At 43.3% G+C, this 119,366-nt stretch overlaps 2 protein-coding genes, 2 long non-coding RNA genes and 2 pseudogenes across 15 annotated transcripts; 4 read left to right on the top strand and 2 right to left on the bottom strand.

The window, feature by feature from the left end:
- Positions 1 to 7,595: 7,595 nt before the first annotated feature.
- ZNF560 (zinc finger protein 560) lies at positions 7,596 to 65,601 on the top strand. 2 transcript variants are annotated; one of them, XM_077977129.1, is made up of 10 exons: positions 7,596 to 7,735; positions 29,063 to 29,151; positions 55,515 to 55,606; positions 56,562 to 56,688; positions 57,622 to 57,702; positions 59,148 to 59,230; positions 60,010 to 60,136; positions 60,818 to 60,898; positions 61,338 to 61,420; positions 62,194 to 65,601. In XM_077977129.1, the coding sequence occupies exons 3-10, from the start codon at positions 55,577 to 55,579 to the stop codon at positions 63,955 to 63,957; spliced, it is 2,376 nt and encodes a 791-aa protein (XP_077833255.1). In that variant the 5' UTR covers positions 7,596 to 7,735; positions 29,063 to 29,151; positions 55,515 to 55,576; the 3' UTR covers positions 63,958 to 65,601. The 2 variants fall into 2 exon arrangements, with proteins under 2 accessions (XP_077833255.1, XP_014978269.3); XM_015122783.3 differs by lacking the exon at positions 7,596 to 7,735 and adding an exon at positions 28,554 to 28,741.
- On the bottom strand, positions 32,565 to 32,952 carry LOC100423742 (NADH dehydrogenase [ubiquinone] 1 beta subcomplex subunit 4 pseudogene; annotated as a pseudogene).
- LOC114674265 (small nucleolar RNA U13) lies at positions 33,586 to 33,674 on the top strand (annotated as a pseudogene).
- Positions 65,602 to 68,360: 2,759 nt separating the features above from the next.
- Positions 68,361 to 86,850, bottom strand: LOC114674082 (uncharacterized). The gene is made up of 4 exons (XR_013408860.1): positions 86,689 to 86,850; positions 76,729 to 76,873; positions 71,523 to 72,369; positions 68,361 to 70,921 (listed from the first exon to the last, which is right to left on the bottom strand). It is a non-coding gene; the product is annotated as an uncharacterized LOC114674082 (long non-coding RNA).
- Positions 86,851 to 86,917: 67 nt separating this feature from the next.
- Positions 86,918 to 110,517, top strand: LOC713783 (uncharacterized). 11 transcript variants are annotated; one of them, XM_077977134.1, is made up of 10 exons: positions 87,065 to 87,146; positions 87,254 to 87,338; positions 87,591 to 87,654; positions 102,958 to 103,111; positions 103,704 to 103,741; positions 103,875 to 103,947; positions 104,552 to 104,678; positions 105,255 to 105,335; positions 107,385 to 107,467; positions 108,398 to 110,517. In XM_077977134.1, the coding sequence occupies exons 3-10, from the start codon at positions 87,641 to 87,643 to the stop codon at positions 109,841 to 109,843; spliced, it is 2,016 nt and encodes a 671-aa protein (XP_077833260.1). In that variant the 5' UTR covers positions 87,065 to 87,146; positions 87,254 to 87,338; positions 87,591 to 87,640; the 3' UTR covers positions 109,844 to 110,517. The 11 variants fall into 11 exon arrangements, with proteins under 11 accessions (XP_077833257.1, XP_077833256.1, XP_077833260.1 ...); XM_077977133.1 differs by having other exon boundaries at positions 107,379 to 107,467; XM_077977136.1 differs by having other exon boundaries at positions 103,865 to 103,947; positions 107,379 to 107,467.
- On the top strand, positions 91,506 to 98,657 carry LOC144336647 (uncharacterized). Its single transcript, XR_013408867.1, has 3 exons — positions 91,506 to 92,160; positions 93,516 to 94,842; positions 96,277 to 98,657. It is a non-coding gene; the product is annotated as an uncharacterized LOC144336647 (long non-coding RNA).
- Positions 110,518 to 119,366: the final 8,849 nt, after the last annotated feature.

The following is a 119,366-nucleotide window of genomic DNA, read 5'->3' as shown; positions in this document are numbered from 1 at the left end:
CAGGATGTATAGAGTTGGCTGGAGTTGGATATTTCCCTTCCTGTAGGTCACTGAAGCTCTGACTAAAATTCTGGGTGCGGTGGCTTATGCATTTTGGGAGGCCAAGGCAGGTGAATCACCTGAGGTTGGGAGTTCGTGACCAGACTGAATCGCTGGAATCCAGGAGGTAGAGGTTGCAGTGAGCCGAGATTGTGACACTGCACTCCAGCCTGGGCAACAGTGAGATACTCTCAAAAAAAAAAGAAAAAAGAAAAAAAAGGCCAGGCATGGTGGCTCATACCTGTAATCCCAGCACTTTGGGAGGCTGAGGCAGGTGGATCATAAGGTCAGGAGATCGAGACCATCCTGGCCAACACGGTGAAACACTGTCTCTACTAAAAATACAAAAAAAATTAGCTGGGCATGGTGGTGGGCACCTGTAGTCCCAGCTACTCAGGAGGCTGAGGCAGGAGAATGGCGTGAATCCGGGAGGTGGAGCTTGCAGTGAGCCGAGACCTTGTTATTGTACTCCAGCCTGGCCGACAGTGCAAGACTCTGTCTCAAAAAAAAAAAAAAAAAATATATATATATATAAAATTGATGCTCAGCCCTTCTTGAACATGAACTCATAGTGAACAGAGCCCCATGAAAGTGAGGAATATTGAGAAGCCATCACTAGTTAGTTACTCACACCTTATTGAATGTGTGAGAATTTACTCTGGAAAGATGCCGTTTCAGCATAAGAAATGTTGGAAAAGATTTATATAATCTTTCCTTTTTAATATCCTTTTTAATATCAAGAAGTGTGGCAAAACCTTTTTATGTTCCACAAGCTTTAATCATACACCAATGTATGCTGGAGAAGAACAAACTCACTGGAGAAAAACCCTAAAAATGTAAAGCAATGTTGAAAAACCTACAGTTATTTAAATTCATTTCAAGTATGTGAACTCACTGTAAAGAAATCCTGTGAATGTAAGTAGTATGATAAATTCTTGAATTTTTTTTTTTTTTTGAGATGGAGATTGGCTCTTGTTGCCCAGGCTGGAGTGCAATGGCTCAATCTCAACTCACCACAACCTCCGCCCCCCCCCACCAGATTCAAGTGATTCTTCTGCCTCAGCCTTCCAAGTAGCTGGGATTGCAGTCATGCACCACCACGCCTGGCTAATTTTGTATTTTTAGAGGAGGCAGGGATTCTCCATGTTAGTCAGGCTCGTCTCGAACCCCTGACCTCCAGTGATCCACCCGGTTTGACCTCCCAAAGTGCTGAGATTACAGGCATGAGTCACCACACCCAGCCAATTCTTCAATTCTTAAAATTCCCTTTCCATATCATTAAAGAACTCACACTGGAGAGAAACCTTATCAATGTTAGAATTGTGGGAAAGCCCTCTGTTGTTCCCATTTACCTGAAAGATGTGAACAAAGTCACATTGTAGAAAAATGCTATGAGAGTTGGGAATCTGGAACCACTTCTTTATTATCTCAGGTCACAATGAACTTGTAAGAATTCACAGTGGCAGGAAACCCTACGTATATGGAAAATATGGGAAAGGCTTCATTGACTCCTTAGGACAGATACCACAAAACTCCCACTAGGAGAAAACCTGTGTTTATAAGGAATGTGGAAAATTCTCACTTATTCCTCAAGCTTTAAGGTATATGTCAGGATTCTCAGTGGAGAGAAGCCGTATTGATGTAAGGAATGTGGGAAAGCCTTTGCCTGCTACTCAGTCCTTGATAAACATTTTAGAACACAAACTGGAGAGAAACTATGAATTCAAGAAGTGTGGCAAAACCTTTTTATGTTCCACAAGCTTTAATCATACACCAATGTATGCTGGAGAAGAACTTGATGAATATAATAAGTGGAATGGCCTAGATCAGGGGTCCCCAAACCCCTGGGCCATGGATTGGTACTGGTCTGTGGCCTATTAGGATCCAGGCCGCACAGCAGGAGGTGAATGTAGGATGAGCAAATATTACTGCCTGAGCTCCACTTTCTGTCAGATCAGCAGCGACGTTAGATTCTCATAGGAGCATGAACTCTATTGTGAACTGCACATGCAGGGGATCTAGGTTGCACACTCCTTATGAGAATCTAATGCCTGATGATCTGAACTGGAACAGGTTAATCCCCATCTCTAGTCCGTGGGAAAAATGTCTTCCGCGAAACTGGTCCCTGGTGCCAAAAAGTTAGGTTACCACTGTTGTAGATTATGTCCCATGTCCCATCCACCCATTAACATATTAAGGCTTTCATCCCTAGGACCTCAAGGGATGGTACTTGGAGATGTGGTGGTATTTGGAGATGGGGTTTTTTAAAGAGGTGATTTTAAGGCCGGGCGCGGTGGCTCAAGCCTGTAATCCCAGCACTTTGGGAGGCCGAGACGGGCGGATCACAAGGTCAGGAGATCGAGACCATCCTGGCTAACATGGTGAAACCCCGTCTCTACTAAAAATACAAAAAAAAAACTAGCCGGGCGAGGTGGCGGGCGCCTGTAGTCCCAGCTACTTGGGAGGCTGAGGCAGGAGAATGGCGTAAACCCGGGAGGCGGAGCTTGCAGTGAGCTGAGATCCGGCCACTGCACTCCAGCCTGGGCGACAGAGCGAGACTCTGTCTCAAAAAAAAAAAAAAAAAAAAAAGAGGTGATTTTAAAATGAGGCAGTTAGAATGGGGCCCTCATTCAATATGACTGGTTTCCTTACAAGAAGTGAAAGAGATACCAGGGTAGCAGCAACAGATGTTTATGTGAAGTGACCAGAAATGGTTACCTGCAAGGCAAGGAGAGATTCCTGGAGGAAATGCTTCTTTTAAGGCTCATTATAGAGGAAATCATCCTTATCTACACTTCGATCCTGGACTTCCAGCCTCCAAAATTATAAGCAAATAAATTTCTGTTGTTTAAGCCATCCAATGTGTGGGGTTCATTTTTTTTTTGTCAACTCTAGCAAAATAGTGCAGCAAAGAATGTGAGAAAACCTTGAGGTATTCCATAGTCTTTAATATTCATGTTCAGAGTTACAATGGAGAGAAACCTTATGAATGTAAGGAATGAAGTGTTTTCTGTCTGTGTAGTGTGTGTGTGTGTGTTTGAGTTTGAGAGACAGTCTGTCTCTGTTGCCCAGGCTTGAGTGCAATGGCATGATCTTGGCTCACTGCAACCTCTGCCTCCTGGGTTCAAGCGATTCTCCTGTCTCAGCCTCTGGAGTAGCTAGGATCACAGGCACGTACCACCATGCTCGGCTAATTTTTGTATTTTTAGTAGACCTGGGGTTTCATCATGTTGGTCAGTGTGGTCTCGAACTCCTGGTCTGAAGTGATCCGCCCAACTCGGCTTTGCGAAGTGGTGGGATTACAGGCGTGAACCACCACACCTGGCCTCCTTTTAGTCTTTGGTCTGCTAAACGTGAGAAATCACGCAGCAGACCATTTCAGTGAATCTAAGGCACGTGAAAAACCATTTTATTATGCCTTAAAGCATCCGAACTCATCTGGTGAAAGAACTTACATCAAGTGAGAAAAAATAATATAAAGAAGAGGTTTCTTGTAGTATGAAATCAAAGAAGGTGATCTTGCACAACATGAAAGAGCTTAGAGTGGATTGAAACCCCATCGTAAGGAAATGTGGGCCTTTATACATCTTTTGCTCTGGGCCTGTTCACCCACGTAGAAGTCCTTCTGACCTATGCCCACCATAATGCCCTGGTGTGCGGATGCTCCACGATGGAGAGGAAGACAGCCCAGGGGACATTGTCACTTGCAAAGTTGGCCTTGCACATGCTGGAGCCATTGTCAGCTACAAGCACCTCAATATCATCATCCATGGTGAGCTGCCAGCGAGTGTGTATAGGCGGCGCAGTGGGCGGGACAAGGCTTTGTGTTCCTGGGATAGATGCAGTCTTAACGGTTGCATTTCTTCTTTAAAAAAAAAATTTTTTAAAATAGAGATGGGGGGCCAGGCACGGTGGCTCACACCTGTAATCCCAGCACTTTGGGAAGCTGAGGCGGGCGGATCACAAGATCAGGAGATCGAGACCATCTGGCTAACAGTGAAACCCTGTCTGTACTAAAAAAAATACAAAAAAATTAGCCAGGTGTAGTGGCGGGCACCTGTAGTCCCAGCTACTCAGGAGGCTGAGGCAGGAGAATAGTGTGAACCCACGAGGTGGAGCTAGCAGTGAGCCAAGATCGCACCACTGCACTCCAGCCTGGGCCACAGAGCGAGACTCCGTCTCAAAAAAAAAAAAAAAAAAAATATGGGGGTCTCACTATGTTGCCCAGGCTGGTCTAGAACCACTGGCCTCAGAGCCTCCTGCTTTGGCCTCCTAAAGTGCTGGGATTACTGGCATGAGCAACTGCACCTGGCCTTTTTTATTTTATTTTATTTTATTTTTTGTTATTTTATGTTATTTTATTTTATTTTATGACAGAGGCTCACTCTGTTGTCCAGGCTGGAGTGCAGGTGGGATCTCGGCTCACTGCAGCCTCTGCCTCCCGGGTTCAAGCGATTCTCCTGCCTCAGCCTCCCGAGTAGCTGGGACTACAGGTGCCCCCCACCATGCCTGGCTAATTTTTGTACTTTTAGTAGAGATGGCGTTTCACCATGTTGGTTAGGATGGTCTTGATCTTCTGATCTCGTGATCCGCCCGCCCAGGCCTCCCAAAGTTCTGGAATTACAGGCGTGAGCCACTGCGCCTGGCCCTTTATTTTTTTATTTTATTATTATTATTATTATTTTGAGACGGAGTTTCACTCTTGTTGCCCAGGCTGGAGTGCAATGGCACGATCTCGGCTCACCGCAACCTCTGCCTCGCAGGTTCAAGCAATTCTCCTGCCTCAGCCTCCGTAGTAGCTGGGATTATAGGCATGTGCCACCACGCCCGGCTAATTTTGTATTTTTAGTAGAGACGGGGTTTCTCCATGTTGGTCAGGCTGGTCTCGAACTCCCGACCTCAGGTGATCCACCCACCTCGGCCTCCCAAAGTGCTGGGATTACAGGCGTGAGCCACCGTGCCCGGCCCTTTATTTTTATTTATATATTTTTTGAGACAGAATTTTACTCTTGTTGTCGAGGCTGGAGTGTAATGGCATGATCTCAGCTCACTGCAACCTCTGCCTCCCGGGTTCAAGTGATTCTCCTGCCTCAGCTTCCTGAGTAGCTGGGATTACGGGGGCGTGCCACCATGCCTGTCTAATTTCTTGTATTTTTAGTAGAGATGGGGTTTCACCATATTGGACAGGCAGGTCTGGAACTCCTGAACTCAGGTGATCCACCCACCTCGGCCTCCCAAAGTGCTGGGATTACAGGCATGAACCATCGCGCTCAGCTTCCTTATTTTTTTTTTTATTTATTTTTGAGGTGGAGTCTTGCTCTGTCGCCAGGCTGTAGTGCAGTGGCACAATCTCTGTTCACTGCAACCTCCACCTCCTGGGTTCAAGCGATTCTCCTGACTCAGCCTCCCGAATAGCTGGGACTGCAGCTACTACTACAGGCATGCACCATCACACTCAGCTAATTTTTGTATTTTTAGTAGAGACGGGGTTTCACCATGTTGACCAGGATGGTCTTGATCTCTTGACCTTGTGATCCACCTGCCTTGTCCTCCCAAAGTGCTGGGATTATAGGCGTGAGCTGCCACTCCTGGCTTCTTTATTCTTATTTATAAGAAAATTCTCTCTGACCTCACAGGTCAAATAATAGCTAGTTGTCTTCTCAATATTCATTCTCCCCTACTCCTTTTTTTTTTTGGAATGGAGTCTCGCTCTTGTTGCCTAGGCTGGAGTGCAATGGCGCAATCTTGGCTTACCACAACCTCCACCTCCCATGTTTGAGTGATTCTACTGCCTCAGCCTCCCAAGTAGCTGGAATTACAGGCATGTGCCACCATGCCTGGCTAATTTTTTATTTTTAGGAGAGAAGGGGTTTCTCCATGTTGGTCAGGCTGGTCTCAAACTCCCAACCTCAGTGATCCACCCACCTTGGCCTCCCAAAGTGCTGGGATTACAGGCATGAGCCACCAGGTTTTTACAACATAGTGGAAAAACAACTATATGTGGAAAACCAACTATATGCTAGTGAAGCCATTAAAGCCATAAGCCTAGAAGATGGTTCAGTGTCTGAGGAGAGAAGTGAGTCATGGGGCAGATAATAAGAGGCCTCAAGAACATGTCTGAATTCCTGTTTTGAGTCTCCTTCCCTAATGCTACCAGCCCATCCATCATCCTCCTGTGACATCCATCCTGGTACATTCTTGAAGATGTTCATTGCCTGAGCCAGAATATATGTGTGATGCTTTAGAACTCCTCAACCTTCAAGTAAATGGCAGTGACTTATCATTGGAGGAGTGGGCATTACTGGACTTTGTTTGGGAAAACCTGTACAGAGACATGTTGCTGGAGAACTTTAGAAACTTAACCTTGATATAGCAGGCTGGCCTCATTACTTCTTCATTTGTAATGCAGCAAATAGTTGCTCTTAAGCATGTCTTGTGTTCCAAGATTTGCCATAATAATGGCAAGTTAGTGGTGAACACAAAATGGATGGTCCCTGTCCTTGTGAGGCAGTCTAGTGACTTCCCAAGAAAATAAAAATCTGTTCATTGCATGGATTTCATTTTCTCTGTCATGGTTTTCAAGGATTAGTTCTATATGGGGTAGTGAGTGAGGGTGTTTGCTTTTGAGTCCTTGTGAAAAATTTCTGTTCTTATTATTTTGCTGTTTCTAAAATTGGACTTGTCTATATTCAGAATGCTTTAAATCCAAAGTGTTAGAATTCTTTTTGTGCAAACTTCTTGTCTTCTACTCATCACTCCCACATCCTGTGTCTTGTTCCATGAGCAGGGTATCAGCTCTGCAAATGTACTATGATTAACAAGGTGTAGCACAAAAAGTTGAGGTCAGCGAAGAGAGGAATCCTTCAAGTCACCTGCACAGGTGAGCCCCAGGCAGAAAAGTGTCATTGTGTGGGACAACCCTGTCTTGTGAGAAGCCAGTGGAGAAAGATAAGAGAGAAATAAAGGGGAAGAATTAAAATGTGAAGAAATAATAGGTAAAACTTTCCAAATTTGATGAAAGGCATGAATCTTTAAATCCAAGAAGCTCAGCAAATTCCAAGTAAGAGAAACTCAAGAGACGCCCACAGTGAGTCACATTATCATCAAAATGTCAAATGGCAAAGACAAAGAGTGCTGAAAGAAGTAATTCCTTACATGAAAGAATTCTCAATAGTGAAGATTTTTGGAAGCTGAAAGCCTGAGGGTCATTACTAACTCAGCATTCCACTGGAGGCTATATGATCAAACAGCAAACTGTTTATCATAAATGCAGCATGTGGGCAAACTGACATCTGTGCCTGCCAGCCGAAGTTATGCCTAGGGCAATCACTCCCTGGTGCTGTGCTCCTTGAGGTTATCTACTGGAACATCTGGAGCCTCCTGTTCAAAGAAAGCAGTCATGTAGGCCTGCACTAAATCAAACAGCTGACCGACAATCACCCCCTCCTCCCTATTTCCTTTACTCAATAAATACAAAGGGCTCTAGAAGCTCAGGGCCCTTGTTCACTAGAAGCAAGCAGCCCCCTGACCCCTTCTTTTAAAACGAATATGTTCAGTCCACCAGGGTCTGTGGCAAAGTGGTGTCACGAACAGGGACTTCAAGGACATGAATGAAGAAGGTCTGCTGGAGCAGAGGAAGTGAAACTAACAAGATGAATGAGGACCCTGGAAAAAATCTGCCAGCAGGGAGTATAAGGTCAGTGCTCTAAAGAAGTACTGGGAATGGGAAGTTTCTGAATCAGGGTAACATGGGGCAGAATTTGTCTGTTGAAGAAAAACATTATGTGCAATTGCTTAAAGTTCTGTTGAAACAGTCTGGAGCTCAAGTTAATTCAGACATTAACTAGGCTTCTGGAGGAGGTTATTACACATAACCCATGGTTTCTGCAGGCAGGCACTCTCAATGTGGAAAATTGGGACAAAGCAGAAGAGGGTTTGAAATGGGCTCATCAAAAAGGTCTCAAAGTAGACCCTTCTGTTTTTTCTGCTTGGGGTTTGGTTTACACAGTCCTACTGCCATTGTCGTCTTCTTATTCTGTCAGACAACAGGAGTCAGGTTCTGAGTCTCAAGAATTAAAAACATCATTTGTTCCTCTGACAGCGCCTATTGAAAATAATGAGCAGGAGAAAGGGGAGGAGAATTGGCTGCTTGCTAAGCAGGAAATAGGAGAGGAGAATTGGCCTCTGCCACCCCATCCAGTAGCAGAAGTAGAAACCCACGTATAAAAAATTTTGCATGCTGCTGCTATGGCTGGGGAACTTTTAGGACCTTGCACTTTTCTTATTACTGTAAGGCCTGATCTGAATGATCCACAACATCTTTTACATGAGTACACTCCTATAGAGTTTAAATTAGTAAAAGAATTGGCCAGGCGCGGTGGCTCACGCCTGTAATCCCAGCACTTTGGGAGGCCGAGGCAGGCGGATCACAAGGTCAGGAGATCGAGACCATGGTGAAACCCCGTCTCTACTAAAAATACAAAAAATTAGCCGGGCGCGGTTGTGGGCGCCTGTAGTCCCAGCTACTCGGGAGGCTGAGGCAGGAGAATGGCGTGAACCTGGGAGGCGGAGCTTGCAGTGAGCCGAGATCGCGCCACTGCACTCCAGCCTGGGCGACAGAGCGAGACTCCGTCTCAAAAAAAAAAAAAAAAAAAAAAAAAAAGAATTAAAAGCTAGTGTGCTTAATAATGGAGTGCAAAGCCTGTTTACTGCAAGGCTGTTAGAATCAATGTTCGGAGCCATGTGTCTCCCACCCTTTGATATAAAACATTTGGCTCGCACTTGCTTATCCACCAGTGCATATCTCACATGGAGTTTAAATTGACAAGAAATGTGCACAGACCAGGCTAGGCAGAATCATGCCTCTGGTCAAGGAAACACTACAGAGAAAATGCTGACAGGCAGTGACCCCTTTTCAGATCTGGTACAACAATTAACACTCCCAGAGTCTGCTTACCACCAGTCCGCCTTAGCTGCCAAGCATGCTTGGAGCACAATTCCTGAAGAGGGAGTTCCAGTGCAGTCTTTTCTACTTGTCACACAGGGATCATGGGAACCTTATGCACAATTTATCACGTGGCTGCAAGAGGCAGTGAGGCATCAGGTTCCTCAATGCCTCTGCTACAGAAAAGCTTGCCATAACTCTAGCCCATGAAAACGAAAATGCAGATTGCAAATGTGCAATGGCTCTTGTGAGATCCACAAAGAGCTTGGGGGATTACCTTAAAGCTTGTCAGGATGTAGGGACTGAATTTCAACATCCTACAATGTTAGTGCAAGCAATGGCTAGTTTAGTAGTTGACAAATCTAAAAGGAGTCAAGGCTCAAACCCCAAAGTGGGAAAATGTTATAATTGTGGAAAAACTGGACATTTTAAAAAGGAATGCTACCAGATCTCAGAACAGAAAGGATTTTACAATGTGGTGCCCCTGCCAGTGGAAAAAACGCCAGGACTCTGTCCTCGCTGTAACAAAGGAAATAATTGGGCTAATCAATGCCGCTCAGAATTTCATCAGAATGGCACCCCACCTGTCGGGAAATGACAAGGGGGACTGGACCTGAGCCCCTCAAACAATGAGGGCATTCCCAGTTCAGACCACAACCCCACTTCGGGAGTGGGTCCCAGGACGAATATTGATTCCCTCTCCCCAAGAACACCAGGTAGCGCAGGATTAGATCTCCCCACCAGAGAAAGAATTATACTAGTTGGAGGAGACAAACCTACCAAAGTTCCCACTGGCATTTGGGGACCTTTACCAGCAGGACACATGGGACTAATTTTAGGCACTGCCTTAACTTGCAAGACATCAAAGTAATCCCCAGAGTAGTTGACTCCAATTATGAAGGAGAAATTCAAGTAGTTTTAATGTCACAAGATCTTTGGGTTTTTGACCCAGGGGGATATATTATTGCTTATCCCCTGCAAATTACACCCTTCTCCACAAAAGGAGAAATGAGTAAATAAGGGGTTTGAGAGCACAACTACACGAGAAATCTATTTATCACAACCCATAGCCTCTAATAGACCCACTGTGTAGTGCAAATTAAAGGAAAAAAAATTTATGAGCTTGTAGACACAGGAGCTGATGTGTCAGTAATATCCAGTAAAGCTTGGCCTCCATCTTGGCCCCTCAGATGAACCTCCACATCCCTAGTGGGGGTAGGAGCTGCTTAAAGCATTCAACAGAGTGCTGAGATTTTACCTTGTCTTGGTCCGGATGGACAATCATGTGCTTTCCAGCCTTATGTTGCAAATATAGCTATGAATTTATGGGGTCGAGACTTACTTACAGCTTGGGATATGAGACTTGCAAATGAAAACTTTGATAACCCAGGATTTAAAATGTTGAAAGACAGCTGGGCATGGTGGCTCACGCCAGTAATCCCAGCACTTTGGGAGACCGAGGTGGGTGGATGACAAGGTCAGGAGATCGAGATCATCCTGGCTGACACGGTGAAACCCCGTCTCCACTAAAAAATTCAAAAAGTTAGCTGGGAGTGGTGGTGGGTCCCTGTAGTCCCAGCTACTTGGGAGGCTGAGGCAGGAGAATGGCATGAACCCGGGAAGTGGAGCTTGCAGTGAGCCGAGATGGCGCCACTGCACTCCAACTGTGAGACTTCGTCTCAAAATAAGCAAACAAACAAATAAATAAATAATAAATAAAATAAAATTTGAAAGACATGGGATATCAGAGTGGAAAAGGTTTAGAAAAATTCCTACAAGGGCCGGGCGCGGTGGCTCAAGCCTGTAATCCCAGCACTTTGGGAGGCCGAGACGGGCGGATCACGAGGTCAGGAGATCGAGACCATCCTGGCTAACACGGTGAAACCCCGTCTCTACTAAAAAATACAAAAAACTAGCCGGGCGAGGTGGCGGGCGCCTGTAGTCCCAGCTACTCGGGAGGCTGAGGCAGGAGAATGGCGTAAACCCGGGAGGCGGAGCTTGCAGTGAGCCGAGATCGCGCCACTGCACTCCAGCCTGGGTGACAGAGCCAGACTCCGTCTCAAAAAAAAAAAAAAAAAAAAAAAAAAAAAAAAAAAAAGAAAAATTCCTACAAGGAAACCCTAACCCGATATCAATAACTGGAAGACAGGAAAAGATTGGGACATCAGGGTTTATGATTGGGGTCATTGATATTTCTCCTCTACCCACTGCTTTGCCGCTGGAGTGGCTGACTGGCAAACCTGTGTGAGTGGATCAATGGCCCCTATCGCAGGAGAAGCTAGCTCAACTCTATCAGCTAGTAAAAGAGCAATTGAATGCATGACATATTGAAGAGTCAGTTAGCTTCTGGAATTCACCAGTATTTGTAATTCCAAAGAAGTCAGGAAAATGACGATTCCTACATGATTTGAGAGCTATTAATGCACAGATTAAACCAATGGGTGCATTACAGCAAGGTCTGCCATCTCTCGCAGCCATTGCAAGGGACTGGCCTCTTGTAGTAATAGATCTTTTTTTTTTTTTTTTTTTTTTTTTTTTGAGACGGAGTCTCGCTCTGTCGCCCAGGCTGGAGTGCAGTGGAACAATCTCGGCTCACTGCAAGCTCCGCTTCCCGGGTTCATGCCATTCTCCTGCCTCAGCCTCCCAAGTAGCTGGGACTACAGGCGCCCGCCACCTCACCCAGCTAGTTTTTTTGTATTTTTTAGTAGAGACAGGGTTTCACCATGTTAGCCAGGATGGTTGCGATCTCCTGACCTCGTGATCCGCCCGTCTCGGCCTCCCAAAGTGCTGGGATTACAGGCTTGAGCCACCGCACCCGGCCATAGTAATAGATCTTAAAGATTTTTTCTTTACTATACCATTACATGAGAAAGATAAGCCTTGATTCACCTTCTCTGTATCTTCTATTAATAAAAAAGAACCTGTTTCTCATTATCAATGGAAAGTTTTATCCCAAGACATGCTTAACAGTCCCACATTATGTCAGCATTTTGTGCGAAGAGCATTAAAAGAGCCTCGAAATACGTTTCCCACTGCATATATCATTCATTACATGGATGATATTCTTTTGGCTGCTTCTACAGATCAAATATTGCATCAATTATTCAGAGAAGTAAAGCGAGCTCTTGTTAAATGGAAGCTCAAAATTGCTCCAGAGAAAGTGCAAACAACTTCCCCATACCATTACTTAGGAACTATTGTTACAGAGAGCAGTGTACGACCTCAGAAAGTCATTCTCCATAAAGACAGGTTACAGACTTTAAATGATTTTCGACAATTGTTATGGGACATTAATTGGTTGTGACCAATGCTAGGTATTGCTACTTATCAACTTACACATCTTTATCAAACCCCACAAGGAGATTCTTCTTTAAATTCCCTGCAGCAGCTTACAAAAAAGGTAGAAGTTGAGTTACAACTGAGCAAATGCTTCAACAATGACATGCCTCACAGCTGCAGCTGCAAAAAACCTTTGCTTTTGTTTATTTTTCATACCCCCCATTCTCCAACAGGACTCCTGGGCCAATGATTAGAGAAATCTGTAACAGTGATAGAATGGCTATTTTTATCTAATCAAACAGTGAAAACTTTGCAAGTCTATCTTTCCTTAATTATGCAAATTGTGACAATGGGCAGGCATAGGTCAAAAATGCTGACAGGATGTGACCCTGATAAGATTATTGTTCCTTTAGACTCCCAGCAACAGGCCTCATCATGGGCAATGTCGACCGTATGGCAAACTGCTCTCGCAGATTTTGTAGGTGCAATAGATAATCATTACCCCTCAGACAAAATTTTGCAATTTTATAAAGTCCATTCTTTCATTCTTCCTGTGATCACTCTTCACAAACCTATTCCAGATGGACAAACTTATTTTACTGATGGCTCTTCCAAAGGCTGCACAGCTATTTGTGGACCTAAACATACTCCAAAAATAAGGACCTCTGGGGTTTCAGCTTATTGCTCAAAACTAATTGAGTCATTCTAGTTTTAGAGATTACAGCTTCAACTCCTATTAATATTGTCTGTGATTCAGCTTATGTTGTTAATGTAGCCAGTCACATAGAAACTGCTACCATTAAAAATACACTAGAGCCAGAACTGCTTAACTTGTTTCTAAGACTTCAACAAGCTGTTAACTCTCATGCTGCTCCTTTTCATATTTCTCATATCTGTTCTCACACACAACTCCCTGGACCATTATCTTTAGGCAATGACAAAGCAGATAAACTGATTGGTTCTGTATTTGAACAAGCTCAAGCTTCTCATGCATTACTGCATCAAAACACCTCTGCCCTTACCCGTATGTTTCATCTGCCTCACAGCCAGTCTCGAGCTATTGTGCAAGCCTGTCCCACTTATCAGCATGTCACAGGTGTTATACCCATAGAAGGATGCAATCCACGAGGCTTGGCTCCAGATCAAATCTGGCAAATGGATGTTACACATATAGCAGCCTTTGGCAAGCTTAGCTATGTTCATGTGACTATAGACACTTATTCTCATATGTTGCATGCTACATGCCAAACAGGTGAGACAGCTGGTCAGGTACAATGACATTGTCTGTCATTTGCTCATATGGGGGCCCATACAATTAAAAACTGACAATGGATGTTGGGAATAGGCCCCCCAAAATCTGTCCATAAACTGGCCCCAAAACGCCATAAACAAAATCTCTGCATCACTGTGACATGTTTGTGATGGCCAAGACACCCACGCTGGAAGGTTGTGCGTTTACTGGAATGAGGGCAAAGAACACCTGGCCCACTCAGGGCAGAAAACCGCTTAAAGGCATTCTTAAACCACAAACAATAGCATGAGCGATCTGTGCCTTAAGGACATGCTCCTGCTGCAGATAACTAGCCAGACCCATCCCTTTATTTCGGCTCATCCCTTTGTTTCCCATAAGGAATACTTTTAGTTAATCTATAATCTATAGAAACAATGCCTATCACTGGCTTGCTGTTAATAAATACGTGGGTAAATCTCTGTTCGAGGCTCTCAGCTCTGAAGGCTGTGAGACCCCTGATTTCCCACTCCACACCTCTATATTTCTGTGTGTGTGCCTTTCGTTCCTCTGGCACCACTGGGTTAGGGTCTCGCTGACCGAACTGGTCTCAGCCAGTCAACCTGCTTATGCTAGTCATGCTTTTCAAAATTTCCTACAGCTTTGGGCTATAATGCACAAAACAGGAATTTCTTACAACCCTTGAGGACAAGGAATTATAGAGTGGGCACATCAAACATTGCAACACATGTTGAAAAAACAGAAAGGGGAAATAGGAGACCAGCTACTACCTCAAACAAAACTACGTTTAGCCCTATTTACTTTAAATTTTTTGACTCCTTGTATGGGTGGTAAGACTTCAGCAGAAAGACATTGGCAAGTGTTAGAGGAAAAGAGGAAAGTTCTTCTGAAAGTGTTATGGAAATCCCCGGAAGGACAATGGAAAGGTCTGGTGGATTTACTGATGTGAGGATGAGGGTATGCTTGTGTTTTTCCAGAAGGTGGACAAAACCGTTTGGGTGCCCTCAAGGTATGTTGTGACCATGGAATGGGAAACTGGAGGTGGCCAACCGTGGGCCTGGTCCTTCCAGTGTGGGCCATGAGCAAGCTGAGCCTGAGTGCAAAGACAGAGAGAAGGCTAACTGGAGTCACGATGACATCAACCCCCATAACCTGAGGGCAACTCAAGAAAACCAGGAAGCTGAGAAACTACTGGAGCATCAGAGCCAGGCAAAAACCCTTGATTCCATGTTCTTGGCCATGTTAGCCATAATGTCCTGTGTGGTATGTTTTCCCTGTGCAGAGGCAAAAACATATTGGGCATATGTTCCTAATCCCCCAGTAGTACGGCCTGTACTTTGGAGTGACACTCCTCCTGAAATCTATCATGATCAGGGAGTGTGGGCTCCAGTACCCCTAACTCCCCCTGACATAGACTCTCAGACCAATGTCATCAATTATACGGTCCCACTGGAAGGACTTCCCTGGTGTAGCACTACAAAGATGTTGTTCAACCATAGTAGCTGTCTTACAAGTCAAGCTCAAGCACGGTTGAGTTACCATGGAAAAGTCATGTGCTTTTTAGGTCTTAGTTCTATTAATGTAACTGGTGTGCTAACCAACCATTCCTGGCCCAATCACCCCAATTGTGTTGACTATATGGAATGGATTCCCTTCAATAGTTCCTACCCCGCCTCCATGGACCCAGTGTCTTGGCCTACTGGTTAGAAAACAAACTATGTTAACTGGAGACATTGTAGATTGGGGACCTAAAGGTCAACTAGATAGTAAAGATGAAAATCAGACATCATGGCACAAACTTCATTGACATTGGTAGAAGGCTTTCAATGCTGCTTCTTTTGTTTTGTTTTGTTTTGTTTTTTGAGATGGAGTCTCGCTCTGACGCCCAGGCTGGAGTGCAGTGACACTATCTCGGCTCACTGCAAGCTCTGCCTCCCAGGTTCACACCATTCTCCTGCCTCAGCCTCCCGAGAAGCTGGGACTACAGGCGCCTGCCACCACACCTGGCTAATTTTTTTGTATTTTTAGTAGAGACGGGGTTTCACCGTGTTAGCTAGGATGGTCTCGATCTCCTGACCTTTTGATCCACCTGCCTCGGCCTCCCAAAGTGCTGGGTTTACAGGCTTAAGCCACCGTGCCCGGCCAATGCTTCTTTATAACACACTGGGATCCAATCCCATTCTGCTGCCCGGGTTGCTTGGCATGGAACAGGCTTTATCCCGCCTCTTCTTCAGTGGCAACATCTAGGTAGGAAAGGTCCAATTCAAGAAACCATATGGAAAGCAGCAGTCCTATTTACAAATGGTAGTATCTGTGTAGGGGTACTCTCTGATACTAGTACTGCTACTTGACGCAGTTTTGATGTTACATTTGTAAAGAATATCACCACTAAATTTATGGTTTGTGTTTTTAATCCTTATGTCTTTATGGCAGCTAAGAAGGACCAGCTCCAGGTAAACAATACCCAGTTGACATGTAAATCTTGTCAGTTCTATCACTGTATTAATCATAGCACAGTGCTAACACATCTCTACTTTGATAATTCTGGGTCACATCCCTGGGGTATGGATTCCTGTTAATCCATCTGAGCCTTGGGCTGCCACCCCTGCTTTGCACTTCATGAAACGTCTTTTTTTTTTTTTTTTTTTTTTGAGACGGAGTCTCGCTCTGTTGCCCAGGCTGGAGTGCAGTGGCCGGATCTCAGCTCACTGCAAGCTCCGCCTCCCCAGGTTCACGCCATTCTCCTGCCTCAGCCTCCCGAGTAGCTGGGACTACAGGCGCCTGCCACCTCACCCAGCTAGTTTTTTGTATTTTTTAGTAGAGACAGGGTTTCACCGGGTTAGCCAGGATGGTCTCGATCTCCTGACCTCGTGATCCGCCCGTCATGAAACTTCTTCTAACTCAGCTTACTCATTGTATCCGTAAAGCCTTAGGCATGATAATTTTTGCTATTATTTCCTCGGTCACACTAATAACTTCTGTAGTAATGTTCTCTGTAGCTTTGCATAGTTCTGTTCAAACAGTTCAGTACGTAGAGAACTAGACACGTACCACCAACAAAACATGGCAATTTCAGAGTAAAATTAACACTGAGTTACAAACCGAAGTGGCAATGTTGAAATCCATGGTTCTATGGTTAGGTGAACAAGTACGAAGCTTACAATTGCAACAGCAATTGTGCTGTCATTTTAATCACACTCATATTTATGTAACCAACTTAGAATATAACCAAAGTGACTATCTGTGGGACCTTGTGACAGCCCATTTGCAGGGAGCTTTCACATCCAATATCACCTTTGATATTGGTGAATTACAAAGCAAAATTCTTTTTTTTTTTTTTTTTTTTTGAGACGGAGTCTCGCGCTGTCGCCCAGGCTGGAGTGCCGTGGCCGGATCTCAGCTCACTGCAAGCTCCGCCTCCCGGGTTTACGCCATTCTGCTGCCTCAGCCTCCCACAAAGCAAAATTCTTGATCTAAATAAGCAAACTCAAGAATTTCAGCCTTCTGCCGGGCGCGGTGGCTCAAGCCTGTAATCCCAGCACTTTGGGAGGCCGAGACGGGCGGATCACGAGGTCAGGAGATCGAGACCATCCTGGCTAACACAGTGAAACCCCGTCTCTACTAAAAAATACAAAAAACTAGCCGGGCGAGGTGGCGGGTGCCTGTAGTCCCAGCTACTCGGGAGGCTGAGGCAGGAGAATGGCGTAGACCCGGGAGGCGGAGCTTGCAGTGAGCTGAGATCCAGCCACTGCACTCCAGCCTGGGCGACAGAGCGAGACTCCGTCTCCAAAAAAAAAAAAAAAAAAAAAAAGAATTTCAGCCTTCTTTAGAAGCATGGACCGAATTCCAGTGAGGTCTGGAGAGCCTCAACCCTTGGACCTATCTAAAGTTCCACATTAACATCTTATATATTGTTCTGGGAATAATGCTGTTCTGTCCTTGTTTGCTTTTCATACTCTGTAAAATTGGATGGACTGCCAATCAGAAAATGAGAGCTGCCCAACCTGGCCTTACATTCATTCAATTAATGCAAAAATAGAAAAGGGGAGATGTTGGGAGCTGAAAGCCTGAGGGTTGTGACCAACTCAGCATTCCACCAGAGGCTATATGATCAAGCAGCAAACTGTTTATCATGAATGCAGGATGTGGGCAAACACATCTGCGCCTGCCACCAGAAGGCATGCTAAGGGCAATTACTCCATGGCACCATGCTCCTTGAGGTTATCTACTGGAACATCTGGAGCCTACTGTCCAAAGAAATCAGACATGTGGCCGGGCACGGTGGCTCACACCTGTAATCCCAGCACTTTGGGAGGCCGAAGTGGGTGGATCACGAGGTCAGGAGATCAAGACCATCCTGGCTAACACAGTGAAACCCCGTCTCTACTAAAAAAGACAAAAAAATTAGCCGGGCGTGGTGGCGGGCACCTGTAGTCCCAGCTACTCGGGAGGCTGAGGCAGGAGAATGGTGTGAACCCCGGTAGCAGAGCTTGCAGTGAGCCGAGATGGCGCCACTGAACTCCAGCCTGGGAGACAGAGCAAGACTCTGTCTCAAAAAAAAAAAAGAAAGCAGACATGCAGGCCTGCACTAAATCATGCAGCTGGCTGACAATCACCCCCTACTCTCTATTTCCTTTACTCAATAGATACAAAGGGCCCTAGAAGCTCAGGGCCCTTGTTCACTGGAAGCAAGGAGCCCCCTGACCCCTTCTTTTTTTTTTTTTTTTTTTTTGAGACGGAGTCTCGCTCTGTCATCCAGGCTGGAGTGCAGTGGCCGGATCTCAGCTCACTGCAAGCTCTGCCTCCCGGGTTTATGCCATTCTGCTGCCTCAGCCTCCCGAGTAGCTGGGACTGCAGGCGCCCGCCACCTCGCCCGGCTAGTTTTTTGTATTTTTTAGTAGAGACGGGGTTTCACCAGGTTAGCCAGGATGGTCTCGATCTCCTGACCTCGTGATCCGCCCGTCTCGGCCTCCCAAAGTGCTGGGATTACAGGCTTGAGCCACCGTGCCCAGCCTGACCCCTTCTTTTAAAACAGATCTTTTTATCTTTGTCTTTATTCCTGTGTTCATCCTCCTTTGTTCAGTCCACCAGGGTCCATGGCCGAAGATAAAAAGCACTATTACATGAGCTTTTCCACATTTTCATTGTCTATCCATTTATTCACATTTTCATTTATTCTCAGAGAAGGAACTGTTTTAATTCCTTTTAAATGTTTTTATGTAAGTGTTCTTTGTAAAGTTTTCTGCACTTTGCTTTCTAGATTATATCCTTTTTTATTTTCTTTTCAAAATACTTTCTAAATAAAATACCTACCAATTCTAAATAGGATAACATGGAACTATTTTCTTTGTAAAGCCAAACTCCTAACATTAGTTCTTTGGTCACTGGTTACATCTTCTCTTTCACAGAAGATGTGAGCATGCAGAAGAAAGAATCCACAAATTTGAAGACAGAACTTTTGAAAAATATCAACTCTGAGGGGACTAAAGGAAAAAGAATGAAGACCAAACAGAACTTAAAGGACCTGTAGTACACCATGCATCAGATCAACTACACATTATGGAAGGTGGAGAAAGATAAGAGAGAAGTAAAGGGGAAGAAGTAAAATGTGAAGAAATATTAAGCAAAACTTTCCAAATTTGATGAAAGACATGAATCTTTAAATCCAAGAAGCTCAACAAACTCCAAGTAAGAGAAACTCAATCAGGCATGGTGGCAGGTGCCTGTAATCCCAGCTACTCAGGAGGCCGAGGCAGGAGAATCACTTGAACCCGGGAAGCGGAGGTTGCAGTAAACCAAGATTGCACCATTGCACTCAAGCCTAGGCAACAAGAGCAAAACTTCATCTCAAAAAAAAAAATTTTTTTTTTTTTTTTTTTTTTTTTTTGAGACGGAGTCTGGCTCTGTCACCCAGGCTGGAGTGCAGTGGCGCGATCTCGGCTCACTGCAAGCTCCGCCTCCCGGGTTCACGCCATTCTCCTGCCTCAGCCTCCCGAGTAGCTGGGACTACAGGCGCCCACAACCGCGCCCGGCTAATTTTTTGTATTTTTAGTAGAGACGGGGTTTCACCGTGGTCTCGATCTCCTGACCTTGTGATCCGCCCGCCTCGGCCTCCCAAAGTGCTGGGATTACAGGCGTGAGCCACCGCGCCCGGCCAAATTTTTTTTTTAAAAAGAGAGAAACTCAGGCCCACAGTGAATCACATTATCATCAAAATGTCAAATGGCAAAGACAAAGAGTGCTGAAAGAAGTGATTCCTTACATAAAGGGATTCTCAGTACTATTAATAACAAATATATCATCAGAAATCATGAGGGACATAGTTGGTGAGATGACATATTTAAGAACTGAAAAAGAGGGCCGGGCGCGGTGGCTCAAGTCTGTAATCCCAGCACTTTGGGAGGCCGAGATGGGCGGATCACGAGGTCAGGAGATCGAGACCATCCTGGCAAACACGGTGAAACCCCGTCTCTATTAAATACAAAAAAACTAGCCGGGCGAGGTGGCGGGCGCCTGTAGTCCCAGCTACTTGGGAGGCTGAGGCCGGAGAATGGCGTGAACCCGGGAGGCGGAGCTTGCAGTGAGCTGAGATCCGGCCACTGCACTCCAGCCTGGGTGACAGAGCGAGACTCCGTCTCAAAAAAAAAAAAAAAAAAAAAAAAAGAACTGAAAAAGAAACACTATCAATCAAGAATTCTGTGCTCACCAGAAACGTTCAGAAATGAGGGAGAATTTAAGACATTCCTAGAAAAACTAATGCCAAGAAAGGTTACCACTACACTTGCCATACAAGAAATGCTGCTGGGTGCGGTAGCTCATGCCTTTAACTCCAGCACTTTGGGAAGTCGAGGCGGGTGGATCACAAGGTCAGGAGTTTGAGACCAGCCTGGCCAACATAGTGAAACCCCGTCTCTACTAAAAATACAAAAATTAGCCAGGTACAGTGGTGCGTGCCTGTAGTGTCAGCTACTTGGGAGGCTGAGGCAGGAAAATCGCTTGAACCTAGGAGCCAGAGGTTGTGGTGAGCTGAGATCGTGCCACTGCACTCCAGCCTGAGCAACAGAGTGAGACTCTGTCTTAAATAAATAAATAAATAAATAAATAAACAAACATAAAAGAGATGCTAAAAGGAGTTCTTCAGGATAAAATAAAAGGATGCTAGACAGTAACTCAAGTTATGTGGAGAAATAAAGATCTTCAGTAAAGGTAAGTACATTGGAAAATATAAAACCACATTTATGGTATTTTTGTATGTAACTCCAGCTTTTACTTTTTACTGGATTTTTGAAACATCAGTAAAAATTATAAGTGTATGTTTTACGCATATAATATATAAAGATATATTTTGCAACAAAAATAACAACAGAAGTGTGCAGTTGTATAGCAGAGTTTTTGTATGCTATTGAAGTTAAGTGGGTACGAGTTCAAATAATCTTAATATAACTTTGGAATGGTAAATGTAATCCTCATGAGGGCTGTTAAAGTTTTGACTGGGTGCAGTGGCTCACTCCTGTAATCCCAACACTTTGGGAGGCTGAGGTAGGTGAATCACCTGAGGTGAGGAGCTCAAGACCAGCCTGGCCAACATGGTGAAACCCTGTCTCTACTAAAAATACAAAAATTACCTGGGCATGGTGGTGCATACCTGTAATCCCAGTTACTTGGGAGGCTTAGGCAGGAGAATCATCTGAACCCAGGAGGCGGAGGTTGCAGTGAGCTGAGATCACACCACTGCACTTCAGCCTAGGCAACAGAGCAAGAAGACTCCATCTCAAAAAAAAAAAAAAAAAAAAAGAAAGAAAGAAAGTAAATATGAATGTGGTGGCTCACACCTGTAATCTTAACACTTTGGGAGGGTGAGATGAGTGGATCACATGAGGTCAGGAGTTAAAGACCAGCCTGGCCAACATGGTGAAACCCTGTCTCTACTAAAAATACAAAAATTAGCTAGGTGTAGTGGCACAAGCCTGTAGTCCCAGCTACACAGGAAGCTGAGGCACAAGAATCACTTTAACCTGGGAGGTGAGATTGTGCTACTGCAGTCCAGCCTGGACGGCACAGCAAGACTCTGTCTCAAAAACAGAACAAAACAAAGCAAAAAAAGAAAAAGAAAATATAAGTGCAACGTACATAAATGAAAATTAGAAGAGAGTTAAAGGATTCACTCTAAAAATCAAGTAAACACACACAAAAATATCAGCAGTGGAGGAAATAAGGAGCTAAAAGTATAAGACATTCAGAACACATATAGCAAAATGGCAGGAAGAAAATCCTTCATTTTTACTTTAAATGTAAATGAATCAAACACTCCAAGAAAAAGTCATGCCGTTGAAGAATGGATGAAATTATAAAGACCATGATCAAATCGTATTGTCTACAAGAAATTCACTTTATATAAAAAGCAACAGATAGGTTGTTAGTGAAAGGATGAGAAGAAGATATTCCATGCAAATAGCAACAAAAAGACAATTGGATTGACTATAATAATATCAGACAAATAAAGTAAAAGACTTTATAATATACAAGGGATGGCAATATATTGATATAAGCTTCAATTCATCAAGAAGATGTAACAAGCCATGCATGATGGTACATGCCTTTAGTTCTAGTGACTTGGGATGCTGAGGCAGGAGGATTGCTTGAGCCTAGGAGTTTAAGTTCAGCGTAAACAACATAATGAGACTCTGTCTTTTTTTTTTTTTGAGACAGAGGCTCATTATGTCGCCTGGCTGGAGTGCAGTGATGCAATCTTGGCTCACAGAAACCTCCACCTCCCAGGTTCAAGCAATTCTCCTGCTTCAGCCTCCTGAGTAGCTGGGACTACAGGTGCATGCCACCATGCCCAGCTAATTTTTGTACTTTTAGTAGAGATGAGGTTTCACCGTGTTAGCCAGGATGGTCTCAATCTCTTGATCTTGTGATCCGCCCACCTTGGCCTCCCAAAGTGCTGGAATTACAGGTGTGAGCCACCGTGCCCGGCTGAGATTCTGTCTTTTAAAAAAATTAAAAATGAGAAAAAGAAGATACAGCAATCATAAACACGTATGCATGAAAAACAGACCCCAAAGTTATATGACAAAACTTAAGGGAGAAATAGATTGTTCCATAGCAATAATTGGAGAGTTATGTATGACACTTTTAATAAAAGGACATCTACATAGAAGATCAGAAAGGACATAGAGAGCTTGAAAGATACTATAAGCCAACTAACCCTCAGAGACACGTAGAACAGTCCATCCGATATCATGAGAACACACATTCTTAAGTTCATGTGGAACATCTTCAGGATATGTCAAATGTATATGCCACAGAATGAGTCTCAGTAAATTTTTTTTTTTTAATTTTTACTTTTTTTGAGACAGAGTCTTGTTATGTTGCCCAGGCTGGAGTGCAGGGGTGCAATTTTGGCTCACTGCAACCTCTACCTCCCAGGTTCAAGTGATTCTCCTGCCTCAGCCTCCTGAGTAGCTGGGATTACAGGTGTGCACCACCACACCTGGCTAATTTTTGTATTTTTAGCAGAAGCAGGGTTTCACCATGTTGACCTGGCTGGTCTCCAACTCCTGACCTCAAATGATCCATCCACTCTTGGCATCCCAAAGTGCTGGGATTACAGGTGTGAGCCACCACACCCAACTGAGTCTCAGTAAATTTAAAAGCACTGAATATATATAAAGTACCTTGTCAGAACACAACAGAATAAAGTTAGAATCTATAATGGCAGAAAAACATTAAAATACATAAATATGTGTGAATTAACACACACTTAAAAAACAGAGGATCAAGAATAAATTTCAAGGCATCTGTTTTCACCACAAAATATGGTAAGTACTTGAGATGGTAGATATGTTAAGTAGCTTCATTTAATTATTCTGTATTGCATTCATAAATTATAATATCATTTCATACTCCATTAATATGTACAATGAAAATTTGTAAATTAAAAAAAGCAATTAGGTTGGGCACGATGACTCATGCCCGTAATTCAAGCACGTTGGGAGGCTGATGCAGGAGGATCACTTGAGGCTGTGAGTTCATGACCAGTCAGGTAACATAGTGAATTCCTATCACTACGAAAAGTTTTCTAAAAAATTAACTGGGTATGGTGGCATGTGCCTGTAGTCCCAGCTACTCTGTGGACTGAGGTGAGAGGATTGCTCCAGTCTGGCCAAGACAGCAAGATCCTTTCTCAGAACATATCAAAAAACAAAGTAATTTTAAAATGAGAGGCCCAGACAGCTGCCTTTCCCTTTGCACTATGTGAAGACACAGTGAGAAGACAGTCATGTGTAAACCAGGAAGCAGGCCCCCATGAGACATTGAATCTACTTGTGCCTTGTTCTTGGACTTTCTAGCCTCTAGAGCTATAAGAAATAAATTTCTGCTAGTCACAAACAACAACAACAAAAATTACAAAAGAAAATATGTGGAGAGAAACAAAAATGAACAGGACAGACCTAAACTTATAGGATGCAATGAGAGTGCTCAGTGGAAAGTTATTATTATTATTTGAGACAAGGTCTGGCTCTGTCCCCCAAGCTGCAGTGCAGTGGCACGATCACAGCTCACTGCAGCTTTGAATTCCTGGGCTCAAGCAATCTTCTTGCCTTGGCCTCCCAAAGTGCTGGGAGTACAGGTGTGAGCCACATTACCTGGCCTCAGTAGGAAATTTATAGCTGTAAATACCTATACATAATTTTACATCTTGTGGAACTACCAAAACGAGGAAAGTAAACTAATCCAACAGAAGAAAGGAAATAATAAAGAGGGGAAATATGTGAAATGGAGAATAGATAAGAATCTATTCAATGAGAATCAATGAAACTAAAAGTTGCTCTTTGCAAAGATCGATAACATCGAAAAACTTCACCTGGATTGACAAAAAAGACAGAAGATGCAAATAATTAGAAATGAAACTGGGGCACACTAACAACATCCTATTCAGAAATAAAGATTATAAGAGGATTCTATGAACAAATAATTGTACAACTAGTTAGATAACCTAAATAAAATGGACACATTTCTAGAAACACAGAAATTAATTGGATTAAAAAGTAAGGAAAAATCTCAACAGACCTGTAACAAGAAGAGAGATTAAATCAGTATTTCAAAACTTCCCAACAGTGAATTGTCAAGGACCAAAGAAGTGTCAATTCACAAACGAATTGTACCAAACATTTAAAGAATAATCAACACCAGTATTTCTCAATATCCTCCAAAAAAGTAGAACAGGAGGCTGGGTGTGGTGGCTCACGTCTGTAATCCCAGCACTTCGGGAGGCCGAGGCAGGTGGATCGTGAGGTAAAGAGATCAAGACCATCCTGACCAACATGGTGGAAACCCCATCTCTACTAAAAATACAAAAATTAGCTGGGCATGGTGGTATGCACCTGTAATCCCAGCTACTTGGGAGGCTGAGGCAGAATTGCTTGAATCCGGGAGGTGGAAGTTGCAGTGAGCCGAGATTGTGCCACTGCACTCCAGCCTGGCGACAGAGGGAGACTCTGTCTCAAACCAAACCAAACCAAAACAGGAGAAAACACGTTCTTTTTTTTTCCTTTCTTTTTTTTTTTTTTTGCTGGGAGTGGTGGCTCATCCTATAATCCTATCACTTTGGGAGGCCCAGGGTGGGCAGATTGCTTGAGCTTAGGGGTTGGAGGCCAGCCTGGGTAACATGGTGAAACCCCATCTCTACAAAAAAAATACAAAAATTAGCCAGGTGTGGTGGCTCACGCCTGTAATCCCAGCACTTTGGGAGACTGAGATGGGCAGATCACCTGAAGTCAGGAGTTTGAGACCAGCCTGGCCAACATGGTGAAACCCTGTCTCTACTAAAAACACAAAAATTATCCAGGTGTGGTGATGCACACCTGTAGTCCCAGCTACTCGAGAGGCTGAGGCAGGAGAATCGCTTGAACCTGGGAGGCGGAGGTTGCGGTGGGCCAAGATCACACCACTGCAATCCAGCCTGGGCAACAAGAGCAAAACTAAACACACACACACACACACACACACACACACACACACACACACACACACACACACAGTAGCCAGGCACAGTGGTGCGTCTGTGCTCACAGCTTCTTCAGAGGCTGAGGTGGGAGGATGGCTTGAGCCTGGGGTGGTTGAGACTGCATTGAGCCAAGATTGCAGCAATGCGCTCCAGCCTGGGCAACAGAGTGAAACTCCATCTCAAAAAAAAAAAAAAAAAAAAAAAAAAAAAAAAAAGAAATTAGAGACTATCTTTCATGAATATAGATGCAAAAATCCTTAAAAAATATTAGTAAATCATATCCAACAGCACATTAAAAGCACTATACACCATGACTAGTGAGATTTATCTCAGGAACGCAAGGTTGCTTCAACAAAAGGAAATTTAAAAATGTAATTCTTCACATTAGTACAAAAGACAAAAAATCCCACAGAATCACCTCAACTAATGCAGGAAAGGCATTTGATGAAACTCAACACTTTTCCTTGATAAAAATTAAGAAAACTGGCCAGGCGTGGTGGCTCATGCCTGTAATCCCAGCACTTTGGGAGGCCGAGGCAGGTGGATCATGAAGTCAGGAGTTGGAGAACAGCCTGACCAAGCTGGTGAAACCCCGTCTCTACTAAAAATACAAAAAAATTAGCCAGGTGTGGTGGGCATTTATAATCCCAGCTACTTGGGAGGCTGAGGCAGAAAATTGCTTGAACCCTGGAGGTGGAGGTTGCAGTGAGCCAAGATCGTGCCACTGCACTCCAGCCTGGGTGACAGAGCGAGACTCTGTCTCAAAAAAATAAAAAAATAAAAAATTAAGAGAACTAGAAACAGAAGGGAGTTTATTCAACAAGACAAAATGCACGTACAAAAACACAGCTAACATTATGTTCAATAGTGAATGCCTAAAAATTATCCCTAAGATCAGGAAGAAGAGAGGTCTGATTTCTCTTTTGTTATTCAACATTCTACAGGAAATTCTTTTCTTTTCTTTTTTTTTTTTTGAAATGAAGTTTTGCTCTTGTTACCCAGGCTGGCGTGCAATGGCACCATCTCCACTCACTGCAACCTCCGCCTCCCAGGTTCAAGTGATTCTCCTGCCTCAGCCTCCTGAGTAGCTGGGATTACAGGTGCCCACCACCACGCCTGGCTAATTTTTTTGTATTTTTAGTAGAGACGGGGTTTCACCAGGTTGGTCAGGCTGGTCTTGAACTCCTGACCTCAGGTGATCCACCCACCTCGGCCTCCCAAAATGATGGGATTACAGGCATGAGCCACCGCACCCAGCCTCTACAGGAAATTCTAGCCAGAGCAATCACACAAGAAAGTAAAATAAAAGGTTTCCCAATTAGAATAGAACAAATAAAAGTATATTTATAGGTGATATTTGATATATAGAAAATTTTGAAGAATCTACAAGAAAACTAGTAGAGCTTGTAATAAATTCTGTAAAGTTGCACAGTACAACATCAAGAGATGAAAATTAGTTTTGTATCTATACACCAGCAATGAACAATCAGAAAAGGAAACTGAGAATGTGATCCCTTTTACAAAAGCATCCAAATAAGTTACATGGGAATAACTTTACTCCAAGAGGTAAAATATTTGTAAACTGAAAATTTCAAAACATTACTGAAAGAATTTAAAGAAGACCTAAATAGAGAGATATTGTATATTCACACATAGGAAGACTCAGTATTATTATTATTATTATTATTATTTATTTATTTATTTATTTATTTATTTATTTTTTTGAGACGGAGTCTCGCTCTGTTGCCCGGGCTGCAGTGCAGTGGCCGGATCTCAGCTCACTGCAAGCTCCGCCTCCCGGGTTCACGCCATTCTCCTGCCTCAGCCTCCCGAGTAGCTGGGACTACAGGCGCCTGCCACCTCGCCCGGCTAGTTTTTTGTATTTTTTAGTAGAGACGGGGTTTCACCATGTTAGCCAGGATGGTCTCGATCTCCTGACCTCGTGATCCACCCGTCTCAGCCTCCCAAAGTGCTGGGATTACAGGCTTGAGCCACCGCGCCCGGCTGGAAGACTCAGTATTATAAAGATACCAATATAACCCAAAGATTCAACTAAATCTCTACCACAAGTCCAACAGTCGTCTTCTTCTTTTTTTTTTTTTTGCACAGAATAAGTGAAGAATGCCTGGTATCAGTAGTATTTCACAATGTAGTATGGGAGGCTTTGAATAATTTGATAAGATATGAGAAATAGTAACAAATACATAGTTGAAGAAGAAAAAAATATACAATAAGGCCAGGCATGGTGCGTGGTGGCTCACGCCTGTAATCCCACTTCAGGAGTGCAAGGCGGGCAGATCGCTTGAGCCCAGGGGTTCCAGACCAGCCTGGGCAACATGGTTAGACCCCGTCTCTACAAAATAATAATAATAATGATAATAATAATAATAATACAAAAATTAGCCGGGCGTGGTGGTGTGCCCGTGTCCCAGCTACTCGGGAGGCTGAGATGGGAGGATGGCTTGAGCCTGGAGAGGTCGAGACTGCAGTGAGCCATGCTCCCACCACTGCATTCCAGCCTGGGCAACAGAGCCAGACCCTGCCTCAAAGGAAAAAAAAAAGAAAAGAAAAAAGAAAGAAAGAAAATAAAAAAAAATGGCAATATTTACAGAAAGTATCGATACATTGAAAACGCAGAGGAATCAACGGTTAGAATTTAGCAAGGTCAGATAAATAAAAAGGAATAAGAGAAAATAAAGTTCTAAAGACGTGATCGAATGGAGGAAGCAGGCCATTTTGTGGATTGGCAGGTTATCAACTGGAGAGAATCCTGAAAGGGGTCCAGGAACGTGGGGAAAGTTTTTAATGAGCATCCTGAGGGGCGAGTCCATCCCCCGACGTTTCGCCTTCCCGGTCCATTCTGTCACGGAAGCCAACCGGTGGGTCTGGTCCCACATCCAGCCCCGCCCCCGGACATGGGCCCCGCCCACAGCCCCGCCCACAGCCCGGATTTAACCCCCACCTTGTCCCGTGGGCCCATTTCTCTCTGCCGACCCACGCACTGAGCCGACCCCTTGATACCTCCGCACCCACGCGGAGGGAAACTAGAATCCTAAAGAGTTCCATCCTGTCCAACTGCCCACGCAACGAGGCACGCCCCTCCCAATGCTCCGGCGGAAGTGACGTTAGCGGCGCGCCAGTTGTCTCTTTTAGTCGCTGGCGCCTATTGCCTCAGAGCCACCTTTTTCTTTGTGTCGTCTGGTCGTTCACTACTTTGGTGAGGCTTGTGTAGACTAGTGGGTTGGGCGTTGTTTCGCGGGGTGGCAGAGGTCACAATCGACCCAGGGTAATCGAGGATCCTCCTTCGAGAGGCCCGGACCACTCCACTCGCGTCCGCGGGAGCCGCGGAGCCATCGGGCGAGGCCACGTCGGAGAGGCCATTCGGACTTTGGGTCCCCTAGAGGAGCTGGGTGGGAAGTGCAGTATGGGCGCGTCCGAGGGATGTTTTCCGCCATGCGTTCCCGTCTTCAAAAGTGTCCAAGGACTCTGAGACCTAAAACATAAGTCTCCAAGGCAACCTTTGTGAATTGTTTTTCAGAGGAGAAAGAATTTTGCTGTTCGCGTTTGATTGACTCCGTCCCCAAGATCCCTGCAGCCCCACGGACCTGGCAACTCCACCGTGTTCGGGTGAGCACTGGGAGAAAGTTGGTTCAAGCGGGCAGGTGCTTCCTTTTTTATGCAAACGAGTGTTTCCTGTGAGATTTTGGCATTTTGCCTTTGCGAAACCTGTATATTTTTTATGGACACTTTACGTTCAGGTAGAAAGGTGCTTTCTTAGCTTAGGGTGTGCGTATTTCTGCATGTGCATATAAACGTTTGTAGACCGCGAGTCTTTCTACTAAAGAAAGCTAAGAATACTCAGCTATTCTTTTCATTTGAAGTTCCTAGCTCTGTACGTCTCCAAAGAGCTTCATAACCAGGCTTCCTGGAAGAAAGGGTGGAGGGTTTACACACAAATACTACAATAATCGAATTTACCGTTAACAGGATGAATGTACTAAGTGTATTTTTTCTGCATTTTTCTTTCGAAAAAACTTAAACCTATGGGTATGTTGACCATCCAGTACGACGAATAAGTATCCATTGTAGCTGCACCTGTATTTAGCGTTTTGTGTAGTTGCTGTCTCGTAAATACATTTTATGGTGAACTGTTTGAGAGTAAATGGGAAATTCATTGCAGAGATGAAGCTCGACATTTCTTTTTTTTTTTTTTTTCCGAGAGGGAGTCTCGATCTGTTGCCCAGGCTGGAGTGCAGTGGCGCGATCTCACCCCACTGCAACCTCCGCCTCCCGGGTTCAAGCGATTCTCCTGCCTCAGCCTCCCGAGTAGCTGGGATTACAGGTGCGTGCCACAATGCCCGGCTAATTTTTTGTATTTTAGTAGGGATGGAATTTTACCGTGTTAGCCAGGATGGTAAAAGCTCGACATTTAAGTAGTGGGTAATACCTGACTCAATGATAAGAGTGTTGTCTTACTAAAACCGTAATTCTATTTGCATCAAGAAAATTACAAATAATATTATCTAATATTTGCTCTGTATAATAAATGAAAATTCTCCAAATTGTTCTAAAATATAACGGAGTGTTTTTGGATCTGAGCTCTATTCAAGCTTTTTTTTTTTTTTGAGGCAGGATGTTGCCCTGATGCCCAGGCTGGAGTGCAGTGGCTTGATACTGGCTCACGGCAACCACCACCTACCACGCCCAAGTTGTCTTTCTGTGCCTGGTTTATTTCATTTAATGTACTGCCCTCTAGTTCTATCTATGTTGTTGAAAATGACAGAATCTCATTCTATTTTTTTTTTTTTTTTTTTGAGACACAGTCTCACTCTGTCTCCAGGCTGGTGTGCAGTGGTGCGATCTCGACTCACTGCAACCTCTGCCTCCCTGGTTCAAGCAATTTTCCTGCCCCAGCCGTTTGAGTAGCTGGGTTTTCAGGTACACACTACCACGCCCAGCTAATTTTTGTATTTTTAGTAGAGATGGGGTTTCACCATATTGGCCAGGATGGTCTTGATCTCCTGACCTCGTGATCTGCCTGCCTCGGCCTCCCAAAATGCTGGGATTACATGCGTGAGCCACTGCACCTGGCCAGGATCTCCTTTTTTGTCTTTTTTCTTGCCTTCCTCCCTGCTCCCCCCCTTCTTTTTTTCCTTCAAGTTCAGCTTTTTATTGAACACATTTCAAAAGAGGTTTGGTCAAAAAGACCGAAGCCAGGCCAGGCACGGTGTTTCACGCCTATAATCCCAGCACTTTGGGAGGCCGAGGTGGGTGGATCACAAGGTCAGGAGTTCCGTACCAACTTGGCCAAGATGGTGAATCCCTGTCTTTACTAAAAATACAAAAAAAGTAGCCTAGCGTGGTGGCAGGCACCTGTAATCCCAGCTACTCAGGAGGCCGAGGCAGAGAATTGCTTGAACCCAAGAGGCGGAGGTTGCAGTGAGCTGAGATCACGCCAGTACACTCCAGCCTGGGCGACAGAGTGAGACTACGTCTCAAAAAAAAAGAAAAAAGACCAAAGGCCATGTCATCATCAGACTCCTCAGATTCTTCTTTCTTTGCTTCCGCTTTCTTCTCCTCATCTGGAGCAGCAGCTGTGGAGGGGGTAGGAGCTCCTGCTGGTGCAGCACCTGCTGCTGGGGGAGCAGGTCCACCAGCTCTTACATTGCAAATGAGACTCCCATGTTGACGTTGGCCAGGGCCTTTGCAAACAAGCCAGACCAAAAAGGTTCAACATTTACACCGGCTGCTTTAATGAGGCCATTGATCTTATCCTCCGTGGTGGTCACCTCGTCCTCGTGCAGAATGTGGGCTGAGTAGATGCAGGCGAGCTTGGAGATGGAGGCCATGTCGTGGGCCAGTATGGGGCTGGTGCTGCCGGATGCGGTGCTAGTTGCCAGATGAAGTGAGGGCCTCACTGCAACGCGGTCCTCGGGAGGACGGAGCACCTTGGCAGCAGCTGAGGAAAGTTTGAGCTCTTGTCACTGAGGCTGGAGTGCAGTGATGCGATCTCAGCTCACTGCAACCTCCACCTCCTGGGCTCAAGTGATCCTCCCACCTTAGCCTCCTGAGTAGCTGGGACTACAGCTGCTCACCACCACACCTGGCTAATTTTTGTATTTTTTGTAGAGATGGGGTTTCACAGTTGCCCAGGCTGGCCTCAAACTCCTGGGCTCAAGTAATCCACCTACCTCAGCCTCCCAAAGTGCTGGGATTACAGGTGTGAGTCACCGCACCTGGCCTGGATCTCATTGTTTTTTATGGATGAACAGTATTCCATTGTATATGTGTACCACACACATTTTCTTTATCCATTCATCTCATCTGTTGAGCTACACTTAGGCTGCTTCCAAATCCTGGCTACTGTGAATACTGCTGTAGCAAACGAGAGTGCAGATATCTCTTGGATATACTGATTTCCTTTGTTTTTTCTTTTTCTTTTTTGTTGTTGAGACGGAGTCTTGCTCTGTCACCCAGGCTGGAGTGCGGTGGCCACATCTCGGCTCACTGCAGGCTCCTTCCTCCTCCTCGGGTTCATGCCATTCTCCTGCCTCAGCCTCCCGAGTAGCTGGGACTACAGGCGCCCGCCACCTCGCCCGGCTAGTTTTTTGTATTTTTTAGTAGAGACGGGGTTTCACCGTGTTTGCCAGGATGGTCTCGATCTCCTGACCTCGTGATCCGCCCGTCTCGGCCTCCCAAAGTGCTGGGATTACAGGCTTGAGCCACCGCGCCCGGCCTCTTTTTTTTTCTTAACGTTTATTTTAGGTTTGGGAGTCCATGTGAAGGTTTGTTACATAGGTAAAGAAATCCAGGTATTAAGCCCAGTACCCAGTGGTTATCTTTTCTGCTCCTTTCCCTCCTCCTGCCCTCCACCCTCAAGTAGACTCCAGTGTCTATCGTTTCCTTCTTTGTATTCATAAGTTCTTATCATTTAGCTCCCACTTGTAAGTGAGAGCCTGTGGTATTTGGTTTTCTTTTCTTTTTAATTATTAATAGATGATTTATTTAAGCAAGAATATATATAGTCATCATTGCCAGACTTAATATGAGATGTTAAATGTTCTATCCAATTTTCCTTCCTGGATAAGTTTTTCTTTCCTATCCATGTCAGTTTTGAAAACATAATACCAGAAGAAGAGGGGCCCAATTCTACATAGAGCTTCCAGGAGTGAGTTTTTAGGTGTGGGTCTGAAATTAGGATAGACATTTGCTGATCTTGCATAGGTCCAACTAATCAAGGCAGGATCTTCGACGAGCGGTGGTTAGGGTCATTGTACTGGAGCAGGTACTCCTGCTGAAACTGGGCTCTTATGGCCAACTGCTTAGCTTGTGCCCTCCCGGTTTCCAGGGACATGTCATATAGTTGGCCAGGTCAAGCATCGAGGGCAGAGTGGCCAGGCGTGACGGAGTATACTTTGGGAATGACATCTTGGTGACCTAGCACACAACTGCCAGTATTTGGTTTTCTGTACCTGCCTTAGTTTGCTAAGTATAATAGCCTCCAGCTCTCTATGTTTTCACCAAAGACGTGATCTTGTTGTTCTTTTTCACGGCTGCATGGTATTCGATGGTGTATGTGTACCACATTTTCTTTATCTGGTCTGTCATTGAGGGGCATTTATGTTGATCCCATGTCTTTGCTCTTGTGAATAGCACTGCATTGAACGTTTGTGTGTCTGTGTCTTTATGGTAGAATGATCTATTTATTTATTCATTTTTTGAGACAGAGTCTCACTCCGTCTCCCAGGCTGGAGTGCAGTGGCGCAATCTCAGCTCACTGCAACCTCCGCCTCCCGGGTTGAAGTGATTCTCCTGCCTCAGCCTCCCAAGTAGCTGGGATTACGGGCGTTTGCCACCGGGCCCAGTTAATTTTTGTATTTTTAGTGGAGACGAGGGTTTCACCATGCTGGCCAGGCTGGCTGGTCTTGAACTCCTGACCCGTGGTCTGCCCACCTTGGCCTCCCAAAGTGCTGGGATTACAGGCATGAGCCACCTCGCCTGGCCAGAGCACTTTATTTTAAAGATAGCCTTTTCCTTTTGGATAAGAAAGTAATATGCGAGATCCTTTCGTGGGCTGATTGAGTTTTCACACTCTTGTGTGAGATGTGCCTCCCTCATACCTTTTTACCATGTCATCAGCACAAAAGAGAGTAATATGTGGGTTGGTATTTTGACACCCGGAATATATATATCACATATATATTATATATTTATATGAGAATGTATCTATCACATAGATATGTAGAGAGAAAGAGAGAGATCTCTATAACTCTATATTTGCATATATATATTTGTGGGGTTTTTTTTGGGTTTTTTTTTTGAGACTCATTCTGTCGCCCAGGGTGGAGTGCAGTGTCACGATCCTAGCTCACTGCAGCTTTGAACTACTGGGCTCAAGTGATCCTCCCACCTCGACCTCAGAAAATGTTGGGATTACAGGCATGAGCCACCATCCCTTGCAGGATACCTGGAATATCTTGTTCCCCAGCAACCTTTCTACTAATTATTTTAGCATCCATGAGTAACCTGCAGTAAATGAACTTCTTTATATGTAGTTAACATTTTTATAAGTGTATTATCAGGTTAAACCTTTAATACTGGATTTTAGGTTAGAGGACAAATGTACGTTTAATTTTGCTGGATATTATAAATTCCCATCCATTGGTGTTGTACCATTTCTGAATCGATGTAAAGTTGTGTAAAAATTATTCTGGAAAGAAATAAGGAACAGACTTTAACTTGTTTTTTGTTTCTTTTTCTGTTTGTTTGTTTTACTGCTGCTACATCTGAAGATAGATTTTAGTTTTAACCGCAAGCCACTTGTTTTCAAAAAGACAGTCAGTGTCTTGTTCAGTTTCATCCTGAATAAGAATACTCAAATATATTTTCAGAAGTATAGTGTTCTTACTTTCTTTCTTTTCTTTCTCGCCGTGCCCCCCCACCCTGTTTTTGAGACAGATTCTTCTTCTCTTGCCCAGGCTGGAGTGCAGTGATGCCATTTCAGTTCACTGCACCCTCCGCCTCCTGGGTTCAAGTGATTCTCATGCCTCAGCCTCTGAAGTAGCTGGGATTACAGGCATGCACCACCACGCCTGGCTAATTTTTGTATTTTTTTATAGAGATGGGGTTTTGTCATGTTGGCCAGGCTAGTCTTGAACTCCTGGCCTCAAGTGATCTGCCCACCTTGGCCTCCCAAAGTGCTGGGATTGCAAGCTTGAACTACTACTGCGGCTGGCCAGTAGTGTAGCGTTTTGGTTTATGTTTTACGTGTGAGACATTTTATATGAGTGTTGTTTAATTCTTGTGTTGTATATTCTATTTCCTTTTTAAAAATAAAAATCCTGTTTATTCGGTGAATCACTTCAGCCTGTGACAGTAATTTTGAATCCAGTTCTATCAGTCATCAAATTGTATAGTCCATCTACGAATTTGATAAGCATGCTGTGTCTTATCTAATTGCCTTAGCTGAAACCTACAGTACAATTTTTTTTTTTTTTTTTTTTTTTGGCTATAGAGTCTTGCTCTGTTGCCCTGGCTAGAGTGCAGTGGCTCACTGCAACCTCTGCCTAGGGAAGAGTATATTTCCACATTCAGTCAAAAGGCAAAATTCATTTCCTTGCAGCTATAGGACTTGTTGCTGGCTGTTGCTGGAGGCTGTGCTCAGCTCCTCGAAACTACCTGCAGGTTTTGTGTGTTGTTGTTTTTGTTTTTTTGAGACAGAGTTTCACTCTTGTTGCTCAGTCTGGAGTGCAATGGCATGACCTTCGCTCATTGCAACCTCCGCCTCCCGGGTTCAAGTGATTCTTTTGCCTCAGCCTCCCGAGTAGCTGGGATTACAGGCATTCGCCACCATGCCCAGCTAATTTTTTGTTTTGTTTTGTTTTGAGACGGAGTTTTGCTCTTGTCACTCAGGCTGAAGTGCAGTGGTGTGATCTTGGCTCACTGCAATCTCTGCCTCCTGGGTTCAAGCAATTCTCCTGCCTTAGCTTCCCAAGTAGCTGGGATTACAGGCACCTGCCACCATGCCTGGTTAATTTTTTGTGTTTTTAGTAGAGACAGGGTTTCGCCTTGTTGGGCAGGCTGGTCTCGAACTCCTCACCTCAGGTGATCCGCCCACGTTAGCCTCCCAAAGTGCTGGGATTACAGGCGAGAGCCACCGCACCTGGCCTCCCTTCCATCTTATAATGCAACATGATAAAGCTTAACATGTTCCATTAAAAGATAAATGCTTAAAGAATACAGCCCTTTGTTCCACAGCAGATAGTGATGGTGAATTTGGAGCTGAGATGGATAAATTGGTAACTGGCATGTTCACCGTTTTGCCTAGTCAGCATCCACATGTGCCCATCTACACACACTTTGATTCTCTTATAATGATTAAGTCTGCATTTCCACTTAACAAGATTGAAGGGAGAATTTCTCACCCCTAAGTGAGAAGGTGCACAGCCCCTCATCACAGGTCATATTAATTTTTTTTTTTTTGGAATGGATTCTCACTCCTTCACCCAGACTGGAGTGCAGTGGTGCGATCTCAGCTCTCTGCAACCTCCGCCTCCCAGGTTCAAGTGATTCTCCTGCCCCAGCTTCCCGAGTAGCTGAGTGAAGGGATGGCCTGCCCCTCCACACCTGTGGGCGTTTCTCGTTAGGTGGAACGAGAGATTTGAGAAAAGAAATGAGACACAGAGACAAAGTATAGAGAAAGAAAAAGTGGGCCCAGGGGACCGGCGCTCAGCATACAGAGGACCCACACTGGCACCGGTCTCTGAGTTCCCTTAGTATTTATTGATCATTATCTTTACCATCTTAAACATAAGGGAGTGGCAGGACAATAGGATCATTTTAGGGAGAAAATTAGCAGTAAGACATATGGACGAAGATCTCTGTGACATGAATAAGTTCAAAGGAAAATGCTGTGCCTTGATATGCATATGTAAACATCTCCACAAACCTCTTAGCATTGTGCCAGCAAGTCCCGCCAGCAAGTCCCACCTTATGCCGTAAGGCGGTTTTCTCCTATCTCAGTAAACAGCATACAATGGGGTCTCACACCGAGATGTTCCATTGCCCGGGGACAGGCAGGATTTTTAACCAGCAAGCTGCCTTCAGGCACTTGTTTAACAAAGACACATCCTGCACAGCCCAAAATCCATTAAACCTTGAGTCACCACAGCACATGTCTCTTGCAAGGACAAGGTTCGGGGTAGGGTCACAGATTAACAGCATCTCAAATACAGAACAAAATGGAGTCTCTTATGTCTGCTTTCTGCATAGACACAGTAACAGGCTGATCTCTCTTTCTTTTCCCCACACTGAGATTAAAGGCGTGTGCCACCATGCCCAGCTAATTTTTGTATTTTTAGTAGACACAGTGTTTCATCATGTTGGCCAGGCTGGTCTCGAACTCCTGACCTTAGGTGATGTGCCAGCCTGGTCTCGAACTCCTGACCTTAGGTGATGTGCCAGCCTTGGCCTTCCAAAGTGCTGGGATTACAGGTGTGAGCCACCACGCCTGAAGCCATGTTAATTTCTACTGAAATTTTGTCATATTCTCCTTGAATATTCTGTTACCTGAAGACTAAATTTTAAATTTAGGCCGGGTGCGGTGGCTTATGCCTGTAATCCCAGCACTTTGGGAGGCTGAGGTGGGCTGATCACGAGTTAAGGAGATCAAGACCATCCTGGCTAACACGGTGAAACCCTGTCTCTACTAAAAATACAAAAAAAAAATTAGCTGGGTGTGGTGGCGGGCGCCTGTAGTCCCAGCTACCCGGGAGGCTGAGGCAGGAGAATGGCGGGAACCTGGGAGGCGGAGCTTGCAGTGAACCAAGATCTCGCCACTGCACTCCAGCCTAGGCAACAGAGAGAGACTGAGTCTCCAAAAAAGAAAAAAAAAATTTATATATATATATATATAAATTTAACCTTTAGGAACATATATAAGATAGAAAAGAGAAGTAAATGGTTGGTTTATATAAATACATGCTTAGAAACTAACATGTATACATAAAAATCAAAGAGAAAACTCGGGGCTGGATGTGGTGGCTCATGCCTGTAATCCCAGCACTTTCGGAGGCCGAGACTTGTGGATCACTTGAAGTCAGGGGTTTGAGACCAGTCTGGCCTACATGGTGAAACCCTGTCTCTACTGAAAATACAAAAATTAGTTGGGCGTGGTGGTGGGCACCTGTAATCCCAGCTACTTTGGAGGGTGAGGCAGGAGAATTGCTTGAATCTGGGAGGTGGAGGTTGCAGTGAGCTGAGATTGCGCCACTGTACTCCTGCTTGGGCAACAGAGAGAGATTCCGTCTCAAAAAAGCAAAAACACAAAACCTGCCAAACTGCTGAAGTTCTTGTCTGTCGTTGCTCTTGAAGTTATAGTTGATATCCATGGTTTTACTTTTTCAGTGAACATTTTTTGTATTTTCCTTGCCCTCATCCAGAAACTCAGCAGCTCTGGGTTCTGTACCTGATGGAATGACTCAAATCTTCATTGTGAGAGGATCTTGGTCCTCCATGTTCCTGCCTTTTTTCTATTGTAATTTTTTGTTAATCTTTCTAAGTGGTATGGAAGTGCTAGGAGGTTCTAGATGTCTTCCTTTTCGCCTCAGTTGTACAGCAGTACCCCAGTTTCCCTTTGGTAATTGAGATTAATCCCTTCAGTTAATAGATTATTCCCTCTCACCTCCTTATTTTTCTTTTTCTTCTTGGTTTAATGGATATGAAACTCATAAGGGCCAGATGTTCATCTCACTTTCCAATGTGTTGGGACCAAATAGTTGCCCCTTGGGAAGCATTCCCCATTATGGACTCAGATCTCCAAATTACACTGCTCTACATTGCTGGGATTGGAAGCAAAATTTTTGTCATGGAGCTAATTCTGCCTTCACCCATCAATTCCTGAGCCTGTTTGTTCTGACTGGTGAGATAGTAGCATCTAATGATCTCTGATTCAGAGCATACACTGTGTCTTGTGAAACAGAATCCTATTCTTTCAGAGGTTGTCTCCCAGTTGGCCCTGTATCTGAATTTTCAGTAAGCCATTTCACCTTTCATTTAGACTAGCTGCTTCTGAGTGATGGGGTGTGTGGGTGAGACCAGTTGATGATAGGGACATGTTCCCACTGTTGCACTTCCTTTGCAGTGAAATGGGTTCCTCGATGAAAGACAGTATTGTGTGAATGCTGTGACTACAGTGAAAGCATTTTGTGAGTGCATGGATGGTGCATTGTATAGGCAGAAGCCTAGTGGATTTGCCTCTGGCCTATACAAATCTGTCTCTATACAAATCCTATATGGATTTGCCTCTCTACTTAGTAGTTAGGCTTCTGGCAAATCCATATCCAGAACATGAGTCTGTTCCAGTGAGGATGAATCTTAGTCACCGTCATGATAGGAGTGGTCCAGTGTAATCATCTTGCCACCAGATGGCTCCCCTGGTCACTGGTCACTCTAGAAATTAATGCCCTTGGTTCAAGACTAACCTGGGCAACATGGTGAAACCCCATCTCTACAAAAACAAAAAATCAAACCACGCTCCCCAAAAGCCCCCCAAATTAGCCAGGCTTGGTGATATATACCTGTAGTCCCATCTACTCAGGAGCATGAGGCAGAAAGATTGCTTGAGCCCAGGAGATTGAGGCTGTAGTGAGCTGTGATCATGCCACTGCACTCTGGCCTGGGTGACAGAGTGAGACCCTGTCCCCCTCCCCCCAAAAAGAAAAGAAAAAAGAAATTAATGCCCTTATATATTCAGTTTTGGTTTTTGCTTTTAGCAGATTAAGCACCTAGCAGTAGCGTTAGCTGCATCAGTTTTGGTCAATGGAAGTCCATACTGTTGAGCCATAGTAGCCTTTATCCCTGTTTTTATGGCCATCTTATTCAAGGGCCTATGGAGCAAACATTGGGGTGGCAGGGGAAAGCAATTGACTTCTATATAGAGTATCATTTTGTCCAGCTGATTATTAAGAGTCTTATTTCTAGTGGATTGCCTTTGCTGGACATTTATTTACGTGGGACACAAATATCTTCACAGCCCATGTCCTTTAAGAGAGATCTATCCATGTATGTATTTCTAGACTTACCAGTCTTGTTCCATATACATCCTTGGCCATTCAGTGAAACCATTAGCAACTGCTCATGGATCATTGTTTACGTGTCCTTCTGGCCATGTCCTCCAGACCCAGATAGTCAAATATACTGTGAGAAGTTCTGCCACTGGGATGCCATTCTTATCTGAAAGATATTACAGTCTTTTGGCATCATTGTTCAGCTGAGCTGTTGTGTTTGCGCTCCCACTTTTGGATGGTGCTAGCATATTGTGCAGACACATCTGTAAACAAGCCTTGTCTCAGATAGGCATAAGAAATACCTCAGGAAGCCACAGGCATGGATTGAGGGAAATGAGGCAGTGCGAATGGAGCTTGTGTTGAGTCTTTGCCATTTGTTGATGCAGTTTACTTGTACTCGCTGAAACTTCTAGAGCTCAGTGTCTTCTGTGCCATTTCCATTTGTTGAAAGATTGCTGCTGTATTTGCCCCAGACTTGGGGTTTTGTGGGTCAGACAACCTCAAGTTCATGGTAGATAGCTCAGGCCACTTGGTCACTTGATGTACCATGTACAACTTATATGTTGAACCCAGTGGTAATTATTTACTCAAAAGGAGACTAGTTTCCTGCAGAAGAAGGAATATATTTATTCTGAACTACTGCTGTGATTTTCCTACTGGTGCTTGCTAGAGGCTTCCAGCAACTGTTATTTACTATGGATACTTTGAGTATCATTGTATTTGGTGGATTATTTTGACCAAGTGATTACAAATCTTGTACTGCAGCCTGAGCTTGGTGCACTGCAATCACTTGGTGTTCACTCACTTGTAAGCATTATGACCAACTCTGTAGATGGGTTGAAGCACATTGAAATGTGGTATATGCTGTCTAAAGAATTTTATTTTATTTACTTTTAGTTTTTTAGACGGAGTCTTGCTCTGTCGCCCAGGCTGGAGCGCAGTGGTGCAGTCTCAGCTCACTGCAGCCTCTGCCTCCCGGATCCAAGTGATTCTCCTGCCTCAGCCTCCTGAGTGGCTGAGACTACAGACGTGTGCCACCACGCCCAGCTAATTTTTTGTATTTTTAGTAGAGATGGGGTTTCACCATGTTAGCCAGGATAATCTCAATCTCCTGACCTCGTGATCTGCCCACTTCGGCCTCCCAAAGTGCTGGGATTACAGGCGTGAGCCACTGTGCCTGGCCAAGAATCATATAGGTCTGCCAAGTGTTGCACCTAATTTTGGGGAGCATTGATTAGGAGTGACACCTTGGAGGGGATATCTTGATATAGTCTAGACAACTGAACCCTCAAATCTTTGTTGATTGGATGGGGCATGGTGGCTCAGGCCTGTAACTCTTACACTTCGGGAGGCCGAGGCAGGCAGATTGCTTGAGGCCAGGGATTCAAGACCAGCCTGGCCAAGGTAGTAAGATCCCATCTCTACCAAAAAAAGGTTAAAAGAAAAAAAAAATTACCTGGCGTGGTAGTATACACCTGTCATCCCAGATGCTTGGGAGGCTGAGGTGGATCACTTGAGCTTAGGAGGTGGAGGTTATGGTGAGTCATGATCACACCACTGCACTCCAGCCTGGGCAACAGAGCAAGACGCTGTCTCAACAAAACAAAGCAAAACCAACTTTGTTGATTTAGCTGGCTCTTGAATCTCCCATCCTCTACTTTGTAGCCTGTAAAGGTATCCAAACTATTTACTGTTTCCTGTTCATGGGATCTAATATACAAAATGTTATCAATGTGATGGAGTGTTGCAAAGTTTTGTGTAATATCAAAACCTCTGAAGACTCTATTTTGATGGAAAACAGGAGAATTGATATAAGTTATGATAGTCCCCCGTAATTCTCCAAAGTCCATGTGACTTCTGCACAATCCTGAGTGGTGTGTTACCTAGGTCTGGTGATTTGATGAGAGGCTGTGAATCTCTCCTGTGGTGACTCTTATCAGGTTTTTGGCCATTAGACTTGAGATTTCTTGTTACATAGATCAAGCAATATTCCAAGACTCACATTGGCAAACTATGGCTAGTCTTCAACGTGTTTTTGTAAATTATAATTGGAACAGAACAACCATATTCATCTGTTTACATATTTTCTGAGGCTTCTTTCATACTATAAGGGCAGAGTTGAGTATTTGTAACAGAGACTGTGGCTCACAAAGTATAACATTTATTATATGTCGCATTACAACAAGATTTATTAATCCCTGTTGTAGTAGGGTGCTTACCGGTTTCATCCTAGGGACGGAATGTGATCAGTTTGCTAACATCAATGATCTCTGCAGGCCAAAGCATTCCAATTATTGGTACATTCAGTGTGCCCTTGACATTCGATGTAGCCTCGTTGTCTTGGATAGTTAAGTGCTACCCACTTGATTTTTGGCACTCAAGGTTGTCATCATCCCCATTGAAACAGGGAACTCATCTCAGTGATTGTATCTCCTATAGTCTTAACAAATGTATAAAAGAGAATAAACAGAACTTTTCAAGAATGGAGGTACTCCCTTCAGTTACCTATTTCTGAATGGCTTTGTGAAGAGGGTGTCTTCTGGGCCCTCAATGTAGGTTGAAGAAGGGAAGCTGTGCAGATCACATGTGATAAATCCAGTGCAACCTTCCTGTGTGTCCAGGATTCCTTCCTTTGTGTTAGCCAGGGAAGCTCTTACATATTAACCCATTTAGCTAGGTCATGAGTACAAGTTTCAGTCATCTAACCAGTTTAGCTATTAGAATCATGCTGTGGTCCATTAGCTAATATGTAAAATTCAAAATGTCTAGTAAGTACCTGTATTAGGCTATTCTCACATTGCTATAAAGAAATACATGAGACTGGGTAATTTATAAAGAAGTTCCCAGCCGCCCAACTGTCTGGGAAGTAAAGAGCGCCTCTACCTAGCCGCTGCCCCATCTGGCAAGTGATGAGTGCCTCTGCCCGTTGCCCCACTGTCTGGAAAGTGAGGAGCCTCTCCGTCTGGCTGTTCACCTTCTGGGAAGTGAGGAGCGCCTCTGCCCAGCCGCCGCCCTGTCTGGGAAGTGAGGAGCACCTCTGCCTGGCTGCGCCCTGTCTGGGAAGTGAGAAGCACCTCTGCCTGGCCGCCACCCAGTCTAGGAAGTGAGGAGTGACTCTGCCTGGTCACTGCACCATCTAGGAAGTGAGGAGTGCCTCTGCCCGGCTGCCCCGCCATCTGGGAAGCGAGGAGCACTTCTGCCCGGCCGCCCCACTGTCTGGGAAGTGAGGAGCGCCTCTGTCGAGCTACTGTGCAACCCTCTAAGTGTGAAGTGGTAGCCTTGTGTGTGATCTTTCTGCCCTCCCCAAGTTTGCATTTTCAACATTAAAGTTTATTTTTTTAATTAAAAGTTTTAAATTGCAGAATGAAAAAGAAAGTTTAATTGGCTCATAGTTCTGCAGGCTGTACAGGAAGCATAGTGACTTCTCCATCTGGGGAGGCCTCTGGAAGCTTTCAGTCATGGCAGAGGGTGAAGCAGAAGTAGGTACATCTTATATGGCAGGAGCTAGGAGCAAGGGAGAATGATGGGAGGTGCTGTACACTTTTAAATGGCCAGTTCATGAGAACAGTATGAAAGGAGATGGTGCTAAACCATTCATGAGAAATCTGCCCCCATGATCCTGTCATCTCTCACCAGACCTCACCTCCAGTACTGGGGACTGCCGTTCGACATTAGATTTGGTGGGGACACAGATCCAAACCATATCAGTGTTCCATATCAGTGAATTTGGGCCTATCTAATGTTACATTTTAACCTTCTTGATCTAATACCCTTAGAATCCGTCCCATATATGTTCCCTTGTTTTCTTGTGATACGTTATCAGAGTTGGAATTTTTTTGTTGTGTGAGCTTTTTTCTCATGCATTATGTTGTATATCTTTGCCCCTGGATTTTGGACTAGTTAAGACTCTAGTGATAAAAATAAGTGATTATGGTGTGGGTCTTGAGGAGAATATATATTACCTTCCAAGGTATCTGGACCAAATGAGATTGTCACAAATTTCAAGCAGAAGGCTTTCTCCTCAGAAACCAAAAGGCAAGCTATATCCCTGATAAGGGAGGCTCAAAGTGTCTTAGGTTGTGTTAGTCTCTTTTTTGTTGCTATGATATAATACCTGAGTAATTTATAAAGAAAAGAGGTTTCTTTGGCTCAGGATTCTAGTGACTGGAAAGTCCAAGAGCATGGCCCCAGCATCTCTCCTGCTTCTGATGAGGCTCACATGCTGCAGCAAAACATGGTGGAGAGGCAGAAGAGGAAGCAGGCTTGTGCAAAAGGGACCAAACACAAACAGCAGCCTTGCTTTATAACAATTAGCTCCTGTGGGCACTAATCCAGTTCTGTGTGAGCTAAAATTCACTTCTGCCTGACAGCATTAATCAGTTTATGTAGGCTCTACCCCCATGACCCAAACATCTCATTAGGCCCCTTCTCCCAGTGCTGTGATATTGAGGACCAAGCCTCAATAGGAGTTGTGATGGGGACAGACCACATCCAAATCATAACAGGGGTTTAAGATCATGTCTTTCATCTGGATCCAACCAGATGTCTTCATTCCAGGTTCCATATTGTCATTCTTCCCTGAATACATTATACATTTTTAAAAATTCGTATTTTCTTGATGCCTTAGCATTCTAACAAGCAGGCTGTGAACTCCCTGCTCAAGTGACAAGATGTACCAGTATGATAAGGTACTTATGCTATAGGTTCTTCTGTTGGCCCTCCCCTGACTATGACCTAGTAACATTCAAATGCACCAATGCTATCTAATGCCTTTTGCTTTAGTACTATACCTCAAGCCCCAGTAAAGGCAATTGCCCTCAAGGGAGGCTTCTCTCTCAGCTCCCTACCTGCTTTTCAGAGCCTCCTGCTTTGGTCCTCCTCCACCATGGCCCCCTGCATGGCATGGCATGCCTCCCTCTCTAGGATCTATGAGTGTAATAAATCCTTTAATTTCATGAGCCTCTCCAAGTGTAATTGCAAGAGTGTGTTGGAGGGATCCTGAAAGATCCCACAAAAGTGACTTAGTGCCCCATTTACAACACAGTTGGCGAAAAGGATGAGATCACTTTGAACTGGGGTGGAAAGTCTCTTGTAAGTGCCCTTTGACCTTTCGTGGCTTGCTGATTGTATAAGTAAAACGCTTATTACTCTAGAAATGCTTGTTCCTCAGTGCTGAGAAGAACTAGCGCTCAGACAAAGAATTTTCTCAGCAAGGCAATTTTGCTTTCTGCAGAAAGGGTGCTCCTCACAGACGGAACAATGGTGAGAGGACACACAAACGAAGGAGGGAAGCAATTTTTATCCCTTATGGAGCTTTTCCCTGCTACTGTGTCCTGTCTTTATTGGCTGGAGCTGGACTGCACAATCTAAGCTAAACCTGACTGGCTAATAACGTAAAACTTTCCTAAAGGTAAAGGCAAGGGAGAACAAAGGAAAAGAGGAAGTTGCTTATGAAAAGACTTAGAGAAGTAATAACATTTCCAAATAAGGAAGGGGCATAAGCTGTGAGTTGGGACATGCCTGAGCATGTCTAGAACAAATATCTTGGTTAAAGTACAAGGACATAGAATGTACTCATTCCCTTATATCTAATGGCTACATAGGATAGGGCCTAACAAAGAGTTATTAGCACAAAGAAAGGAGGCGTGAAGGAAGTTAATCTTTAAAAGAAACTGTTATTTCTTTTTTGTTTTTTGAGACAGAGTCTCACTCTTGTTGCCCAGGCTAGAGTACGGTGGCATGATCTCGGCTCACTGCAACCTCCACCTCCTGGGTTCAAGTGATTCTCCTGCCTCAGTCTCCCAAGTATCTGGGATTACAGGCGCCTGCCACCACACTTGGCTCATTTTTGTGTATTTACTAGAGACGGGGTTTTGCCATATTGACCAGGCTGGTTTAGAACTCCTGACCTCAGGTTGTAGCAGGATGAGCCGCAGACAAAACCCCTCAGACACCGAGTTTTGGAAGGAAGGGCTTTATTCAGCTGGGAGCATCGGCAAGCTACCATCTTAAAATCCGAGCTCCCTCAGTGCACAATTTCTATCCCTTTTAAGGGCTCACAACACTAAAGATTTCATATGAAAGGGTCGTGATTGATTGAGCAATCTAGCGGGTACGTGACAGGGGCTTCATGCACTGGTAGTCAGAGTGAAACAAAACAGAGCAGGGAGTTTCACAGTGTTCTTCCACACAGTGTCTGTAATCTGTAGATAACATCGGTTGCTAAGTCATGAGTTGATTTTTAACTACTAGGTTCAGGCCAGGCAGGCCCAAGCCTGGTTTTGGGTCTGGTTTTGGGTCTGGTGTCTGGTGCTGGGCTGCCTGCCTTTGGTTTCACTTCCTTGTTTCTTCTTAAAACAGGTACTGAGTATAAAACAATATAAAACGATATGAGAGGGTCTCGCTCTTCCCTCAAGGTGATCCACCTGCCTCAGCCTCCGAAAGTGCTGGGATTACAGGCATGAGCCACGGCACCCTGCCTAAAAGAAAATATTATTTCTAACACTTATGATTTATTCTTTAACAAGAAGGGAAACTTTGAAGAGGAACTTTACTTTCCACTCGGTACCATTTGGGAAGGCTGCCTGTCTTGTTGAAGTTTATGTGTATTGCTGTGCCATGCTTTGTGTTGTCCCTTCCAAGTGTTGGCCTGGAGTCTTTGTCATGAAGTTTGGAGCCTGTGCTAGTACCAGTGATGCACCCCAGGATACTGCTTACCAACCATGATCCCAGGAAGAGGGGTGATTATACTGTTATTCTCCAGGATCTGGAGTCATTTGTTCATGTGAATTGGGCATTTCTTAGCACACATACAAGTGACTGATTTGAAGAAGGGACCCTGGCAATAGAATTGCGCTCCTCTTTTGTATATTTGCACCAACTACACCTTGCTAAGTGCCTCCTATGTTGCGATGCTATTCTGGTTTAGTGCTGATGCTCCCTGCCCCTGCCAGGTCCATGGGTTATGGCAGATGCCTTTCATGGAGAATGGGAGCTCAATGTTTTTTAAAAAAATGAATGGAAGGAGTACTTGATCCCTCTCCCCCTAAGATACTTGAGCATGTTTCTCAACTTATTTAAGGTTACAAATCTTTTGGGGCTGGGCTTGGTGGCTCATGCCTGTAATCCCAGTACTTTGGGAGATCGAGGCAGGCGGATCACTTGAGGTCAGGAGTTCAAGACCAGTGTGGCCAACATGGCAAAACCCTGTCTCTACAAAAATACAAAAATTAGCTGGGTGTGGTAGTGCACGCCTGTCATCCCAGCTACTAGGGAGACTGAGGCATGAGAATTGCTTGAACCTGGGAGGTGGAGGTTGCAGTGAGCTGAGATCACACTATTGCCCTCTAGCCTAGGGACAGAGTGAGACTTTGTCTCAAAAAAAAAAAAAAAAATCTTTTGGTTAATGTTCTTCAGCACCTTTTTTTTTTTTTCTTCTTTTTGAGATGTAGTCTTGCTCTGTCGTCCAGGCTGGAGTGCAGTGGTGTGGTCTCATCCTTTTTCTGCATCTGTTGACAAGATCATATGGTTCTTTTTTTTTTTTTTTTTTTTTTTTGAGACGGAGTCTTGCTCTGTCACCCAGGCTGGAGTGCAGTGGCCGGATCTCAGCTCACTGCAAGCTCCGCCTCCCGGGTTTACGCTATTCTCCTGCCTCAGCCTCCCGAGTAGCTGGGACTACAGGCGCCCGCCACCGCGCCTGGCTAGTTTTTTGTATTTTTAGTAGAGACGGGGTTTCACCGTGTTAGCCAGGATGGTCTCGATCTCCTGACCTCGTGATCCGCCCGCCTCGGCCTCCCAAAGTGCTGGGATTACAGGCTTGAGCCACCGCGCCCGGCCGATCATATGGTTCTTATACTTAATTCTGTTAATGTGGTACTAACCACATTGATTTGCATATGTTGAACCGTCCATGCATTCCAGGGGTAAATCCTACTTGACCATTATGAATGATAATTTTTTTTTTTTTTTTTTTTTGAGACGGAGTCTCGCTCTGTAGCCCAGGCTGGAGTGCAGTGGCCGGATCTCAGCTGACTGCAAGCTCCGCCTCCCGGGTTCACGCCATTCTCCGGCCTCAGCCTCCCGAGTAGCTGGGACTACAGGCGCTGCCACCTCGCCCGGCTATTTTTTGTATTTCTTAGTAGAGACGGGGTTTCACCGTGTTAGCCAGGATGGTCTCGATCTCCTGACCTCGTGATCCGCCCATCTCGGCCTCCCAAAGTGCTGGGATTACAGGCTTGAGCCACCGCGCCCGGCCATGAATGATAATTTTAATGTACTGTTGAATTCAGCTTGCTAGTATTTTGTTGAGGATTTTTGCATCTGTATACATTCGAGATATTGGCCTGTAAGTTTCTTTGTAGTATCCTTCTTCAGTTTTTTGGACTAATTTCAGAAGGATTGGTTTAGATATTCTTAGATGTCTTATGTAATTCAACCACGAAGCAGTCAAGTCCTTTTGGTGTGTGTTTGATGGGAGGTTTTTAGTTAGTGATTCGGTCTCCTTCTTCATTATTGGTCTGTTCAGATTTTCTCCTTTTTAGTATTTAGTGTTTGGTAGGTTGTGTGTGTCTAGAAATTTGTACATCTCTGCTAGGTTATCCAGTTTGTTGGCATGTAATTGTTCCAAGTAGTCTCACAATCCTTCATATTTCTGTAGTTAACAGTTGTAATGTTTCCTCTCTCATATCTGATTTTGAGTGTTCTTTTTTAATTTCTTTTTGAGAAAAGGTCTTGCTCTTGCCTGTGCTGGAGTGCAGTGCTGCAATCATGGCTCGCTGCAGCCTTGACCTCCTGGTCTCAAGTGATCCTCCCACCTCAGCCTCCTGAGTAGCTAGGACTATAGATTTGTGCTACCATGCCTACTTGGCTTGCTTGCTTTTCTTTCTTTCTTTCTTTCTTTCTTTCTTTCTTTCTTTCTTTCTTTCTTTCTTTCACTCATTCGTTTATTTTTATCATACTTTAAGTTCTAGGGTACATGCGCACAACATGCAGGTTTGTTACGTGTGTATACGTGTGCCATATTGGTTTGCTGCACCATTAACTCATCATTTACATTAGGTATTTCTCCTAATGCTATCCCTCCCCCATCCTCCCACCCCACAACAGGCTCCAGTGTGTGATGTTCCTCACCCTGTGTCCAAGTGTTCTCATTGTTCAATTCTCACCTATGAGTGAGAACATGAGGTGTTTGGTTTTCTGTCCTTGTGATAGTTTGCTGAGAATGATGGTTTCCAGCTGCATCCTTGTCCCTACAAAGGACATGAACTCATCCTTTTTTGTGGCTGCATTGTATTCCATGGTGTATATGTGCCACGTTTTCTTAATCCAGTCTATCATTGATGGACATTTGGGTTGGTTCCAAGTCTTTGCTATTGTGAATAGTGCCGCAATAAACATACGTGTACATGTGTGTTCATAGCATCATGATTTATAATCCTTTGGGTATATACCCAATAATGGGATGGCTGGGTCAAATGGTTTTTATAGTTCTAGATCCTTGAGGAATCGCCACACTGTCTTCCACAATGGTTGAACTAGTTTACAGTCCCACCAACAGTGTAGAAGTGTTCCTATTTCTCCACATCCTCTCCAGCACCTGTTGTTTCCTGACTTTTTAATGATTGCCGTTCTAACTGGTGTAAGATGGTATCTCATTGTGGTTTTAATTTGCATTTCTCTGATGACCTGTGATGATGAGCATTTTTTTCATGTATCTGTTGGCTGCATAAATGTCTTCTTTTGAAAAGTGTGTGTTCATATCCTTTGCCCACTTTTTGATGGAGTTGTTTGATTTTTTTTCTTGTAAATTTGTTTAAGTTCTTTGTAGATTCTGGATATTAGCCCTTTGTAAGATGGGTAGATTGCAAAACTTTTCTCCCCTTCTGTAGGTTGCCTGTTCACTCTGATGGTAGTTTCTTTTGCTGTGCAGAAGCTCTTTAGTTTAATTAGATCCCATTTGTCTATTTTGGCTTTTGTTGCCATTGCTTTTGGTGTTTTAGTCATGAAGTCCTTGCCCATGCCTGTGTCCTGAATGGTATTGCCTAAGTTTTCTTCTAGGGTTTTTATGGTTTTAGGTCTAACATTTAAGTCTTTAATCCATCTTGAATTAATTTTTGTATAAGGTGTAGGGAAGGGATCCAGTTTCAGCTTTCTACATATGGCTAGCAGATTTTCCCAGCACCATTTATTAGGTGCTGGGATAGGGAATCGTTTCCCCATTTCTTGTTTTTGTCAGGTTTGTCAAAGATCAGGTGGTTGTAGATGGGTGGTGGTATTTCTGAGGCCCTTTTTTTTTTTTTTTTTTGAGATAAGCTCTGGCTGTATTGCTCAGGTGGAGTGCAGTGGCATGATCTCGGCTCACTGCAGCCTCTCTCTCCTGGGCTCAAGCTATCCTTCTACCTCAGCCTCCTGAATGGCTGGGACTACAGGCATGCACTACCACACCCAATTAATTTTTGTATTTTTTGTAGAGAGGATTTTACTGTGTTGCCTAGGCTGGTCTCGGACTCCTGAGCTCAAGCAGTCTGCCCATCTTGGCCTCCCAAAATGGTGAGATTACAGGTGTGAGCCACCATGCCCAGCCCCAGCTATTTTTTAAAACATTTTTTGTATAGATAAGGACCTTGCTATGTTGCTCAGACTGGCCTTGAACTCCTGGGCTCAAGTGATCCTTTTACCTCAGCCTCCCAAAGTGCTGCGATTGCAGATGTGAACCACTGTGCCCAGCCTTTTTTTTTTCTCTTCATTCCTTAGTCTACCTAAAGGTTTGTTCATCTTTTCAGAAAACTTTTCAGTTCCTTTATTTTTTGTGTTGTTTTTCTAGTTTCGTTTATTTCAGTTCTGGTCTTTATTATTGCCTTCCTTCTACTAACTTTGAGCTTAGTTCTTGTTGTTCCTCTAAGTCCTCAAGGTACAGTGTTAGGGTGTTTACTTGTGATTTTCTTTTTTCATATAGGCATTTATTGCTATTAATTGCCCTCTTAAATCCTTTGCTTGTTCAGGTGTGTGTTACTTCATTTCCACTTATTTGTGAATTTTCTAATTTTCTTCCTATTATTGATTTCTATTTTCATACAGCTGTAGTCAGAAAAGATATTTGATATGGTTTTAACCTTCTTAAATTTGTTAAGACTTGCTTTGTTGTTGTTTTGTGGCCTAACATATGATCTATCTTGGATGATGTTCTGTGTGCACTTGAGAAGAATGTATTTTGCTGCTGTTGGATGGAATGTTCTGTGTATGTTGTTAGATTGTTTTGGTCTAAAGTGTAGTTCTAGTCTAATGTTTCTTCATTGATTTTCTGTCTGAATGGTCTGTTCATTGTTGAAAGTAAGAGTATTAAAGTCCCCCATTATTTTATCGCAATCTATCTCTGTCTTCAGATCTATTATTAATTTGCTTTATATATTTATGTACTCTGTTGTTGTTGGCATATGTAGTCATCCTTTGGAATCTATGGGGGATTTGTTTCAGGATAATCCCCCTTCCTGTAACCCCTCCCCCACCTATGGATACCAAAATTTAGGCGTGTTCAAGTCTCTTATAAAATGATGTTGTATTTGTTTGAAAATCATGTGCATCCTCTCATATACTTTAAAACATCTTTAGATTACTGTAATACTTAAAGTAAATGCTATGTAAATAGTTGTTTTGCTGTATTATTTGGGGAATAATGAGAAGGGAAAATATCTGCACATGCATAATACAGTTGGACCCATGCATTTTTTTTTTTCTGGATATTTTCAATCCATAGCAGGTTGAATCTACCCTAATAAGTGGAGATGTGGTACCCATGAATTCAGATGGCCAGTTGTATATTTATAACTATTCTTACCGATGAGTAGATCCCTTTATTATCATATAACGACCTTTGTGTCCTGTTATGGTTTTTGACTTAAAGTTTACTTTGTCTGATATAAGTAATACTTAACCTACCTGTCTTTTGGTTTCTGTCTGCGTGCAGTGTTTTTTTCCCTCGTCCTTTTGTTTCTAATTTATGTATGTCCTTAAGGGTGAAGTGAGTCCCTTGTAAACAACATATCATTTGTGTCTTTGTTTGTTTTTTTAATCCACTTGGCCATTCTGTCTTTGAATTGGACAATTTAGTATGTGTGCATTCAGGGTAATCGTTGTAGGTAAGTACCTACCTTGGAAAAAAAAAGCCCAGGCTGGAGTACAGTTGTGTGATCTTGGCGTGATCTTGGCTCACTGCAACTGTTGCCTGCCGGGTTCAAGCGATTCTCCTGCCTCGTTCAAGCGATTCTCATGCCTCAGCCTCCTGAGTAGCTGGGATTACAAGTGCCTGCCATCATGCCTGGCTGATTTTTGTATTTTTAGTAGAGACAAGGTTTCACCATGCTGACCATGGCTAGTCTTGAACTTCTGGCCTCAAGTGATCTGCCTGCCTCCACCTCCCAAAGTGCTGGGATTAGTGGCAACAGCCACTGCACCTGGCTCATTAAATTTTCTGGTTGTTTTTTTATATTCTTTGTTTCTTTGTCTGTTTTTGTGATTAATAATTTTCTCTACTGGTGTACTTTTGATTCTTTAATTTTTTTTATCTTGTGTGTCTGCTATACATTTTTGCTTTGTGCTTACCGTAAGACTTATATGAAACATCTTATAGCAGGATATTTTAAGCTGATAACTGTGATCACATAAAATAACTATACTTTTAACTCAACCTCTCCTCATTTTTTTTGATATCATAATTTACATTTTTTATATTGTATATCCCTTAACAAATTATTTTAGCTCTTACTGTTCCTAATACTTTTATCTCTTAACCTTCATAGTAAGGATATAATTCTTTTATAAACCACCATTATAGTGTTTGAGTATTCTGAATTTAACTAGGTGCTTATTTTTACCTCAGTTTTGCGCTTTGTTTTCTTGTTACTAATTAGCGTCCTTTTTTTATGCTTGAGAACTCCCTTTAGCATTTTTTGTTAGGTCTGGTGTTGATGAACTGCCTCTGCTTTTGTTTTTCTTTGAAAATCTTCATCTCTTTTCATTCCTGAAGGACAGCTTCGCTGGGTATGGTATTCCTCGTGAGCAGTTTTTTTTGTTTGTTTGTTTTTCCTGACAGCAGTTTATATATGTCATCCTCTTCTCTCCTGGCCTGTAAGGTCTTTGGTGACAGGTCTGCTCATAACCTTATTGGAACTCCTTCATATGTGATTTGTATCTTTTTTCATGTTTTCATGTTGCTTTCAAGATCCTCACTTTGCTTTTCAGTTTTGACTGTTTGAGTATATCTTAGGGTAGCCTTGTTTGGATTGAATGTGATTGGAGATGTTTGCCCTTCCTGAGTATGGATATTTATATATTTTCCTCAGTGTGGAAACATTGTTGTTGTTGTTTCTTTAAGTATGTGTTCCCTTTGTTTCTTTCTTATCTTCTTGCACTCCTGTAAATCAAAAATTTGCTTTTGATGATGCCCCTTGAATCCTGTAGTTTTTCTTCATTTTTGTTTTTTCTCCTTTGTGTATTTCTAAATAGTCTGTTTTCAAGTTCAAATAATTTTTTCTTTTCCTTCTCTACTATTGATGACCTCAACTGCATTTTTCATTTGATTTGTAAGAACCATAAAGGAAGGAAGGAATAAAAATACAAGCAGAAGTTTTAGGAAAAAGAGAACTCACAAATAATAAGAATAGATGATTTTCTGAGAAGACCCATCAATTAGTCAATGTAGGGCAGAGTCTGATTTTCCATTGCTGCTCTGCATGTTTTTTGCCCTCTTGCAGGAGCAGTGGGTAGAGCTCAGAACACTAACTTCAGTGTTTCTACTTGGAACCCTGTTGAAGCAACCAGAGTTGGAAATGAGTTCTGACTTGTTTGTAAAACCATGACATTCTGGTTCTAATTCTTTATATTCAAAAGTAGAATAGCACATTTTAAGCAAGCCAGATATCAATTCCCAGAGTCCTTTATATGGTGGTCGTTATAGGGGAGTAACAACCACCACAGAGGATTACACTTAGGGACAAACTTGACTGCATTCAAGTCCTGGTTCACCACTTCCTAAGTAGATGATATTAGAAGAGTCATTTGTGTTTTCTGAATTTAGATTTTTTTCAGCAGTAAATAGGGATATTGTTCAGATAAGTGAGCATATATATACATGTATATGTATATGCACATATATGTGTATATATATGTAATGTCTAACATAGACCCTAGTAAATGCAGTTGGTGTTATTAATACTCATTTTATACAGTACATATACCATTTCTAGTGGGTTTCACACATATCACCAGCAGTAAAGATTTAATATAAGGTATTTAATGACATAAGTAATGCTTGTTGATTAATGATTGATGTCTACATGAGTTCAGATACTCTATATAAAGAGGAATAGATTGCCAGTTAGCCACTTAGATTTATAAGCTACCCTGACATGTCCTTGGAATTACAAAAAAGCATGTCCAGACATATTTCACTGCCAGCCTCACAGGATAGAAGCCATGGATTTGTCCTATGGTTTTTCCAAAAATCTGCTTTAGGTACCCATATTAGTCTGTTCTTGCTGCTGTGAAAAAATACATAAGACTGGATAATTATAAAGAAAAGAGGTTTAATTGACTCAGAGTTCCACATGGCTGGGGAGGCCTCAGGAAACTTACATCAATGGCAGAAGGCACCTCTTCACTGAGTGGCAGGAGAGAGAATGGGTGCAAGCCGGGGAAATGCCAGATACTTATAAAACCATCAAATTGGCTGGGTGTGGTTGCTCACATCTGTAATCCCAGCACTTTGAGAGGCTGAGGCAGGTGGATCATGAGGTCAGGAGTTTGGAACCAGCCTGACCAACATGGTGTGAAACCCTGTATCTACTAAAAATACAAAAGTTAGCCAGGTGTGGTGGCATGTGCCTGTAATCCCAGGAGGCTGAGGCAGGAGAATTGCTTGAACCTGGGAGGCGGAGGTTGCAGTGAGCTGAGATCACGCCATTGCACTCCAGCCTGGGTGACAGAGCAAGACTCCGTTTCAAAACAAAAAACAAAAAACAAAAAAAAATCCACCATTAGATCTTGTGAGACTCGCTCATTATCATGAAAATAGCATGGGGGAAGCTGCCCCCATGATTCAGTTACCTCCACCTGGTTCTGCCCTTGACATGTGGGGATTATTACAATTCAAGATGAGATTTGGGTGGGGACACAGAGCCACCCCCATATCAGTACCCCATACAGAATATAGAGTCCAGTGCTCTAGGCCTTAGTATTCACGCTAGTAGTTCCTTTCTGAGGTGTTGAAGTGGGCCAGAGAAGGCTATTGTGTGAGTTAGCCCCCTTATGTGTGTGCTTTGAGAATAGGTGCTGCATAATCTCATTTGTGAGTTATATCACCATGGGCACAAAAAGACATTTCTCGTCTTAAGTTTCTTTATCTGGCCGGGCGCAGTGGCTCACGCCTATAATCCCAGCACTTTGGGAGGCCAAAGTGGGCAGATCACGAGGTCAGGAGATCGAGACCATCCTGGGTAACATGGTGAAACCCCGTCTCTACTAAAACTATAAAAAATTAGCCAGTTGTGGCGGCAGGCACCTGTAGTTCCAGCTACTTGGGAGGCTGAGGCAGGAGAATGGCGTGAACCCAGGAGTTTGCAGTGAGCCAAGATCATGCCACTGCACTCCAGCCTGGGTGACAAGAGCGAGACCCTGTCTCCAAAAAAAAAAAAAGTTTATTTACCTGTACAATGAGGATATTATACTTTTACTTACGACAGCTTGGCTCACAATTCCTTTTTCTTGCTCTAGGTGAGACAGAACTGCAGTGGCATTTTATGAATGTAGTGTATATTTGTGTGAGTTTATATGAATTATAAGAGAATTTAGAACCAGGATGGAATAACTTCCATGCATGTGAATGTTGGAACTGTGATTATGTCTGGTTCTTACGCCTTCTTTCTCTTCCAGGAGGTCTTCTTTATAGGAACCCAGTCTGCCTTCATGAAGAAGAGACAGAGGCAGAAAGGAAGATGGCTTACTTCTTGACAAATTGTTATCAGGTATGCAGAAAGTGTATACTTTCACAAAATGACATACGTGCATCACCAGGTAAACACATTTCCTTCTAGGCAGATGTGTCTCCAGAGCTTCTTTAAGTAAATAAAGACTCACTCAAGCACTGAGTCACTTGTGGAATTTCCCCAGGGAGTGGAGGTTCTCATACTGGTAATCCTTGAAAAACATTTCAGCATTTCAGTAATTGTTAATTAATTTCGTCCCTTATGGTGCCAGATATATGTTTCTTATTTTGCTGAGTGGTCTGGCAGATGGAAAGGAAGATGAAAGCATCCTTTACTCAAAGGCTAATCCTGGCCAGGTGCAGTGGCTCATACCTGTAATCTCAGCACTTTGGGAGGCTGAGAAGTGGCATTATCGCTTGATCTTAGGAATTTGAGACCAGCCTGGGCACATAGTGAGACATCGTCTCTACAAAATAAATAAATAAATAGCCAGGCATGGTGGTGCATGGCTATAGTCCTAGCTACTTACTGAGCCCAGTAAGTCAAGGCTGCAGTGAGCTATGATCACACCACTGTACTCCAGCCTGTGTGACAGAGCAAGACCCTGCTTCCAAAAAAAAAAAGGCTAATCATTCATCACTGTTTATCAAGTATATGATGCAGTGTACTTTGGGGTATCTTTTAGTAGAGGGAAATAAGATGAGAAAGCACTCACAGTCTGCTCGTGATGAGAAGTTCATGTTTGAGATGTGCCATTAAAGCCATACAACTGGAATTGATAAGTAGTGAATGAGCAAGGATAGAGAGAGGAATACCTGAGATTCACCTGGAATTATTAAGCTTTGGGTAGATAATGAGAGACCTCGCAACTCTTTACAGGCATTGGGGTCTGTTAACTGATTCTTCAGTGAACATTGGTTCATCTGTTACTGCACTGCATGTTACAAACATGATCTGTTACTTGGCTGAAGTCAGCATGTATGTGATGGTTTAGGACTTGCTGATCTTTGAGGATACGGCTGTGGACTTCACCCAGGAGGAGTGGACTTTACTGGACCCAGTTCAGAGAAACTTATACAGAGATGTGATGCTGGAGAATTATGAGAACATGGCCAAAGTAGGTAAGACTGCCATCATTTTATGTAGCCTCTTAGGGAAGAGATATACATTGAGTACTTGCCGTGTTCCAGAATTGGTTTGTTCAACACTGAATTCACCAGAGACGTTGTCCCTGCCATAATAAGTCTTAATTACTGTGGTCGTTTTCAAAGTGTGGTCCGGTTTCAACAGCATCACTGTTACTCCCTTAGAAATGTACAGTCTTAGTCTCTGCCTTTGACCTACTGAATCAGAAACTCTCCACTTGGATTGTCATCTGTGTTTTAACTATCCTTCCACATCAATTTGACACACTATAATATTAAGAATCACTGGTGTAGTTTTATTCTCCAAGTATACAGGATTTGTTTGTTTCACTTTATTTGTTTTTTTTCTTCATTCAGGAGTTTGACAACATACCTTATTTCTGTGACTGAAAGGTTATTGCTTTGTAAATGTGTACATAAGCATGGATTTGCATTTCAGAGGTTAGAGATAGCCAATTTTTGGGACACAGAAAGAAGAGATATTTTCAGTTTTAGTCCATTTGAAATAATTTCACTGCTTTCTCTAAGAACTATAGTTCTATAATGTAAGGTTTATCATCTCTTGCATGAGCCTCTTCCATTAATTTTTTTTTTGAGATGGAATTTTGCTCTTGATGCCCAGGATGGAATGCAGTGGCATTATCTCGACTCACTGCAACCTCTGCCTCCCAGGTTCAAGCGATTCTCCTGCCTCAGCCCCCCAAGTAGCTGGGATTATAGGCACACACCATCACACCCAGCTAATTTTTGTATTTTTAGTAGAGACGGGGGTTTCACCATCTTAGGCTGGTCTCGAACTCCTGACCTCAGGTAATCCACCCACTTCAGCCTCCCAAAGTGCTGGGATTACAGGCATGAGCCACTGTGCCTGGCCTGCCTTCCATTAATGTATCATTTCTTCTTGTAAAGGATTTCAGCTCCTTAAACCCAGTGTGATCTCTTGGTTGGAAGAAGAAGAGTTGAGGACCTTGCAGCAAGGAGTTCTCCAAGGTGAGTATTTGTGAAGAATAACCTTGGTCAGTGAGAAGTTCAGTATGGTTGGAAGCTGTGTTAGTCTGTTCTTGTGTTGCAAGAAAGAAATACCTGAGACTAGGTAATTTATAAAGAAAATAGGTTTATTTTGGCTCATGATTCTGCAGGCTCTACAGAAAGCATGGTTCTGACATCTGCTTCAGGTGAGAGCCTCAGAAACCTTACAATCATGGCAGAAGGCAAAGGAGGAGCCCACAAATTACATGATGAGAAAGGGGGTAAAAGAGAAGTTGGGGGTGGTGTCACAGTCTTTTAAACCAGCAGTCCCCAACTTTTTTTGGCATCAGGGACCAGTTTCTTGGAAGACAATTTTTCCACAGACCGGGTGGCAGGGAGATGGTTTCAGGGTGATTCAGGTGCATTACATTTATTGTGCACTTTATTTCTACTATTATTACACTGTAATAAATAAAGAAATAATGATACAACTCACCATAATGTAGAATCAATGGGAACCCTGAGGTTGTTTTCCTGTAACCAGATGGTCCCATTTGGGGATCTGGGGGTGATGGGAGACAGCGACAGATCATCAGGCATTAGATTCTCAAAAGGAGCACGCAAGCTAAATCCCTCGCATGCACAGTTCATGATAGAGTTTGCTTTTCTATGAGAATCTAATGCTGCTGCTGATCTGACAAGAAGTGGAGCTCAGGAGGCAATTGGGATGGAGAACAGCTATAAATACAAATGAAACTTCACTTGCTCCCCTGCCACTCACCTCCTGTGGTGTGGCCTGGTTCTGGTCCATGGCCCCGGAGTTGGAGACTCCTGTTTTAAACTACCAGGTCTCACATGAGCTCAGAACAAGAACTCACTTATTACTCTGAGGATGTCGCTAAGCCATTCATGAAGGATCTGCCCCCATGATCCAAGCATCTCCCACCAGGCTCCACCTCCAGTATTTGGTGTTACATTTCCATATGAGATTTGGAGGGAACTAACATCCAAACCATCAGAAACATAATGAGGGAACTTTTCAAGATGCACCTTCTCTCACAAGATTAAGGCCATTTATCTCAGAAGTTAGAAAATATTCAATTTCTGATACTCTTTAAATTTCCGTCTATTCCAACTTTGTATGATCTTATGAAACTATATATTTTGTTTTTCAAGTTCTTTGCTTTGAACTATGGCCTTGGCCCAGATCTTTCCTACTGTTCTGATAACATTTTCTGTTTGACATTAGTTTTAAATTTAAATGAGTCAATTTGTAGCAAATTAGCTAAAATTTTGACCCTTTATTCTTATTGCCAAATTTTTGACATGGTCTAAATGTTTAAATTTAACTTTCTTTTTTTTCTTATTATTTTAAAAACAAATATGAATGAGGCCTATAATTTTTAACTCTTTCATTTTACCTTTTTTTTTTTAAACCCTCAGTTTATGTTTTTGTTTATTTTCAGACCGGGCAATGAAACATCAAACCAGTGTTTCAGCACTGCAGCAGGATTTTTGGAAAATACAAATTTCTAATGGGATACAAACGGTAATGTTAAGAAAGGGTATTTCTTATTTTTCACACTCAGAATATTGATACTTCCAATGTATGTAGAAAATAAGCATAAAAGATAATTGAGAGAAATAGCATTCACTCAAGAGGGAGCAATGTCTCTGGAGAGATATTCTGATAATGATGAATTTGGGGAGATCCAAACTTAGTGTGAAAGTTGTATCCTTCTAAAATTGGAGTAACGATACCAACAAAGACTTATTTTCTTGTAGTTAGACCTGTCTCTCTTGTTCCTTAAAGCAAATACAGACCCTAGTTGAATTTTCCCTAGAAAGTCATACCTGTCATATTGGTGAGGAATTACCCTGAAAATTATCTCAGTATTTTTGTAGTTATGAATTAATGTTCATTTTCCTGGTGCCAACCATGTATTTATTTTTCTGGGTGCCAGGACAGATGGCAAGGGGTTTGAAAGTGTTCTGTTCTTAAGGAATTTTTCCATGTCATCATTTATCAAGTGTTTGTCATGTGCTCAGGAGTATATTGCAGTAGAGAGGAATCAAATGAGAAAAGCTCCCAGTCTAGTTGTGGTTGACAAGTTTATGTCTAAGAGGTTCTGTTACAGCCATGTTATTGGAGGAAATTGACAGTGAGTGAATGTGGATAGAAGAGATCCTAGGGCCATTGAACCTTGGGGTGTAGATAGTGGGACCACTCGGTACCCTGTATAGGGATTGGGTCCTCTTTCTTCATTCTTCAGCCAACATTGGTGGAAATGTTACTTGGCTCAAATCAGCATGTGTCTGATGGTTTAGGACCTGGTAACCTTTGACAGTGTGGCTGTGGAATTCACCCAGGAAGAGTGGACTTTACTGGACCCAACTCAGAGAAACCTGTATCGTGATGTGATGCTGGAAAACTATAAGAACCTGTCCTCAGTAGGTAAGCCTGGCATCATCCCTTGTAGCCTCTTCTGGAACAAGATACAAATTATGTACTTACTGTGCTCTAGGATTAGTGATGTCAAATCTGAATACAGTGGGATATATACACATTGAAAAAAAATTTTTTTCATGAATAAAATAGGAAATAACAGTTCCTGTACTAGTGGGTTTTAATCTTGTATAGGAGTTTGCATCGGTAGCATCACCATCACTCTCTTAGATATGTGTACACACTCAGACTCCACCTTTGATGTACTAAATCAGAAAGTCTGCTGTTGGGGCCCTGTCTTCAGATGAGTAATTCACTCTAAAGTTCAGAACTACTGGTATGGGAGTTTTCCCAGGAGAATCAAGATCTCTCTTTGAGCTTCCATTAGTTTCTATTTTAATAAAGGTTTTAGTGGTTTTTAAAATTTGTATTTAATATTTGCCATTTAGAAAGAAAAAGTGCAGCTGACTGCTAGTGCTCATTTCTTGGGGCAAACAGGAAATGGGTTAAGCTTGAATGTGAATTTCAGGGGTCAGAGATAACCAGTGTCTTCAGAGAACAGGAAGATGGGATGTATGCAATTTAAGTGCTTTTCACTGTTTTAATTAGAAACGTAGGCCCTGTTTCATGGAAAAGTTTGCCATTTCTTGCATGAGCCTCTTCCATTGGTGTATCTTTCCCTGTATACAGGTTACCAGCTCTTCAAACCCAGTCTGATCTCTTGGCTGGAGGAAGAGGAAGAGTTGAGCACATTGCCAAGAGTTCTCCAAGGTGAGTGTTTGTGAAGAACAGCCCTGGTCCATGAGAAGTTCTCAGTATGTTTGGAAGCATAATGAAGTTTTAAAAGATGCCCTTTGAAGAAGAAGGCTGAGTCCACTGGACTTGAATGTTTTGGGGTATCTTAACGTTTCATCCTCCATTGCTTTGCCTCTATCCAGACTTCCCTGTTATCTAACAAATGACCTTCTTTATGTTTATGGTTTAATGCTTTTGTTCTAATTTTTCCTACTTTTCCTTCCCTGATAGTACTGTTTCTGTTCACCATTGTGTTTAATTTTCATAGAATAAGTTGTTTTAAAAACTACTAAAACTTGACCCCATATGATTGCCAAATTTTAGACATATATAAATTGCTCAAATCTATCTGCTTTTTATTTAACCTACCATTTCATGTGTAAACTCTCATATATATTTTTCTCTTTTATTTCAGAATGGAAAATGTGCCTGAAAACCAAGGGGCCAGCCCTTTGGCAAGATAATTTTTGTTTAAAAATATCAAATGGGATACAATTGGTAAGATTAACAAAATAAGTTTATTTTTCACATTCAGAGAAGATTGACATTGCATTGTAGAAATCAGCAGAAATGGCCAGGCACAGTGGCTCATGCTTCTAACCCCAGCACTTTGGGAGGCCAAGGCAGTCGGATCACAAGGTCAGGAGTTTGAGACCAGCCTGGCCAATATGGTGAAACCCCATCTCTACTAAAAATACAAAAATTAGCTGGGCGTAGTGGTGTGTGCCTGTAGTCCCAGCTACTCAGGAGGCTGAGGCAGAAGAATCACTTGAACCCAGGAGGTGGAGGTTGTAGTGAGCCGAGATCGTGCCACTGCACACTCAGGCCTGGGCAACAGAGTGAGACCCCATCTCAAAAAACAACAACAACAACAACAACAAAGAAATGAGCAGAAATGATAGATATTTTAGAGACTTGGCATTCACCCAATTCACCCGTGGGAGAAATATCTGGAGAGAGATCCCATACCTAGTGTGAAGGTTGGTACTTAAGACTTCCCATGAATGTTCATTGTGACATGTATAACTAGACATTTAAGTTTTTAAAATAACTTCATGAAAAGCTATACGAATCTTTCGAAGATTAGAGCAGATGGCATAGGATTCTTACAGTAGGGTTCCATTATTGAAGTTGAAGGAAATCCAAAGGGTAGGAATTATATGCATGTTATAAAAGTGGCAAAATAATAATGATCATGTTTCTTAGATGAGTAGTATCTATTAATAAGTCTGCTGAAATGCTTCCTTTATTGTTCATTCCTGTGTTAACAGGCAAGAAACCAAAATGGAGAGGAACTCTATGACTGTAATCAATGTGGAGATGTCCTCTATAAACATTCATGCCTTAAGACCAACGTGAGTACTCACAATAGAGAGAACACGTCTGAATGTATTCAGTATGCAAAAGACCTCCTTTCTCTGTACAATAAAACTTCTACCATAAGGAAAGTTTCTGTGTTCAGTAAGCGTGGAAAATCTTTCAGCCTGATTTTAAATGTTCAGGTCCAGAGAAAGTGTATACAAGACAAATCCTTTGAATGCATTGACTATGGGAAAGCCTTTGTTCATCAGTCACACCTTGAAGCACACAGGAAAACTCAGAGTGGAGAAAAACTCTATGAATGGAAGCAATGTGGGGAAGCATTTACTCACTCCACAAGCCATGCTGTAAATGTTGAAACACACATTATTAAAAACTCCTATGAATGTAAGGAATGTGGAAAAGATTTTAGATATCCTACCCACCTTAATAATCACGTGCAAACCCACATTGGGATAAAACCTTATAAATGTAAGCACTGTGGCAAAACCTTCACTGTGCCATCAGGTTTTCTTGAACATGTACGAACTCACACTGGAGAGAAGCCCTATGGGTGTAAGGAATGTGGTAAAGCCTTTGGTACATCTGCAGGCCTTATTGAACATATAAGATGTCACGCCAGAGAGAAAACCTTTAAATGTGAACACTGTGGGAAGGCCTTTATTTCTCACCCATCTCTTTTTGGACATTTGAGAGTTCATAATGGAGAGAAGCCATATGAGCATAAGGAATATGGGAAGGCCTTTGGTACATCCTCAGGTGTTACTGAAGATAGAAGAAGTAACACAGGACAGAAACGCTTTGATTGTGACCAGTGTGGGAAAGTCTTTGTTTCTTTCTCATCTCTTTTTGCTCATTTGAGAACTCACACTGGAGAGAAACCTTTTAAGTGTTACAAATGTGGGAAACCATTGACCTCTTCTGCCTATCTTCGTATTCATATGCAAACTCACACAGAAGAGAGACTCTATCAGTGTAAGAAATGTGGGAAAACTTTCGCTAAGTGCTCATATCTTACCAAACATTTACGAACACATACTGGAGAGAAACCCTATGAATGTATGAAATGTGGGAAAGCCTTCACTGAGCGCTCATACCTTACTAAACATTTACGAAGACACAGTGGAGAGAAGCCATATGAATGTAAGAAATGTGGAAAAGCCTTCACAGAACGCTCAGACCTTACTAAACATTTACGAAGAAGACACACTGGAGACAAGCCCTATGAATATAAGGAGTGTGGGAAAGCCTTTGTTGTCTCCTCCAGTCTAGTTGATCATTTAAGAACTCACACTGGATATAAACCCTATAAATGTAATGCATGTGAAAAAGCTTACAGTAGGTCTTGTGTACTAACTCAACACTTAAAAACTCATGCTGCAGAGAAGACCTCTGAATGTAACACATGTGGAAAATCCTTTCGAAATTCCTTGTGCTTTCATGATCGCTTAAGAACTCGCACTGAAATAAAACCCTATAAATGTAAGGACTGTGGGAAAGTCTTCACTTGTCATTCAGATCTTACTAATCATGTGCGAATTCACACTGGAGAGAAGCCCTATAAATGTAAGGAATGTGGGAAGGCCTTCCGTACATCCTCAGGACGTATTCAACATTTAAGAACTCATATGGGAGAGAAATCCTTTGAATGTGACCAGTGTGGGAAAGCCTTTGCTTCTTTCTCAGCTCGTATTGCACATTTGAAAATACACTAGAGAGAAGCCCTATGGATGTGAAGAATGTGGAAAAACCTTTGCTGTTTCCTCAAGCCTAACTGAACATGTAAAAATTCACGGGAGAGAGTAACACTGTCAATGTAAGGAATGTGAGAAAGCCTAAACACTTGAATCTTTCTAGACATGTACAACCTCACACTGTAGAGAAACCCTATAAATGTAAGGGGTGTGGGAAAACATAGTTATTCTCTCTTTTTTTTTTTTTTTTTTGAGACAGAGTCTCGCTTGGTCACCAGGCTGGAGTGCAGTGGCGTGATTCTTGGCTCTCTGTAACCTCCGCCTCCTAAGTTCAAGCGATTCTCCTGCTTTAGCCTCCCGAGTAGCTGGGATTACAGGCATGCACCACCACACCTGACTAATTTTTTATATTTTTGGTAGAGACAGAATTTCACCATGTTTGCCAAGCTGGTCTAGAACTCCTGACCTCACGTTGGATCATGTGCTTCGGCCTCCCAAAATGCTGGGATTACAGGTGTGAGCCACTGCACCTGGCATTCTCATCTTACTGAACATGTAAAAACACCATGGAGAGAAACCATTTTTTTTGAGATGAAGTCTCGCAGCCCAGGCTGGAGTGAAGTGGTGTGATCTTGGCTCACCGCAACCTCTGCCTCCCGGGTTCAAGCCATTCTCCTGCCTCAGCCTCTCAAGTAGCTAGGATTATAGGCATACACCACTGCACCTGGCTGATTTTTTGTATTTTTAGTAGAGACGGGGTTTCAACATGTTGGCCAAGCTGGTCTTGAACTCCTGACCTCAGGTAATCTGCCCGCCTTGGCATATCAAAGTAGTAGAATTACAGGCGTGAGCCACTGTGCCTGCCAAGAAACCCATTTTATGTAAGGAATGAGGAAAATCCTTTTGGAAGTGCATGTGCCTTAATAGTCACATTGTAATTCACACTGGTGAGAAAACATCAATGTAAGCACTGTGTCAAAGTGCTCATTTGTCCCTGTTCACTTCAAAGATAGGAAAGAACTTACACTCTGAAGATGCTCCATAAAGTTAAAGGCATGTGGGAGAACTGTTGGAATCTGTTGACAGTGCACTGTGTAAGAGTTCACTCTGAAGCTGTACAATGTTAGAAACATAGAACGCTGGCCAGATGCGGTGGCTCATGCCTATAATCTCAGCACTTTGGAAGGCTGAGGCAGGTGAATCAGGAGGTCAAGAGATCAAGACCATCCAGGCCAACATGGTGAAACTTCGTGTCTACTAAAAATACAAAAATAAGCTGGGTGTGGTGGCGTGCCTCTGTAATCCCAGCTACTCGAGAGGCTGAGACAGGAGAGTCACTTGAATCAGGGAGGCAGAAGTTGTAGTTAGCCAAGATCGCACCACTGCACTCCAGCCTGGTGACCAAGTGAGACTCTGTCTCAAAAAAAAAAAAAAAAAAAAAAAAAAAAAAAAAAAAAAAGTAACTTTCACTGTTTCCTTGGGTTCTTGCAATGGAGGTAAGGAGCTAAACCCTTTCAATGTAAGATATGTTTGTGTAAGATGTTCAGAAGTTGTATTTTTGTCAAATACTTTGGTGTTTACCTGTAATTTCACAGTGGAGAAAAACTTCTGATGAAGGTAATAAATGTAGGAAAGTAATTTTTTATATTCTTCCTTTAGTGAATATGAGGGGCATTCACACTTACAAGAAACTGAGCATGCCTGGAACATCAGAATTCCTTCCCTGAAACCTGTCAAAGACATGGCTTTCTGGGTGGTTCTATAGAACTATTTTGGAAGTTTCTCATACCCTGCTGCTCATTCCTAGCATGGTATGTCTTTCTCCTATAGCAACACCACTCTAGTTGCTATACATCCTCTGGGTTATAACTGACCTAAAGTGGGCCTTCAGGATTCAGACAATCCTGTTTTAACAGCGTGGATTCTCTTTTTGGTTTGTCGTATTCTTAGACATGGTCCACCTGTAGTGGCTCACACTGGCCAAGGTAAAGGTTATGATATAGTTTCAAAATGTAGAAATACTCTTGTTCCTCTTTTCAAACCTGATCTTTTCAGATAAATAGGGTTGAAGAAGGGTCTGAGTGGAGAAAGGGTGAACTAACAGATAGTAACTTAAGATACCATGATTTCATGGCCATGGAGGGAGACCCATAACCCTTCACCTGGAGAGGTGGAAACTCTTGTACTATCAGGCAGTGCAGAGAGGTGGTGGGAACCACGAATGTTGTCTTTGATGCCACTGTTTGGCAAAGCAATCATATATGCCTGACTCAGTTAACTGCTATGATTGGCAGTATGACCCGTTTCTGGGTCTTCATTTTGCCCTTGTGCTACGAAAACAGAAAAAAGTCCTGTGAACATGGATGATCATGATATTCTACTGTACTTGACACCATCACTGGCACTTCCTGAATGTGGCCCTGGGATGCGCGCGCACACACACACACACACACACACACACACACACACACACATACACACGCTGCATAACCAGGTTCCAGTCTGAGTGGTATAAATTTAAATATTTCTGTTACATCATGTACAGCCATTAAGGCTGTTGTTTCTTGGTGATTCTTTCTGTGGTTCTTAATCCAACCAGTGTAATGGTAATCCAGAGCTTCAGGTAAGTTTACCAGTCCTGAATCAGCTGGTTTTAATAGCTCATGCCTGTAATCCCAGCACTTCAGGTCAAGTCAGGCAGATCACTTGGGCCCAGGAGTTCAAGACCAGCCTGGGCAACATGGCAAAACCCTATATCTACAAAAAATACAAAGATTAGCCTAGTGCAATAGCATGTGCCTGTAGTCCAACCTACTCAGGAGTCTCACTGACCCCCATGAGGTGATGGCTGCAGTGAGCTGTGATCGTGCCATTGGACTCCAACCTGGGTGACAGAGTGAGGCCTTGTCTCAAAAACAAAACAAAAAACAAAACCTGAATCGAGGTCCATGCATTTTCATGTTACATGTTTTCTTATGAAGAGGAATGGGGTTTAGAATGGTTCTCTTGTGGTATGAGTGTGATTGTTTGGCCCATCTTTGTTGTGTTTAACTGTTGCCATTGACACAAAAGATGTAGATTAGTCAATTGCCTTATGTGACTTCTGTCACTTCATAATGTCCTTAGATGCCATCCTGATTGTCTCAAATAAGACCTATAGGTTCTTCCTGAAGCTTTTTCACAGTTGCTGGAGTATGAGCACTTGTGGGTCATAGGCGAGGTCAATACTGTAGGTTGGCCTCATCCTAGTGCTTGGACTAATAGTGATGTATCACTAAGAAATGATACCCTAGTCTCATAGCCTAGAAATTGCCTAGTTTCAGAGGCCGATTTCCTTTTTTTTTTTTTTTTTTTAGAAGCTGATTTCCAATTGTCTATATAAGGTCACTTGATCTTTGTATACTGAATTTTACTAGAAGCCTTGTTCAACATTCTTTTTTTTTTTTTTTTTTTTTGAGATGGAGTCTCGCTCTGTTCCCCAGGCTGGAGTGCAGTGGCGCGATCTCCACTCACTGCAAGCTCCGCCTCCCGGGTTCACAGCATTCTGCCTCAGCCTCCCGAGTAGCTGGGACTACAGGCGCCTGCCACTGCACCCGGCTAGTTTTTGTATTTTTAGTAGAGACGGGGTTTCACCGTGTTAGCCAGGATGGTCTCGATCTCCTGACCTCGTGATCTGCCCGTCTCGGCCTCCGAAAGTGCTGGGATTACAGGCGTGAGCCACTGCGCCTGGCCTAACATTCTTTAACATCCTAGTTTTATGTATTGTTTTTGAGTTTTCCACATAGGCATTCATATTATCTGTAATTGACAGTTTAATTTTTCCACTTGTAACCTTCAATAACTTATGTCTTGTCTAGGCAGAAAAGACTAGAATAATAACTAGAGGTAGTAAAACAAGCATACTTTTATTTCTAATCCTAATGGCAGATGTTTTTCATCATTACTAATCACTGTATTGGTTGCTGTCGATTTTTAAAAGGTCGAGGCTTTTTTCTACTTCTCATTGTTTAGGGAGTCTTTCCCATGAATAGCTTAAGAATTTATTGAATGCTTTCCCCTGATTCCTCTTTGATGATCTTGCCTTACTCAGAAAATTCAAGTACCTAGGACTGACTGTACCTGCTGTTGATAGATAATATTTAAACGTGTAAGTAAATGGATTTTTTTTTTTTAATGTGGAAAGATAACTGATTGACAGTTCAATGTTATATCATCCTTGTAATTCCAGAAAAATGCAGTTTGAGTATAATGGATTAACTTTTTTTTTTTTTTTGGCTAGACTATTTTATATACCTATAGTGTAAAGATTTAAAAAATATATTAGTAGAAAATATTACATTGGCATGTAATATTTGCCAAGACCAGGTCGGTCATGGAGACCACAATCCAGTGGCACTAGAGGAATAAAGACACAGACACAGAAACAGAGTGCAAAGTGGGATCAGGGGCTAACAGCCTTTAGAGCTGAGAGCCTCGAACAGAGTTTGACCCACCTATTTATTGACAGCCCATGATAAACATCATTTTGGCAGTTTATAGATTAACTGAAAGTATTCTTTAAGGAGAACAAAGGGACAGGCTCTGGCTTGTTATCTGCAGCAGGAACTTGTCCTTAAGGCACAGATTGCTCATGCCATTGTTTGTGGTTTAGGAACACCTGGAGCGGCTTTGTGCCCTGGGTGAGCCAGGTGTTCCTTGCTCTCATTCCGGTGAACCAGCAACCTCCAGTGTGTGTGTCATAACCATCACGAGCATGTCACAGTGCTGCAGAGATCTTGTTTACGATGTTTCTCATGGCCTGTTTATGGCCAGACTTGGGGCCTATTCCCAGCATGTCCCCCTTTTTGTTTTTCCAGGGCAATAAAAGCAAAGGCAGCTTTATCACAATGAGCTACTTCTTGCAGGAGTTGCATCTGCAGACTACACAAAGACCAACAACACAGATTAATAGCCCAACCATCATAGAAATCACAGAGCCTCCAAGTGTTTTTATCCATTTTGTAGGATTTATGGCTGCCAATCCATCTGCAGTTCCTTTAAGCACTCCAGTTCCTGGCGTTAAGGTCAGGTGTGCCTGGGATGCTTGAAATATTTGTTCTCTTAATTTTGCAACATCCAAAGACAAGTTTGTAGAGTGTCCTTCCAGATGCTTTTTTTATTTCCCATTCATGCTCTGATTCATTATAAGGGTGAGGAGTGATACAAAAGTCAGAAGTATTACAGTTGCATTTCAGCTGCATTCTATAATCCAATCTCACAGCCATATTACAGTTGGTCTGAGACCATTGATTTGATTAACTATCTTTTGGTCTATTGTGAGAGTTCCACAGCAAAGTAGAATTCTTTTGCCATTTATTTACAAAATCTGCTGTCTGTACTGATGAATGTAGTGCAACTCCAGCTAACACATCAGTAGCTGTGACAGCGATCAGTCCCATAATAATAAAGATTAAAGTAGCAATGAAACACCGAGAGCCTCTCAGAATTTTCTGAAGAATTTCAGTAATAATATGTACAGAGGGAGAGGCTTCCCAAGGATGGGAAGGCTTCACCAGTAACCATACTCCTTCTCAAGCTCTCACTACTAGGATAGAATGATTAGTATTAAACAAGGAAGAGTTCACACAAGAGAACAATCTACCTTCCTGGCAAGTTACATGATAATTAGGGGTGTCAAACTTTAGATTGCCCATTACAAACAGGAAAGGAGGGCGAACACAACCTTGTATCCAAATTTTATTGTTTTCAACAAGTTCTAAAATGTAACTAGGATTATATTGTGATGGCATAGTATATTTTCCTTCCCAAATTTTGATCTTATCAAGAGCCATTAATAGTTTCCACAAATCCTTAAGTTTAGCTCCGACAGTGGCCCATATCATTTGAGGTTGAGGTGCCACTATACTGCCATGTTTCCAGATAATAGGAACTCTTGCCGTACTTCTTATCATTTCTACCATCCAATTGTTTTGTTCAGACCAGCTGAACATAGTGTGGCTGCCGCACCCAGACTGAGAGGTGCAATTCATGCTAAACATCCCCTTGGGGGACCAATCAATAATGATTCCACAGGAATTGTGCAGCACCTCTGCCTGTCCTGCAATGCAGTCTTCCCAAATGAGTACCTTCATTTTTTTCTGACCAGGTCCAATCCTGTTTACAAATAGGTTTTTGAGGGCAGTATGTCTCAATTAGAGGAGCAGATTCATTATGGTAAATACTAAGACCAGAAAGCATGTGTAACTGTGCCATAGAGTGATTATGTCCAGGGATTATTGCCAGCCAAGTGTGATAGCGAGGGGGTAGACAACTAATGGCCTTTCCTGAACAGATGGGCAGATATTTAAATCCTAAAGAAATAATCATAGCAATTCCTTCCTCATGTGGGTGAGATGGGCCCCTATCTGTAGGACTGGGCATTCAAGAGCTATTATTAGTGTAAACTTTCACTGGGGGGTCCAGCTAAGTTACAGGCCATAGAAGTGGTGGAAAAGGTAAATATGCCCAGTGAGTATAATTGTTCTCTGTGTCAGCCCTTGCTGAAGGAATATTCATGTCAGTGGTGATCACCGCTATCATAGCTATCATTAAATTACTCATTGTGACTGGTTGTCCTGCTTTCCTCAGATTTTCTTCCGCTATCTGTGACAGCTTCTTGATCTGTCCCCAGGTAGGTGGCTGCATTTGATGAGTGTTGCTCATGACAGGGTTCATCCTCAGCCTCAACTTGGACAACATTGCCATGGTGGGTCTTTGGGATCCTCCCAAAACCTCTTCCTGGGTATCTAAAATGGCTCCGAGTAGGGCTTTAGATGTCTTGATGCACCCAAATTGGCTGTTGACTGGGTCTTGGAGAAACACAAGCATAATCTCTCACCCATGTTATTATTTTACCTGTTTCCCAACCTTTTGTTACCGGGTCTTTCCACCAAACTTGTTGTTCCACTTCTGTGTTGGTAGAAGGGCTGAGGCAGGGCCTGCTTGTCTGACATAATGTAAAAGAGTCTTGGAACATGTCCTAGGTTGAGGGTCTAAAACCCCTCATGGCCTATAGAACACTAAGCTCTGTGCCTAAGGGTGGAAGGCTGCCCCACTACACTACAGTCTAAGCCCAGGGCATAAAACCCCTTGTAGCTCATAAATCGATTGTACCTTGAGTTAGAAGAACCTATTCTCCATTATCTCAAGTAGCAGAGCATATGCTAAACCATCACAGCTATGCTTGATGCACCACTACCTTTCTACCCCGATGTCCTCATGTCCTCACCTGTCTACCCCCACGTCTGCACGTCCTCACCACCTGATTCTTTGTTTGATCACCAATAAATAGTGTGGGCTCCCAGAGCTCAGGGCCTTCACAGCCTCCATACTAGTGTTGGGCCCCCTGGACCCACCCTATGCACTCTTAACTTGTCTCATTCCTTTGACTCCACCAGACTTCATAGCCCTCACAGCCTGGTGTTGGGTCTCATCACCCCAACGTAGTAGGGCTTTGTATGTCTCGATGGCACCCAAATTGGCTGTTGATTCGATCCTTTAGGAACACAAGCATAACCTCTGCCCCATATTATTACCTGTTTACCAACCTTTTGTTATGGGGTCTTTCCCCCAAACCCATTGTTCCACTTCTGCCTTTGTAGCTGTCTTCTGTAAATGTTTTTCAGCTGCTGATAACAATCAGCCTTCAGGCAAGCTCAGAATATTTAAAGTTAATAATGCTAGATTTAGTTGCATGTGTGGAGTCCTATAGTCACTGTCTCCCCCTTTCTGTTTTTGCAACTGCTGTTTTAGGGAGAGATTCATTCTTTCCACTATGGCTTGTCCTTGAGAATTATATGGGATACCGGTAATGTGTTCAATATTCCATATAGAGAAAATTGTAGCTAGAGCTTGGCTAGTATAGCTTAGCGCATTATCTTTTTTTTTTTTTTTTGAGAGGGAGTCTCGCTCTGTCGCTGAGGCTGGAGTGCAGTGGCACGATCTCTGCTCACTGCAAGCTCCTCCTCCCAGGCTCAGGCCATTCTCCTGCCTCAGCCTGCTGAGCAGCTGGGACTACAGGTGCCCGCCACCACGACTGGCTAATTTTTTGTATTTGTAGTAGAGACAGGGTTTCACTGTGTTAGCCAGGATGGTTTCGATCTGCTCACCTTGTGATCCGCCCGCCTTGGCCTCCCAAAATGCTGGGATTACAGGTGTGAGCCACCGCGCCCAGCGGCATTATCTGTTTTAATAGAAGCTGGAATGCCCATCACCGCAAAACACTGCAAAAGGTGATGTTTAACACAGGCAGAAGACTCTCCTGATTGGCATATAGCCCAAAGTGAGAAAAGGTGTCCACACATACATGTACATAAGCTAGTCTCCCAAACAAAGGAACGTGTGTGACATCCATTTGCCAAAGAGAATTAGGTTCCAATCCTTGAGGATTAACTTCTGTAAAAGATGAGAAATGCACCATTTTGCAAGTTAGGCATCGCTGGATAATAGCTTTAGCTTCTTTCCAGGTAATGCTATATCTGCGTTTGAGACCGGAGACATTAACATGGGTTAAATTGTGAAAGTGTCTAGCATTAGATATTGCAGTAGCAACTAAGCAATCAACTATTTGATTCCCTGCAGTCAAAGGTCCTGGAAGAGGTATATGAGCCCTAATGTGAGTGATGTAAAAAGGGTGCATTCTGATCCTAACCACTGTTTGCAATTGGGTAAATAAAGTCATTAGTTGCTCATCTGTGTGGAATCGTAGCTGAGAATTTTTAACTGTGTAGAATGAACCACATATGAAGAATCAGAAGTCACATTAATAGGCATATTAAAAGCAGTCAATGCCTCAATTACAGCCTCAAGCTCTGCTTTTTGAGCTGAAGTATAGGGTGTCTGAAAAACTTTACCTTTCAATCCAGAATAAGAGGTTTTACTGTTACTATACCCATCTGTGAAGACATTCTCCGCACCTCCAATTGGTTTGAATTTAGTTATTTTAGGGAGAATCCAATTAGTTAATTTCAAAAATTGAAACAGTTTCATGTTAGGAAAATGGTTATTGAGAATACCCATAAAGTCAGCTAAATAGGTTTGACAAACAAGACTATTTATAAAAGCTTGCTGTATTTGTGTCTTTGTGAGAGGGACAATAATTTTTTCAGAATCATATCCATGTAATTTAACAATCTGAGTTCTCCCATTTCCTATCATAGTAGCAATTTGATCCAAATAAGGAGTCAAAGTCCGTAGATCAGTATGTGGAAGGAAAAGCCACTCTACAAGATCTTGCTCTTGAACAATAATACCAGTAAGTGAATGATTTGGAAAAATTAGCAAATCTAGAGTATTCTCTGGATCTATTCTACTTATTTGGGCCTTATGGACTTGCTTTTCACTTAGCTGCAGCTGTGCCTCAGCTTCTTTTGTTAATTGCTGAGGGCTTGTGACACTAGGATCTCCTCTAAGGATAGAAAACAGATTACTCATGGCATAAGTCAGAATGCCTAGAGCAGGCTGTGTCCAATTAATATACCCTAGTAATTTTTGAAAGTCTGATTCAATGTTTTCAGTTGATCCCTACATATGGCTACTTTCTGTGGCACTATTGTGGTGTCATCTACTAAGGTCCCCAAGTAGGAGTAAGGAGGAGTAGTCTGAATTTTGTCAGGAGCTATAATTAAACTGGCATGAGAAATTGAATTTTGCAAATGATCATAACATTAGAGTAATATTTCTGGAGTGGGGGAAGCACAAAGAATATAATCCACATAATGAATAATGTAACACTGTGAAAATCTTTATGAGTAGGTTCAATTGCTTGCCCTATGTAAGTCTGGCAAATTGTTGGACTGTTTAACATGCCTTGTGGCAACACTTTCCAATTAAAATGCTTAGCAGGCTGCAGGCTGTTTACTGCAGGAATTGTAAATACAAACCGTTCACAGTCCTGATGAGCTAAACGGATAGTAAAGAAACAAGTCTTTGAAATCTTTGAGTATTAAAGGCCAATTTTTTTTTTGGAATCAGCAGGAGAAGGCAGTCCTGGCTGTAATGCCCCCATAGGTTATATAACTGAATTAATTGCCCTTAAGTCAGTTAACATTCTCCATTTACCTGGTTGTGTCTTAATTACGAAAACTGGGGAATTCCAAGGGGAGAGGATTTGAGCTATATGTCCCTTTTGAAGCTGTTCTTTGACTAGTTCATTTAAAACCTCCAGTTTCTCTTTACTCAGAGGCCACTGTTCTATCCATATTGGCTTGTCTGTCAGCCATTTTAACGGGATGGGCTCTGAAGGCTTAACAATGGCCGCCATCAAAAATGGTATCCTAAGCCTTGGCGGGAACTTTGTCTTTCTGCTTGAAGAGTTTCCTTCAAATCTTGCATAGTTTTTCCTAGTCCCATACCAGGAACATAGCCCATTTCATGTATCATATGTTGACTTTGAGGGCTGTATAATTGCTCAGGAATTAGAACTTGTGCTTCCCAATGTTGTAATAAATTTATAGGGGGAGAGCCCCCATAAATTTATAGGTATAGAAGTTATAATTGGTTGAATAGTCCCAGGTTGTCCATCGGCCTTCACAATGCAAAATATAAGTATTCTGATATACTTCAGGGGCTTTATCAACTCCAACTATGTTAAATTGAGCAGGTTGAATTGGCCATGTGGACAGCCAGTGTAGAGAAATGATTGAAATGTCTGCTCCTGTATCTACCAAACCTGTAAATTTATTTCCTTGAATAGTTATTTCACAGGTAGGATAGTTATCAGTAATTTGATTTACCCAGTAGGCGGCTCTCCCTTGTTTATTTGTACTGCCAAATACCCTTGTTCTTTTAGTTTCACTTTTTCCTAGTCCCCCATATGGTAAAATCAGAAGCTGCACTATATGCTGTCCCAGCTCTGCCTTTTAAGGAACGGAGGTAGATATAACAATTTGAATTTCCCCATTACAATCCAAATCAATTACTCCTGTATGAACCTGCACTCCTTTTAAACTAGATCTTCCCAGAAGTAGTCCTATCGTTCCTGCTGGCAGAGGTCTGCAGACTCCTGTTGGTACTTTCTGTGTCGGCTTTCCAGGCCATAGACTCATAGCCCTGGTGAAACACAGATCTACTGTGGCACTACCAGCTGTGGCGGGGGACAAGCATTGTACAGGAGTGAGGGAGTGACCTGAGCCAGGAATGCCCTGGTTTGACATGTGGCCTGGGACGGGCCCCTCATGGCATTTCTCGAAATCGGGTTTCCGTCCTTATCAAATTTAGAATGACACTGATTGGCCAAAGGCTTTCCTTTTTACACTTCAGGTGTAGACCTGGTTCAGCAGTTTTCTTTTTTCCATCAAAGGGGGGTTGGACCCTCTGATTTTTTCTACATTCTCTCTTTGTATGCCCATGTTTCCCACAGTAGAAACAAGCTCCAGGAAATGGAACATTTCCTTTACCCACTCTCAGCCCTGCCATGGCTTGCACTAACAGAGTAGCTTTATGCAGATTACCTCCAATACTGTCACAGGCCTTGATATAATTAACTAAATGTGCTTTCCCTCTAACAGGTCACACAACAGCCTGGCACTCAGGATTAGCATTGTCAAAAGCTAATAACAGCAACACTATATCCTGAGCAGTCGAATCTGCAATCACCTTTTTAAGAGACTCCTGTAACTGAGCTATAAAATCTGCATAAGGTTCTTTTGGCCCCTGCTTAACAGCACTAAAAGAAGGGTATTGTTCTCCACCTGAAGATTTTTTTTTTCCCAAGCTCTAATGCACACTCCTGTAAGCTGATCTATAGCATCATCCTGCATGATTACTTGTGCGTCTAATGCAGCCCAGCCACTGACTCCCAAAAGTTAGTCTGTAGTTATATTAATTGGAGGTTGAACTTGTGCATTGCAGGCAGCTTGAGTAGAAGCTTCATCTTCATCTTCCACCAGGTCTTAAACTGTAAAAATTGAGCAGAAGCCAGACAGGCTTGAGTAAGAGCGTCCCAATCAATGGGAATCATCTGACTGGAGGTAGCAACATTCTTTTAACAGACCCATCATGAAAGGAGAACCTGGTCCATACTGACTGATAGCCTGTTTAAACTCTTTCAGTAATTTAAAGGGAAAAGGCTCAAATGTAGCCCTAACATTCCCCTGTTGACCTGGGGGGTGTATCCTAACAGGGATCTCCAAGCCTCTAAATCACCTTCTCTTCTAGCTTGCTGAATTCCTGCCTGAATAGAACTGAGGGCAGTCACTTGGGGCGCTGCTCGAACAGTTCCTGGGGAGACTATTTTTTGCTCAGTGTCCTCCAGAAAAGAAATATCCAGAGGGTCAGGCCATTCTTTATCTTCAAGGTATTGAGGGGGTGCCAAGGAGCAGGGACAAGCTTCCCCTTCTTGGGTTTCTTTAAGCGGTTGACAAATCTGTTCTTTTATCTCTTCTGCAACATTATCACACTCCCCCTCTTCTTTGTCTCCTTCCTCCTCCTCCTCAGTGTGAAAAGGTTCCAAGGTGGAATGAATCAGAGACCACACTGACCAGACAGTTATAGGAATATCCTCAGCACCATCTTTATATGCCTTTTTCAGTGCGCTGCCTACCTTCTCGCAGACCTCTACATCCATAGTTCCTCAGTTCGGAAACCAGAGGCAATATTTCTCTACCGCACTAAAAAGCTGCATAAGTCGGCTAGTGCTAACTTTCACTCCTCCTTTTCTGAGGAGCTGCCAAAGCAGACTCAAATAAGCCTCGTGCCTACTCGACCCTTGTCCCATTGTTACCCTGATGCTTCCCAGCTCCCCTTCTTACTCACCACGGGGATTGCTTAAGAGTACTCGGGTGTCCTCCAGCATAGTTCCACGTTCTCCAACCATCGCTCTTCAACCCGGATTCGAGCCCCATGTTTGGGCGCCACTTGCTGAGACCAGCTCGGTCATGGAGACCCCAACCCAGCGGCGCTAGAGGAATAAAGACACAGACACAGAAACAGAGTGCAAAGTAGGATCGGGGGGCTAACAGCCTTCAGAGCTGAGAGCCTCAAACAGAGTTTGACCCACCTATTTACTGACAGTAAGCTCGTGAAAAACATTGTTTCTGCAGTTTATAGATTAACTGAGCAGATTCTTTATGGAGAACAAAGGGACAGGCTCTTGCTTGTTATCTGCAGCAGGAACATGTCCTTAAGGCACAGATTGTTCATGGCATTGTTTGTGGTTTAGGAATGCCTTCAGCAATTTTCTGCCCTGGGTGGGCCAAGTTTTCCTTGCCTTCATTCCAGTGAACCAGCAACCTCCAGTGTATGCATCATAGCCACCACGAGCATGTCACAGTGCTGCAGAGATCTTGTTTATGGCCAGTTTCTCATGGCATGTTTATGGCCAGGCTTGGGGCCTGTTCCAAGCGATACTCTTTTCTTAGTCTATCATTGCCTGTTTTTTGTATGAAGGTTGGCGTATTTTCTCCTTTCCTTAGGCATACGGTACTTTCTTATTACAAGCATTATCAGTCACAATTCACTGGCAGAATCAGCTGAATCTGGATTACTTGTTGCCATTGTTAAGGGATTTTATTTTCATGTTTTGGAATGAATTCAAAGCATGGACTCAATTATTTTTATATTTTGTAGGCACTAGTAAGGTTTGCAATTTCATCCTTTTAAAATTTTTATTTATTCTTTCCCAATTTCATCTTAAGTGTGTTTTGGCAAGAGTTATTTTTATAGGCAGTTTTGTATTTTAAAATTTATACTCAACGTTTATAGTATTTTCTGATATTTTAAGTATTTGTGGCTTTTGCTGTTACATACCTTTTGCATACACTTTTCATTCCTGATATCATTTCCTTGTGCCTTTTCTCCTTTATGAAAAACATTAATATTGCTGGAATTTGCTTAGTTTTGTTAATTCCTTTCAAAATAAATGGGTTTGATTAGTATATTTTTGGTTTGATTTCTGTAGTAAAGTTGTGCTGACATAACAAATTATCATAGGATGACTTAAGCAACAGGAAATTAATTTCCTCAGTGTTATGGAGGCTGTAAATGTTTTCAGGGTGCCAGCATGGTTAGTTTTTGGTGAGGGCATCTCTTGGCCTGTAGAGTGTTGCTTTCTCATTATTTCTCATTCTGCTGGCTCTCCTTTGGCTGACAGAGCAAACTCTCTCATGTCTCTTCTTTATAAGGTACTAATACTATCATGAGAGCCCCATCCTCATGATCTCATCCAACCCTAATTACCTCTAGAAGCCCCCATATGCAAATATAAACACCTTAGGAGTTGGGATTCAAAGACATGAACATTGTGGTGGAAGGAGGGTATACACAGTTCAGTCTGTAGTGTTCTATTTTGTTGGTTTCTATTTTTAATTTTTCCTTCCATTGTAGTACATTATTTTTTCTGACCTTTAGGTTCACGGCATACACGTGCATGTTTGTAACATGGGTAAATTGTGTGTTGCTGGGGTTTGTGATATGAATGATCTGTCACCCAAGTGGTAAGCATAGTATCCCATAGGTAGTTTTTCAACCCTCTCCTCCTCCCCCAGTCTCCCCCCTACCATCCCCAGTAGTCTCCAGTGTCTGTTGTTCCCATATTTGTATCTATGAGTACTTGCTTAACTCTCAGTTACAAATGAGAACATGCAGTATTTAGTTTTCTGTTCCTGTGTTAATCTGTTTAGGATGATGGCCTCCAACTTAATCCATGTTGCTGCAGCAGATATGATCTTGTTCTTTTTTATGGCTGCATAGTATTCCATGGTGTATATGTACTATGTTTTCTTTATCCATTCCACTGTTGATTGACATCTAGGTTGATTCCATGTCTTTGCTATTGTGAATATTGCTGTGATTAATATATGAGTGTATGTGTCTATTTGATAGAAAAATCTATTTTCTTTTGGGTATATACCCAGTAATGGGATTGCTGGTTAGAGTGGCTTTGTTATAAGTTCTTTTGAGAAGTCTCCACACTACTTTCCACAGTACATTTCAACCAACAGTGTATAAATGTTCCCTTTTCTCTGCATCCTCGCCAACATGTTTTTTGACTTTTAAATAGTAGCCGTTATGACTGGTGTGAGATGGTATCTCATTGTGGTTTTGATTTGCATTTCTTTAATGATTAGTAATGAGCATTTTTTCCTATGTTTATTTTTTCCTATGTTTATTCCTATGTCTTCTTTTGGAATGTGTTTCAGCATGTGGTGTGGGATAGTGGATACAGTATCTTTTCCCTCCAGAAAACATGGCTAGTTATTGTAGTACTACATATTGATAAACTGTCCTTGACTTACTGATTTGAAATTCCATGTCTATTAAACTATAAATTCCTATGTATACCTGTATCTGATTCTAGACTCTATGCCAGTAATACATTTATTTATGCCAAGATCAAAATCATAATATTTTCATTGCTTGTGGTCTCCTTAAGGGAATTTTTTTTTTTTTTTTGAGACAGAGTCTTGCTCTGTCACCCAGGCTGGAGTTCAGTGGTGCCATCTCGGCTCACTGCAAGCTCTGCTACCTGGGTTCACACCATTCTTCTGCCTCAGCCTCCCAAGTAGCTGGGACTACAGGTGCCTGCCACCATGCCCGGCTAATTTTTTTGTATTTTTACTAGAGACGGGGTTTCACTGTGTTAGCCAGGATGATCTCGATCTCCTGACCTTGTGATCCGCCCGCTTTGGCCTCCCAAAGTGCTGGGATTACATGCGTGAGCCACTGCGCCTGGCCTCCTTAAGGGACTTAAATCTTTTTTTTTTTTTTGAGAGAGAGAGTCTCGCCCTGTTGCCCAGGGTGGAATGCAGTGGCATGATCTCAGCTCACTGCAGCCTCCACCTCCTGGGTTCATGCGATTCTCCTGCCTCAGCTTCCCAAGTAGCTGGGATTACAGGCATGTGCCACCACACCTGGCTAATTTTTTGTAGTTTTAGTAGAGACGGGGTTTCACCGTGTTAGCCAGGATGGTCTTGATCTCCTGACCTTGTGATCCACCTGCCTCGGCCTCCCAAAGTGATGGGATTACAGGCGTGAGCCACACACCCGGCCGGGACTTATATCTTAATGAAGAGAAAACAAGAGAAAAGGATAGGGGTTGAGATACTGAAACATTAATTTTAGGTAAGGGGAGTTGGTCCTCCAAATATATAGTAATTTCAGCCAGGTGGACATGAAAATAAATATCTCAGGCCGGGCATGGTGGCTCATGCCTATAATCTCAGCACATTGGGAGGCTGAGGCAAGCAGATCACTTTGAGTTTAGGAGTTCGAGACCAGCCTGGGCAACATGGTGAAAGCCTGTCTCCACTAAAAATACAAAAATTAGCCCTGCATAGTGATGCATGCCTGTAATTCCAGTTACTTGGGAGGCTGAGGCACAATAATCACTTGAACCCAGGAGGCAGAGGTTGCATTGAGCTGAAATTGCACCACTCCAGCTTTGGTGATGGAGTGAGACTCTGTCTCAAAAAAAAGAAAAAGAAAACAAAAGAAATATCTCAGAGCATTTCACAGAGGTCAACACATTTGAAGAGGTGAGGCAACTTTTAAAGCTGTACTGGTCATAGAGCAAAGTGAACATGGAGTCAGACTGCTAGAGTACACATCTTGGTTCTGCCTCTTGCTATGTAATTTTGTAGAAGTTAAATTGCCTCTCTTGCCTCAGTCTGATCTTCTGTGTGAACTGGATGAATTTTATAATAAGCTGCCTGATTTGGTATTGTAAGAGTCAAGTAAGTGAATACATCCACTCAAATATGGTAAGACAAGATTTAGTGGTACTTAGTAAGATTAAATTAGTCCTGGGTAATGATATTTTAAAGAAAACACATTTGTATGCAAATCTTCTAAATAAAATTTCTAGCAAAATTAATCCAGTTATGACTTTAGGATTGCAAGAATGGCTTATTATCAGGACTGTTTTCAACACAACTAATTACTACAATTGAGAGAGAGGAAAGTATTGTGAAGAAAGATGAAAAATTCCACATCCATTTGGAATTTAAAAAGTAAGTGAGCAAGGAAAAGAAAATGAATCCAGTGTGGAATAGAGAAGTTTATCTACTGATGTGATTTTTTAAGTAGGAAATCCTGAGGAATCCACTAAACTATTAAAACTGATAAACAAGTTCAACAAGGTTACAGGTAACAAGATCAACATAGAAAACTCAGTTGTATTTATGTATACTATCATGGCACAAGCCAAAAATGAAATTCAGAAAACAATTCTGGCTGGGCGTAGTGGCTCACGCCTGTAATCCCAGCACTTTGGGAGGATGAGGCAGGTGGATTGCCTGAGGTCAGGAGCTTGAGACCAGCCTGGCCAACATGGTGAAACCCCGTCTCTATTAAAAATACAAAAAAAAAAAAATTAGCTGGGCGTGGTGGCGCGTGCTTGTAGTCCCAGCTACTCAGGAGGCTGAGGCAGGAGAGTCGCTTGAACCCAGGAGGTGGAGGTTGCAGTGAGCTGAGATGGCACCATAGAACTCCAGCCTGGGCAACAAGAGCGAAACTTCAACTCCAAAAAAAAAAAAAAAAAAAAAGAAAAGAAAAGAAAAGAATTCCATTTATTGTAGTATTAAAATAATAAAATACTTGGGAATAAATTTGATAAAAGATGTGCGAGACTTACATACTGAATACTACAAAATGTTGATAAAGAAGACCAAAAGTAATGGAAAGTCACCCATGTTCATGGATTAGAATACTTACTATTATTTTTGAGACGGAGTCTTGCTCTGTTCCCCAAGCTGGAATACACTGGTACAATCTCAGCTCACTGCAACCTCTGCCTCTGGGTTCAAGCAATTCTCTTGCCTTAGTCTTCCGAGAAGCTGGGATTACAGGCATGTGCCACCATGCCCGACTAATTTTTGTGTTTTTATTAGATATGGGGTTTCACCATGTTGGCCAGGCTGGTCTCGAACTCCTGACCTCAAGTGATCTGCCCACCTTGGCCTCTCAAAGTGCTGGGATTATAGGCGTGAGCCACCACACCTGACCAAGAATACTTAATATTATTTTTAAGATGGCAGTACTCTCTAAGTTGGTCTATAGATTAAACATAATCCCTATCAAAATTCCAGATGGTGACAGAGTCTTTGGTTTACTCAACTATAGTCAAGTTCCTTAACCTTTTCTTAGGCCCATGTGTACACTTTTGTAAACTGAGTTTTAGCAAGAACCCTGCTAAGTCAGTACAGCAAGAACCTACCACCCTCAGTATCAGATCACCCTTGATAGCTGATCAGGTTACTGGTTCTCTACTATCTACCAATTACAGGCCAAGTGATCAGACATCATGTTAGGTCAGTTTATCCACCATCCTCCATACCCCTGCTATTCCTCTTAGCAATTTTCCATTCACTGACCTTTACTCTTTAACTTGGCTATAAATTCCGATTTGCTCATGCTATAGTATTCAGAGTTAGCCTACTCTATCACCTCCACTGCAAAATCCTACTGCAGTGGTCCCTATACCTAACGTGATGGTACTGAGTAAAGTCTGCCTTACTATGCTTTAAGAAGTTCCGTTTATTATTATTTTTTAAATTTAGCACTGGCTTCATAGCAGAAATTGACAGGCTCATCATAAAGTTTATATAGAAATGAAAAGAACACCAAATAGCCAAAACAGCCTTGAAAAAGAGGAACACAGTTGAAGGAGTCACACTTTTGGATTTCAAAAAGTGCTGCAAAATTGTAGTAATCAAAACAACGTGGCACTGGCTTAAGGATAAACATACAGATTAATGGAATAGAATGGAGAGTCCAGAAGTAAGCCCTCACATACATGGTCAGTGGATCTACAAGGCTGCCAGGGTAATTCAATGAAGAATGAAAAGAATGTTTTCAACAAATGGTTCTGGGAAAAACTGACACCATACTGCAAAAGAATGCATTTGGGCTTTTACTTTACATACATACAAAAGTTAATGAATACCACATTGGGGATTAAGTTAAAAAAATTAAAATATTTAAAAAACCCACAAAAGTTAGCTGACAATGGATCAAAGACCTAAACATGTAAGACCTACAATAATTCCCAGAAGTATAGGGAGAAAGTGTCATGATACTGGATTTAGTAATGTTTTCTTAGGTGCAGTATCAAAAACATTGTGAACAAAAAATTTTCAACATTAAACTCATATTTCAGAAGACACATCAATATTATGTATTTTAGTATTCTAAAATATTCCATCAAGAAAGAGAAGGAAAACCCATTGAGAGAAAGTATTTGTAAATCATACATATGATAAGGACCTCTCTTCAGAATATATAAAGAACTCTTGCAACTCAATGAAAATTTTTTTTTAAGATGGAGTTTTGCTCTTGTTGCCCAAGCTGGATTGCATTGGCGCCATCCCAGCTCACCGCAACCTCCGCCTCCTGGGTTCAAGCGATTCTCTTGCCTTGGCCTCCCGAATAGCTGAAATTACAGGCATGTGCCACCATGCCTGGCTAATTTTTGTATTTTTAGTAGCGTCAGGGTTTCTCCATGTTGGTCAGGCTGGTCTCGAACTCCCAGCCTCAGGTGATTTGCCTGCCTCGGCCTCCCAAAGTGCTGGGATTACAGACATGAGCCACTGCACCCAGACTTTTATTTTTTTTTTTTCAAAACAGAGTCTGGCTTTATCACCCAGACTGGAGTACAGTGGCATAATCTTGGCTGACTGCAACCTCTGCCTCCCGGGTTCAAGTGATTCTCCTGCCTCAGCCTCCTGAGTAGCTGGGATTACAGGTGTGTGCCACCACGCCTGGGTGATTTTTGTATCTTTTATGATGTTGGCCAGGCTGGTCTTGAACTTCTGGCCTCAAGTGATCTGTCCGCCTCAGCCTCCCAAATTGCTAGGATTACAAGCCACCGTGCCTGGGCAGAAACCAAATTTTAAAAGGGGCAAAGGATTTGAACAGAAATTTCTCCAAAGAAGCATACAAATGGCTAACAAAGCACATTAAATTATGCTCAACATCACTAGTCTTAGGGAAATACAAGTCAAAATCATGAGATATCACTTCACACCACTAACACGGTTAACATGAAAAAGACTAAAGTGTTGGCAGGGACGTAGAGAAGTTGGAGGCCTCATATATTTCTGGTGGAAATGTAAAACAGTTCTGCCCCTTTCAGAAACAGTGTGGCAGCTCTTCAAATTCTTAAATAGATGGTTACTGCATGGCTCAGCAATTCCATTCCCAGATATATACTCTAGAGAAATAAAAACCAGCTGGGCATGGCTTATGCCTCGGTGGAGGCCGAGGCGGGCAGGTCACTTGAGCTTAGGAGTTTGAGACCAGCCTGAGCAAAACCCTGTCTCTATAAAAAATACAAAAATTAGCTGGGTGTGGTGGCTTATACCTGTGGTCCCAGCTACTCAGGAGGTTGAGGTGGGAGGATCGCTTGAGCCTAGGAAGTAGAGGCTGCAGTGAGCCATGATCTCTCAAAACAAAAAATAAAAGCCAATATGCACAAAAAGATACATGTGAATTTTCATAGCAGCATTAATCACGACACCCCCAAAGTGGAAAGAACTCAAATGTCCATCAACTGAAGACAAATCATAAATGGTATATACATAGAATGGAATATCATTCAGCGATAAAATAGAATGATCTAGGCTATAATATAGATGAACCTTGAAAAACAGGCTAAGTGAAAAAAGTTATTCACAAAAGATTGTATGATTTTAGGGCATGGTGGCTCACGCCTATAACCCCAGCACTCTTGGAGGCTGAGGCAGGACTGCCTGAGCCCAGGAGTTTGAGATCAGCCTGTGCAACATAGTGAGACCCTGTCTATACAAAAATAAAAATTAAAAAATTTTATGATTATATCCATATGAAATGTCTACAAAAGAAAAATCTGTAGTGATAAAGTAGGTTTGTGGTTCCCTGGAGCTTAAAGAGGAGGTAAATGGATTTTCCCATTCAAAGATTTCTTTTAGTGTGATGAAAATGTTCCAAAATTATGTTTGAACAACACTGTGAATGTACTAAAAAATATTGAATTATATAGCTTTAAGTGGGTGAACTGTGTTTGTTATATATGAATTGTATCTCAATAAAGCTGGTCTAAAAACCAAAAGGGAAAATCATGATAATAGCTACATCTTGGAAGCATAAAAATTTAATGTCTATTAAGCATTTAGGGTAGTAAGACATAAAAAGCAGCTACCACCAGGTGCGGTGGCTCACGCCAGCACTTTCGGAGGCCAAGGTGGACAGATCACCTGAGGTTAGGAGTTTGAGACCAGCCTGGCTAACATGGCAAAACCCCATCTCTACTAAAAAAAAAAAAATACAAAAATTAGCTGAGTGTGGTGGTGTGTGCCTGTAATCCCAGCTACTCGGGAGGCTGAGAAAGGAGAATCCCTAGACCCCAGAAGGTGGACGTTGCAGTGAGCTGAGATTGTACCACTTTATTCCAGCCTGAGTGACAGAGCAAGACTATCTCAAAAACAAACAAACAAGCTACCATTATTATTTTTTACCATGGAATATTATTAGTTGATATAAAACCAGTGGAATGAAAAGATTATGATCTTGATATTGGCATAAGTAAATGTATCACTGGCACAGAGTCTAGAATCAGATACAGGTATACATAGGAATTTATAGTTTAATAGACATGGAATTTCAAATCAGTAAGTCAAGGACAGTTTATCAATATGTGGTACTACAATAATTAGCCATGTTTCTGGAGGGAAAAGATACTGTATCCACTATCCCACACCACATGCTGAAACACATTCCATGAGCATGAAAGATTTCAATGTTTTTAAAGTAATATGCTGCAGAAGAAAATTAGAAAATCTATATGTAATCTAGAGTTTATGGAGACATCTTAATGCAAGAGAGGAAACTTAAAAAAAGAAAATCCTTTTTTAGATGAAAAATTAACTGCAAAATAGTTATCAATTCAATAGATTCATAACATATTTGATAATGTACGTGAACAGTTCTTCATGTTAGTAAAACAGTTTTCAAAATAACTTCATTAACTCCAGAAAGGCCACCCACTACAAACCACAGCAAAAATGATTTCTGGAGAAACTACAATCACTCCTGCAGAAGTGGATGTCTGATATCAGCGCTATTTTACAACGCCGTATGGGAGGCCCTGGAACTCACGATAAGATCTCAGAAAACATATTCAAAGAAAAAAAAATCAACATTTACAAAAAGTATCAGCATACTGAAAACACAAAGGAATCAACGATTAGAATTTAGCATTGTGTCCAGACAAATGAAATAAGGGGAAATATTGGCCTGAAGTTGAGCTGGGCCCGGCGCCGTGGTGCACGCCTGTAATCCCAGCCTTTTGGGAGGCCAAGGCCGGATGATCGCTTGAGCCCAGGAGTTTCAGATCAGCCTGGGCAACATACCTCATATCTGGGGGAAAAAAAAAATTAACCAGGGTGGTGGCTTGCGCCTGTAGTCCCAGCTACTCGGGAGGCTGAGGCGGGATGATCGCGTGGGCCCAGGAGTTTGCCCTACAGCACGCCAGCCTGGACTACACAGTGAGACCCTCTCTCCAAAAAAAAAAAAACCAAAAAAAACTAGATTGAATGAATGGAGGAGATAGGCCATATCATGGACTGGCAGGTTTATCAACGGAAGAATCATTTTGAGGGTGCTAGGAACGTGGGAGGAGGTGAAAAGAAAAGCTTTTTGTGAGCATTGTGCGCATCCTGTGGGGGAGCCCCCACCTCTAACTTTGCCAACACCACCGACCCCACCCTAGGTATGGGCCCCGTCCGCAGGCCTGGTTCTAACCTCAGCCTTGTGCTCTGGGCCCCTTTTGGCCTTCATCCCTCAAGCTGAGCCGACTCCAAGGTCTCCAAGGCGTCTCCGTAGCCATGGGGAGTAAACCAGAATCTCTGCCTGAGGACGTTCAGCTTGGCTGAGGTTGCAGTCCCCAAGCTCTCTTCCAGGTTTGAGGCTGGAGGCGGAAGTGACGTCAGCGGAGCGCTGCTGTGTTTTCCGGCGCTTTCTCCGCGCAGCCAAACGACTTTTCTTCCTGGTGATGTTAGGGCTTGACATAGCTTTGGCGAGGTCGGATAACGGGCGGGAGCCAGCGGTGAAAGGGGTGGTGAAAGTGCCAGTTTGCCCCAGGCCGCCGAGGGGCCTCTTTAGAGAGGCCTTGCCTGCCCCCCTCGCGTCCGCCGGGGCCAAAAAGTCCCTCAAGCTGTCACTGGTACGGCCCTGGGCCAGGAGCCCTTTCGGGATCTCTCGTAAGTGCGCTTCCTCACGATTTTTGCAAACACGGTGATTGCCGCTTCAAAGTCCTCCAAAGCAATCTTTGTGACTTTTTTTTTCTTTCTTTCTTTCTTTTTCCCAGAAACGAGTTTTCGCCGTTCGAGTCAGGTTGACTGTGGTCCTTCGTCCCCACCATCTCCTGGACCTGGCGAGTCTGGCGCGTCCGGGTGAGTACTGGGGTGAAAGTTGGTTTCGGGGGCTTCTTCCTCCTGTTTTATCTGAGAATTTGTTTTTCTTTTTGCGCATCCTGTATTTACTTTTGACGCACTACATTCAGGTAGAAACATAAAGCTACTTTTTAGGTATCTAGGGTGTGCTTATTTCTCTATGTGAATATAAACGTTTGTAGACCGCAAGTCTTTCTACTGAAGAAAAGCAAGAATACTCAACTAGCTGTTCTTTTTATCTGAACTTCCTAGGCCTGTACCTCCCCACAGAGCTTCAAAACAGGGGCTTATAGGAAGAAGGAATGGAGGCTTTGAAGTAAGTTGAACATTGCAGGCGTGACACTTAAGGTTTAAATGCTTGCTAATACGTGTCCTATAGATAAAGACATGTCCTTTTAAAACCATAATACTATGAACCAAGAAAATTTAAAATGTTGTTAATACGTACCCTGTGTAAAAAGGTACAGTTCTCCACTTTGTTCCAATGTGTGCTTTTGATTGTTTTGAAATCTAATATGTATCCAAGTTTTCATGTCTTTTAGTCTCTTTAAAACTAGCAGACACTGTTTATGCGTTATATTGTCTTTTTGCGGAGTCATTCATTCTTTCAGAAAGTTATACATTTTGGTAGTTCTGATTGTATTCTGTGCTGTGTTTAAATGTATCCTTCATTTCTTGGTGCATCCTGTAAAAGAATGAGTGTCTGAATGGTTAATTAAAGCATAGTAAAAAAAATTCAGCCAAGGGCTGTTCTTAGGGAGGTTGTAAAGTAGGGGAGGAGGCTGTCATGTAACCAAGCAAATAAGTGTATTACAAGTTGATGAGGGTCTATAAGTAAAGTAGAGGGCAGAATTATTTTCTCTATTTTTCTTTGGAATAGGCAATGCTAAGAAAAGAGTGATATTCAAGCTGAGACCAAAAAATATGGTATGATTTAGCCATGTTTGAAAGGGAAGGAAATAAGAGCTGGCCAAAGCATTCTGTGAATTGGCTGACTCCATTTCTAGGGTGAGAGAGAGGAGTACATCAAAGATTACCCCAGGTTTGACAGAGTCAGTATTCTTTCTTTGGTTGGGGAAACAATGTGATGGGATAATTTAATCTTAAATGTATGACTGACAGGAAAAAGTAAGTGATATCTTGTTTTTGGAGACAGAGTTTCGCTGTTGCCCAGGATCCAGTGTAGTGGCAGGATCTCGGCTCACTGTAGCACTGTAACCTCCACCTCTCCAGTTTTCAAGCCATCCTTCTGCCTTAGCCACCCTAGTAGCTGGGATTACAAGTGTGCGCCACCATGCCTGGCTAATTTTTGTATTTTTTTTTTTTTGTAAAGATGATTTCACCATGTTGGCCAGGCTGGTCTTGGACTCCTGACCTCAAGTGATCCACCCACCTTGGCCTCTCAAGGTGCTGGGATTACAGGTGTAAGCCACTGTCCCTGGCCAAAGTAAGTGACATCTGACAAATGATGTAAATCAAGGGAAAATAGGAGAAGCATGAATGCGTTTTAATTACATGAATAAGAAATTAATTCAAGGGATTAATGAGAATCAGTGCTTAAGCATTGAAAAATAAGCTCTCCGTGAAAATTCACTGATGTTAATTATCAGTCTTAGGAAATATGTATATTCATAAACAGACAAAACCTCTTTCAATGTTGTTTTTTTTCAATTCACTTTTGGGCTCTTTCTACCTAAATTAGTCCTTTGTTTCCCTGAAGGAATGTCCAGAATAAACACTCTGTGTGATTCCTTACAGACACTCATACACCTAGGGGGTTGGCTTGATACACTCCATGTAAGTAAATGACCAGAAAACCCACCTGCCATTGTGGGCTGCCAAAAAGCTGTGAAGGGGCCATATGGCCTGGAAATACAACAGATCTTAGAATAATGTCTGTTAATTATAACATCCATGGGGAAAAAAAATCTAATTCCGGTAGGGCCACTCTGTAGATTCTGCACGTTCCTCCCATGTCTGCATGGGTTTTCTCTGGGCACTCTGGTTTCTTCCCACATCCCAAAGATGCACATGTTAGCTTAATTGGCGTGTCTAAATCGTCCCCCTATGAATGTGTGTGTGTGTGTGCCCTGAGCTGTTAGGATGGGCTCTGGCCATTTTTATCCTGGAACTGGAATAGGCGGATTGGAGAATGAATGAATGAACACAAACTATTGTAAAATAAAAATTCCTAAAACATTTGGGAATGATACAAATGTACAATAGTAAATGGTACCACTTAGCAAGCTGGCCCCATTTGTTACTGTTTTTGAGCTTCTTGGTGGTAGGAGGTAGTCCTTACAGTTTTTGCTTTGGAAACATTTATTTGTTGATTTAACCTACCACTGTTAATTCCATCGCACACCGATTCATCAAAAATTGGATAAACATCCTATTTTTATTAGTCTTTTTAAAATGTATATATAGCTCACATTTATTTCAATATTTAATATTAGAAGTGTTTGGGGTCTTTATTTAGCAGTTTAGTGACATTTTTGTGACCAGAAACATGCTGTGGGAGCTTAACTCGCTTATATCACTTAGCATGGGAAAAAATTTGCTTTGTGGGATGTCATTTTGCTTAAAGTCTCAGTTTCCAAGAACCTGTTGACGACTTTAAGTGAAGACTGAAATTGTATACATTTTCTCTGTTTGGCACTTAGGGGTTCCAGTGAGCTAGCCGCACGTAGTGAAATCATTGATGCGGATCCGATATAAAGTTGCTGAGGATGTGCATATACTACTTTTTAGAGAGCGTATTGGCAAACCAATTTCAGAAACTGTTGGCAGTACATACTAGGTTTATACACATACATGCCCTACAGCAACAGTAATGTGTACAATATGTGTATCAAGATAAGAGTAGACCAGGTGCAGTGGCTCACGCCTGTAATCCCAACACTTGGGGAGGCCAAGGTGGTTGGATCACTTCAGTTCAGGAGTTCAAGACCAGCCTGGCCAACATGGTGAAACCCCGACTCTACTAAAAAAATACAAAAATTAGCTGGGCATGGTGGTGGGTGCCTGTAATCCCAGCTACTTGGGAGACTGAGGCCGGAGAATCACTTGAACCAGGGAGGTGGAGGCTGCAGTGAGCTGAGATTGCGCTACTGCACTCCAGTCTGGGCAATCAGAATGAGACCCTGTCTAAAAACAAAACAAAACAAAAAAACCCAACTGACTTGAGACCTCAGTCACACCTGCAGTCTCTTCATTTTTGCTTATTCTTCTGTTAGAAGCGGGTCAGAGGTCATGTATACACTCAACAGGAGGGTGTTTTCTATGGGTATGCATGCCAGCAGGTGGGGATCTCTGGGGTCATATTAAAATATTTGGCCACAGTGTGGCTGTAGCCCACTGGATGGTGAAGTTTGCTGGGTTACTCAGACTGGAGTTGGTCATAGTCCTTAGGCAAGATTGAAGCAGTGTTCCAAGTCAAAGGCCAGCTGCAATGGGTGGGTCAGCCTGTAGGGGGAGTCAGGGCACCACTGTAGCTATGAGGCTTGGACTGTTTCATGTCTGCCCTGGAAGTGCTGTGACAAACACACCTCTGGGGCACACTCACACTGATGGTGATGGCAGCTATGCACAGAAAATTTGGATGCCACTTTGTTTGTAAGGCCTGGGACATCATTGTCCACATTTGGAGGTCTTTGGGAACAAACCTCTGAGGCATAGGTCATGCAGCAGCATGCATCCTGGTATGCGCATTGTCTGCGTCATGAGGGGCACAAGCCATCAAGCCAGGTTGGCACATGTGCAGAGGGTGCCTCTGCTAGTGGGAGTGTTTTGAGCATGTGGCATCCGTGTTAGGAGGGCCACAGGGTGGTGGTGACTGGGGCAGGGTTTTGTGGTATCCTGAGGACTGTGTTCTGGGCACATGGCATGGACAGAGTACCCTCCAATGCCCTCACACCCACACTGCTGACCATCGTGCCACAATTGTATCCAGGAGGCAACGCTCCCTTGTGCAGTGTCCATCCCATGTCCCCTTTTTGTATGTTCCTCTAATTCAGTCCTGAGGCCTCTGTCTCTGGAGAGTGGCTGTAAATTCTAGCCCTGTCCTGACCAAGAGGAGAGATGTTCTGGTGTGTTGGGTGGGTTAGATACAGAAAAGGCAACAAAACACATCAAGTAGCAGAAACATTTTATTCCTCACAGATCCATGAGAAGAGGGTTGCCCTTGAGGTCCTGATGGCAAGTCAGGAGACAGCCGGGTGCTAACCAGTGGGTGGGGAATGAGACAGAGAGGACCTGTGGGACTGTGCCTTTGTTATGGTCCATGGGCCTTATCCCTCAGGCTTTCCCAGCGTTGTGGATTGGATAGACCTGAGCGGTGGGGAGAACTGACTTACATGACTGGTATTGGCCAGTAGGTTTCATTATGGCCAGCTGCTGTGGGCTGTGTTGGGTTTGGGGTCAGTGAGGTAAGGAACAAGTAGGCTATGTCACAAACAGTACACAGGGAGGGGAAGTTTTAAGTAAGCCAAAGGTGATGGGGTCCGACTCGGTTCCAAATAACTTACATCAGGCCTAAAAATGGATGTAGGGCAGTTATGTTGGAGGATATGAGCTGATGATTTAGTAAAGCATACGTAAAGGTTAGTGGTATTGTGTGTAACCAAGGGGCAGGCGTGGTTGTGGTTGGATAGGCAAGGCTGGAAGTTGAGATAGAAAGTGGGAAGGGTAGTAGTGTTGTGGGACAATCAAAGATGGGAGAGACTGAACAGAGTGAGTTCAGGAAACGTCTTTATTAAGAGGTGATCACCTGGCTCAGTAGGACTAGGGTCCAGCAAAGTCTGAGCCCTGAACAAAGAAAGCAGCCACCTTTTAAGCAGTCAGTGGCCGGGAGCTACTGATGCAGGAAGCGTACTTACAGAAGCGAGAACAGAGGCAGTTGATCAGTGTTTTACATTTATCTATACTACATGTTCCACATCCCTGGGAGACCGTGTTTCTATATTAACCTTGTGACTTTGCAGCTGCACTAGGAAGGTGAAGTAGGAACTCACTGAGCCCCAAGGAACGTGAAACTAGCAAGTACAGATAAAGCTTACTGAGCACAGAAGAAAAAACAGGCAGTTAGTATTCTTCTCTAACTTGGACTACTGGGTGGTGGGGGGGAGGGGGAGGGGCTATGCTACACTTAGCTTTTGAAGGAAAAAGTAAAAATTTTTGGTTGTCTTTAATTATACTTGTAAGATTCATGAATTCCTTCTTCAGTAGAAGGCATCAGGGAGTAGGTGGTCCCCTCCCTGGGATTAAGGAGTTTACTGCCATGAGGTAGGTGCCTCTTGGGGAAAACAGTAATCTCCATTAATTTTAGTAACTCCTACCAGATTTTCCTCCAGGCATGGGTATATGGGTGTGCACGTATGAGCGGAAAGCAAATACTCTACCAGGATCATGGGCTAAGCAGACAGTTCAGGACGAAAAAAATGTTCTGTGTCCATTTGTGTTTTAGGAGAGGCAGTCCACAGGTATCACTGTGTGGAGGTTTTAGTGTAATGGTGGGGTCATCTCCACCATCAGAGTCTGGGGTCGGGGCTGTGTTGCTGGAGGCAGTGTTTCCAGCGGTGATATTTTGGGCTAGGACAAAGTCAATAGGGTGTCACTGGGGTATCCTTTTAAAGTGGATACCCACTGAAGTAGATGTGGCCCTCCAGGTTGTAAACCAACACAGCACCTAGTAAGATGAACCGTTAATAGAATGATATGTAGCTGTACCTGACAACGTGTTTTTGTTTCTTTTGGTGGAAGTTTACGTTCAGATGGGTCCCCTGTCAGATAAGCAGCTGCTGGGCCTCTGGGACAATCTAATGTTAGTAAGTTCCAGGAGACTACGCACCCTCCATTTGGCCTTCAACCCTTATGGGATGGGGGCAAGATTGAAAATAAGTTAAGCCCTAGAGCATGATAGAGAATTTCAAGAGTCTGTTTTTTGGACTGGAATTTGAAAAGTAGTTATTTGAGGACATTTTTCTGTCTTTCAGTGAAACCAGTAATCTGAGACCTATTAGGGAAATGAAAGTTCTATTGAATGTATTTTTTGAGGGGCTAGCATTATATATTTTAAGAAATGAAACATGGGCTGGGCACAGTGGCTCACCCCTGTAATCCCAGCAGTTTGGGAGGCTGAAGTGGGAGGATTGCTTGAACCCAGGAGTTTGAGACCAGCCTGGGCAACATAGCGAGACTCTGCCTCTTAAAAAAAAAAAATTAAATTGACAAAAAAGAAGTGAAACATATATCTAGGTTACTAATGAAGTCTGTAACTCCGAAGGGAATAAGTAGTGTCCTGGCAAGGCCTTGTATTGTGGCTTTTAGTATGTGGAGAGATGTGAGATTTTGCTTTATATTTTGGGTATCTGTCAGACAAGAGATTCCCAGGGTTTTTTTTTTTTTTCCCCCCACTTTGAAAGGGACAGTTTTTAGGTAATGACCCAATAGTTTATCGTAACCGTGAAGAAGGTGGGACGGTTTGTTGACCCGGGCATCCAGTGCTAAGGCAGCTGCCTGAAATTTGGCCAGGCACGTTGTTTCTTGGGTCCTGTCCTTTATTTGGGACATCCTGGCTAAGGGATGGAAGGCAGCAGCATTCCGCTGAGCTCCATCACTTACGATGGTCAGCAGTGGCCTTTCCACAGTCTATGAACTCCCATTACTGTTCACTCAGTTAATCCCAAGGGCTTTCCAGGTAGTCAGAGGACCTGGAGGAGGGAGGGGTGACCTCCTTCAGCACCCTGGCTGAAGGACAGGGGAAGCCACTGCTTCCTGCAGGTGGATTAGACCCGAGGGCCTGAGATTGGCTTCATCGTGGCCTAGGGAGGCCTCAGTGGCCAGGCAGAGCTTGTGGGGGGTTGTGTCCCTGACCCAGAGCACAGTGGGCAGCTGCATAGGAGGATCACAGGCTCAGGTCTGTGAGATCCTCTGTTTCCAGGAGAGCCCTGTAGATGGCCAGTCACTTGTTTTACTGGTGAATAACAGGAAGTCAGGAGGGGCAGTGTCTCTTACTAGAGGACCTGGGACAGCTAATGACCATCATAAGTGGTCCAGAGACTCCAGCAGGCATTTAAAAAGCTGCCAGTCTCTCTATCATGAAGGAGGTCCTTTTAGGAAGTTGCTTCCCCCCCCCCCTTTTTTTTTTCTTCGAGGCATTAATAGGAGCGCTTGTTGATTTTAATTTAATTTATAAGTATAATTTGTAAATCAGGAATATGTTGCCACCAGAACCCAAAAATTACTAAAAGATATTGGAATTATTTCCCCTTAATGAGCAGGTCAAGAGAGTTTCCTTGGGGAAGGCTGTTATCAGTGCAGTGCATACCTGCGTTCCTGGGGAAGGTGGATATTGTTAAGATCTCGTTTGCAAAGATCCTACGTGATAACAGATCTGTTGGGTAGCCTGGAAAAGGTGTGTTGTGTCCTATCGGAGGGAGAGGCAAGCTGCAGATGAGAGGCTGTTGAAATAGTCACTGAACAACACATGTTGTCCAGGCTGGGCGTGTTGGCTCATGCCTGTAATCCCAGCACTTTGGGAGGCTGAGGTGGGTGGATCACTTGAGGTCAGGAGTTCAAGACCAGCCTGACCAACAGGGTGAAACACCGTCTCTAATTTTAAAAAAAAAAAGAAAGAAAAAAAATTAGCTGGGCATGGTGGCATGCACCTGTAATCCCAGCTACTTGGGAGGCTGAGGGGAGAGAATCGCTTGAACCCTGGGAGGTGGAGGTTGCAGTGAGCCAAGATCACGCCACTGCAATCTAGCCTGGGAGACAGAGCAAGACTTCATTTCAAGAAAAAAAAAAAAAAAAAAAAGAACACGTTACATTAGCCACATTTATAATTAAAAGCACAATAGTTATTGGTTGTTGATTGAATAGAAGCAGGAGTTTTAATAATACTGGGTGTGGGCGCCTTGGTGGATGGGACCACAATGTGAAGGCCGTAGTAATCCAGCATGACGTGCCCTTTATTTTGTTTTCAGATTTAAGAGCAGGCACAATTGGGCTGTCAAATGGAGAAGCAGTAGAGATAATCGCCCCTTCATTAATTAGGTTTTATAGAAGTTTTAATCCTTGAGGCCCTATTGTAACTTACCTTGGGCCATGTGAAGTATCTTAACTGATTATCCCTGGGGTCCCATTTTATCCAGCCAATTTGTAAGTGTCAAAGTCTCTATTTATTATGTTAGCATGTTTATGCCTCATATGGAATATTTTAGGGCAACGGGTCCTGTGACTATGGGAAACTGAAGGCTACAGTTAAAGCGAGGCATACCTAATTTTTTTCTCTTGTATTTACTTACCCTTTTAAGATTTTAGGGAGCACAATGTTTAAATTTAGTGGGATCCTCAGGTATAAGTGTAATTTGAGCCCCAGATTGAGTAGGCCTATGCAGTTTTGTTAATTGGTACATTTTAGCGAATGTTAGTTAAAATCTAATTACCTATTATTTTTTTCCCTGTGTCTCATGGTCTGTGTTTAAATCATTAAGTAATCTAGGGCTAGCGGGATTATGTTTGTTAGACCTGGCATTTGCTTTGTACTTAAAGTTCAAAAAAAGTTCCTTTTTTTTTTTCTTGAACTTGTAACTTCCCAAAGCCCGAGCCTTTTTTTCCTTTTTTTTTTTTTTTTTCTTTTTTCTCTTTTTTTGGTCTTAGGCTTTTAACTGCCTGAAGGGTTCTTAATTTCTGTCTCTGGTTGATAAGAGGAAAAGAAGGAGGGGTAAGGGGCCCAGTGCTTCTAGGCAGTAGAGGACTGGGAAGTCCAGACCTCAAGATAATCAGTCTCTTTCCCTCTCTTTTTTTTTTTTGAGACGGAGTCTCGCTCTGTCACCCAGGCTGGAGTGCAGTGGCCGGATCTCAGCTCACTGCAAGCTCCGTCTCCCGGGTTTACGCCATTCTCCTGCCTCAGCCTCCCGAGTAGCTGGGACTATAGGCGCCCGCCACCTCTCCCGGCTAGTGTTTTGTATTTTTTAGTAGAGACGGGGTTTCACTGTGTTAGCCAGGATGGTCTCGATCTCCTGACCTCGTGATCCGCCCATCTCGGCCTCCCAAAGTGCTGGGATTACAGGCTTGAGCCACCACGCCCGGCCTCTTTCCCTCTCTTTTTTTCTTCTACGTAAAATCGTTAGAATGGCTTGTATCCCCAGGTGGCTAAAATATTTTTTCCTTTGTTTACCTGATAAGCTTCCAGTGGTCCCGAGTGGCCCTTGTTTTGATCTCTGGCCTCCATTTGTGCTTCCCATCTGCCCCGTTTGTAGGCAGCCACTTTTCTGTCTAGGGCGCCCGGTTGACCTCGTCAGGGTGGGGGCATAGAGAAACAGATGCAAGGGAAGACAATGTCATGGGAATAGCAGACCCCGGCAGCAGCCTTGCCAGCGAGGTGCCGTCATCTCCCCAGTGAAGGGGCTGCTACTGTTGTCAGGGTGGGAAGTCTGGTGGTCTTGTCCGTACTGTCTCTCCACTCAGCAGGCAGTCAGAATGCTGGTCTTCCTCTTGCACTCCGCTAACGCTCTGATTGGCCCAGAGCCTGCCTTACCCACTTCTGCCTCTCAGTAGCAACCCCGCGGTGCCAGAGTGAGGCCTTGGGAATACAGCTGGCTTCCTCCAGCCCAGCAGTTCCTATCTGGGGAAGTGACAGCAGCCTTGGATAGTGAGTGTCATACCCCTGTTGCCCTCCCAAGGCTAGCAGTTGGTGAGTCCCAGGGAGCACTTGGACTATGGAGGACCCACCCAATTTAGGGAGGGGAGTTTTGGCAGCGTTCCACAAAGACACCAGGCAGCAGTGCACAGCAGCAGGGAGGCACCCCAGCAGGCCACGGAGCCCTCCCATATGGCATCAGCCATGTGGGTGGGCCAGGTAGTAAGCAGGCCAAGAGCAATCTGAAGGCCTGGGCTTGTGTCCCTCGGGTTGTGACTACACACCCTGTTCACTGCACTGAGTATATTTTCCTCTGTTTTGGTCTAAGGGGTCTCTCTCTGTCTCTGAAGAGTGGCTGCAAATTCTAGCCCTACCCAGATGGGGAGGAGAGTTACATTCCAGTGTGTTGGGCAGGCAACATGTAGAGGAGGCAGCACAACAAAACACGTGAAATGTCAGAAGCGCCCTCCTACTCACAGATCCCTGGAACAGGAGGCTGCTCTCGGAGGCTGATGGAAGTCCAGAGACAGCCGGGTGCTCAACCTGTGGGGTAGGAATGAGAGAGGACCTGTGGGGCCTTGCTTTATTAAGGTCCATGGACGTTATCCTTCAGGCCTTCCTTTGGGGGTTGTGGATTGGCTGCACAAAGGAAAGGTCTTATTTATATGACTCTGGTGTTGGCCACTAAGTTTCATTGTAGTCAGCAGCTGTGAGATGTGTTGGGTTTGAGGCCAGTGAGGTGAGGAACAAGCGGGCCATATAACAAACAGCTACACAGGCAGGGGAAGTTTTAACTAAGACAAAGGCGATGGGGGTATTGGAGCTGAGATACATAAACAGCTAACTGGCATATTTCACTCTTTGGTTCTTTACCATCCATATGCACTCTCCTACACACATAGGAGCTTCTTTGGAATAATTAAACAAGTCCATACTCCTACCTAAGAAGATACGAGAGAAGAAGTCCTCACCCATCCCCAGACTGAGAAGATGTGCAGTTCAAACAGTCCTTTGTTTTCCCACCACGGGCCGTGTCAGTTACTCCTCAAATTTAGTCCCATTCTAACGATTCTGTTTCCTAAAGACACAATTACACATGTAACCTCTAATAATGTGTATATAAAATAAAAGCGGGAAAAAGATAGAAGTAAATGATTCATATAAATAAACACATGGATATAGACACACATAGATATAACAAGCACAGAGAAAATGTGCAAAACTACATTTCTTGTTTCTGTCACTGGTCTTGAGGTTGCAGTTGATGTCCACGGTTTACTTCTTCAGGGACTAATTCCATATTTTCCCAGCCTTCCACTTGAACCTCAGCTGCTCCGGGTTTTGTACCAGGGAGGAGCGATCCAAATCTTCCTTCGCCCAGAGTCCGAGTCCTCTGTTGTCCTGCCTTCGTTCAGCTGTGGTTTTCCGTTAACCTTTTCTATGGAGTATAGAAGTACTCAGAGGTTCTACACTTCATCACTTCATCCTCCTTGCCTCAGTTGTCTAGCAGTGCCACAGTTTTCCTTTGATAATTGGGATTAACCACTCCAGCCAGTAGATTAACCTTTTTTTTTTTTTTCCCTCTTGGGTTAGTGGTATATGAAGCCCAAAAGGGCCAGGTGGCAATCTCCTGTTCCAGTGCATTGGAACCGTAACGGGGGAGGCATTTTCCACTAGGGACTAAGAAGATTTCTGGACCAGCAGTGCTCTGAGTCGCTGGGAGTGGAAGCAAACTTCTGTCAGTGGAGTTAATTCCACCTTCACCCATCAGTTCTATTTTTTTTGTTTTTTTGTTTTTGTTTTTGTTTTTTTGAGACGGAGCCTCACTCTGTCACCCAGACTGGAGTGCAGTGGCGCGATCTCAGCTCACTGCAAGCTCCACCTCCCGGGTTCATGCCATTCTCCTGCCTCAGACTCCTGGTAGCTGGGACTACAGGCACCTGCCACCACGCCTGGCTAATTTTTTGTATTTTTAGTAGAGACGGGGTTTCATGGTGTTAACCAGGATAGTCGCGATCTCCTGATCTTGTGATCTGCCCGCCTTGGCCTCCCAAAGTGCTGAGATTACAGGCGTGAGCCACCGCGCCTGGCCTGTTTTGTTTTTTGTTTTGAGACAGAGTCCTGCTCTGTCACTCAGGCTGGAGTGCAGTGGCACAATCTCGGCTCACTGCAACCTCCGCCTCCCAGGTTCAAACCATTCTCCTGCCTCAACCTCCCAAGTAGCTGCGATTACAGGCATGTGTCACCATGCCCAACTAATTTTTTGTGTTTTTAGTAGAGATGGGGTTTCCCCATGTTGGCCGGGTTGGTCACGAGCTCCTGACCTCAAACGATCCACCTGCCTCGGCCTCCCAAAGTGCTGGGATTCCAGGTGTGGGCCACTGCGCCTGGCCCACTCATCAATTCTTGGACCCATGTATTCTGGCTGTGGGGAGACAGTACCATGGAAGGCTCTCTGACTCAAAGCATACTCCTTGGCCTGTGGGACAGAATTCCTTTCTAAGGGTTGTCTCCCATTTGGCCCTGTAACTGAGTTTTCAGTATGCGATTCTACTTTTCACGTAGATCCACTGCTTCTGAGTGATGGGTTGTGCGATGGGACCAGTTGATTTTAAGGACGTGCTTCTACTGTTGCACTTCTCTGCAGTAAGATGCTTTTCTTGTTTAGAAACTCTGTTGTGTGGAGGCCGTGACTGCTGATAAAGCACGTTGTGAGTCCGTGGATGGTGGTGCCAGCAGAAGCCTAACTAGTCGAAAGGCAAATCCACAGCAGAACATGAGTCTGTTCTGGTGAGGATGAGTCATATTTCCTGATAGAAGAGGAACCGTTACAGCATGGCTGGCTGGTCTCCTCTAAGGAATGGCGCCCTATTGGGTGCTCAGGGTTAATTTCTGCTTTCAGGAGATTAGGCCCAGCAGTAATGTTAGCTGAGTCAGACTTGGTAAGGGGAAGTCCTTATTGCTGAGCCCATGCATAGCCTTTATCCCTGCTGTCATGAACATTTTTTAATGGGCCCATTGAGCAAGCACTGAGGTAGCTAGGAAAAGTTAACAGGTATCTTTAGTGTGCGTGATTCTGTCCGCCTTATTTCTAGTGGATCACCTTTGGTAGGCATTCACATGGGACACAATCTGTCCTTTCAGTGAGGTCCGTCCATGTACCTTCTCCCAGGTTTCCTTGTTACCACTCTGGTTCCTCACACTTTTTTTTTTTTTTTTTTTTTGAGACGGAGTTTCACTCTGTCACCCAGGCTGGAGGGCAGTGGCACCATCTCGGCTCACTGCAACCTCCACCTCCTGGGCCCAACCCATTCTTCTGCCTCAGCCTCCCGAGTAGCTGGGACTACAGGTGTGAGCCACCATGCCCGGCTGGTTTTTTTTTTTTTTAAATTTTTGGTAGAGACAGGATGTCACCATATTGGCCCGGCTGGCCTCAAACTCCTGACCTCGTGATCCACCCGCCTTGGCCTCCCAAAATGCTGGGATTGTGGCCTCCCAAAGTGCTGGGATTATAGGCGTGAGCCACCGCGCCTGGCATTCCTCCCACATTTTTGACCATCCAGCCAAGCCATAGGCAACTCTTAATGAGTCTGTGTTTGTGTATGCATGCATCTTGTCAACTCCTACTGCAGACCCAGAAGCAGGCCAATACACTGCCCGAAGCTCTGCCACTGGGAAGATTTTCCTTTAGTACTGCCCTTCAGGGTCAGCCTTTAGCAGGGCTATAGTGCTTCTGCTCTGTACTTTTGGGGGGTGCTAGAGCTAGTCGTCAGACTTGGGGAAAGCAGGAAACAGCCCTCTGGAATGCAGGCAACCCTGGCTGTTGGGCTCATGAGCAGAGGAAGTTAGGGTGCCAGTAAGGGTACTGAGAGCACTAAATATCCACATCAGGCGACTGGGGGAAACCAGTCGTTGGTATGCAGACAGGCCTTGGGTGGTGGATAAGTGCATAGAAAGAGACAGTATTCCTGTCACCCTTGCATTCATTGAGTAGTTCAATACATTTCCTCAAAACTCAGATGTGTATTGTGTTATGAATTGTGAAGGGGCTGTAGTCTGGGTGTACTTTAACAGTGTTTAGAAGGATCTCAGTTGTCTGTCCAGCCATCAATGGGTGCCTTTAGGCTCCATGCCAGGTAAAGGAGAACATTGGCACCCAAAGATACCTAAGGCTGCCCATGAGATACAGAGACTCCACAAAGAAAAGCAGGTCACAGTGTCTGTCACCCAGCATCATCCAAGAACATTCCTAGAGACACACAGAGTTCCTTATGATAAAAGGTTTTGTTGCTCCAAAAATAGGAAAGTTCAATGTGTGTATCTATCTACCCAGCAATGTTAGATACTTTAGATACTTTAGATACCCAGATAGATACAATGTGTGTATCTATCTACCCAGTAATGTTACAAGATGTGTAAAGGAGTATACATTACAGATACACAAGAAGAAATAGACAAGTCCACAGTTGCAGTGGGAGATTTTAGAATATTTATCTCATGTTGTTTAAATAGTAGAGAAAAATGAAGATAGGATGTACATTTGCGAGAGATGAGCACACTGCCTAATTTACCTGTCCAGTGTCGTGTCTGCTAAATGAGGGAAATCACAGAGTGCTTATCTGGAGTTGAGAGTGAAAGAATAGACTGGAAGGGGCAAGAAGGTTTTCAGGGGAGACGAACGTGTTTTACATTTCGTTGAGGCTTTTGATTACACAAGTGTATGCGATTGTCAAAATTCATCCACTGAATACCTAAGATCTGCACTTTTAATTGTGCATTAATTATATTTCAGGTTTAAATAAAATAACATGATTGATTTAGATTTCACCAAACGAAACACATTTGTGGCCCTCTTCAGCCTAAGGATCCCCAGTTTGAAACCCATGGAAGTGGGTACAATCTACACCAGGAGTCTGGACATGGGGTTTCTGTAACCCAGTGTGACTTCAGAGTTTTAGCCTTCTCATTCGTAGAATAAAGGCTGTAGCGTCCTTGTGGGGGTGTAGCTGGTTCATGGATAATGAACTGTTCAGTTTTCAGTGATTTTCATCATTCAGATTCCATTCTGTCAATCAGTATTTGCACTGTTGTTCTGTGTTTGATTTATTAAAGATTGTGATTAATTTTTATTAAATTTTTAGCTGTATAAATTTTATTAAATTAAAATACATTCTGTTCTTTGGTCATGTTAGGTTAATATGGAGTGGGTGTTCAATAACACATGTGGGTAGTGACCATGGTGTTGCACTGTGCAGGTTTAGACCAGCGCTGGTCATGTGGGAAAGTCAGAACAGCCACAGATTGGGTGTCAGGGACAAAACTGCCTACATTCAAGTCCTGGTTTGCAACTTCCAAACTGGATGATTCCGGACCAAAGCCAAGTGTTGTCTGAATGTAGATTTTTTTTCTTTTTCTTTTTTTTTTTCTACCTTTTGATACAGAGTCTCACTATGTTGCCAGGCTGGAGTACAGTGGTGTGATCTCGGCCCACTGCAACCTCTGTCTCTCAGGTTCAAGCGATTCTCCTGCCTCAGTCTCCTCAGTAGCTGGGATTATAGGCGCGCACCACCACGCCCAGCTAATTTTTGTATTTTCAGTAGAGATGGGGTTTCACCACGTTGGCCAGGCTGGTCTTGAACTCCTGACCTCAACTGACACACCCACCTCAGCTTCCCAAAATGCTGGGATTACAGGTGTGAGCCACCATGCCCGGCCTGGTTTTTTTCTTTGTCAAATAGGGGTCATTGATATCTACTGTAAAGAGTGGTTATGATAATTAAGCATGTATATAAAGCTGCTAGTGTGGCTTCTGACACACACCGTTCCTCAGTAGTGGAAGCTGGTGGTCCTAATATTTGTAGTGTACACCGTTTTCAGTGGCTTTCACTTATATGCTCTGCAGAGAGAGTGCTAATGATGTCTGATGACTGATAAGTAATGCTTGTTGATTAATGATTTAATGATTTATACAAACAGGACACCATTAACACTGGATAAAGAGAATGGAGGTTACCTCTGTCCGTGTAGATTCCTAAGCTGTCCTGGAGTGATCCTTGGAGTAAAGGAAAGGCATTTTGAAGCACATTTAGCCGTCAGCCCTGCGGGATGGCAGCCATTGATTTGTCCTATGGTAAGTCCTGTTTCTGTTCATTTTCAGAGACCCTGCTTTAGGTGTCCCCCCGCACAATGTGGAGTCCAGTGGCCTGTGCCTGATCATTAACACTGCAACTTAATTTCTGAGGTGCTAACGTGGGCTAGGGAATGCTTTGTTCTTTTTTTTTTTTTGGAGACAGAGTCTTGCTCTGTTGCTCAGGCGGAAGTGCAGTGGCACAATCTCAGCTCATTGCAACCTCTGCCTCCCGGGTTCAAGCGATTTTCCTGCCTCAGCCTCCCAAGTAGCTGGGATTACAGGCGTGTGCCACCACACCTGGCTAATTTTTTGTATTTTTAGTAGAGACGGAGTTTCACCATGTTGGCCAGGCTGGTCTCAAACTCCTAACCTCAAGTGATCTGCCCGTCTCGACCTCCCAAAGTGCTGGGATTACAAGCGTGAGCCATCGCACCTGGCAGAATGCTTCAGCAGCCCCCTGCTGTGTGTGCTTTGGGAAGAGGTGCTATGTATTTCCACGGTTAAGTTTCATTATCTGTAAAATAAGACTATTACCCTTTTCCCAGTGGGCAGCATGGCTGACCATCCTTTTTTTTTTTTTTTTTGCCTTTAGGTGAGGCAGAACTGCCCTGGAATTGATAGCGGTAGTGGGTATGTGTGTGTTTTCTTGAGCGTGCAGCAGTATATGGGAATCTCACAGCAGGACTTTGGGGTGTGTGAATGTGGGAATTATGGTCAGCCCTGGGTTCTCATGCCTTCTTTCTTTTCCATGAGGTCTTTACAGGGACCCAGTCTGCCTTCAAGAAAAGACAGAAGTGGAAAGGGTGGTGGCTGGCTGTCTGACAAGTTGTTACCAGGTATGCAGGGAGTGTATCCTTCTCCAAAATATCATACTTGCATCACCAGATAGACACATTTCCTTCTACACAGAATTATCTCCAGAGCTTCTTAAAGCAAATAAAGCCTCCTTCAAGGACCGAGTCCCTAGTCAAATTCCCTGAAGGAGTGGAGCCTGTCATATGGGTGAGGGTTTGCCTTGAATGCCATCCCAGTATTTCAGTGTTGATTAATTAGTCTTCCCTCATGGTCCCAACTGCATAGTTTTTATTTTGTTGAGTGTTCTGACACATGGTAAGGGACATAAAAGTATCCTTTGCTGAGATAGTTTATCCATTCACCAGCGTTTATCTAGCATCTGCTCAAGAGTGTGCTGCAGTGGAGGGAAATCAGATGACCTCCCAGTCTGGTTGTGTTAGGTACAATCATGTGTAAGAAGTGCCATTCAAGTCATGTCACTGGAGGGGACTGACAGTGAGTGAGTGTGGATAGAGAGGACCTCCTGGGACCAGTGAACTCTGGGGTAGGCAGTGTGAGCCCTCAGACTCTGTAGGTATTGCATTTTGCAGCGAACACCGGTAGACATGTTATGTGACTCAAGCCAGCATGTGTGTGATGGTTTAGGATTCAGTGACTTTTGATGATCTGGCTGTGGACTTCACCCCAGAAGAATGGACTTTACTGGACCCAACTCAGAGAAACCTCTACAGAGATGTGATGCTAGAGAACTATAAGAATTTGGCCACAGTAGGTAAGACTGGCCTCATCCCTTGTAACCTGCTGTGGAACAGATTATGTTATGTATTTACTGTATCGCACATCAGAGACAGCAACTCTGAACACAGTGGGAAATAACAGACATAGTCCCTGCCCTAATAGGGTTTCTTCTACTTGGTGGTAGAGATTCATCAGCACTATTGGAGCTGTACGTTCTCAGTCTCCACCTTTGACATACTCAAGTCAGAAACTCTGCAACAGGGGCCCTGTCAGGTGTTTTAACAAGCTCTCATGAATCTGATGTGCTATAATGTTGAAGAATGAGATGTATAGTTGTTTCCCATGAGAATGAAGATCTCTTTGTTTCATTTAACTTCCTATTTGGATAAAAGTCTTAGTGCTTTTTGTAAGTATGTACATCAGCCTGGATTTGGGCTTCAGGGATCAGAGATCACCAATCTTTTGGGGGCACAGACAGATGATATTTGCGTTTTTAGCCCTTTTAAAATAATTTCACTGCTTCCATTGGAACTGCAGCTACTGAGTTATGGAAAGATTTGTCATCTCATGCATGAGCCTCTTCTGGTAATGAGTCTTTCTCTGTGCACAGGGTATCAGCTCTTCAAACCCAGTCTGATCTCTTGGCTGGAACAAGAAGAGTCTAGGACAGTGCAGAGAGGTGATTTCCAAGGTGAGTGTTCATGATGGACTGCCCTGGTCAGTAAGTTCAGTATGTTTACAAGTAAAATGAGGAAACTTTTTTTTTTTTTTTGAGACAGATTCTCGCTCTGTCGCCCAGGCTGGAGTGCAGTGGCCGGATCTCAGCTCACTGCAACCTCTGCCTCTGGGGTGCAAGCGATTCTCCTGCCTCAGCCTCCTGAGTAGCTGGGATTACAGGCGCCCACCACCACGCTCAGCTAATTTTCGTATTTTTAGTAGAGATGGGGTTTCACCATGTTGGTCAGGCTGGTCTCGAACTCCTGACCTTATGATCCGCCTGCCTCAGCCTTCCAAAGTGCTGGGGTTACAGGCGTGAGCCACTGCACCTGGCCATAATGAGAAAACTTTTTAAGATGCAGTTTATCTCACAGCGTTGAGGCCTTTTTTTTTTTTTTTTTCCTGAGACACGGTTTTACCGTCACCCAGGCTGTAATGCAGTGGTGTGATCTTGGCTCACTGCAACTTCAGCCTCCCAGGTTCAAGTGATTCTCCTGCCTCAGCCTCCTGAGTAGCCAGGACTACAGGTGTGTGCCACCATGCCCACCTAATTTTTTGTATTATTATTAGAGATGGGGTTTTACCACGTTGGCCAGGCTGGTCCCAAACTCCTGATTTCAAGTGTTCTACCTGCCTCGGCTTCCCAAAGTGCTGGGATTACAGGCGTGAGCCACCTTGCCCAGCTAGGCCATTTCTTTCTTAGAAGTTAAGAAATCTTTAGCTTCTCATAGTCTTAACTTTGTCTACTCATTTTTTCCTGTGATAGGACCCGTTGGTTTCTTCTTTAAAAGTTCTTGTTTTAGGCCAGGTGTGGTGGCTCGCCTGTAATCTCAGCACTTGGAGAGGCTGAGGCGGGTGGATCACATGAGGTCATGATTTCAAGACCAGCCTGGCCAACGTGGTGAAACCCATTGCTACAAAAATACAACTATTAGCTGGGTGTGGTGGCGCACTCCTGTAGTCCCTGCTACTAGGGAGACTGAGGCAGGAGAATTGCTTGAACCCAGGAGCTGAAGGTTGCGATGAGCCAAGATCGTGCCACTGAACTCCAGCTGGGTTGAAAGAGTGAGACTCTGTCTCGAAAAAAAAAAAGGCTGGGCATGGTGACTCACCGGTGGCTCATGTCTGTAATCCCAGAACTTTGGGAGGCCGAGGCGGGAGGATCACCTGATATCAGGAGTTCAAGACCAGCCTGGCCAACAATGCTGAAACCCCGTCTCTACTGAAAATACAAAAATTAGCTGGGCTTGGTGGCAGACGCCTGTAATCCCAGCTACTTGGGAGGCTGAGGCAGGAGAATCGCTTGAACTTGGGAGGTGGAGGTTGTAGTGAGCCAAGATTGTCCCATTGCACTCCAACCTGAGTAACAAGAGTGAAACTCTGTCTCAAAAAAAGAAGAAAAACAAGTTCCCTGTTTTGATGTGTGCTTGTTGTCCTATTCCTTGACTTCCCTTCCATGGTAATATTCTTTGTGTTCACCATGAGTTTTTAATTTTCATAGAATCAGTTGGTAGTAAACTATGTAAAATTTTGACGCTATATCCTTATTATTGCCACATTTTTGATATACAATCTGTCTTGTTTTTTGTTACCATGTTTAATTTGAAAACAAATACAGGGGCCAGGTGCAGTGGCTCACGGCTGTAATCCCAGCACTTTGGGGGGTTGAGGCGGATGAATCACGAGGTCAGGAGTTTGAGACCCACTTGGGCAACATAGTGAAACCCCATCTCTACTAAAAATACAAAATTAGCTGGGTGTGGTGGCACGTGCCTGTAGTCCCAGCTACTCAGGAGGCTGAGGCAGGAGAATCACTTGAACCTGGGAGGCAGAGACCTCCCAGGTTCTGGGAGGCCAAGACCATGCCATTGCACTCCAGCCTGGGCAACAGAGCGAGACTCTGTCTCAAAAAAAAAAAAAAAAGAAAAGAAAACAAATACAAATGATCTCTCTCATTTTCAGCTCCATCTGTCTACCCTGTGTGTCTCTAAATCCTTACATTTCTTTTTTTCTTTAGCTTCAGAATGGAAAGTGCAACTTAAAACCAAAGAGTCAGCCCTTCAGCAAGATTTTTTGGGGGAGCCAAACTCCAGTGGGATTCAAATGGTAAGATTAACAAGGATACGTCTTAGTTTTCACATTTAGAGATGATTGGGGATTTCATTATAGAAAATCAGAATAAATCTGGGCATGGTGGCTCACACCTGTAATCCCAGCACTTTGGGAGACTGAAGTGGGAGGATCATTTGAGGCTAGGAGTTCTAGACCAGCCTGGTCAACATAGCAACATCTTAGCTCTAAAAACTAAATTAATTTAATTACAGTAAAAGAAAAAAGAAAATTAGCAGAATGAGAGCTCTTTGAGATAAGTAGCATTCCCCAGAGGGATAATGACTCTGGAGAGGACTCAATACGATGACCTGGGGATACCTGAAACCTAGCTTGACACTTACTGTTGTTTTTCTCTCTGAGTCTTGCTCTGTCGCCCAGGCTGGAATGCAATTGCACGATCTTGGCTCACTGCAACCTCCACCTCCTGGGCTCAAGCGACTTTTGTGCCTCACCCACCTGAGTAGCTGGGAGTACAGGCACGCGCCACCATGCCTGGCTAATTTTTGCATTTTTAGTAGAGACAGGGTTTCACCATGTTGGCCAGGCTGGTCTTGAACTCTTGACCTGAGGTGATCTGCCCCCCTTGGCCTCCCAAAGCACTGGGATTACAGGTGTGAGCCACCGTGCCCAGCCAACACTTAAGTGTTTTAGAGTTCCCATCAAGTACACATTTGTAACTAGATAGTGAGTTTTTAAAGCAATTTCATAAAAGTCTACAGACATTTGAGATTAGAGTAGATGGCACAGCCTGACAGGAGCTTTTCATCATTCCACTGGAAAGAAATCAAAAGGGCAGTACTTGTATGTGTGTAATGAAAATCGTAAACACGCAAATAATCATCACAATGTTCCTCTCTTCTGATGAGTGGAATCTGTTAGTAGTCTGAACAGTCCTTTAATCATCATTCATTCCTTTATCAACAGATAGGAAGCTACAACGGAGGGGAGGCCAATGATGTTAAGCAATGTGGAGATGTCTCCAGTGAACACTCATGCCTTAAGACACACGTGAGAACTCAAAATAGTGAGAATGCATTTGAGTGTCATCTGTATGGAGTAGACTTCCTTACTCTGCACAAGAAAACCTCTACTGGAGAGCAACGTTCTGTGTTTAGTCAGTGTGGAAAAGCCTTCAGCCTGACCCCTGATGTTGTTCACCAGAGAATGTGCACAGGAGATAAAGCTTTTGATTGCAGTGACTCTGGGAAGTCCTTCGTTAATCATTCACACCTTCAGGGACATTTAAGAACTCACAATAGAGAAAGTCTCCACGAATGGAAGGAATGTGGGAGAGGCTTTATTCACTCCACAGACCTTGCTGTGCATATACAAAGTCACAGTTCAGAAAAACCCTACAAATGTAAGGAATGTGGAAAAAGCTTTAGATATTCTGCATACCTTAACATTCACATGGGAACCCACACTGGAGACAATCCCTATGAGTGTAAGGAGTGTGGGAAAGCCTTCACTAGGTCTTGTCAGCTTACTCAGCACAGAAAAACTCACACTGGAGAGAAACCTTATAAATGTAAGGATTGTGGGAAAGCCTTCACTGTTTCCTCTTGCTTAAGTCAACACATGAAAAGTCATGTGGGTGAGAAGCCTTATGAATGCAAGGAATGTGGGATAGCCTTCACTACATCTTCTCAACTTACTGAACATTTAAAAACTCACACTGCAAAGGATCCCTTTGAATGTAAGATATGTGGAAAATACTTTAGAAATTCCTCATGCCTCAGTGATCACTTTCGAATTCACACTGGAATAAAACCCTATAAATGTAAGGACTGTGGGAAAGCCTTCACTCAGAACTCAGACCTTACTAAGCATGCACGAACTCACAGTGGAGAGAGGCCCTATGAATGTAAGGAATGTGGGAAGGCCTTTGCCAGATCCTCTCGCCTTAGTGAACATACAAGAACTCACACTGGAGAGAAGCCTTTTGAATGTGTCAAATGTGGGAAAGCCTTTGCTATTTCTTCAAATCTTAGTGGACATTTGAGAATTCACACTGGAGAGAAGCCCTTTGAGTGCCTGGAATGTGGGAAAGCATTTACGCATTCCTCTAGTCTTAATAATCACATGCGGACCCACAGTGCCAAAAAACCATACACGTGTATGGAATGTGGCAAAGCTTTTAAGTTTCCCACTTGTGTTAACCTTCACATGCGGATCCACACTGGAGAAAAACCCTACAAATGTAAACAGTGTGGGAAATCCTTCAGTTACTCCAATTCGTTTCAGTTACATGAACGAACTCACACTGGAGAGAAACCCTATGAATGTAAAGAGTGTGGGAAAGCCTTCAGTTCTTCCAGTTCCTTTCGAAATCATGAAAGAAGACATGCAGATGAGAGACTGTCAGTGTAAGGAATGTGGGAAGACCTAAAGGTGTCTGCGTTCTCTCTGAAGACATGAAAACACTGGGGAGAAACCCTATGAATGTAAAAATGTGGAAGCAACTTTGTATCTCAGGTCCTAATGAACGCGTGTGAATTCACAGTGGAGAAGACCCTGCATCAGGGAATGTGGAAATGACTTCACGGAATTGTCAAGCCTTACCAAACACATCCGAAATCTCACTGGAGAGAAACCCTATGAATACTGTAGAGAATCTGGGAATACCTTTCTGAATCCCACAAACCTTAATGTGCATATGTGAACTCACATTGGAGAGAAACCCTGCAATTTAAATGGTATGGTCTGGATGTTGCCCCACTCCTTATTTGTAAGTCCTAAGTCCTAGTTCCTTACACTATAACTGTATTTGGACATAAGGTTTTCAAACAGGTGAGTAACTTCAAATGAGGCTGTTAGGTTCGATCCCTAATCTAACATCACTGGTGTCCCTATAAGGGAAAGTGAAGGAAGGATACACACGGAGAAGACTGAATCCACCAGAAGATGGCCATCTGCAAGCCAAGGACAGAGACCTGGAACAGATGCTTTCATTATGGCCTCCAGAGGAAACCAACCCTGTCTCCACCTTGATAATGGACTTCCAGGCTCCAGGACTGCGAGGCAATAAATTTCTCTTGGTTAAATCTTTCAGTCTGTGTTATTTTGTACAGCAACCCTAGGAAACTAATACTGTGAGGAACTTGGGAAAAGCTTTAGATCAAGCTTGTCCAACCCGCAGGCCAGGATGGCTCTGAATGTGGAAAAACACAACTTTTTAAGCTTTCTTCAAACATAATGAAATTTTGTTGTGATTTTTTTTTTTTCATTCATTAGCTATCATTAGTGTTAGTGCAAACACAAAAGCAATCACAGGAGAGACGTTCTATGAACGTAGGACATGTGAAGTGTGTAAGTGCTCATCAGATCTTAATACTTCCAACTCTTGTGGTGATAGGCCCTGTGAAAATCAAGGACTATCAAGAAAAGAAAGTTTCTTTTACTATGAAAGTCATAACTGTGACCTCACCCAACACTTAGTGACTTAAGAGTGGACTGAGGCTCTATTAGGAATGTGGAGAGATTTCATTAAATGTTTATACCTTATATAAGGAATAAAAATTCACAGTGTAGAGAAGACTTCACTTTGAGGCATGTGGGAAAGCGTTTACTAATTCCATGAGGCTTATTTTACACATCTAAAATTAGACTGCAAGTGAGCAAAGACCACTGCACTCCAGCCTGGGTAACAAAGCAAGACTCTGTCTCAAAAAAATAAATAAAAATAAAGTTAGACTACAAATGTCCTGGGAATGTAGGGGAATGTATGACAACTTTTAAATATCTCACAAAGCCATAATATTAACATGAAATCTCACATTGGAGGAAGAACCTATATATCCCAGGGATATGGTGTCACTTTATTTCATTGCTCAAGCCTTAATATCTTTGTGAGAATTCATACTGGGGTAAAACCCTGTGATCATAAAAAGGATGCAGGAAGTACTTCATTTGCTTCTCATATCTTAGTATATCACAGTTCATAGCCATATGAATGTAAGGAATATGGGAAAACTGTCAGAATCTCTTCACAACCCAGAATGAAATAACTTGCAATGAGACTGCACAGTCTATGAAACATGGAAAGCCCTTTGCTGTTATCTCAGGGATTGCTTAAGTAAGGTTTTGCAGTAGAGAGAAATCCTATTAGTGTAAGAGTATTGGAGAGTGGTAGTTCAGCTAAATAATGTTCACTTCTCAGATTGGAAAACTCTGACCAATTGAAAATGTTTTATTAACTCAAAAAATCCATGTTCACCTGCTGTGGTGGGTCATGGCTGTAATCTTGGCACTTTGAGAGGCTGAGGTGAGTGGATCGCTTGAGCTCAGGAGTTCAAGACCAGCCTGGGTAACATGGTGAAACCCCGCCTCTACAAAAAAGACAAAACTTAGCTGGGCATGGTGGCTCATGCCTGTAGTCCCAGCTACCCAGGAGGCTGAGGCAGGAGAATCATTTTAGTCCAGGAGACGGTGGTTGCAGTGAGCTGAGATTATGCCACTGCACTCTAGCCTGGGTGACAGAGTCAGACCCTGTCTCAAAAAATCCACGTTCCAGAGCAGTTTTAGGTTCACAGGAAAATAATGTGGAAGGTTCAAAGATATCCTATATTACTCCTGCCCCTACACATGCATAGCTTCCACCGTCAACGTACTCCACCAGAGTAATACATTTGTTAGAACTCATGAACCTATATGGCCACTTCATTATCACCCAAAGTCCACAGATTGTCTGTCCTCCCACTATTCTTCCTTCCCACTCCCCAGCCCCTGACAACCACTCATCTTTTTACTGTCTCCATAGTTTTGCCTTTTCCAGAATGTCACAGAGTTGGTAATCGTGCAGTATGTAACTTTTCAGATTGGCCCAAAGTGAGAACTTTACATCTTCCTTTTCTGGTTTGAATGTTGCTTTTTTCAAAACAACTCATGGCCTGCCCCGCCCCCATCCTGTGCCCATATAAACCGCAGGCTCCACTTTCACCAATGTTGAGCTGTGCTCACCCCATGGTGACCTTTGGGGCAGTGGATTGCAGGGTGGGTCTGGAGTGCCATGTGACTGCTCTGCAGCACTTGGAAACATTGGTGAAAATTCTGCACAGGTGGCTCTTGGAACTCCTGGCCAAGGCGCACCTTTCCTCAACAGCCATTGGTGCACAGTGAGTTATGTCTACAGGTCTCTCTGGCCTACCCACTAGTGTCTACCTAGTAACTGGCCATTTTGGTTTCCTATTGGCTGTGGCAGCTGATGCTTTGAGTGCAATGGCTCCTTGGTGCTTGGAATCTGTGGAGTGACAGGATGAGGACATTTAAAAATGCTGTTTAGTGTTAGGTTTTTAAGTCATTGTTTAATTCTCTGAAACAGCTTTTTTTTTTTTTTTTTTTTTCCTGAGATGGAGTTTTGCTCTTGTTGTCCAGGCTGGAGTGTGGTGGAGAGATCTCGGTTCACTGCAACCTGTGCCTCCTGGGTTCAAGCAATTCTCCTGCGTAGCTGGGATTACAGGCACATGCTGCCACGCCTGGCTAATTTTTGTATTTTTAGTAGAGATGGGGTTTTGCCATGTTGGCCAGACTGGTCTTGAACTCCTGACCTCAGGTGATCTGCCTCCCCTTGGCCTCCCAAAGTGCTGGGATTATAGGCATGAGCCACCGCACCTGGCACTGAGCAGTTTTTTAAACCAATATATTCCTTGGTGCTGCATCTAATTTAATACTTATTTTAAAATCTAATCCTTTAAAAATTTTTTGTCAGTTGATTGAGAATGTCTGTTTTAAACACACATTTCTAATGTATAAATCTAATGTTAGCAATAAAATTCCAGACACTTATCAGTGGGTATTTTATTTAGCAGGGGCTGTATAAAATGCACTGTTAGCCAAACTGGTTTTGAATTCCTTTTGCCCCAGATCTCTGGTTTTTGGAGGCTTCATTAAATAAAACTAATAATCCTCTATTCACTTTTTAAAAATTGTGGTAAAGTATATTACATAAAGTTTACATTTTAACCATGTTAAGTGTCTACTTTGCTGGCATTAAGTATACGCACATTGGGAAGGAGTTTTTAATCTAACGCAGTTCCTGTTTCAGTGTCCTTCCCCGATTGGCTGGGGTTGGACTGCACAATCTAAGCTGATCCCAATTGGCTAAGACTTAAACTTTTCCAAATAGGGTAAATGCGCGGTTTGTGTAAACAGAACAGAAGAAGGTGGGTAGGATTGATGTACAACTTTTACAACTTATGACCAGAAAGTTGAGTCTTTGAAGAGGAACTTAGTTGTTCCAACATGTGTCTGTGTTAATCCCACTACTGTAGTTACCTCATAAAAGTGAAGTCACAGTATTTGACCTTTTGTGACTAGTTTATTTCATTTAGCATAACATGTTCAAGGTTCATATTATAGCACATCTCAGAATTTCAGTTTTTAAGGATGGATAATATTCTATTGTATGGCTAGACCACGTTTTGATTTGCTTTCACCTTTTCGATATTGTGAATAAAGCTGCCATGAACATGGGTGTACAAATATCTCTTCCAATACCTGCTTTCAACTTTTTGATTAATACACCCAGAAGTGGAACTGCCGGATCATGTGTTGGTGTCATTTTTTAGTACTAATGTTTATTTTCCAATTTAGTCTTGAGGTTTCTCTCTTGAGAAAGGCCAAAAGCCAATATAGCCACACTTTTTAAATTTATTTTTATTTTTATTAAGACAGAGTCTCACTCTGTCATCCAGGCTGGAGTGCAGTGGCACTATCTCAGCTCACTGCAACATCTGCCTCCTGGGTTCACGTGATTCTCGTGCCTCAGCCTCCCGAGCAGCTGGGATTACAGGCATGTCCCACCATGCCCAGCTAATCTTTATATTTTTTGTAGAGACGGGGTTTCACCATGCTGGCCACTTCTGACCTCAGGTCATCTGCTCACCTCGGCCTCCCAAAGTGCTGGGATTACAGGCATGAGCCAACATGTCCGGCCCAAGATAGCCACTCTCTAGGAGAGCTGGTGGAGGATGTTAAGTTCAGGTGTGTCAAGTGAGACACAATGAGAAAGTGAAATCAAAATTAAGGAAAGAAAAAAGTTTATTCTAGATTCCAGAGAAGTTAGGGGTGCTGAATAATGACCCACAGAAAGTCCAGAGACGGTATGGTGCTCAAACTGTGGGTAGGTTACTGGAGAGAGGGAGAGAGAGAGAGGGCCTCTGGGACTGTGCCTTTTTTTAAGGACCATGGGTTTATTCCTGTCTTTCTTCACGTGATTGTCGATTGGCTAGGGAAAAAAATGAAGGGGGGAATTTATTTACATGACTGTGGTGTTGGTCATTAGGTTTTATAGGGGTCAGCAGCTGCGAGATGAGGAACACGTGGGTTATATCAGGAAACAACCACACAGGGAGAGGAAGTTTGTCAGACCTAAAAACGACACCAACGTAGCAGCTTTTATTAAACAAATTATGACCTATGGCAATTCTACGTTTATCCCCTATCACCTTTTTTTTATTTTTTAAGAGATAGGGGTCTGCCCAGGCTGGTCTCTTAACTCCTGGGCTCAAGCAATCCTCCAACCTGGGTCTCCCAAAGTGCTGAGATTGCAGACGTGAATAAAACACCTGTCCCAAATCACTTAAATCCTACCACGTCTTGGCAGGTGTTTTATTTACAGGGATATTTAGAAAATGCCAAAGAGGGTTTGTGTGTGTGATACAAAGTTTCTTGTTTGGTTGTCAAAAATATAGGAAGAGCGAGGCTCCTTCTCAAAAAAAACCAAAACTATATATATATATATATATATATATATATATATATATATATATATATATATATATATATGAGAACTACAGTACACAAGGCTTTAAATTCCAAAGATTTTCTTTGCTTGTAGATTGATATTTACCATAGTCCCTGTGGGAGGGTGTAAGGCCTCCAGCGACCCAGGATCCAGTTTCAGAGACTTCTTAATTAGGTCAGTGAATGTGGCCAAGTTACACGGCCCGTCCATGCTTTGTTTTCCATCCATAAAGCGGGCAATATAAAAACTCTCTTGAGCAAGAAGAGGAACCCCTCCCACAGCTCCAGGAGACCCCTGTGCAGATTTCACCTGGGGTCTGCAGGGCCTGAAGGGTGGCTCTCCCACTGGCAACCCTGCCCCCAGGGCATCGCCCCACCCCATTGTCTCCGCCTTTCCCGGCGGACGCTGGGATCTCTCTACTAGCTTTGGAAGGTCGCGGCTGTAGCGTCCTCCTGACGTCACCACGTGGATCTCCTTGCTCCTGTTTCTCAACCCATTCCGCGGCCCGCCGGTTGCCCTCCTGCCTGGAAACGGTAGTGCGCTCCCGGAAACGGAAGTGAACGCAGCACTCCGCGTGCGTCCGCGTGCAGGCCCGCCTCCTTCCACATCAACCAGCCTAAGGTTGCTCCCACCAGACTAGGAGAAACGGAGTAGGGATGGGGTCAAAGGGCAGCGTCCTGCAGGTCGCCTCCTCCTGCGGCCTTCCCGGACTTCGCGCCTGGGACCTCCTGCCGCTGCCGCACTTCTTCCGAGACTCCCACCTGCCCCGCTAGAGGCTTGGGTCCAGGTAAAAGGCGGGTCGGGAGTGCGGGCAGGGAGCTTGGGTGGGACCTTTTTCGTCCGCGCGCTCCCCTTTCCCAGGCCTCTTCATCAGCCTTTGCAGACTCTGCAGAAGGAAGAAAATCTCTTGCTGGAGTCCTGGTTAGACTTCCCCGACCAGGGGATTCCAGCCACTTTGAGTGAACACTGGGTGAATTTGTACTTTTGGGGGATGTTCTTTATGTTTGGTAAATTATGTACAGGTGGAGAGATTAGAAACTCATTATTAGGGAGTACAGGCATCTGACACAATTAAATGCATGGGTGAATGAATGCATGTAAATGCAAATTTTACTGTCACGGAAAAGTAAATAGCTCGGTATTTAGCTCAGAACCCTGTAAATCTCTAAGCTTCAAAACACAAGTATCTCCAGAAAAAAAAAGAGAACATGCAGACTTGTTTTTGTATCACAAATTGGAATTGGGGTTGACCATAAACAGCAAGAGCCGTTTCCAAGTGGATTTTCCTTGTTAATTTGGAAACATTCAAACAGAAGAAAATAGTCCAGTACAATAAACCACCATTGCCCTAGATTCAGTAAGTATTAATATCTTGTCATTTCCTTTTTTTTTTTGAGACAGAATCTCGCTCTGTTGCCCAGGCTGGAGTGCAACAGCACGATCTCCACTCACTGCAACCTCCACCTCTCAGGTTCAAGTGATTCTCCTGCCACAGCCTCCTGAGTAGCTGGGATGACAGGTGCACACCACCACGCCCGGCTAATTTTTGTATTTTTAGTAGAGATGGGGGTTTCACCATGTTGGCCAGGCTGAACTCCTGACCTCATGATCCGCCTGCCTCGGCCTCCCAAAGTGCTGGGATTACAGGCATGAGCTACCGCGCCCGGCACATATGAAGGTTTATAAGCTAAAAGTAAGTTGACGGTGAGGTAGGAGGCGGGAGTAGACTCTGGAGTCGGGGCTTAGACACCCCACAAAATTGAAGACTAGCTAAAGCAGGTCTGGGGCCACGTGAATATTTTTTTTGGGTGTCTCCACTATTGAGTAGGTTCTCAGGTGGTCAGGGCCTCTGAGGTCTCCCTTTGGGCAATGCTGTTTACCCCCTCCTTTCGTCCCTTCTACAGTTACCATTTGTTTAGCCCCTCTCTGCCCAGCCCTCTGGAAATTAGGTTCAACATCCAACGGCCCATTTTTAGCTCCTAATCCACTTTTACAACACCCTGCTATTTATATTTACACTTTTCCAGAAGGTGGGAATTTAAAAGGGAAAATTAACTAGACATTTGCTAAACTTAGGCTGAAACCCCCTGTAGAGATCCTTAGTCGACCTGGGGGCAACAGCAAGCATCCCAGAGGACTTGGCACTGGAGTGTCTTTTAGGCTATTGGAGCAAGTTCAAAGTCGTCTTAAGAAGAAACTCATTTTCTGTTGCAGCACTGGGTTCAATACAGATTAGAAAACTAACAGATTTGGCTTACATATGGTTCTATGCATTATAATGATATTTTACAATTAGACTTATTTTGTAAAAAGGAAAATGGAAAGAGATCCCTTATGTACAGGCCTTTATGGCCCTTTACAGGCTCATGTTACTTCCAGGGACCAGAACGCCATGTCTAAGGGATCCCCTCCTAGCTGCTCCCTTTAGAAGGCTTACGTTTTCCCCAGGGTCTCTTCAGTCCCCCAATTCTGAGAGGCTTCCTACCAGGTCATCACTCATGCCTCCCCCTTATGCAACTAGCCCCAGCCTATTCCTCCCACTCCCCAAGAGAGTAAGCTCAACCAGTATCACCAGGAGTGGGGCCCCATATCAGCCCCTAAAGTCAAACCTGTGTGCATTGTGGGAGGTAACTAATAGAAGTAAGGGAACATGTGCCATTTTCTGTGTCTAATTTGGTTTTATGCAAGGGAAAAATTGTAGTTTTTAGAGAATCAAGAGAAGTTTATAGAGAAGTTTGTTACGTTAACCATGTTGTTTCATTTAACTTGTTATGACTCACAAATATTGTCATCTGCTTGTTGTGTTGTGAAAAAAAAGTAGAGAAAGAAAGGTGTGGTATATACCTATATATATCTTATTGATCCTATTTCTCTGGAATACCCTGACTAATACAGGGTTTTTTGTGTTGTTGTTGTTTGTTCGTTTGTTTAAAGAAATGGGGTTTTGCCATGTTGCTTAGGCTGGTCTCGAACTGCTGGACTCAAGTGATCCGCCCACCTTGGCTTCTCAAAGTGCTGGGAGTACAGGCATGAACCACCATGCTTGACCTCGTTGAGACTTTTTGCATCTGTATTCGTGAGCTATGGTATTGGCCCATAGTTCTCTGTTCTTTTAATGTCTTTCGTTTTGGTATTAGGGTGATGCTGGCCTCACGGAATGTTAGAAAGTATTCCCTCTGCTTCTTCTGGAAGAGATTGTAGAAAATTGGTGTACTTTCTTTCTTTCTTCCTTAAATGTTTGGTAGAATTAATCAGTGAACACATCTGGACCTGGTGGTGCTTTTAGTTTTGGAATGTTATTATTCTTTTTCTTTATAGATACAGACTTGTTTAGATTGTCTGTTTCTTCTTGTGTGGGTTTTGGCAGTTATATGGTTTGGCTGTGTCCCCACCCAAATCTCGTCTTGAATTCCCACATGTTGTGGGAGGCACCCGGTGGGAGGTAATTGAATCATGGGGGCAAGTCTTCCCCATGCTGTTCTTGTGATAGTGAATAAGTCTCATGAGTTTTGACTGCCTTAAAAATGGAAGTTTTCCTGCACAAGCTCTCTCTTTGCCTGCCATCATCCACGTAAGATGTAACTTGCTTCTCCTGGCCTTCCACCATGATTGTGAGGCTGCCCCAGCCAGGTGGAACTGTGAGTCCAATTAAACCTTTTTCTTTCGTAAATTGCCAAGTTTTGGGTATCTCTTCATCAGCAATGAAAACGGACTAATGCAGGCATATTGTTTTTTTCAAGTCATTAATGTATTTCATCTAGGTTTTCAAATTTGTGGATATGGAGTTGTTCATTAAATTCCTTTATTATCCATTTCATATTTATGAGATCTGTAGTGATGTCCCTTCTTAATTTCTGCTATTAGTAATTTGTGTCTTCTCTGTTTTTTCTTTGTTAGCCTGATGAGAAGTTTATTTTATTCATCCTTTCAAAGAACCAGCTTTTGGTAGAGTTGATTTTACTCTATTTTCTGTTTTCAATTTCATTGACTTTTGTTTGAGGTTTTTTTTTTGAGACAGTGTCTTGCTTTGTTGCCCAGGCAGGAGTGCAGTGGCATGATCACAGCTCACTGCAGCCTCAACCTCCTGGACTCAAGGGATGCTCCCACCTCAGTCACCCAAGTAGAGGGGAGTACAGGCATGTGTCACCG

Source organism: Macaca mulatta, chromosome 19, assembly GCF_049350105.2.
Source record: "Macaca mulatta isolate MMU2019108-1 chromosome 19, T2T-MMU8v2.0, whole genome shotgun sequence".
Classification (NCBI taxonomy): domain Eukaryota; kingdom Metazoa; phylum Chordata; class Mammalia; order Primates; family Cercopithecidae; genus Macaca; species Macaca mulatta.
This window is presented reverse-complemented; position numbering and strand designations above follow the sequence as displayed.

What these genes read in the sequence shown, in the direction of transcription:
- LOC713783 (XM_077977130.1), top strand. Translation starts at nt 86,939, where the DNA reads ATGTTAGGGCTTGACATAGCTTTGGCGAGGTCGGATAACGGGCGGGAG. An exon ending in GAGCCCTTTCGGGATCTCTC is followed by an intron (nt 87,147 to 87,253) that starts GTAAGTGCGCTT and finishes TCTTTTTCCCAG; the next exon opens with AAACGAGTTTTCGCCGTTCG. An exon ending in GGAATTGATAGCGGTAGTGG is followed by an intron (nt 103,742 to 103,874) that starts GTATGTGTGTGT and finishes AGGTCTTTACAG; the next exon opens with GGACCCAGTCTGCCTTCAAG.
- ZNF560 (XM_077977129.1), top strand. Translation starts at nt 55,577, where the DNA reads ATGGCTTACTTCTTGACAAATTGTTATCAG. An exon ending in ATTGCCAAGAGTTCTCCAAG is followed by an intron (nt 60,899 to 61,337) that starts GTGAGTGTTTGT and finishes CTTTTATTTCAG; the next exon opens with AATGGAAAATGTGCCTGAAA. An exon ending in TATCAAATGGGATACAATTG is followed by an intron (nt 61,421 to 62,193) that starts GTAAGATTAACA and finishes CTGTGTTAACAG; the next exon opens with GCAAGAAACCAAAATGGAGA.